Source organism: Leopardus geoffroyi, chromosome B1 (genome assembly GCF_018350155.1).
Source record: "Leopardus geoffroyi isolate Oge1 chromosome B1, O.geoffroyi_Oge1_pat1.0, whole genome shotgun sequence".
Taxonomy (NCBI): Eukaryota; Metazoa; Chordata; class Mammalia; order Carnivora; family Felidae; genus Leopardus; species Leopardus geoffroyi.
Genome location: NC_059327.1, coordinates 121391767 through 121517112, shown reverse-complemented (window position 1 = coordinate 121517112; position 125346 = coordinate 121391767). Strand labels below are relative to the sequence as shown.

The 125346-nt window shown below is 37.2% G+C and overlaps 1 protein-coding gene across 2 annotated transcripts; it reads right to left on the bottom strand.

Annotated features, from left to right (window-relative positions):
- Positions 1 to 9658: 9658 nt before the first annotated feature.
- On the bottom strand, positions 9659 to 114497 carry EMCN (endomucin). Of its 2 annotated transcripts, XM_045471825.1 has the most exons (12): positions 114286 to 114497; positions 74642 to 74761; positions 68070 to 68147; positions 56743 to 56853; positions 44859 to 44897; positions 32679 to 32771; positions 32166 to 32219; positions 30369 to 30464; positions 25959 to 25983; positions 24432 to 24493; positions 17688 to 17761; positions 9659 to 10190 (listed from the first exon to the last, which is right to left on the bottom strand). In XM_045471825.1, the coding sequence occupies exons 1-11, from the start codon at positions 114350 to 114352 to the stop codon at positions 17727 to 17729; spliced, it is 780 nt and encodes a 259-aa protein (XP_045327781.1). In that variant the 5' UTR covers positions 114353 to 114497; the 3' UTR covers positions 9659 to 10190; positions 17688 to 17726. The 2 variants fall into 2 exon arrangements, with proteins under 2 accessions (XP_045327781.1, XP_045327789.1); XM_045471833.1 differs by lacking the exon at positions 44859 to 44897.
- Between the last annotated feature and the right edge of the window lie 10849 nt (positions 114498 to 125346).

The window sequence follows — 125346 nt, the reverse complement described above, 5'->3', positions numbered from 1 at the left end:
AAGAAGCAGGAAGATTACCTCAAAAGACAGATCCAGTGATCTGTAGACCTTGACCCTGGATTAATTAGTTTTCTAAAATCCAACCCTTTTAAGATTGGGGCAGAGATGAGTTACCAAAAATCTCAGGTCTTTGAAACAATTAAGGAAAGAGACCCAGGTGAGTGGAGTTTGAGAATCCAGTGTAGGTGATAGTTGATTATTAATTAATATTAAGTTGAGTAGAAAGATGAATGGAGTTTTCTGAAAATCCTTAGAGTGATGTTTATTTGTTATGGGAATGAACCTTTTATTGCTTTAGTAAAATTCCTTATTAATTAATTGGGCTCAGCAAGGAAGGGAATCTTTTTTGATTTTTGACCCAAAGTACCCTCTCAAATAGACCAAGACATTAGTCAAAATATAATTCTGTGTCATTAAATTGTTTCACTTGAAGGCTGCTGTTCTAAATATCAAACTCACATACATTCCTTTGGAAATAACTGTGCATTTCCCCTTCCTCCTTGCATTAAAAAAAGTCAAAAAGCAAAATAAAAAAACATTCACTTGCATCTTCCCTTAACTGTTTCTGGCCCCATAGCATGCTACTTGCCTGAAATACATTTAGAGTTTCCTCAAAACCTATAGAAAAAAAGAGGCAAAACTCTTCCAGGATATGGTTTCTATTTATGCTGCAACCTTGTGTACCTAATTACTTGTCTGTATTAGCTCTCTGCTACATTTAATTTTTTTGTTGTTGACGTTTTGAAATTATTGTTTTTCATGCCTGGGTTATATGCTAGGCATTGTGTTAAATGATTTGCATGCATTACTTTGCTAATCTTAATATGGCCATTTTAGAATTGAGAGGCTAACTCATGGAAGCTAGACTTACGCTCCTGTCTAACTCAGAGCTCATCGTTTATTCCACCCCTGTGCGCAGTCCCCACTGAATGCCACTTGGAGCACAAGTAGTGTCACACAACACTTGGTGCCCATTTATTTCATCACTTCATCCCGCCTGCCTGTATTAAGCAGTAGGGAAAAAAAAAGCCCTCCCCTTTAAGCTATCTGTCTTCTGTTATGCCAGACAATAAATTTATGGGCAAAATGATCACTTATGATGTCTTTTCATCACTCCTGTGCCTAAAATAATACTTTGGGCTAGTAGGTGGAAATAAAACTTTATCGATGGTAACAATGGTGATAACTATTAGCCTTTGGTATTAATAGCCAATTGCAATTTCTGCTCCCTTCCCACACACGTGTCTTAAAGCTTCAACCTTTGAAATCTTCCCACACTTCTCAATCCAGACAGTTCGACTTCACTTCCACATTTCACACTCTGAAACTTCACAAGAGTGGGAGGCACAGCTATCGAACTCTTCTTTCGAAATAAAAATTCATGCCATTTCTGGGGAGTGGGTTGTATCCCAATAATAGGATGGAGGGGAGAGGGAGCATATTTTTCTAGGATGCCACAGTTTCCTCCAATAGTTTACTGATTAGTAATTCTTAGGTAACAGAGGCATTTATGGCCAACTGCCTCTTGCAGCCCTCCCATGACCAACAGTGGTACCGCACTCAGCGAGTAAGTGAGCTTTGCTGCAAAACCAGAGAAAACCTCATCTGCGTCTCCTCTATCAAATCGCCTGAGCTCTTTGAAATAACTCAATGGCATTGCAATGGGAACAGCGATGTCGTAGCTGACAGTTTTTGTTTTAAATGCTTTCATTTGCTTTAGTTTTAGTTCCAAGCAAAATGCTCTAAATCCTGCATGGTGCGTACACTTATAATTTAAATGCAGCATTATTATACTGTATTGCAACACCAGCAGAAGACAGCCCTCACTCTGCTGATATATTGCCAGCACACCAAAAGAGCTCGAACTTTATGAGAGCACATGCCCGCTCTGTCTCTGTCTCCATCTCTCTGTCTCCATCTCTATGTCTCTGTCTCTGTCTCTCTCTTTCACACACACACACACACACACACACACACAGGCTTGGTTTATATTTGTGAGCACGGAAGTGGACAGACATCACAAACACCTGACACTAGAGGAGGTTAATGAAGACCGGGCCCTAAATTTGAGTGTACAAGTAAGGTTTTGTACCTTAAAAAGTTGCAAACGTTATCTTGTTTAAGTGTGCTTAAATTGAAATGGTCCAGGCTTACATTTGGCCGACAAAATAAACATGTACCCCATATCGAACAAATCTGTATTTAAAAAAAAAAAAGTTTTCTCAAGTTAATCATCCTTATTGCCTTTTGCCCCATTCTCAAAACACATCCCTGGGCATCTTTTGGGATGAGCACTGGGTGTTGTATGGAAACCAATTTGACAATAAATTTCATATATTGAAAAAAAAAAACACATCCCTAAAACCAGTGCTAGTCAAAATATCTAATCCTAAGTGTGGCATGGGGCATTGACTTATAAGAACAGATAGCCTCACTTTTGTCAGACATTATCCCTTCAGGTGCTGGATCCTAGAAAGATTTAGGTCCCAGGGGAGGGACCCGGAGAGCTGCTCTGGGAGGGAATTGAGGGGGGGAAGTAGACTTAGGACAGCAGCTATTTATGAAAGATACTGAAGCATTTAAATATTTTAATAGCTTATCAGATAAATGTTAACCTCACTAAAAGCTCATTTATATTAAAAGGTAATACTGGAATCACGATGCTTAGAAAGAGAAGGTTCTAATCTAGTTGCAGAACAGAAGGGTTTAGGAATTCTTCCAGGTGTTGGAAAGGGATCTCAGTCTTCCCAATTAATTTTGAATAAAAATATGAGTAGTTCTAACCTTGGTTGTTACTAGGAAAATCAAGAAGGGAAAAAAGTTATTATATCTTGTGTTTCCATGAATCATAATCTAATTTAATTATCTCCATAACCCTGGAGGCCTGTATTAGTTTACTAGGGATACCATAACAAGTACCACAGACTGAGCGGCTCAAATGAGAGAAATTTATTTCCTCACGATTCTGGAGGCAAAAAATCCAAAATTAAGGTGTCAGCAGAGCTGGTTTCATTCTGAGACTTCTTTTCTTGGCTTGTAAACATTTGTCTTCTCCCTGTGTCTTCACATGGTCTTCCCGGTATGTGTGTGTGTACATGTTTGTGTGTGTGTGTCTCCTAATTGCCTCTTCTTATAAGGACACCGGTCACATTGGAGTAGGGTCCATCTTAATATCCGCGTCACTTTAATGATCACTTTAAAGGCCCTATCCCCAAACACAATCACATTCTGGGGGTACTGGGGGTTAGAATTTCAATATACAAATTTGAGGGCGCCACAATTCAGTCCATAACAGAAAGGTAATGATATAACTCCTCTTTTTAGAAAAACTTTATAGAGTCAGTGCATGACTTACCTCAACTCAGCTTGTTAGGGACAATAACTGGGACCCGGTTTCTGCTCCTGTTGTTGCCCGTCCCTCCTAGTCTGTAGCCACCACGCACAACTGCATCACTATCTATGTTGGCCAGGCTGGTGTCCAGATCAGCAATGTCTACTGGAGTTCTATTGCCTGCAATATGGCATCCAACCCAATGGCCAGATGCCAACTGACAGAAGATGACTCCTTCAACATCTTCTTCAGTGAGGTGGGTGCTGGCAAGTGTGTGCCCAAGGTAATGTTTATAGACCTGGAACCCACAGTCATTGGTGACGTTTACACTGGTACCTAGTGCCAGCTATTCCACCCTGGACAGCTCATCACAGGCAAGGAAAATGCTGCCAATAACTATGCCCAAGGGCATTATACCACTGGCAAGGAGATCATTGACCTTATCTTGGACTAAATTCAGAAAGTGGCCAACAAGCACACAGGTGTTCAAGACATCTTGGTTTTCCACGGCTTTGGAGGGGGAACTGGTTCTGCGTTCACCTCCCTGCTGATGGAATAACTATTGATTATGGCAAGAAGTCCAAGCTGGAGTTCTCCATTTACCCAATCCACCAGGTTTCCACAGCTGTAGTTGAGCCCTGTAACTCCTATTCACCACCCATGTCACCCTGGAGCACTCTGATTGTGCCTTCATGATAGACAAGAGACCATCTATGACATCTGTCATAGAAATATTGATATTGAGTGCCCAAACTACACTAATCTTAATTGCTTCATTAGCCGGATTGTGTCTTCCGTCACTGCTTTCCTCAGATTTGATGGAGCCCTCAATCTGACAGAATTCCAGACCCGCCTGGTATCCTATCTCCACATCCATTTCCCTCTGACCATATATGCCCTTGTCATCTCTACTGAGAAAACCTACCATGAACAGTCCTCTGAGCAGAGACCACTAGTATGTGATTTGAGCCAGAAAGCCAGATGGTGAAATGTGACCCTCACCATGGTAAATACATGGCTTGCTGCCTGTTGTATCATGGCGATGTGGTTCCCAAAGACGTCAGTGCTGCCATTGCCACCAACAAGGCCAAGCATCCCCTTTGTGGGCTGGTACCCCACTGGCTTCAAAGTTGGTATTGATTACAGGTCTCTCACTGTGGTACCTGGTGGAGACCTGGCCAGAGTACAATGAGCTGTGCGCATGCTGAGCAATACCACAGCCATTGCTGAGTCCTGGGCTCGCCTGGACCACAAGTTTCACCTGATGTATGTATGATTTATTCACTGGTAAGTGGGTGAAAGCATGGAGGAAGGAGAGTTTTTTGAGGCCTCTGAGGACATTGCTGCCCTGGAGAAGAATTATGAGGAGATTGGTGTGGATTCTGTTGAAGGAGAGGGTGAGGAAGAAAGAGAGGAACACCATTTACCATTCCTGTCAGCCTTGCAGCATGTCCCTCTCAGAACGTTAGCTTCCACATTAGCTGACAAGCGTTAAAGGTTTCTGGTTTGATTGTCTCCAATTTTCACTGTGATCACGTCTTATTTTTCCACGTGTACTTGTCGAATTTTCCCTATCATGTCTCAAAGTAAAAGTGTAAGAAGGAAAAAAAATATTAAAAAGTTTACAAAATATTTTTAAAAGTCAATTTTATTAAGGCATATTTTATACTTAAAATTATACCCATTTTAAATGTGTAGCTTGAGTTTGGGCAAATCTGTACACCATCTAACCCACACCACAATCAAACTACAGAAATTTCTATCATCTCAAAAAAAATTGCCTTGTGCTTGTTTCCTGGCATTTCCCCGTCATCCCTGGCTCAAGACTGCCATTGGTTTGATTTCTTTTCTAGTGTTTCATATAAATGGAGTCCTAAAGTATGCACACCACTGTCCCTGGCTTCTTTTTACAGCAGAATGCATAGTGTTTTTGAGATTCATCCATTTTGGGGGACGTGTATGAGTAGTTTGATCCATTTGATTGCTGCGTGGTAATCATTGTATGATTCTACCACCATTTGTTTATTGTTTATAGCTTCTGGCTATTATGAAAAGAGCCTTTAGTTATAGGTCTTTGTTCAGCCAGGACATGTGTTTTCATTTCTCTTGGGTAAATATATAAAAGTGGAAAGCTTTGTCATATGAGAAGTAGGCATTTAACTTTTAAAACTTTCCTTTTTTCAAGAAGAATCTGCTAAATTCTTTTCCAAATGGTTGTATTATTTTACATTCCCACTAGCAGTGTATGAGAGTTCTAGTTCCTCCATATCCCCTCCAACACTTGGTATTATTGGCCTTTGTAATTTTAGCCTTTCTTGTGGATATGTAGTGGTATCTCATTGTAGATTTAAAATTGCATTTTATTGATGACTGAGTTCTAGATATAAGCCATTTGTCAGACATATGTAACTCCCATGTTTTCTTCTATTCTTTAGTTTGCATTTTCAGTTTATTAATGCTCATTCAAAATGCAGAATTTTTAGTTTCGATAAAATTCAACTTATCATGTTGTTTTTAGTTTTGGCCTTTTATGTCCTATTTAGGGAATCTTTACTGACTCTATAGAAAGCAAATGTTATATATCTGGATGTAATGTTTAAGTTGTGACACATTTCAAGTTGTTTTGTGTGTGGTATGAGGTAAGTGTTGACTTTAGTTTTTTTATGCACACGAGAAAACTATTGTTCCAGAGCCACTCGTTGAGAAGCCTGTCCTTTTTCCATTGAATTAATATAGCACCCTTGTTAAAAATCACTTTTATTAACTAATTTTTCTCATGGTTAAGGTTCACAGCATACTTCTTTGGGGACATCTGTATCATTTTATATCGGATGATGAATATTTGGAACTTTACATTGATTTGTTATTTTGTCCTATTTTGTTCTCTTTATAAAAGACTGTCAGACTTTGTCCTGGGAGACCTTTAAATGTGTTGTGTTTTTTTCATTCTTTTGGGATTGCTTTTAGGCTGGGCTAGGGTTTATCTAAAGCCACCTTTACTCTATAGGTGTTTTAGCACAACTATACTAAAGTGTGACTCTCATGGGCTCATTAATCAAGGTGATCAATGAGGATTTCCCAATATCATTGGTCAGACCTTGAATGTCTTTCTACCCTTTATGATGTCTAGGAATTTTCAGCACACAGCTCCCGCTTTTTTTTTTTTTTGCCTGGTTTCATGGAATTTCACCCTAAGTGTATGCACAGTTTAATATCCCATTATCAACAGATACAGTGTCACCAAATGCAGATTTTTGGAGGCCTTTATGTAGCTCCTTCCTGTCTGGTACTCTCCTCCACAAATTTTGGCTACCTTAGTCCCCTTGCTTCAATCTATGTGTCCTCAACTCAGTATGACTCTCAGGTTCTACTTAGGGGTCCCCTCTATGCCACTGGTCTGAAATGTGTCAAAGTCAGGACTTCATAGGACTCACAATTTTGTTTCTCTATTCTTATGGATCATGGTCCAGTTCTGCCTTTTGTCCATCGTCTGAAACAGATGTTTAGTTTTTTCAATTGTTTATAAGGGGATGATAAATCTGGTCCCTGGTTTTCACTATGGCAAGGGGTATAATGTTTTCACCCCTTTTTATAGATAAATAAACTGAGAGTAGAAAGATTAAGTAGTATAGTGATGAGGAACAGGGATTTGGGATTTAGGTTGGAATCCAAATTTTTGCTCTTATCTACTTGTAGAACCTTAGGTAAGTTATTTAACTTTCTGTCTTGGCTTCCATATCTTTAAAATGGATATGTTTTTGTTTGTGCTTATGACAATAACAATAATAAGCAAAACATAATAAAAGGTTAGAAGTTATTTCTTACTATTATTGTGATGATTAACTGAGATGATGAATGTGAAGTGTTTAGTGTAATGCCGGACACACAGGGAGTCTTGGATATGGTGTTAGCTAACTAATGATGTTAGTCCATGATCACTTCAGTAGAATTCTGACTTCAAGTTCAGGAATGTAACATCGATGGACATGATGGTTGTTTTTCCATTTTCTTTGTCAAAACTGTTTTGCTTTTAAAAAGTATCCAGAACAAGAAAATATATCCAGGGCCACCTGTAAGACAAATCCCTTTGAAGCAAGGACAAAGTATACTCATTTAATGAAACACGAGAAATCTGGTTTGTATTTGTGGAGAAATTTTTAAGGAAAGATCCATGGATCATCCATCATAAATTCTTAGTTCAAGGTAGCTATTATTTAATTAACCACAAGTGATGGATATCTTTAATATGGGTCATTATTAGCAGTTTCGTAGCTTTGAGACTAGGGTCACCCAACACATAACTTTTAAAGGACATCATCTACTTTTCTTTTTGGAACCCCATAAAATCTTGCATAGTCACAAGTAGGGCTCAACAGAGAAAATCAGGGAAAGCAGCATGTTCATTGTTGAAGGTTTGTCCATGTCCTAAGTTGATCCTCACGATGGCAGGTAGACAAGTAATAAGGCATAGATTTGTCAGATGTGTAATGGAATATTTCAGCTCAGCAAGGGGGAATTTAGAAGTCTTTCCCTGCTGGCTGATCACCGGCCCTATGTCGTCCAACAACATCTGCTTATTCTCAGATGACAACAGTGCCAGTTAATTAGTGCTTGTTTAGGTTTTGACGATTGATAGACTTAAATTATATTCATATTTCCATGCAGAACAAATACATAGAAAGGTTTAGCTTTGATATAAATACAGCCTTTCCTTTGCTGCAGTGACATTTGAACTACATATCAGAATAAAAAGCTTACAATAAGTCAGGCATAAAAAGTAGATCATCTAAATCAGATAATTAAGAAACATCTGATTAATGGCAATTGTGGCTTGAAAACAAAACACCCTACTTTAACAGAACCTTAAGTTGATTTATAAAAATGTAGACATTACCTACGAAAGAGATTGATGCTGTAAAATGCCACTATTATCTCTGCAAAGTCTTCAATCCTCTTTTCACTTTGGCTGTTTTAAAGATTTAATGCTAGATTTGTTAGTATAAAGCATATTCTTTATACGAAATTCTTGAACTAGAACAAATTTCATTCTTTTATGACCATTAAAAAGCTTTCCCTTTTCTGCACCTTGTAAACTCTCTTTCAACAATACTTATGAAAAGTCAAGAAAATGATTTTTCTAGAAACCAGAATAATATATCACTTGTAGTCATTTAAATCGCAGAAAAGTTTGTTTCTTTGCGGTACATTTTGTGTAACAAGGTTTCTGTTGAGGGACTCAGTAGAGTGTTCTATGGGTGTTGGGATATTTTCTTTCGGGAGACACCGCTCTACTCATTGCTGTTCCCATTTAAAGGCTCGTAGGTTAGAGTTGACCATAGGCAAGGCATCCCTCAAGGGAGATGCATGTCAGAGATCCTTGGCTTTTTCTCTACCTTCGTGCTTGCTTTTTCCCTGCCCTCCTCCCCCTTATTCTCCATCAAAGAAACACAAAGAGGCATCATTCAATAATATGTTTGCTTGGTGTCCTTGATTAGACATAATCCAGACATCAGGAAGCTAAAACCAAGATGATTATTTATGTAATTGTTAAAGCTGGAAGTGTTGAAATACACTGTAAAAAATTGAACTTTTAGAAAGCAGTTTTGAATACAAAATTCTGTCTCTATTACACTGCCCTCACAACACTAAGGTAATTTATCATGGAAAGCATCTTAGGTAATCATAAAAGTTAAAGAGCTTCCTGCCACTGGCAGTGCATTAGTTCCAAGGCTTTCCATAGAACTTCAACCAATATGACATTTCGATCCCTTGTGTCCAAGAAGTGGTCAAGGTTGATCAGTCAGCTTTCAACAGAAGAACTGGCTCCTGATGGAGGGCAGTTATAATCGTAGGGTTTTTTTTGTTTTGTTTTGTTTTGTTTTTAGGAAAGTGATATACTGAGAAGTCATATCATAGTTACGTATTTATGAAATATTGGTTTCTACATGACGTTTGACAATGATTGCTAGAACAAATCATTACATTTCTAAAAAAAAAAAATTTAAAAATGCACAGACTCTATCAACCAAATGGATTATAAAAAGTCTCACTCCTGTTATCATCTTAATGAATGCAGTACAGAGTGTCATAAATGCCCTTACATCCTTGTCACATAGTGTGAATTACAAATAGAAAAACCAAAGAGATGTTAAATTGACTTCCCTTTAACGGAGTCTGATATGTGAATCCTTTGTTCCTTACTCACTTATTGCAGATGTCTTTCATTAGTGAGTTCTCATGTTCAAATAATCAGCACCCAAATATTCAAGATTATGGGAAGACAATACCATTGCCATTTTCACAGTCACATTATGATATTTTAGTGTGTTGAATATAGTAATTATTTATTAAAAGTAACACATGAAAATATGAATAAAATACCTTTATGTACAAAGTGGCATGGCATGATTTCTACCTAACATTTAATAATACACTTGCAAATTGTCCCTGCATTAACATAGTACAAAACAATAAATACAAACATTAGGTAATATGAGAACACCAAGAAAATAGGCAAGTCTCCATGGATAGGAACTGTCGGCTCTGGAAACTTTCAACTCAAAGGAAGGTCATGTCATCAAGGAACCCACCTACCTGGCTGTCAGGTTAGCTGCTCACCAAGGTCCTTCCTAAAACTCCCAAGCATGTTCTTATAAAATGTAGTAATGTGCTTTTCATGTCACAAATGACGGGGGAGGCCCGGGCTTCTTCGGATTCAATGAAATTATTGCATGCCATCTGGACATCACTTTATTGGGACAGGTGACTGGCAGACTGGAGAGCAGGACTGGACATCAGGAAAGAGTCCACGAAGCTTTCTCCCTTGCTACCCCTGGAGCACAGAAGCTGAAGATGAAGCCTGTGGGGGGAAGAAAGTTCAGACTGCAAGAAAGTGAAGAAGATGCCGGAGGGACCATTTCTTGTTAAGAAATATGAGTGACTTGCTTTTTTCCACCCGATGGAATCACTTGACTGTCTCACAAGCACTTCAAAGTCAAGGTGTCTCAAGGGACAACACTCTACAGTAGCCTCACCCCCACCCCAGCCGTGGTTTCCCATCTCCTGGTTTCAGCTACTTGCAGTTGGCCTCGGTCCAGAAGGAGAGGGTCCTCCTTCTGACCTATTGATCAGAAGGTCAATAGCAGCCCGAGGCTATATCACCACACCTATGTGTTTACCTCACTCCATCTCATCAAGTAGGCATGTTATCATCTCACATCATCATAGGAAGGGAGCGTATAGTACAACAAGATATTTTGAGAGAGAGAGAGAGAGAGAGAGAGAGAGAGAGAGAGAGAGACCACATTTACCTAACTTTTATCACAGTTTATTTTTATAATTGTTTCATTTTGTTATGCGTTAATGTTGTTAATCCCTTACTGTGACTTATTTATAAATTAAACTTTATCATAGGTATGTATGCACAGGAAAGGAACACAGCATGTACAGGGTTTAGTCCTATCCGTGGTTTCAGGCATCCACCGGGGTCTTGGAACATGTCCCCCATGGGTAAAGGGGGGCTACTGTACTGCCAGCCAAACCTGTTCCCTCTCACTGCACAATTCAAATCTCTGCTCTAACCTCCATGACCTACCCAGGTACCCATGCTGGAAAAGTGGGCACATCTATTCTTGTAATCTTCCTCATTCCCCACTGCCCACATTCAATCAATCACCACTTCTGGAAAAGTTCACCTTCCAGACTTTTCTCTACCCCGTTCTGCCTCTTCAGTTCCATCCCTTCTGTACCTGGAGAACTGGCGAAGCCCTCGTGCCTTTCCTAGGGAATATTGCAATAATTTTCTAACTCCTCTGCTTCCAGTCCTACACCTTACTCTTACCCCTCTTGAATTAATCTTTATTGAACACTCAGTGATGTGTCTCAAGCACAAATATCATCATATTCCTCTTCTGATGAAAGTCCTTAACTCTACCCAATCATTAATGGGAGGCAGTTGGCGGTCTGTTCCTTGGGGTGACAACGTGAGTAGACGTTTATTGGCCACTTTCATGCTTTGCTGCTTGCTGTGTGCTTATCAGGGTGAAATGTGAACAGACAACTCTCCAATTCTCCTTCACAAGAAGGAGAGCAGGAGAGCCAGGGCTTTATTTGATCACTTTGGGATTTCTTCTTTGCAATGAAGAAACAACTTTCCGTGTTGGCCCCCAAAGGAGCAGGAGATGGGGGCTTCTGTGCCTAAGCGGGAAAAGGAGGGTGTGGTCTGAGCTGGCAGGGCTTAGACGTTGTTGTGCTGCTGATGGCAGTACTGGTGGTTCCTGAGAGTCTGGGTGGGGTGCGCAGTGGTGCCAGCGGTTAGAGACCTGCACCCTGCTCGTTCATGGCACGGTTGGTGGAAGCAGGGGCTTTGGTAGGGTTAGTTAGTTACACTGCTGCCTCGCATGGGGGCAAGTTAGACACTGGTGGCCATAGTGGGGAGTGCTTTGCAGAGCAGGGAGTGGCCACTGGATCCATGCCTTAGGCTATGGGAAGGATTGTAGAGCAGAGTATTTCTGATGTCCTCCAGAGCATCTGCAACCGATAGATGGTCCAGTATACGGTAGAGTGTAGCATAGCTCTGGAAAGAGCACAATGATTCTAGGCATGACTGCAGAACAGACTCCCCTCTCAAATTTGGAACTCATTCCCTGGGTATTTTCCATCCAAGTTTGCAGGAGGGGGAGGTCTCCCCAAATGAGAAAATGTCTTGATGGCAGTAATGAAGGAGGAAAGAATCTGATTTTATTCTCCTTAGAAAAAGTATTTCATTTTCACTTTCTGAAGTCCTTGATGACTTACCATGGGAAGCAAGACCTCCCATGATCTGGGGACCTCTACTGCTTCAGCCTCATTTCCCAGCCTTTGTGGCATTGAACTATGATTCTGGACCAGTGCTTCTCAAGCTATCTAGGGTGAAAGACCAGATTGGTTTCCAAAAATTTCTAACTGGCTGCAAACTGATATTTCAAAAAATACAACAACAGGAACAGAATGTTGCAGCAATATCAGATTGCTATGACGACTTTTAAGGGCTCATTCTCAGTTTCTACACTTAATCTCACCACGGAACAATGTCAGCGGTTCACTGACTTAGCAACAGATATGCACAGCACAGCGCAACGCTAACCAATTATTTATAATTTCTTTTATATTCATTCAGTTTCTTATCCTGTAAGTCTCAGCTCAGATACCATCTTTTCTAAGCGATTGGCCATTAAATTTCAAGATACCATGTTTAAGTTTACACACCACTGTCTTATTATTTACCATATTAAAGTCCAATTATCTTCCTTACATGTATTGCTCTTCACTTCGATAAGCCCCTTGAGGACAGAGACATGTCATGAGCCTTTTTATACACTTGTCCTTGAACTTGGCCAAGAGCAGCGTCTCTGTCATTTTTTAACTGACCCATACTCCTCTGTAGGTGAGTCCCCAAGTAAAGTCAAAAGTTTGTAGCACAGACCATCTAGGTAAACACCTGTATTCACGTGAGTAAGATAATGCTCACGATTAATACCATATATTTTTTTCAAGAATCAGCAAACAATATGAAAACAAACTGGAGTTTTGTTTTGTCAGAGTATATTCCACATTGAAAATCTTTCTCGAGAAATGGGTTTTGCTTCGTTAATGATTTTTTTCATTAGTTGGCAGTTTCAATTTGAATGTCTACACCAATATCAGTATTTGCTTCCTTTCCAACATTATAATCTCTCTAAATTTAGTGTGTTGTCTTCAATAATGATATGCAAGACTTTAAGGTCCTTCATATCTCACAACCCTAAAATTTTATAAATTTATGATTCTTATAAAGAATAGAATGATCACTTTTGTAATAAAGTATCATGATAGATTCTTTACCAACGCGGACAATATTTTATAAACAAGCAAAATAGGCTTAAAAGAAAAGATCTTTCTATCCTGGTTTTTTAGATGTGGAGCCCAGTGCAAAGCATTATTAAGGAGTTTGTTCAGGGCCGTACCTAGGATCAGAAAATAAATCTCTTTCATGATTTTTCTTTCTAGTCCCAGCTATTTCATCTTAAAATGCAACAAAAATAATTGAAAAACATGCTAAGCTCTTCTGCAAGTTCACAAAGGTGCTTTTAGATGTTCACGGTACCATTGAGAAATGACAGAAAGAATGAATTGTATCTGGGAGAAAAATGAAAATAAGTAACATTCCATAATGCTGAGGGTCTGTGGGATGAGACTCTCCTAAAGTCACTGGTCTTTCCAGACTTTTGGTTCTTGATCTGAAACTCCCACCACTTCTTAAACTGTCAGGAGGCTTGGAACAGAATGGAAGGGGAGCCTGCTGGTGAGGGAGCATGCAGGTAGCAGGAGCTGCCTGCCTTCCTCTAGCACAGAATTGGTGGTGGAACAATCAAATGCTTTCTGTTCAGTTTTAAATTTGTTCCCTCCCCCACTTAACCTATATCTTGGATGTGTTTGCATGTAATTAAAAAATCATCTTGAGAATTACTTTTGCTAAGTTATATAATGTCATTGATTGCATGAAGCATCATTTACTTGAAATTTCCATACCATTAGCCGTTTAAACTGTTTCTAAATGTTTGCTACTATTCTTTATATACTAATCTTTAGTCACATTTCAAATCATATCCTTATGAAAATTTCCTAAAAGTGAAGTTACTGGGTGACCAATGTGAATCTTTTAAGTCCTTTAATAAAAATATTACCAAACTCTTCTTCAGAAAGACTAATTGAATTTAGATTTTCAAATGCAGCATATGATATTATTTGCTTCACCAGTATGATTTTTAAAAATTAGAGGGGCGCCTGGGTGGCGCAGTCGGTTAAGCGTCTGACTTCAGCCAGGTCACGATCTCGCGGTCCGTGAGTTCGAGCCCCGCGTCAGGCTCTGGGCTGATGGCTCAGAGCCTGGAGCCTGTTTCCGATTCTGTGTCTCCCTCTCTCTCTGCCCCTCCCCCGTTCATGCTCTGTCTCTCTCTGTCCCAAAAATAAATAAATGTTGAAAAAAAAAATTAAAAAAAAATTAGAAAAAAAAGGTTTAATTAAATTGAAGGTTATAATTTTTTTGGTCTTAATTCACATTTTTTAAGATTTTATAGTAACTCTTCTGTAATTTTATATTATCATTTCTATTCCTTCCTCTATGAATTGCCTGTTCCTAGTCTTTGCTCATTTTTCTATTTCCTAATCTGTATAATGCCTTTGGTATATTTAAGAAGTTAATTATTTGGTCTCATGTTTTTGACAAACATTTTCCCAATTTGTTTTTTGTTTCATAATTTTCTTTATGATAATTTTTTTGTGCTTGGAAGTTTTAAGTCATGATGTGGTAGAATTCCTATCTTTTCCATTGAATTTCCTTATACTGTTTTGTGTTTTAAAAAATTTTAATCAGTTACTTAATAAAACATACATAAATTCTTTTACTCTCTCTTTTTGCATAGTTCTTTTTATATACATTTCCCCATAAAGACATTATTAGCTAATGTCCCCACCTCCATGCTCATTATTGACCAATTTGCTCAGACCATTTGTTGGCATCAATAAAAAAAGAATGTACTTTGCCTGTTCCACGTTTTTGCATAGAAATTTTGGGCTTAGCAGAAGTTCTTTGTGACAGCAAACCCATTCCTCTAGCTATGTCATCCTTACCACTCCCTGTTGTAAGAGAATTAATCTCAGAAGAAGATAACAGAGCACATTTACACTATAAATGAGCCCACATATATCTAGAATTGCATACCATTAATATGTTTCTAATCTTTGATTCTGGTGGCCTTCAAAACTTAACAGAAATTATTTCCACATTAATAGCTATTTTGAAGGTGGTACCAGGTAATAGATGGGACCAAAGTGATTTATATAGGGAAAGTTTAAGCTGATGTGATCCTTTTCTTATTCTTAAAAAGTTATGATCCCTAAATGGAGCAATCCATCTGCAGTGAAAGGATAATATTTTACTGGAGCCCTTACCAATATTCCTCTTGTTGGTATAAAATCTCCGAGATTTTAAAATCTGTTTGAATTGATGAATCAGTGTCAATCATGCTCACACAGCTTTTAATTTTTTTTCTTTAATTATTATCTTATTTCTTGTATGTGATTTCATGTTACCACTAGGCAAACTTTGGAGAGGGCAAGAATCATAGGTTATAAGTATTTTGGAATTCTTCTCTGCCCTGCCAAATCACATTAAATATAATCCTCTGCACAAAACAGAGGACTGATATATGAAGCGGCAAACATTAAGTTTATCCAGAATTTGATTTTGAAACGAAAGATTTTAACATTGTGAACTTTGCTACTCCTCCACAGTTCCAAAATTCCCCACTTCTTTTCCCAGAGCTTCTGGTTCTGATGACTACATTCCTATTTATTCTGAATCTCTTGAGTTGATATCTTATTTCTAATTGATAATCTAGAAAGTCATTGCTCACTGGTTACTGCGTTCAAAGTACAATGATTGCCAAGAGAAATAGACTGAAAAAAAGTTAGACAAATAGTCGAATTGATGTGTCAAACTTGTTTCTTCCTGTTCTGATCTTTACTCTTCAGAACATGGTTATATAATTCCAAAATTACAGAGACGAGAGACAAAAGCTACTTATTTCTGAGAATTTAAAGACATGAAATTAAAGGCTAGGAATATTTTTTAAAGTATAAAAAATGGAAAGGAATCGGAACTGGACAAAAGTTTATTTTGTTGAGCTTGTTTGGGTCACCACTATCCCTCACTTCTGTATACCTTTTCTTTCCAACTGAAAAGAAGACTTTGTCTTCTGCCAAATTGGACAGTTGGTCACTAAGAGTTGAGCATTTTGATAATTTAGAAAGCATCTTTTGACTAGCCACAAGGTTGCAAAGGGACCCTAGCAGGCATGAGAGCAAGTTTTCCATGTACTAGGTAGGTTTGGACCACCTGCCTCCACAAACTTCTTAAATTTCTCAGCTTCTCCAACTTTGCATCTAAAAATGTCCATCGCGAAAGGATAGGCAGAATCTCAGATTCTTCTCTTTCTAATCCACCCTTGCTGGCTAGAAAGGGATAGAATCTGACACTGGTGTTCACATCTGGATGGCAGTCCTCTGTCTCCATCTCCTGCTACTGGCTGGAGAAACGTGGCAAGCATCATTTATTCTACAAGTGCTCTCTGAGTGTCCGTGACAGCGCTGTATTACTAGCTGGGTATAGACATAGGTAGTGGACACGAATATAATATCCCTTCCTCTGGACACCACCCAGAGTGCCTACCATCGTGGTCAGGTCAATTCTGGGCATATGCGTATTTGTTTGTTCTCTTGCTTTTTTACTGTTAGTTGTCGAAGGGTAAATTCTTCTGCAGGTTCTAAAAAGCATCAAACACTAATTGTGAGGGCACTTAATCAATGCATCTTGTGAAAACTAAACTAAAATAGGAAGAAAATCTTCTTACTCAATTCTAGGAAAGCAAAAGACAATCCCATGCTAAACCAAGAGGGTTGATTCTAGCAGGCAAGAAACTGGCCTGAGCTGTTTTACTGAAAGAGGAAATGTATGTGCATTGCACGGACTCCCGGTCAAAGCACAGAACATACAGAGTAACAGTGTTGCTTGTAACCATAGTTTTGAGAGGTTTCAATTATTTATTGATTCACAACTGCTGCAATGAGATTGCTCATTTGCATCTGTTCTCATAGAGACACTGGCGGGCTCTGTGTCTCAGCTAGTTATTTAGCAACACTACGCCTTCGTGACCTGCTGCATACCAGAAACCGCAGCTGAGACTACCTTTTTGGATCACCTTGCTTGAGGTGCTTTGTATACACATCCATGGTTCCTGCACCCACAGGGAAGGGATGTCCCGGTGCAGTCTTTACAGAGGGAGGACAAATGGACCTCCTACCTCCCTCCTCTGAACCCCTTGCCCTCCGCCAGTCTTTGGCTGGGATGCATCTCCTTACGTTAGCGCAGCTGCTGTATCACATCTTTTTCTTGCAATAAACTGAAAATTTGTAAGCGTTGCCATTCTGGGTCCTTTGAGTCTCTGTTAACAATAGAACCCTGTCTAACTGCCACTGTTAGTGTGCATATTCCGACCGAGGTAAAGGCAAAGTGCATTTATGTGAAAACATTGCCAATAGGCAGAGTGAATTGTAGCAGGCAAGGCAACTGGAAGAATCTTCTATAGCCCCCAATATATGCAGTTCTCTGGCAAATCTTCTTAGAGTTTGTTTTTAGACAAATAGATAATGATGGTCTCCCTGACACAAACCATTAACTTTTCAGCTTGTAAAAGTCTTTCGAGATAATCTAAGCTACAGCACTCTAACAAAGCAGATATTAATGAGCATCTCACTGAATGAAATTAAAAAAACTTACATATTTATTGCCCAGGTGTGGAGAGAATTCGTCAAGCTGTCAGTTCTTGGTTTTTCCTTGTGCAGAGTGCTCACCTACAAACAAAAGATATGTTTTGATCTCTAAGCTCAGAGAGTGAATAGGGATGAAAATAAGGTTTCTTGGCTTGTTTTTTATTTTTCAAGGAAAGTCCAATTTCCCGGCAAGAATGTCATTAGAGCCACAATCTGCCTCTTGGTATCGCCTGGAAATTGTTCACCAAGATTTACGAGCTTTGTTCCACCATCATCTGTTTCCACCCTAAAGGAGCAATGCTCAGCTAATTCTCTGGGAGCAGGGGTTGTGAGTCAGGAAGTGATAATAAGAGAGGCACTCTCGGGAATGAGTTACGGTTTTTTGCTTGTTCCTTGAGCCTAAGCAAAACTGTATTATATATTTAAACTGCCATTTTATCAGGAAGACATTCTAGGGTCCTCTGTTTAAAGAGTTGGGTAAGAGTTTTGTGAAGAGGAGTTTGGAAGCCAACATAAACCCTTTGGTGATATACAGAGCAGTAGAGGGGGGCTTTAGTCAAAATAACAGTGTTATTCCATCACCCAATATAAATATAAATATAAATATAAATATAAATATAAATACAAATATAAATATAGGGGCGCCTGGGTGGCGCAGTCGGTTAAGCGTCCGACTTCAGCCAGGTCACGATCTTGCCGTCCGTGAGTTCGAGCCCCGCGTCAGGCTCTGGGCTGATGGCTCAGAGCCTGGAGCCTGTTTCCGATTCTGTGTCTCCCTCTCTCTCTGCCCCTCCCCCGTTCATGCTCTGTCTCTCTCTGTCCCAAAAATAAATAAACGTTGAAAAAAAATTATAAATATAAATATAAATATTGACCTAGGATAATGGGAAGCAGAGGATCCCAAGTGTTTTTACATGCCCCTGAATTCATTCATGATCAACACACTACACGCTACCTGCATCTTTCAGGTAGATTCAAGTATCAACATCAGTCACACTATATAAAAGCGGTATGGGTCAAAGTCTCCAGCTTTGAGAATAAATGTCATTGTTTTGCTCCAACTTTTATCTGTCTTTTAGAAACCTGTCTTCTGGGAACTCCGTTAATGTCACCTGTCACCAGCACTCTCATGGTGGTACTAAATGGTGCCAGAGACCAACGAGGAGAACAACTCGGGACTCCCTTTCAAGAACCCCTTAGGTGCCATGCTCTGAGAAATCCCGGGCACAGAGCGACAGCCCTCCTAGCCGCTTTCCGGCACAACTCTGTGTTTGCTATTGTTATTTTGCAAAAAGCACAGCACCTCCTGGAATCCGTGACTATGAAGTACAGGAATGAGAAGTGAACAAAATAAAAAAATTATTGAACCCCTACTGTTTGTCAGAGTCATGTCAGGCGAAGCTTATGAAAATCATTCCAATTCTTTCTTTTAATTTGTTTTTTACATTTATTTTTGAGCAACAGAGAGACAGAGAGAGAGAAAGAGAGAGAGAGAGAGAGAGAGAGAGTGTAGGGGGGAGGGGCAGAGAGAGAAGGAGTCACAGAATCCGAAGCAGGATCCAGGCTCTGAGCTGTCAGCACAGAGCCCGACGCGGGGCTCGAACCCACGAATCGTGAGATCATGACCTGAGGCAAAGTCGGACCCTCACCTGACTGAGCCACCTAGGTGCCCCGAAAATCATTCCAATTCTTAATATCTCCCTCCAAGTTCTGTCTAAGTGGGAATAGAAAATACGAGAAAGATTCAGTTACAATATGAATCCAATAGGTTATAATAATGTCTTTGGTAAAAGCAAATGAAACACGCACCTACAAAAGAAACAGCTGGAAAGAGATACACCAAGCCATTAATGATTGTATTGTGTTGCGTTTCATGAGAACTTTATAATTCTTTTCTATTCTCTAGTTTTCTCTATTCTCCATTATGCAAAATGTGGTCAAATATTAAAATGGAAGTTTAAGGGGCTCTTGGGTGGCTCAGTCAGTTAAGTGTCTGACTTCGGCTCAGGTCATGAGCTCACAGCTTGTGAGTTCGAGCCCTGTGTTGGGGTGGGGTCTGTGCTGACAGCTCAGAGCCTGGAGCCTGCTTCGGATTCAGTCTCCATATCTCTCTGCTGCTCCCCCACTCATGCTCACCGTCTCTCTCTCTCTCTCTTCCTCTCTCTCAAGTATGAATAAACATTAACAAAAATTAATAAAAAATAAATAAAATGGAAGTGTAAGCCATGAAGAGCTATTTCAAGGCAGTGATATATGTTGATTTGCCAAATGAAAAAAAACAAGTTTGGAAGAGGAAAAGACCATGTACACCTAGGACAGTCAAGGGAGGCTTGATGGAAATGCAGGGTATGGGCAGATATTGAAGGGCTGAGAAGACAGAAGCTGAATCGATGTATGCCTTTCTAAATCCGTTCATCTTTTTCCTCATCTTCACACTTTCTTTCTTTCTTTCTTTCTTTCTTTCTTTCTTTCTTTCTTTCATTTGTAAAAATAAATAAGCAAAAAAATGACTGCACATTTAAGGAGTGATTACCATAATATACTAATTAGTGTTAGTATACTAACAATATACTCATAATGTGTCATTACCGTAATGGGGAAGTGGCAGGGGGTGGGGGAGAGAAGGCTTGACAAAAGGGAGCAAGACACCAGCTCCTCCTTCAAAAGAGCTTGAGTTCAGCAAAGAAGACAGGGACGGGAGATGAATAGTGCCCGGAGAATATGAGTTAGTACGTGGTTCGCAAACTAAGCAAGAGGAAGTCTGGTGCATCACGAAACGCCTTGTAGACATGCCAAAGTGAACTTCATCTTAGATAATACAAACCTAGCAGTTTTCTAAGCAGAGGAAAATTATGAGTTAAGATCTGCTTTTTCTTCTTCCAAATGGTTCAATATCAAGTAGTGCTTTATTTTTTTACCTTTATTTATTTATTTTGAGAGAGAGAGAGAGAACAGAACAAGCAGTCTCTGTGCTGTCAGTGCAGAGCCTGAGGTGGGGCTCGATCTCATGAACCGTGAGATCGTGACCTGAGCTGAAATCAAGAGTCAGACATTTAACCAACTGATCCACCCAAGCATGCCTCAAGTAGTACTTTAAAATGAAATTCAAAGATACTATGCTTTCTTTCTTCTGGGAAGTCATATATTCTTTAAGGAATTTTCTTCATAATCCTTACAGTCTTTAATATTAAAAAAAGGCAATGTATATTAACTTTCTGAGATGTGATATAAGTAGCAATCATATTTAAAATGCATTATGGCACATATGTATATTTTGCAGTCAATCATGGTAATGTTTAACTTGGCAAGATTTCTTACTAAGGCTGAGTGGGATCTTGTATGTTCTCGTAAAGGGTTGCCTGATCTGCTATATTTGGTGCTCATTTCTTTCTGAAAGCAGATTCTTGTACTCTAGCAGACTTTTTCTTTTACATTGAAGAAAACTCCTAATGTAAATAATCAAATTGCAAACATGTATGGGTTACATTTTCAGCAGAAGAACCTACTTGAGAGAGCACATATTTGAAGAAAGCAAGAGGTGTGGATGGATAAACACCATGGCCTAATCAGAGGAGGCTTTGGAGCAAGGAACTGTCTTAGTAGGAGAAAATGACCAGAACAATAACTATGGCTCATGGAGGCTTCTGGAAACCCAGACACTTTAGTATTCACTGGCATTTCCCCTGAAGATGGGTTGCTACAGAGCTCTGTTTCCTTGGAAACATGATTTATTGACCTCTAAAATGGCACAGTTTATTCTGAGATATAATACCAGAGTTTATAAATTAAAGTACTGACTAATCCAATGAGTTCTTATGGCTATTGAAGCTCAAATTTCATTTTGTTACCACTTAGGCACATTAGCACTATATTTCTTAGGCCACAGAGCAAATAACATGAAATGTAACAGTCATCAATTCTGAGTGGTGGGTAGTCAGATATTCGTTCTATCAAATTATTTTCTGTATTTTTCAGATTTATTAAAACTTTTATATAGGAGATAGTGGAAAATTTGGCCAAAGGTGTGCATTTGTACCAAACCTAACCATTTTAGGTTTTAGTCTAGTTACCTTTGAGGAAAAGTGTTACTGTTGGACAAAAGATATTTGGGTAAAAATAATTATAACAATGTAACTTCTGTTGAGTATTGTGAGTATAGTTTTATTAAAAAAACATATTTGAATTTAAAAGAGAGTGAACAGAGATTTGTTGATGAGTGTTTCAGGGGCCAGACTTTAATAAAAATTGTGGTAGTACAAACAGCATTTGGAGATTATTGTGTTTTAGATTATTAATTCTAGGCTATTGAAACAGACTCTGAATGCGCAATTTCAGTTTTTCCCTATCACCAAATATTTCCCATGAAAATCAGGATGGGCTGACCATTGAGAGGTTACTTCATTAAAAGAGGTATGATTCTTAAATTAAGGTTGGCAGAAACAAAGGAACCAGAGAATAGATTTTATTATTTCCATGGTAATACTTCCTCCTTAAACGTATGACCTAAAAATTTGCTTATGATGAAAAGGAATCTTGGAGAATTAAGGGTCTTCCTAACTACCTCACCATAGTCTATTTCACTGATTAATTACCCTTGTGACACTGTGAGTGGGAGATACCAGTTTTTGTTGAATTTTCCTTGGACCTTAAAGAAGAAGCACGTATTAAATTTGCAACAAGAAACGCAAGCTTCTCTGGAGTTTTCCAATCCTCAAGCCTCAATTCTGGTGTCAGTTGTCATTTCCCTGATAGAAATGGGGGGCAGTAGAGCAGGTGGTCCTGATCCCAGCCCTCTCCTCACAAGGATAGCCACAGGGGCTCTACATGGAGGCTTCTTCCAAATGCTCGTTAGCCTGCTAACGCACAGCTCGGAGAGCCCCAAGGCTGCAGAGTGTTTTGTTAAATCCCCAAGGGATTAAGGAGAGTGCATGAAATTATTGTGAGGCTTGTCTAGACACAGGCAGGTTCTGAGAACTTTTCTTGGCAAATGGTGTGATCACCATTTAAGATCCTTATTTAAGACTAGTTCACATGTAGGCTGGTCTTCCCTGACCTGGTAGAATAGGCATAGCAATTTAGTTGAGGCTGGGGAACAACCAGGGGAAAACTGTAAGTGGTTTCCAATTATTCTATGAATGAATTTTATTCCTTTGCCCATTCAGATGGTTACCTCCAAGAGAACACAGTGGGAATAAAGGAAATGTGTACATCGAAGAGTAGACTAGATGCAAGAATGAAGAAGGTCTCTCATAAGAGCAAATGACTCACATGAGGGGTCTGGGCATGTCTGCAGGTTCTGGGTCCCCTTCCTCAGTTTTCAAGTCTTCTGTCTGCCTGGTATAGTTTGTTCTAGTTAGAACTTCCTACTTGAAGTTGGGACCACACTCAGCCTTTGATATCTTGCTCTTGAATTGGGACAATATTGGCTGCTTTTTGTTTGCCAAAATTGTTTTTTGCTGCATATGTAAAATGGAGCCGGTCATTCTAAAGCTCTCATGTTGCATACCATCTGTATTCTGTGACTATTTTGTACAGGTGAAATGGGGGGACTGCATATTGTAAGTGTATTCATTTAACTTGATATTTAAATTAGATCCACATGGATTGTTTTGTTGAGTGAATAATTATCTTTTATTTTTTTATTTTGTATTTTAGAGGGAAAGAGAGAGAGAGAGAGAGAGAGAGAGAAAGAGGGGCAGAGGAAGAAAGAAAGAATCCCAAGCTCTGCATGGAGCCTGATGCAGGGCTCAATCCCATGGTCCGGGATCATGACCTGAGCCCAAATCAAGAGTCAGATGCTCAATCAACTGAGCCACCCAGGTGCCCCTATTATTCATATGGCTGTTTTGTAATACTGATGTTTTAAATATTTGGTCTACCCAAAACAAGAAAAAAATCTATAATTCTTCATTTCTTAAAAGCTATCTGACATTTCATTTTTCATTACTCTTGATGCAAATATAATTAATATAAATCACAATCTATATTTTGAAGAACTTACACATTTCAAATCTAATTTAAAAACCTAGGAAATTGGAAAAAAGAAATTTAAATGTTACCAACAGGAGATTATGTTTTCTCCTCATTGAGAAACCCAATTAAAATGATATGAAATGACACAAATTAGGATTTATATTTTTAACTGATGAGTCCTGGTTCTAGCTGACTATAGATAGCCCTTAGCAAAAATAAAACAACAGCATTAATAAAAAACCGGGTGGTACATTTAATGTTCTTTCTGCTACTGCTATAGAATAGAAAATGCCTCAAGTCCCCACCCCTTCTTTAGAACACATATACATATCATAAAAAGCAACCTCTAAAAGTAGCATAGTCCAATAATCTTACCAAAAATAATATTTCTAGGGTTCATCTTTCCCCAATAGGAGGATTTTGTATTTTGGGGGAGTTACTAATTATTTCCAAATAAATTATGCTTTTTGATTGTGTTTCACATGAACAAAATCCAAGTTCAATTTTGAAATAACCATTTTCAGGGGCACCTGAGTGGCTCAGTCGGTTAAGCGTCTGACTTCGGCTCAGGTTATGATCTCATGGTTCATGGGTTCAAGCCCTGCGTCGGGCTCTGTGCTGACAGCTCAGAGCCTGGAGCCTGCTTCGGATTCTGTACCTCCCTCTCTCTGCCCGTCCCCCACTCACGCTCTGTCTCTCTCTGTCTCTCAAAAATGAATACATGTTAGAAAAAATTTGAGATAACCATTTTCAGCTAATTGACAATCTGGATACTTACCAGACTCATGAGAAATTGTCTTAACAGTGAGAAGCTTCACACTCTCTTTATCGGATTGAGGTCTATTTGGAACAGAAAACATAAGTGAACACTGCAGTAATTAGCATTGTATGTCTCTGTGAAAGAAAGTATACGTGATATAAACAGAATGAAGAAGACACAAAAGCACACATATATATATATGTGTGTGTGTGTGTGTGTGTGTGTGTGTGTGTGTGTGTTTCTATGGGAAAACCTGTGTCTTTTTACATACAGACAGACGTATACTTTTATAGCACTTTTTGCCTCTAAAATAAAGCCAATCAATCTCTGTCACACCGTTAAGCAATCATAATCAGATAAAACAGAAACAGATCACGTGAAACACTTGACACAAGGTCCATATCACAAAGGTCTCTGGTGCCTGAAGGAAGGCATAGGAATGTTTCCAAATCTTTTGGGCTAATGTTGAGTTCTGGGGATATCCCTTTTCATGAGACCCTATCTACCGCACAATAGCAGCTGAACTGTCTATTCTAACCAAGAGTCTCCACTCAATCCTTTCTCAGATTTGAAACAGTTTTAAACCCAGATTCCTTTACTTGGACATCTCAAGAGACTCTGTTTCTTTTTTTTTTTTTTTTTCCAACGTTTATTTATTTTTGGGACAGAGAGAGACAGAGCATGAACGGGGGAGGGGCAGAGAGAGAGGGAGACACAGAATCGGAAACAGGCTCCAGGCTCTGAGCCATCAGCCCAGAGCCTGACGCGGGGCTCGAACTCACAGACCGCGAGATCGTGACCTGGCTGAAGTCGGACGCTCAACCGACTGCGCCACCCAGGCGCCCCAAGAGACTCTGTTTCTAATAAAGAAAGGTAGGTGATCTAGGGACGTTATTTTTAAAGTTCACAACTCCATAAAGGCAACCTACAAATTCAGGTCAACAGCTCCATAAAGGCAACCTACAAATTCAGGTCAACAACAAAAATCTTAACTACAAAATTTGTTTTTGACATTAAAACGATTTGTCTCTTTGGAGAACCTTGACTGTAACAGTTGCCTGGGTTGGTAAGCACTGCTTTTTTGTTTTAATAAAGTCAAAGTACAATAACCATCGACTGCTAGGATAAAGCCACTCAGCGCTGTCTCAAAGCATAAGCATGATTATTCCCTAACTGTGATGAACATACTGAAATTTTCACTGGGAAAGCTATCTTAAAACTCTATCTTAAAAATCTCTATGAGGTTTTTCTTTCTGGCTATTTTTATGCATTCTTTTCTCTTTGCATTCCATGTTTGGATTTCCCATTTTACTACTTTATCCAAGTTTAAGAACAAATCTTCCCTTTTAGTTGTTGGAATCTCTCTGTTGGATAGAGAGTTCTGACAAATAGCCAAAGTCTATTTCTAGTGATTTTTGCACAATTTGTTTTAAAACTAAACCAAAAAAAAAAGTGTGAGTAGAAGATTAATGTTACATGTAGATATATAGATACAGATATGGTAGAGTCAGAGCTTCTGGAAAAAAAAATGATGTGGCTACTTACTGGTCATTTCCATTTTCTGGTGTGCCTAAAGGAGAAGAGAATTGTTATTACAGCTGTGAGAAGCTGGCTACAACCCCCCCCCCCCAATAAAAGCACCCACTCCCAGACCCCAGCTACTTTCTGTGCGGAGATGTTTATAAAGCCATTTTGTAACTTTTAAAAAATCTCCCCTGCTGCCCCACTGGACTTTTTCTCATATATGGTTACAACTATTCCTCAGGTATGGCTGACACATTCACGGAATAGCCCTAAGTGGGACAACTCCCCTGAATTTAGTTCTGGACTAATTTTAATCTTATAGTTTCATATTGCTATGTGAAACTACTATCCATGGTCACACATCCCACAGACAGCAGAAAATGTTTCAGTTTATTTTAGTATCTCTGAAAAAAATTTTCCTCAAAATATCCAATTACCTTTTTATACCAGAGAATTGGATTTTTGGCTCTCCTTTATACATTGCTCTTTCTGGAGACACAAGCCACTGTATTTGTGGTGAACGACGATGTAGACATTGCCTCTAATTGCATCTGGAGCCCACTGATTCAGCCTCTCAAAAGTGCCCTGCAAAATGTCACTGAGGCTACTAACTATAGCTAATCTTTTGTTTGCTTTGCCTGGCTGCTGCACCACAGTCTGGTAGAAGACATTTTGGGTGTAGAGTGAGAATTCAGAATGATTCATTCTGCACAAAGCCTTGGCCTTTAGGGAGGATATGTTGGTGGTCAAACCTTGTGGCAAATTAGGCAAACTATTTAATGTAATTGTCTAGGGCCCCCTTGTTTTGTTCCTGACTGTGCTGTGGTTTTACTTCATTGCTACTCAGCTTTCGTCGCTTGGAATTCCTTTCACGTCTAATGTAGCCCTTGTCATTGGGATGGGCCTTTTCACTCTAAGTCTCCTGGCAATGACCATCATTGTTTTATAAAGAGTTTGATTTCCACTAATATTTTGGCTACTTCTATTTCTGTCATCTTGGCTAAGATACACCATCATGACTCTTAATCCCTAGGATATAATTCATGGCGCCATATGCTGTTCACCAGTCTAACTCTGTGTTCCCAACATCAGTAGGATTTTAACAGCATTTTTAAATTCCTATTTTAAGTGTTATGTATGATATCACTCATGATGCTTATGGCCCTGCTTCAAAGTGAGTTGATATTTTTTTCTATGCCTTTTTTTTCCCCTTAGAATACTGTAATACAGGTTCATTAGCAGAATGAACAGACTACCTTCTGCATATGTGCTGTTCTTACTTAGGTTAAAGCTCGGACTACTGTCAACATTATCCAGATAAGCTTAATTTTATACCGACATCTCTGATTCATGTTGTCTTCCAGAAAGCAGAGAATGTTTACAAATTTTCTGAACTTGAAGTCTAACCCACACACTTGAAGAGAGTTGAACTGTGGGTGTTTAATGGTGCTAATTTAATAACAATGCTGTAAAAGTCTGTTCGGAAAGCAAAGTTAACAATAACCACATAGATTTTGCTGATTGTACAATTACCGAACTTGGTTATAAAGTATTATATGCTTTCAAAATAACTCTCCAGGGGCCCCTGGGTGGCTCAGTCGGTTGAGCATCCGACTTTGGCTCAGGTCATGATCTCACAGTTTGTGGCTTCAAGCCCCGCATCAGGCTCTGTGCTGACAGCTTGCTCAGAGCCTGCAGCATGCTTCAGATTCTGTGTCTCCTTCTCTCTCTCTGCCCCTCCCCCGCTCATGCTCGCTCTCTCTCAAAAATAAATAAATGTTAAAAAAAAAAAAGAATAACTCTCCATAGCTATAGGTATTTTATACATTTTTTTTCCTGAATGATCCAATTCATCCAATTCATTTCTTTAATAGAAAATGTCAACTTTTCAAATAACTTAGTTGCAAATCTTCTTATGCAAAGCAGTCTTTCAGTACCGGGTATTTTTACAAATGGATTTAGCACATTAATTTTTTACCTATCCTACTCAACACCCACAGGCTTCAACTTGGATAGTCGATTTCCCATATAAAATAGTATTGGTGTTTTAGAAACTTAGAGAAATTAAACTGATTTATAAAATTGCTATTTCCCCTCTGGAAACTAAGGAAACATATTTCAGACATTATTTAGAAGTTTATTCACTAACTCCCAAAGGGAAAGGCATTTCTTTGTTTTTTTCTTATTTTCCAATAAGAGCTATAATGAACACTACTGTTTTTCGTAACTTTGCCTCGTACTGTCATGCTTGGGCCCCGAACTCTCTGTGAGGTACATGGTCAGGGATTGGGCTCAGGAGCAGCATCCACTAGTGTCCTGGGAGCACATTGTTCAAGGGGGTAAACCCAGAATAGTGTGGCTTGCATATCTTATAAAAATAATTGATGTTTACTTTTTTAAGAGTATATGAGACTTAGGTAGCGTTGTGTTAGTAAAATATTTAGAATTGAAGTGAGGTAAGGGAAGGTTCCATTTTACTGAAAATTAAAAATTTAAGTCAACAAGCAACAAGCAAGGCTCTGCTATGTATTATACACAGTGCAATGTGAACGATATGTGGTTTGTGACTTGGAGGGCTTGCCCGATGTCATGGACTGAATGTCTGTGTCCTCCTAAAACTCATCTGTTAAATCTTAATGCCCAATGGGATAGTATTGGGAGGTGGAACTTTTGGAAGGTCATTAGGTCAGGAAGGTGGAGTCCTCATGAAGGGGATTTGTGCCCTTATAAAAGAGATCCCAGAGAGCTCTCCTGTCCCCTCTGCCATGTGAAGACACGGTAAAAGGGTGGCTGTCTACAAAGCGGGGAGAGTGCCCTCATCAGACATCAAATCTGAGGATGCCTGGATCGGACTTCTCAGCTTCTAGAGTTGTGAGAAATGTTTGTTGTTTAAACCACCCTACCTGTGGTATTTTTGTTATGGCAGCCCCAACAAAGACCCACCCTGCAGTGGACGCAGGCACATAGAGAAGTAACTGTACGATAATGTGATGAATAATATTACAAAATTCTGTGTAACAAAACACTCTACTCCTCTTAAAGAGATGGCGTGTTATAGAAAGATACACTCAATGGCTGTTTGAGCTAGGTCTTTATGGATAAATTGCAGATCAGGTATGTCATAAAAGGTAAGTAGTGAGCAAGGTGTTCTAGGAGAGGGAATAGCATGGATGAGGGCCCTCCACTAGACAACCAGGGCTCAGGTGTGGGATGGAAAGATAGGTTTATGCTTAAGGCAACAGAAAGGGGGTTGCTGAGACATGGGAACTGAAAGGGGTTCGAGAGAGCTCAAGTGTCTGGGACAGGAGACAGACTGAAAAAAGACTAGGATATCCGAATGAAGTAAGGATTTAGTTAATAACAATGCATTGATTGGTTCATTAATTGTGGCAAATATAGAATACTACTGTCAGATATTAATAATAAGGGAAATGGGGTGTGCGGTGTAGGGGAACTCTTTAACTATCTTTGTGACTTTTCTGTAAATCTCAGTCTCTTTTAAAATAAAAAAAATTATTAAAAAAATAAAAATATAATACAATTATGGAAACCAGAAGTATTTAAGAGGAGGGAAAAGAAGATGAAATAGCAAAAAGAAAAAGAAAAAGAAAAAGAGTGACGACATAAAAGAGAATAGTGCTATTTATTTATTTACTTTCACTTCAGGAGTAGAGTTTAGTGATTCATCACTTGCATACAACATCCAGTGCTCATCACAACAAGTGCCCTCCTTAATGCCTGTCACCCATCTATGCCATTGCTCCTCCTACTCACCCACTCACCTCCCTTCCAGCAATCCTCAGTTTGTTCTCTACAGTTAAGAATAGCAGTGCCATTTTAAAGAAAAGTGGAAAGACCTTAAATGCTATTGGAGAGATGAAGGAGGATAATAAAGAATCGTCACACTTAAGTCTCACGAAAAATTGCCATCGTGTTCGGTCTTGAGGAGATGAGTCAATTAGCAGAACACACAGTCATGGAACACACCTTCCATGAACACACATTCATCCAGCCATGAATAAGTCACAGAACGCTCCTCTAGAGATTGTGGGCCCCTCGACTAAATCCTTAGCAACACTTACCTTTATTTTTTGTCACATGGAAGTGGACAAAAATCTTCACTACAGATAAGGGATGTCATTTTATGCCTTCTTTAGTACCATAATCCCCTGACCACTCACAAAACTGGGGTTATTTCATTAAAAATAATCAGTTCATATTTGATTATATCTGCCACTAGTAAATCCTCACTCCTTACATTCGTCAGTGTTCAATGGGTTTCTCTGCCCCTTCTCTTCTATTTCTGTGATCAAGCAACATGGCATTTTCTTTCAGCAATCCTCCTCTCCCCTCAAGAGTTTAAATTCAAGTTTAGACTGAATATATATTCATCTTTCAGGAAATAAAATGAGACAAAACCCTGTCACCTACCTGGGTCGGTCTTCCAGCACATTCGATACAAACCCACAAGAATAAATGCTGAAAGGGTCACCACAATCAAAGCAATGACCACTGGCAGAATAATACCTAAAACGTATTGAAGACATTGTCAATTAGCGTGGCTGTTGAATTTAACAGTAAGTAGTTTACTGAGCAAAAGCATGCATGCATCCTTCCTTCTTCGAACATCACTCTATTAGACATATTATATTTTAGGCAAAGAAGATTTATCTGATTCAAAGGTTTTGCTCTAGTTGTCATTTCTGACATATCCACTTGATGTCAGTCTTGCAGCCTTTTGAAATAAAATTGTAAACCTAAGGGAGCTGGTTCCTCACCTTAGTTAGACACTGGAGAAGTGAAGCAAATGGAAGACTGGAGATGTCCTCTAGACTATAGTGTGACCCACATTCACACATTATATTCTTTACTACTGTATAATAAGGTTACTAATCTATCATCTATTATCTCTCTGTCTATCATCATCATCTATATCTCCCATACTGGAACTGCTCTAGTCATAATGTTGGCATCCTAAAATATCACAAATATCTTTCCATAATGATATCTTAAAACTAGAAACAGCATAAAATAGCATAAGTGGATATAAGTGGAAAGCAGAATCGATTTCTAAAAGTGAACACATGGTCCAAGAGAGATGTATGTGGATGTGGTCATGCATTTAAGGGAGAGGTGTTGTGACAGTAAGTTAGGGTGAGTTTTTAAGAGGAGAGTCTTGCTGTTTTGCTTTGTTTTTAGCACCTGCCTTATGTTCTGACAGTCATTTCCCAAGACAGCTGTCATGAGGATACAACCAGAGATGCAGAGGTTATAGTTCTTATTTAATTAGTTATTCTTAGCTGCTTGCATATGTACTCCTTATATTTATCCAATTCTTTTGTAGGATGGCTTACACTTCCAATTTTATGGTTAAATGCTTGTTTCATATTAGACCTTGAGTGAGATCATTGGTGCCTCCCAAAATGAAGATGCCACAAACTAGCACGTCAGTAAATGTAATGCTGACTTATTGAATAGAATGGCTTCACCTAAAATTAGACAATCTTTTCTAATCCAGTTTCATATACATTCACTTTATCCTTAATTTCTAGAGAAATTAATGGATTTTTTCTATTCAGTCCTAGAATACACATGTGTTATATGTTTTTGCTAGAATACACATATATATGTTTTTGCTAAAATGGGGCATTTCTTTAAAGGCCATTTTTAACATTAAGGTAGAGTTCTCTGAAGATAAACAATTCATTTTTATAGACCCTCTGCCTGTGCACTTTTGCTTATCTGAGACTAGTCTCATCAATTCACCTTGACCCTAGGTGGTAATTGCTGAGCACTAAAGTAAGGAAAAAATCCCAAGGGTGTGCTCATTAAAACCAGACTCAGAGGGCACCTCGGAGGCTCAGTCAGTTGAGCATCCGACTTCAGCTCAGGTCATGATCTCACGGTTTGTGGGTTGGAGCCCTGCTTCAGGCTCTGTGCTGACAGCTCGGAGCCTGGAGCCTGCTTCAGACTCTGTGTCTCCCTCTCTCTCTGCCCTTCCCCAACTCATGCTGTCTCACTCTTTCAAAAATAAACACATTAAAAAAAAAAAAACAGACTCAATAGTAGGAAATTCTTAAGTGAGCAGCAGTTAGATAGAATTATAATGGGATTGCAGGTTCAGTAAAGTTGATAAAAGCTGTCTATAATTGAATCCTCTCCTTTATCAGTCACATTCAAACGTTCTGCGTATTTATCGCCGTGAATGAAGATATGTCCGTTACTCACTGGAATAAGAGGAGCTGGCTGAAGAAGAGCTTGCATTTTTTGCATCCTCAGTACCTATTATTTTAAGAAAGAAAAAAAAAATAAATCACCTTTGGTTAATGTATGCCAATCTTCCCAGTCCTTCCCCACCCACCCTTTCTTCCCATTTAAGCAAGCCTCTGTGATCTATAAGTAATGATGCTTCAAGCGGAAAACAACAACAACAACAAGAACAAACCAAAAAAAAAAAAAAACTATCTCATTCTGAAAGGGCTCTGTTTTGTACATCAAGTTTGGTAGGGAGTTAATGTATACAACTTGATGAGTTTGGACAAAGGTATATACCTGTGAAACTATCATCACAAGCAAGGTAATAGATAAATCTATCACTTGCAAAGTTTCCTTGTGTCCCTGCAGTTTTGTTTTGTATTTCGATTATACCTCAATAAAGCTTTTTTAAAAAGACTGTAGGGTTTTCTTGGTGAGAAGAGATCAAGTAACCAAGCTTCCACTCATATTACACAGAAGTCATACCTTGAAACTGTGAGATGTTTCCTGGAATTGTTATTGATATTGAGGGTAATGTACTGGCATTAGAAGGTGATGTCTCTGGATGTAGAGTGTTAACTGTAGGGAAATCACAAATGCAGTCAGATGAGGGTATTGGTTCTTCTTACTGAATTTCTTTGTGGCTGTAAACAGTTTGCATTTCTGAAGACCCATGAAAATGGTTTATTGTTGAATAATAAGATACATACAACCATACACTTAATCATAAGTTCATCTATTCTTCCTGTAAAGACGATTAAATTTGGAATCACAAAACCTGGGCATCAGCATCACGTCTTCGAGAACTGGCCAAGAAAGCTTGAGCAAGTCTCTTTTCCTAAGCTGCCGCCTTTATCACCTGATTCATGAAATTCTTGTGGGATGTGAATCTATTCAAAAACAGTACTCACATTTCAGATATTACAACTTTGGCGGATGGTGTTTTTTTTTTTTCCCCACTGTACTTAAAATAGACATAAATGCATAGGACTTCAGAATTTATCGTGTTTCTTGGTGGTTGAAGAAAAGATTGCAGTTGAGGCTTTGATTAGAAGGATTGGCTGGGGAAAATATCAAGGAAAATTCCTTCATTTGCACTTGTAAAGCTCAGTAGTTGTTTACATTTATGTGCCTTCTTTAGAATAACTGCTGCTTGGTTGCATTTCTGCCACCGTCCATGCTCTTTTCTTCCAAAGGAAATATTAATTTTAACTTATTATTATTCTCATTAATGTGCTTACTTAAGTCAACATCTGCAACCTTCAATCAGAAGGACTGAAACAAAAATTATAAATAAAGTTGCATTATTCAAAACCGACCGATCTCAATAAGTTGCAAGGAAATATAAATACCTAAGTGCTTCGTAAACTTAAAGCATCTATCCTCGTGAATTTGGGATAAAGCACAGTTTGCGTTTCGAATGATTTTGAAAAAGAATTATTTTTCAAAGAATGTAGTTTAAAAGGATTTCTTTTTATCACACCTGCTTGGCTTGTCTTGCTGCTAAATTTTAAGTTCTGGCAGTATGAAGGCCATAACCCCCACCACCCTCCACCTGGAGCTCTAACTACAGTGGGTGTGCAGTGATATGTAGCTGACTGCTGGCTGCACCAAGAGGCATCTCTTACAATTATGGCCCCCTTAGGAGTATTGGTGCCATGTATAATTGCACCAAAGAAATTGATATCGCTTATGACTGCCTTGGATCCTTCTTCCTTTGCCACTCACAGTCCATCGCGCATTGCATGCTCACGCATTTTTGACATCTGTGTGGGAAGAATGATGTTTCGAGTCTGTACTGTTCTTGCCATGCAAGGGATCTGTGGGAGGAAGCTAGATATATGCCCATAAGAACAAAGAAAAATGTCAGACTAGTGCACTAAACAGGCAGAAAAAGAAGTACTAAATGAAAGACTGGGAACTAGCTGAAACCTTGGTACTTTTAGTTGTTTTTTCCAGCGTCAAGTGTTTTAGTGAAAATGTTGCTCTTTTGATTGTGTTGGTAGAGAACAAGATGGCCGATTAAATTACCAATGGCATTAATTCACCTGGGATTACCCAAGGCTTAATTTTCAAGACTCCAAATCTTATCTTACTACCTTCTCTCTTTTTTTAAAAAAAAATGTTTATTTTGAGAGAGAAAGTGAGAGCAGAGGGAGAGGGAGAGAGAGAGAGAATCCCAAGCAGGCTTTGCACTGTCAGCACAGAGCCCAACGTGGGGCTCAGTCTCATGAACCCGGAGATCATGACCTGAGCCAAAATCAAGAGTCGGATGCTTAACCAATAAAGACACCCAGGTGCCCCTATCTTACTACCTTCTCACAGATAAGCTAAATGGCTATAATTCTAAATATAACCTATGTGGTTTATATAAAACTCCAAACTTTCCTACTTCAAACATGTTGACAGTCCAGTGCCAACTCTTAGTGCTGATGATCCATAGGTTAACCCTTCAAGAAGAGTTAACCCTTCTTGAAAGAAGAATTTATTGGCTCCTTGGACAAAGAGTTTAAATTTTTTGTTTTTCTTTTAACTGAAATGTTCAGTTAATAAATCATTTCTGAAACCAGTACATCTACACACATGCAATTACACACACACACACACACACACACACACACACATACACACACACACACTTTACCTCTAATAATGTGCAGTGCCTTCTGGTGTTTTGTTTTCTCTTGTCTTTTATTTAATATTTACAATATTGGTCATGACCCACTTATAGAAATTAACTTACAGGTTTGAGATAGCCTATTAGAATGCTCATATTGATGAAACTGTTATTCTTGGCTTAATTCATAAATTGTGGGCCTAATGGAATTCTTTCTGTGACTAAGATAGAAGGATCCATGGTGTGTTCAGAGCTGATAATCTCTGTGGATTTTGTTGAGACTCTATTATCCTATATTACTATTGAAGCAGCATTGGCAGAAGATGTACAAGAGAAGTATAGTGGAGTATTTAAGAGCATGATTCTGAAGCCAGAGTACATGGGTTCAAATCTGACTATAGAACTGGTTTCCTGGAGAATGTTGGGCAAGTCACTTAACCTCTTTTTTTTTTTAATGTTTATTTATTTTTGAAAGAGAGAGAGAGATCATGGTCAGGGGAGAGTCAGAGAGAGAGGGAGACAGGATCTGAAGCAGACTCCACACTGTCAGGCAGAGCCAGATGTGGGGCTCGAACCCATGAACCATGAGATCATGACCTTGGCTGAAGTGGACGCTTAACCAACTGAGATACCCAGGTGCCCCCTCACCCTTTTTAAATTTATTTATTTTGAGAGTGAGGGTGAGAGTGCAAGCTGGGGAGGGACAGAGAGAGATAGAGAGAGAGAGAGAGAGAGACGGAGAGAATCTCAAGCAGGCTCCATGCTTTCAGCACAGAGCCTGAGGTGGGGGCTTGATCCATGACCCCAGGATCATGATCTGAGCTGAAATCAAGAATTTGATGCTCTACTGACCACACGGGTGCCCCAGGTCACTTAACCTCTTTGTGCTTGAGTTTCCACATGTACAAATGGTGATTATAATAGTTCTATATCATAGTGTTATAAAAGTTAAATGAGTAAAATTATATTTAAATTGTTTAGAAGAGTACTTGATACTAATATATTTATATTATATAATATTATTATAATATCATAATATAATATGATATATGCTATATTATTATATTATTTTATAATAATATATTTTTTATTATATTGTGATTAGGCCTCTAAAGAGTTGTACCTTTCACCCAAAGTCAATTTGTCTAACTTTCTCAAAAAATTCTTAGTGTAAAAATATATGCAATAGACTTTATGGATACCTCCATGTTTCTACATGCTTCTTTTCTCTAGCCAGAAACCGGAATAACTGAAGTATATAGTGCTCTTAGATGACATAGATTTACTATTTGACCCTCACTTTTGGTGATTGTAACGATTATTTAATTTCAGATATGTTCTGTCATAATTTAAATATAGTTTGCAAGGCCAATGCTTGGAACAGGCTGTTTGAGGTAGAGACCCTCAGAACCAAGTCTGTTGTAATAAGGTGCATCCAAATTTACCCCACTGGCATCAGACTGTGGCATATATTTGGCCCTTGCTGTAAAGCAATTACCTGATGAACCATTGGGCATTTTAAAGACAGAAGGCCTTATTGATATCTCAGCGTACCTGTGGTGGCAGTGAGAATGAGCCTTAGAAAACTCTAACTACAGGAAGTGTAATTGACCAAGGTTCCCCACCTGCTTTCTGAAATTCATTGCTGTGTTCTTGCTGCTGCCATGCCTCTCCTAGGCTGAGCCTAACAGGCCTGTTCCTGGGAGCCGTAAACTCCTCTGAGGAGAGACTGGGGCTGCAGGAGTCCCTGATGGCCCTTTTAGAGGAAGGTATATGTGATACATCGGTATTAACGGGAGAAAAGTGTGAGTGGCAGCAGAGGATAAAACATTCTATATGAGAAAGAAAATACAGCTATATATTCTTTTTTTATTTCTTGTATGTTGCCTACACTTCTTCTAAACACTTCTTTTTGCTTCTTTCTGAACACTTTCTAAACACTTTCTAAACTTTCCAGATGCTTTTTTTAAAAATTTCTTTTTAAGTTTATTTATTTATTTTAGGAGAGACAGAGACAGTGCAAGTGGGGGAGGGGCAGAGAGAGAGAATCCCAAGCAGGCTCCACACCACAAGCACAGAGCCTGATGCATGTGTTGAAACTATTAAGCCGTAAGATCATGACCTAAGCCGAAACCGAGTCAGACGCTTAACCAACTGAGCCACCCAGGCGCATGTTTCTAAACGCTTTCTAAACTTTCTAAACATTTTCTAAACAGTTCTTTTTACTTCTTTCTAAACACTTTCTTTTTTACTCTTAAAGAAGTGCCTAAGGGGTTAAACTTAATTGAATTGAATGTTTCCCATTATTTATAAATAACTGGGACACGTGTTTAAATTGCAATTTGGTGGATTCATGTCTCATTTTAAAAAATAACTTTTGAGCATTTGACACAATGAGTCATTCCTCCCGAACACCTTTGCCTCATGTGACTTCTGGTAGAGCACAGTTTATGGGCTAATCTTCTTGGTCTCTTTGGCTGGTTCCTCCTTTATCTGACTCGATCTTGGAGGGTCCCAGGGCTTAGTCCATAGTTCTCCTCTCTAACTATGCTAATTTCTTTGATGATCTCATTCAATTTCAAGGCTTAAATACAATATCAATGCTAATGATCCCCTGATTTATATTTCCAGACCTCATTCTTAAACTCCAGATTCATAAAGCCACCTGCTTATTCAGCAAATAATAAACATCTTAAATTCCACGTGTCCAAACTTGAACTTCTATTTTATCTTTAGCCTTCCCATCTGGCAATCATTCCTTCCAGTGGTTCAGACCAAAGATCTCACAGCTATTTTTGCTTCATCTTTTATAACCTATCCCACATGCAGGATCACCAGGAATATATCTATTGGTTTCACCTCCAAAATATATGCAGAATTTGGAGACTTCATGCCACCTACCCTGTGACTATGCTGGTCCAAGCCAACACCATCTCTCTCCTGGAAAACTACCAAAGTATTTTTGCTTCATCTGACAGTCTTTTCTTAGCTCTCAGATTTATATTTATAAAATATGAGTCAGACCATGTCACTACTTTGCTCAGAACCCCCAATGTTTCCCCATTTCTCTTATGGAAAAAGCCAAAGCCCTTGCAATAATCCTCCAAATCCTAGGCAATCTGCCTGGCAAATCCCCTGCCCCTATACCTCACTAACTCTAGAGGTTCGTAAACACACTCCTCAAGTTCTAGATCTGCCAGGATCCTCTTCCTCTACATATTGGTTTTCTTACTTCCTTGTATTTACTTAAGTCTTTTCAGGAAAGCTCACCTTGACCACATTTTTCAGTACTGTGAAATGGTCCCCACCTTTCTTCACCTCTCCGGCACTCGCAATCCCTCCTTCCTACACTGCTGTGCATTTTCTCTTTCTTATAACACTTACCATCTTCTAAGTAAGATCCTTGAGGTCAAGGATAATATTTTGCTCACTGGTGTCTCCCAAATGTTAGAACAGTGTCTGGAAGTACAGTCCATAAGCCTTTGCTCTATGGATAAACAATTTTTTTTTTGTAGAAATGACTACTGTTAAAGATAAAATGAATTAATGAGCATACCTTTTGAATCTTAATATTTGGACTGGTACATATTTAAAATAATTGTGTCATTAATATGTTCATCTGTTCTACGATAAGAAAAAAGTAGACAGCTACTCTGGGTCTAACAGGAGATATTGAAGGAAATACTATGGAGTACAAGAGGTATTTATTGCCTTTAAGGAGCTTACATTCTAATAGAGGAGGTGAGAAGCACAAAGTTGATAGATGTGAAACAAGAAATAAAGAATAAGACAGAACAATATGTCAGGGATCAAAATAAGAGAGACTCTGTTATTTCTTATTGAGTTTTACTTATGAGCTAACTCTTAACAAAAACGATCTGAGGAGCTTAAGCAATGATATATACCACGAGGTGAATACGATGGAAATAAGAAATCAGAACCAATGCAAATGGATGAAACAAACGGGCTCCTTTTAAGAGTTAATAACAAACATCACACAGTTTCTGGTGCTCCTAGAAGAATTGACCCTGAGCATCCTGCAACTCAGGAAAAGGAAGCACAGTCTACTCTAGGCTTTCATTATCAGAGGAAGAAAAAAAGGTTTATTCTATAAGTGGCATATAAGTGGTCAGGCAATAAATGCTGCGAGTATGGCTTGTACCATTCTGTGTTTTGGGAGGGGAATATGCTGATATGATCCCTGAAATCTCTTCTAGCTTTAAGATTTTGGTTTCTTGTCAAAGTTCCTTTCAATCCAGATTTTGTCATAGCTAGAACATATTTTTGCCTATAATGGCACCCTCTGTTTACTGAATGGGCAAAATATCAAAGGGGAAGTTTTCTGTTCTCATCAGACTTTACCTTTCTAACCTTGGCACACTCTTTCTTTTTTTTTTTTTTTTTAATGTTTCTTTGTTTCTCTTTTCTTTTTTTTTTTTTTTTTTGAGAGAGAAAGCATGAGCGGGGGTGGGATAGAGAGAGAAGGGGACAGAGGACCCAAAATGGGCTCTGCACTGACAGCAGCAAGCCCTATGCAGGGTTGGAACTCACGAACCATGAGATCATGACCTGAGCCGAAGTCCGATGATGCTCAACAGACTAAGCCACCCAAACGCCCCGACCTTGGTGTACTCTTTAAGCAATGCAGAAAAAGTTTTATCTCAAATCTCTTTCACTTTGCTTTGGGCCATTGGTGTGACTAACCTGAGGTAACAGAATCTTTTAACCTAGTAATAACTGTGAAAGGAGATTTATTTACCTCAGGTAAGTTTTTGGAATTACATGTTGAAGAAAGAGGCTGAATTTTTTTGTGATTTGAATATGAATGGTTATTAATTTCCAGAAAGCTATATAATATACAAAGAATGAATGAGGCACCTTATTCTGAAACATTTTTAATCTCGTGCTTTCTGCATGAGAGATTCTGTGGCTCTAAGACACAAGGTAACACATCTGACAGTAAGTAGAACTAAGACATAATAAACCAAGTAGGACTCACAACTTCCTTCTCCCTTCTCATTATACCATGTAACCAATGGATTTTAAGTGAGTTTAGTTCATCTTACTTGTTAATGGAACCATTATCGATGAGGCCAGTGACATCTTTTCTCCGCATTTTGAAAGGTTTAGAATCTTCTTACCCTTCCCCCAGCACAGATACATCATCTTACCTTAAATTTACAATGTGGATAATATGACTTGAAAACACAGAGAAGCTTTACAATATGTAACTATGTCAGTGCTATGCTTTCTGAGAATGTGAGGGTAAGCTTTTCAAAATATAGGCATTAAAATATTAAATAGGATTTTTATTTTCCAATCCTTTCAGGATACTGTGTGTTGTGGGAATTATTCTAAGTGTTTTACAGATGTTAACTCATTCAATCATTGTGTTGTAAATATTTTCATTTTACAAAGTGGAAACTGAAGCCCAGAGACATGAAGTAATTTGCCCAAGATGACAGAGCAAGTAGGTGGCAGAGTCGGGAGTTGAATGCAGGCTCTAGAGTCTGTGCTGTTAAATACGATTATGCTGCCTGCTACAGTATTTCAGCAGGAATGAGTTACAAGTCCATGTCTCCTATTTTTGTTACATAAAATATAGTTTATTTAAATTTAGACTCCAATCAAGACAACCTTCTTCTCATCAAAACAAACTAAACACCTCCTTCCTTCAACGGGCCAAACCAGACTATGCAGATACGTACAAGGAGAGAGAATTATTCCTAATATATTAAATAAAGCACATTGTAGATTTTATAAGGCACACACCATTAGTAGTAACATTGAAATGTATTGGTTTTTAAAGCAAACGCTGGGTAGCTAGTCAGTCAAGACTGAGTTCTTATTGACCTTCTGTGTAGACTAGAGAGTCACAAGCCCTTCTTGGAGACTCAGCAGATTTCCAAACTAGAGGAGAAACCACCTAGCTATACCCAGATATATACAATTTCTTAAGTGAAAGTTTATGGCAGACCCTACCACATAAATATTGACATACCCCATTAGTGAGTTCTTTTATTCTCAACCAATCTTTTAAACATTATATAATTTCCAGGTTAAAAAAAACAACAACAATAAACCTTTAGGTTTGCTATATGTATTTTTCTAGCTCAAGTGGATTCTACCTGAACAATAGTGCCAAGATTCTGTCATTCAGAGTTGGAATACTCAGATAACTAATTTTCTGTATAGAATGATCGATGCTTACATTATATGAATTCCTAGAGATCAGCAACCAATTCTCAAACATTACATAGGGTGTTGAGCGCAATGAATATGCCAGGGGGGAGTATCCTCCTTTTCAAAGGCCAGTGGTCACGTTGGGTGGGATTTGTCATGTCTGTTCTGGCTTCTAATTTTCCATCAAAATTAACATCTACAACACAGTTGAAGTTGTGAAACACAGTAAAAGAAAGTAAAGAAGATGGGTACAATGAGATCTTTCAAAGTTGTACTGTCTACTATGGGAATGTTGCTGCAACAATTAATTTTATTTGTCAAGTTGACTTGGCCACTGAGTCCCCAGATATTTGGACAAGCACTAGTCTGGAAGTGTTTGTGATTATTTTTGAGGATATTAACATGTGGATTAGCAGACTGAATAAAGCAGACTGCTCTCCAATGTCAATGGCTCTCCATCCAATCCGTTGAAGGCCTGAATAGAATAAATTGGCTGAGTCTCAGTAAGAAATAAGGAGTGGGGCGCCTGGGTGGCTCAGTCGGTTGAGCGTCCTACTTTAGCTCAGGTCATCATCTCGTGGTTCATGAGTTTGAGCCCTACACTGGGCTTGCTGCGGTCAGCCTGTCAACTTGGAGCCTGCTTTGAGTCCTCTGTCCCCCCTCTCTCTTCCCCTCCCCTGCTTGCATGCTCTCTCTCTCTCTCACAAAAAATAAATAAAAGTATTAAAAAAAAAAAGAAGGAGTAAAGAACAAATTCTTCCTGCATCACTGTCTTGAGCTGGAACCTTGGTCTTTCCCTGCATTGGGACTCAAACTAAAATATTGGCTCTTTTTGGGTCTTGAGACCGCTGACTTATAGTCTGGAATTTAACCATTGGCTCTCTTGGTTCTCAGGCCTTGGACTGAATGTACACATTGCTCTCTCTTGGGTCTCTAGGTTTCCAGCTTGCTGACTGCAGATCTTGGGACTTCTCAGCTTTCAAAATGCATGAGCCAATTCCATATAATAAATCTTTACACATAGATATATATAGTTTCTCTGGAGAACCCTGAGTAATATAGTTGTATTTTCCAGAAAGTTGAAGGCAACTGGCTTATTTATTTCCCCATACACTGAGGCATATTGGTCCATTTTTCTTCAAATCTAAGGTCTCTTATCAAAGAAATCAAGAGTTTCATTTTCAAGGACACGTTATTAGTTATGCTTGTCTGTGGAAAAGTGATAAGGTTAAAGAAAAGTGAATTCCATCACTGATTAAAATTGTTGTGATGGCTACATAATTCCTACGTATCTATGGAATAGATAGCCCTGCATCACTTTTTCTTTGCATTTCCTCGCTAGCTCTGAACTCAGAGCTAGAAAAATGAGTACTCAGAATAATCTGGAAGCTAGGCGGTCATTTCTTACACAAACATTTTCCTCATCTTCCTTAAACTGCTTTCCTAAATCTGATATATAACACAACCACAGCTAAAGGGGGAAAAATTTCTCCCTCCCCAATCTTAACATACGGTTAAGAAGTTTGAAGTTTGTCTATGACACATCATTGTAGACCTATATGGCTACTAAAATTATTAGTTATTTACCATGCTGATTAGTTTTTGTTGGTAACCCTTAATGGCAGGCTCCATGTATCACTCACAACTATTAGCTAGTGTTACATGTAATAGAACAGAATGACTATTTATTAAATGTCCAGCTTAGTGGTGGTTGGTTGAATATATGGTTCTGTGTATTTAGTAGAGTATTATGTGAAATTTGTGGTCTTACCATATATATTACAGTGGGTAGTTGACGTTTGATCTTCCCACTTTAGACATGGAGCATGAATTCTTCAGACATGGAGCATGAATTCTTCATGCTTATCGTCATTAAGCACAACAATCAACCTCGTATTGCCTTTTCTCTATTAAATTGAATGAATGTTCATGTCTTCCAAACTTGATCAGTAATTTCCCTGTAACTATAACTATCTTTTTTATTATGTTAGCCATTATATCTACATACAATTTCTTAGAATTGATGCTCTATGTATAGTTGCCCTTACTTACTTTGAATTCTCAAAAAGTCTTTATATGAAATAATCATCAATTTATATACCCTTAATATTTTTTGAAATCAGTGGTAAAAACATAGTTTTTCTAAGAAAATGAAAGATGGATGCATAATATGAAAGGAAATGCCAAATGTGAGAACCATATATGATGCATATTAGCTCATATTTATAAAAAGGAGGCATTACTAATAATTCTGTGGGCTAGAATTCTACCTCAACTTTTACCTAAAAAAGAAATACTGAGTATTTCAAGTAAGATGCCTATTCTTGACCATATTTTTGATCAAACTGTTTCACAATTTGATATTTGAACACTTTTGATAACAAATGATTGAACAAACAAATGATTATAGTTGCCAACAGATATATAATTAATACCTTGTCATTAGACTTTTTTTTCAGTGAGTCTGGACTTAGTCTTTACCTGTAACATATATCTTTGAAGTTAAAGACTGACTTTTCTTATAGTTTATAAAGTCAGTCTCATTTCTTTTTAGTACACTGATCAAATCAATGATGTGTTTATTATCTGTTTTAGAACTAGTTTCTGTAGCTCAAACTATAAATGGTGTAAATGGGGTTTCTATTACAGTTAAAAATCAACTATAGTTAAAGCTAGCATTTTGTAAATTAATCTCTCAGAGGATTCTTCAGTGCCTCCTTAAAGGGAACTGATGATTTTGGCAGCTTCTCAATTCTCTTCCATCTGTAACTTCTCCTGGTTAACTAGTCCATGAAGCAGAAGGGAAGGACTTCTCCAGAACAGTGCAAACCATCGGCCAATGGATGCACTGTTTTTATGTTTTGTTTTGCTTTGTTTTTTCCCAGTGCATTTTCTAGTGCATTTTAGACTATGCAAATGGAAGTAAGTATTTAAAAAAATACAGTGACACAGGAAAATAAAGAGAATTAATATAAAAATAACTTCTGAATTCATGAGATATATTGTGTAGAAGATAAATAATCAAATGTTAACAGCATAATCCTTTCAGGTTTGAGTTCCTTGAACACATGATGCAGGAGGTAGACTATGATGATTATTTAGTACATTTGCTCTGAAAATGGAGTCGCTCATAATTTTCACAGCTTTAGTTTTCTGGCTTCGTAAAAAAGTGACATGATCTTCTAAGTGTATTTCACATATTCCTCATTTTTATACGTACCATAGGTGAGCAAGATTGAGAACCTAAGAGCTTTATCATTTATAAAAGTACGAGGTGGGATGTAGGAAGATAAAGTCTCCCAAATAATTACGATTTCAACACAACAGAAGGGTTCATTGGTACCATCTGCCTCTTCCCAACAATCTTTTTCAGTTTCTGTTGCGCCATCGTCCTAGATTTACTCATTTTAAAACTTAGGATAACAAAACAGGAGCACTTCTTGGAGTGATAATATTTTAGGCTTCACTGTGGTTTGTAACATCAAGTCTCTGACTGCCAGGATCAGGCTGTGTTGGGAAGCACAGAGAAGACAGAGACATACTATCCTTCTGGGAGAGGGCATGCCAACCACAGAAACAGACGGGGAAGAGCGGATTCTGGGCAGAGGACTCTTCCACAGGCTTCATGCATTTACCAGGACTGATTCCACTCACTCTGGCCACAGGGCACTCAGGCACATCCTATACTCTGATCTGCATTTTATTTATTATTTATTTTTTTAATACAAGTTCTCCTAAACATGTTAGTTGTCATGTCATGTTTTCTCTTGTACTATTTCCTCTGCCCTCACACTGACTGATCTCCTTTTACCTCATTTTGGGGATCTTTCTCATGAATGTTCTCAGAGAGAAGAAAATGAACTTACCTGGTGTTTCTGTTGTTTTGATTGAACTCTGATTCTCAGCTTCAGAGAAAAGAAAAGAAAAGAAAAGAAAATCACTACAAAGAAATGTTGACTGTCCCAATTGTTACAGGTCGTAAATGGATATAGATCCTACTTCATTTCTGATGCACTTTTCTTTGAATCATAAAATCACAAGGTGTTCCTGGTTAGAAAGACTTTAGAGCGAAGGTCAGCCATTTTTTTTTCTTAAAAGGCCAAATAGTAAATATTTTAGGCTTTGTGGGTCATAAGTCTCTGTAGCAACTATTCAACTTGCTGTTGTAGTGTGAATGCAGTCATGCATAACACCTAAAGAGTAGGTATGGCTGTGTTCCAATGAAACTTTACTTACAAAAACAGGTGGGATGCTAGACCCCGTCTGTGGGCCACAGTTTGCTGAATCCTGTTTTAGAGCATCTGGTACAACTCCATATCCTCAATAAGCCAAGAAAATGCAGACAACTACAAATCCTTTGGGCGGGGCTTAATGAGTGACATGGCCATGTGTCATATTCCCACTGAGAGATGATGCATTTCCTGATCTGAGAGAGACTCAGGAAGGTTCGGACAGATACCTCTCAAACTCAGGGAATTCCTTTAACATAAACATAGTTCAGATGAGCTTTCTACAATAAAATTACTTGAAAAAATTACAATCAAAGATCACTTCAACAACTTTGAGTGTATGTACCATGAACAAAATCTGTTATGTGAAAAATAGAGAAAAACAGGGAAAATGATTTTAAAATAACCAGAAGCCCAATAGCGATAGTTTAAAATATCCATTTGACCCCTTTGTGTGTTCACTTGACTGCCTATCAGCATCTCGAATTTAACATGCTTAAAATAGAACTCTTGACTGGTATCCTTATATCTTCCTCTTCCCCCACTTTCTTGGTTCAGTGCATGGTAACATTGTCCCCCAGCTGCACAAGCCAAAAAGTAGTAGCCTTCCATGATTCTCCTCTTTTTCTCACCCCTATGGGCTTTGGCTTCAAAACATATTCCAAATATATTCATTACTTAATTGGCTACTGTTCATCTAGCACTGATCTCTCTCCCTAGTACCTGCAATAGCCACCTAGAAAAATCTATTTAAATTTAAGCTTCACTACTCTACCTTTCACTATGGATGGTAAGTCTTTACAGGACATGACCCCCTGTTTCACCCTGATTGGTAGATAACATCATGGAGCTCTTCCTACCTTGGGCTCCTCTGCTCACTCTTCCCTGTGCCTTGGTGTTCTCTCAGGCTATGCTCTGGCTTCCTTCTATCTGTCGTGACTCTGCTCAGATGTCACCACTTAGAGAAGTCTTCTCCAACCACCTCACCTAAAGCGGACTCCTTATTTCTCTTCAAACTCCGCCACTCGGCTTCGTTTGCTCAACAGTCCTTTTATTACCACAGTGACATTTTTAAAATGTACTTGCTGTCAGTTGAATATGACTCCAGGAGGACAGAGATGGCATGTTTTATTCAGAGCCGCAATTTCAGTACCTACCACCAGGTCTCTAGTAAAAATGTGGAATGAGTGAGTGAGAATAGGAAATAACAATAGTAATAAATAAGACAAATTCTACTTACCTGAATTCAATTTTTCAGGGAAAAGAATGTGTTATTTCAAACTGCCAGTTGGACAGCACTCTCAACAATAGCCAAATTATGGAAAGAGCCTAAATGTCCATCAACTGATGAATGGATCAAGAAATTGTGGTTTGTATACACAATGGAATACTACGTGGCAATGAGAAAGAATGAAATACGGCCCTTTGTAGCAACGTGGATGGAACTAGAGAGTGTGATGCTAAGTGAAATAAGCCATACAGAGAAAGACAGATACCATATGGTTTCACTCTTATGTGGATCCTGAGAAACTTGACAGGAACCCATGGGGGAGGGGGAGGAAAAAAGAAAAAAAAGAGGTTAGAGTGGAAGAGAGCCAAAGCATAAGAGACTCTTAAAAACTGAGAACAAACTGAGGGTTGATGGGGGGTGGGAGGGAGGGGCGGGTGGGTGATGGGTATTGAGGAGGGCACCTTTTGGGATGAGCACTGGGTGTTCTATGGAAACCAATTTGACAATAAACTTCATATATTGAAAAATAAAATAAAATAAAATTGCTAGTTGGATAACTATAGCTACCATTAAGCATACTCTTATGATTAGTTCCACATATTATTTGCTGATGTCTGCAAGGGACAATTACCATTCTGCAGATCTACAAATATTAGCTGAGAAAAGTGAAACTCCTTTCTCAAGGTGGGGACAATGATTATAAATTAGGTGTGTTCATTCCAATGTCTATCCTCTTTTACTAAAGTAGACAGTTTTTCTATCCACTAACCCACCCTGAATGGAAAATTTATGTAATTAATTTTTGCTTTTGATAACTAGTTAAAATACTTTTGAACATGGCATAATGCTGTATTTGGAAGATGCAGTTAAAATATTTATCAGCTGCTAGAGGATTAGGATGCAAAGACAATTAAAACCCTTTGTTCCTATTGCTATGAATATCAGGTCATAACCTTTCTTGCTGATAGACTTCATTAAGAATGAAAAAAAATTAAACTTGTATCAGACAAAACCCGATTGTTCTGTATTTAGTTTTTTATTAGCCTTCAGAAATGCATAATAATTTTAGAAGGACGTGTCATTTATAGAAAATGGACTATGTCTTAAGGCTTAGCTGAATCAAAATAATAACGTATTTCAGTGCAAAACCCTTATATTGAGTGTATGAAGAGGTCCAGACTTTCTTTTTTTTTTTTTTTCAGACTTTTATATGTGAATGCATATGCTGTTTTTTTGAGGAACAAATTCTGCAGATCTTAAATATTTAATCAAAACTAAAATAGATACCTTTTTTTGTATGAAATCAAAGAGAGATTATTTTGAAAGTAATGAAGTGTTTTCATATGGCACTTCAAATTTGGATTGAGTTCTGTGGGCATAAAAGTTTAATAAAGATGAATGTTATAGAACACGGATAAAGTGTGAATTCATGAAATCTGAAGACATTTATAATTGTTCCTGAGTTTTACTTGTAAGTTTCATAATACATGTTTTTAGAAAAATCTAAACTCTGATCTATAGTGAAGTGAGTAAAGTCAGATAGCAAATGAGTGTAGTGCATGCTATTAAGCTACTCTCAAATTTAACTATTTAGTAAAGACCAAAATCTTCGTCAAAGTGGTTGGCAACTTAAAATCTGTTTGTTGAGTTTTATTCTATGAGATGGAAGTATTATGAAATGCAAGAGAACTTCTAAATTTTCAAACTTAAATCCACATTAATCGAAAACTATACTCAGTTAGCTTTTAAAACAGAAAGCTTAAACCGCAAAACAACAAACAACTTTGCTAAATATCGTCTTATAAAGAATATTGTGCTCCTAACTATATATGCATATATAACTGTATATAGTTATGCATAGAAAATGTCACTAACAGGAAAGGAGAAAAGATACATTCCCATATATATTCCATATATAATTCTTTACTGATATGCTTAAAAATAATTTGCTATGCCCAATTCATGTTTTCCTTATCATTTTCTTATGCACAGTGTTGGCTGAGTCATTATATGTGACATTAGAGTTGACCCTAGATCAACAAAGGTTTGAGATGTGTGGGTCTACTTATACACGGATTTTTTTTTTTTTGGTACAGTGTAGGACTATAAATGTATTTTCTTTTCCTAATGATTTTTTAAAATTTATTTATTTTTGAGAGAGAGAGAGAGAACTAGAACGGGGAAGGGGCAGAGATCAAGAGGGAGACACAGACTCCAAAGCTGACTCCAGGCTCTGAGCTGTCAGCACAGCCCAACCCGGGGTTCGAACTCACAAACTGCAAAATCATGACCTGAGCCAAAGTTAGACGCTTAACGGACTGAGCCATCCAGAAGCCCTTCCTTATGACTTTCTTAATAACATCTTCTCTTCTTTAGGTTACTTTATTATAAGAATACAGTATATGATACATATTACATACATGTGTTAATTGACTACTTATGTTATTTGTAAGGTCAACGGTAGGCTATTAGTAATTAAGTTTTTGGGGAGTCAAAGTTATACGTGGGTTTTCTACTGCCCAGAAGGTCAGCCCTCCCAACCCCCATGTTGGTCAAGTGTTAACTTGTATTTCTGGTTTGGCTAAACCATGACTTGTGTATGACTCAGACTTTGTTGTCCTAAGAATTCCTCTTGTATCTGCCCATGTGAAACAATACAAACTAATTAAATATCATGTAAGAGATGTTATGATTAAGTTCCCAGATAAGTGGCATAGGTAAATGGTGCAATTCCCTAAGGAAATAATGAGCCTGGGAGATCTGATAAATTCATAGTTTCCAAAGGATGAGATGCATAGTGTTGTATGAGATTACATAAGACAGTACTGGAAAGTGACATTAAATACGATTGAAACATTCAATGAGAATGTTATTGGCTTTTCAGCTTTCTTTCAGTTTATTTGGTTATTTCAATGAGGAACTTTCAAAATTACAATTTAATGCAAATGTGTGATGAATACCTAACATGTGCTTATCTTGATTTATTTTTTTAAACAAGAATGACCAAGCCTTAAACAAAGAGCCTTTGGCAAGCAACAAAACCTAGCTACAACTTAATTAATTTTGGTTTTTTTAAATTTGTTTTAATATTTATTTGTTTTTAAGAAGAGAGAGACAGAGTGCCAGAGGGGAGGGGCAGAGCAGGAGAGGGACACAGAATCTGAAGCAGGCTCCAGGCTCTGAGCTGTCAGCACAGAGCCTGACGTGGGACATGAACTCATGAACCGTGAGATCATTACCTGAGCCAAAGTCAGATGCTTAACCCAGTGAACCACCCAGGTGCCCCTTTACATTGTTTTTATAGTGATTTTATAGCTACCGTTGATGCCTAATGAAACAATTTTTCATTTACAATGGTTTTCTTTTCAAGCAAATTTAAGAACAAAAAGTGCATCAGTTTAAAGGAAGCTAATAAATAATAGTGCAAATGGTTTACATATCTCGTAACACTCATTAAATTGTGGGAAATACTGAGCTAAAATCTTGTAGAGGCCCTTGATGGATGTGTAGAATCGGGATAAGCAATTGGAGGAAAGAAGAGAGGAAGAAGAAATAGGAACATGCAAATGAGGAGCTCAGGATGAAAAAGCCGGTCAAGAATAAATCTGGCCTGATGGGTGACAGCCGGAGAACCACCTTTCTTAGAATCACAGGCTTATATTCTGGGCCAGCCAATCAGCCAATTTGTGTTGTAATTGGTGAACACTTACTTGCCAAGCATATGATTCACACAATTAAAAACAAATTGTGGGGTGCCTGCGTGGCTCAGTCGGTGAAGCGTCCAACTCTTGATTTCAGCTCAGGTCATGATCTCACAGTTCATGAGATTGGGCCCCGTGTCAGGCTCTGCACCGACAGCACAGAGCCTGCTTGGGATTCTCTCTCTCCCTCTCTCCATGACCCTCCCCCACTAGCATGTGGTCTCTCTCTCAAAATAAATAAATAAACTTACTTGTTTTCTACTACCTTTATATACTTCATATAAAATAGTCATGATGAGAACAAATAGGGTATAGTGAAGAGTTTATGAGTTTTGAGGCAAGAAAAACAGTGTTTGAATTTAATTCTTTTAATTTAACCATGGCCAAGTCATTTAGTCTTTCTGAACCTATTTCCTTATTTGAAACTGGTGTGATAAATACCAACTTTGCCTGGCCTTTATAAGGATTATTATTAATAAAATAATAGCTAACATTTATTATGTTTACTTGCCAGAAATTGTTTTAAACTTTGTGTATTTTATCTCTTTTAATCTTCACAAGAATCCTACAAGGTTATGATCTTCTAGCTCTTTTACAGATGAGGAAACTGAGGCACAGAGAAGTTAAGTGGCTTATCAAAGGCCATAGTACAAATAAATGATTGTGCTATTATTTGAGCCTGAGCAATCTCACTTCAGAATCATGCTTCATAACCAATAAGCTAACTTCCTCTTGGCATGATTAAAGAGCTTAATTTTTATTTTAAGACGGGTGTGGTGCCTGAAAAAGCAGGGCTTCAGCGTAGGTCGTTCTCATGTTTAGCTACCAGTATATCTAAAATGTCTATTTGGTTATTGTACAGTTATCTCTGGTTTTTGTGCAGACATAAACTCCATACTAAGCTGGAATAAATTATAGAAGAAAGATACATATTTGATAAACTAGTTACTATTTGTAAATGTTATTACTCTTCCTTAATAACCTACTGATGACTTATAAATGTTATTCATTTCTACTTGACAGAAGCCAGATTTTAAGTCTGTATTATTGTATATGCTGTGGTAGCAGAAAATCTGGCTTGGCAAAACCCTTGTAGGTATTTGGACCAAGTCCTTGCCTTCGTTGAGTTAAGTATTGGCATATTGTCCATCTCGATCTGCCTTCTACGTATAATCTTATCCACATTCTTTCCTCAGCCAAGTGAGAATTCACCAGCAAGAGAAAGACTAATAGTTTTCCCTTCCTTGCCAATCTCTTGCAGTGTGTACCGTGCTTGCTTTTAAATCTGGTTACAGATACCTATGTGATTAAACGACCAGCAAGAAAAGCACCTGCTTTGCTTTCTCCTCTCCATCTTCCTCTTCCTTTACTCTTCTCTCCTCAGAAACCAACTGAATGTGCACCCAGTACCTGGGAATAGGACCTTATTGGAACAGGTCTTTGCAGTTGTAATTAAGTTAGGGAACTTCATAACTTCAGGCATCTGTATAAGAGAATGCACAGGGGTGCCTGGGTGGCTCAGTCAACTAAGTGTCCGACTTCGGCTCAGGTCACAATCTCACGGTTCATGAGTTCGAGTCCACGTCAGGCTCTGTGCTGAGAGCTCAGAGCCTGGACCCTGCTTCAGATTCTGTGTCTCCTTCTCTCTTTGTTCCTTTTCCTGCTTACACTCTGTCTTGCTCTCTCTCCCAAAAATAAATAATAAAAACACTAAACACTCAGAAAATAAAAAAGAAGAAAATGCACAGACAGAAAGAGGAGACACAGAGGGAAGAGAAGGCATGTGAATACACAGAGAAAAAGACCATGTGAAGACAGAGGCAGAGATTAAAGGGGTGCATCTACAAGCCAAGGAATGCAAAGGCCTTCTGGCGGCCATCCCTAGAAACTAAGAGGCATGCCAGGCACAGAAGCCTTTTAATAGACTTGTAGTGAATAAACTAACTTACTAATTAACTCAACAGGCTCTCATTTATTTAACTGTAAATTCAGAACACTAACTTAGTGATACTTTCTATCTTAAAAATTCTGGAATTCCAGGAACATGTCTTCTCCAGGTTGAATAAAAGAGTAACATAGGAGAAATACACAGAACTTTAAGAGAATGGGAAATGATTAGAGATAAATGGTTTGAGGACTTGCTTCTTTTTGATCTACATCCTTTCTAGGGAGTAAAGCAATAAATTTCACTAACTCTTCTTTACTTGAAATCAAATCTACACTTCAGATGATGTACCCACAGTGCTTTTACCTGATAGTTACTATCCAAGGATCCATTACCCTATGTTTAAGAGGAAGATAAAGCTTCAGCTGTTCAACCTTCTCTTACCAGTAGATTGTTTGGTTCTCCTCCTGTCTCTGGTTCTTGGGTTTGCTAATTTTGAATATTTATGTGTGTGATGGGTAGAGATGGAAAGGGAACATTGCTCTGCTAACTGGGAATCTGGGCTAGCTCCTGGTTTCATCAGGCGCAAATGGAAATGTGTGCAAACTCATTATAGCAAATGGATTCCATACTAAGCAGGAAGCATCTTGAGAAACAAGAGAGGTCTGAGGAGAAATGACTACCCCAAAAATGAGTTTTGTAAAAAAAATATCTAAAGGATTTAGTATGGAACTGGTTAATCAAATGGCAAATGCAAAGAGTAGCAGTAAATACCTTTATTTAATTATCTTGCTTTCCAGGGTGCCTTATTTTTCAAGAAATAGCTTTGTGGGTGTATTTTTTTTTAAACTACTTGGAAGAAAGCCACTTCAAACTGTGTTTAGAAGCTAAATAAATACAATAGTCCCCAGAACAGAGATGCATAGGGCATTTTACTGCATAAATCAAAGTAAAATTAGGAGTCTTAATGGACTCATGGGGCTGACCACACACTTCTGTATAAGTGCTAATTTTAATAAACCATGGTCCCTGAATGACATTTTCCTAATCAGCGACTGAATGAGTATTAGTGCAGAATACAGATTATTTGAGCTTAGTCTTCAACTGCTATACATTTTGCAGATGCATATTTACTTTTATTCTTGTTTATATTCAGGACAATCATATTATGAAATGGATGGGGTTTTGGTCTGCTAAAGGTACCTTACAGACATATATTGCCTGCAAAATAGATTCTACTTAACCGAAGCCAAAACACTACCACAAGGAAGTGTTCTACATATGAAGGAGCAATGGCCCCTCTCTTCAAATTCCTCTATGTGGAAATTGTCTCATTAAATAAAACCATTAGTTCACAGTTATGGTATGAAATTAGGCTCCTTCTATATAACCTCCTTTATGTTATGCTAAAGAGAATTCAATATAATGGGAAAATGGATGTTCCCGATGTGTTTCTATTTTTTTTTTTTGATGTTTATTTTTGAGAGAGACAGAGTATGAGCAGGGGAGGGACAGAGAGAGAGAGGGAGACACAAAATCCGAAGTAGGCTCCAGGCTCTGAGCTGTCAGCACAGAACCCAACGTGGGGCTTGAACCCACGAATGGTGAGATCATGACCTGAGCCGAAGTTGGATGCTTAACCAACTGAGCCACCCAGGCACCCCTGTTCCTGGTGTACTGGGCCTTGCACATCCCACTTGCCATCTCCTTCTACCATAGAGATCTCCCAAGAAGAGACTTGGAGACTATAAGTCATCTATAGCTGTTTCTTATTAAGGACTATGGATATGCCAAGAATGCCTTTATTGTTTATAATGGATGGTGTGTGATAAGGCTGTTATGGCAGATTACTAGCTTTTCCAGTCAGGATATTTTGAATAAAGATACAAATTACTTCACACCATGGAGGCCAGGATTTGGGAAGTGCTTGTAGTGATGATATATGTGGTTGGAGCTAGAAAGTTGTCTAAGCTCATGGGAGCTCTAGGTCTTGCCACTCTCTCTGTCTCTCACAAACAACTTAATCTTGCTCATGGGGTCTGTTCATCTCCCACATCCCTTCTCTCCATTCTTCCCTATCAATTTTTATTATTCATACCATCTGTTTGCTTATGCCATAGGTATGCACAGGAGTCGTCATGGTTGTCTCAGACTCACTCTGTTGAAACCTTTCTGCTTCAGTTTTCACAGCTAATCACTTTTTCATTTGTTTGAATTTTCTAGTTAAGGTTACACAGAAAGTAAATTTGATTAGACTAGCTCAACATTTTCTTTCCTTTTGTTTTTATTTTATTTTATTATTTTATTTTATTTTTTAATGTTTATTTTGAGAGAGAGAGAGAGAGAGAGAGAGAGAGAGAGAAAGCAGGAGAGGGGCAGAGAGAGAGGGACAGAGAGAGAATCCCAAGCAGACTTCTCACTGTCTAAGCAGAGCCTGACGTAAAGCTTGAACTCATGAACCATGAGATCATGACCTGAGCGGATATCAAGAGTCAGGCACTTAACCAACTGAGCTACTCAGGTGCCCCTTCTTTTATTTTTAGGTAAAGTTTTATAAAGAAATTCACAACCAAATTCACTCATTTTAAGTATACAAGTCAATAATTTTCAGTAAATTTATAGAGATGTACAACCAAAACTGTAATCCAGATTTAGAATATTTTCAACATAAAAAACTCCCTTGGGACTTTCTGCAGTCAATCCCCAGTTCCACCTACAGCTTTAGGCAACTACTTATGTGGTTTCTGACCCTATAAGAATGTCTATTCTGGATGTTTCATATAAATAGAATTATAAAATATGCGGTGTTTTTTAAAAGGCTTTTTTCACTGAGCATAATGGTTTTGAGGTTCATGGTACTACCACATGCATCAGTAATTTGTTCCTTTAAATTGCTGAATAGTAGTCCATTGTATGGATATCCTGTTTTAGAATAATCCAAACCCATTTCAAATGGAAAAACCAATGGAATATTCCATCACACCAGTTAGTGGGCATTTGGATTGTTTCCAGTGTGACTATTAGGAATATTGTTACTATTAATAATGTCTCAAAAACACCTGTCTTGATTACTATAGCTTTAGAGTAAGTTTCGAAGTTAGCTTATGTAAGTCCTCCAACCTTGCTCTTCCTTGACCAAATAGTTTTAGCTATTCTAGGTATTTTTCATTTCCAAATATTATTTAGGATCATCTTATCAATTTCTAATGATTTGCTGTGATTCTGTGATTCTGATAGGAATTGAATTGAATAAATTAGTCAAATATTTATCAATGGGGGGGAATGCCAACTTAAAATATTTAGTCTTTCCATCCATGAATATGTAATATCTCTCCATTTACTTAGATATTTAATATCTCACAGAACAATAGTTCATTGTGCAAATCTTACACTTCTACTATTAAATATATTCCTAAATATTTTATTCTTTCTGGTGCTTTTGTTAATGTCACTATTCCCTTAATTTTATTTTTGAATTGTCATTGTTAACATGCAGGAATATGGTTTATTTTTGTATCTCTTATATCTTGTGATAGGAAATACTCTATTAGCTTTAGTAGTTTCTGAATTTTTTGGTTTTTTACATAAATTATGATATAGTATGCTAAGAAAATCTGTTTTATTTCTTCCTTTCAAATCTGTATGAATGGATCTATCTATCTGTCTGTCTATCTATTCTACCTACCTACCTACCTACCTACCTGTCATCACCTTATTGTCCTATCTAGGACCCTTGGTTATAATTTTGAAAAGAATGGACTCTTTGCTGTGTTCAAGATCTTAAGAGGACACCATGAAATATTTCACTATTAAGGATGATGTTTTCATAGATACCCTTTTCAGTCGGGGGAAATTACACTTCATTTCTAGTTTACTGAAATTTCTAATTAAAAGTGGGTACTAAATTTTGTCAAATGCTTTTTCTGCATCTACTGACTCCACCAATATAGTGCGTTGTTCTACTTGATTTTCATGTAATAAGCCAGTCATACATTCCTGAATGAAAATCACTTATTTATGTTTTCTATCCCTTTCTGTATCTTGCCAAAGTTGGTTTGTTAATATTTTATTAAGGATAGTTGCATCAATGTTCATGAAGGATATTGGTTTTCTTTACTTGGTTTTGTTTTCTTTTCATTCTTTTCTAGCTTTGGTACGAGGATAAAGCTGGCCTCAAACAATTACTTCTGTAGTGTTCCTTCCTCCTCTTCCTGAAAGGATTTGGGAAGAATGGTATCATTTCTTTTGAATATAGAATTCAGAATTGAAGCCATCCTGCTTGAAGTTTTCTTCATGGGACCACTTAAAATTTCTAATGCAATATCTTTAATTGTTTTTATATCTTTTCAGACTACCTATTTATTGAGTCAATTTTAGCAATTTGTGTCTTTCTAAGAATTTTCCCATTTCATGAAAGTTTTCTAATTTGTTGCCAAGGTCACTTTTTGTGCTTTGTGTCAGGGGATATCATAGATTACTGTTTGGCCTTAAAGTGATCTTTCCTGGCACCCACCCATTTGTGGCTATGGAGGGATAAAGTATCACGGTACAAAGCCAAGTTGCCAAATGGTTGTCCAATTTGGTAGAGACCAGATAAGACAGGTGGGGGCATGGTTCTTCAGTAGCTGTGGGCTGGAAAATGTTCTGAATTTAATGCTATCCAACATACAAATTTAACATTTCAGCATGAATTTTTATACTTACTCTTGTGTTGGGAACTCTGTGATATTGAAGCAGCGTTGGAAAGTGGAGGATTTGTCACTGTTGCAGTTGCAGTGGTGAACTCATTCTTCTTGACATCCTTGGTTGTGTTTCCTAATGATGTAAAAGGATAAGCAGCCATCAGGGGTATAACCAATAAATAGTCTCATTAGCATTAGTATTAAAATCTAGTTACAACTTGAACTTTAGTTACTGAAAGTCTTCTGATCAAGATTTAGAAATTCAACATTTTGGCGAGTACCTTTTGGTGATCAGTTAATTACATCAAGAAAATGGAGGAATATTAGACTCTTCTCTATGTCTGGTATAGGTTATCTCATCTGAACAGAACAGTAATCCTATTAATTAAGTAATAATTATCATCACTCTTTAACATATGAGATTCAGAAAAGTTAACTTCCCCATTTTCATGTAACTTGTAACAGAAGAGAGGCAGGATCTGAATCCAAGCCTTTCTGATGCAAAAGTTAATCACTCAGCTACCCTAGAAAGGGGGTGGTAAGAAAGGGGTAGTAGTTGAAGATGGTAGTTCCCATGCTGTCTGGGAAAGAATTTTTAAGTGGGTGGAATAGACAGCAGGAAAGGGATAACAGGAAGTACATAGAATAAACTTTACATTTTTTTGGCAGAAGGGGAAGGAGAATTAACAACAAAGGAAAGGTAATCTGAACTTACAAAAATAACACTGGAATATGACTACTTGAAAAAATTTATATTTACACAAATATTATAAAAACAAAATGATGAATGCCCCTCAGTCTTTTCAAAGTCTAATGTGGAGAACATTGGGTTAGTGAAGAAATGACAGACATGATGATTCAGTGCATGCTTAGAGTTAACTAGATATGATGGTAGCTGGAGGTGGGAGGAAATCAGTTTAATAGATTTCTTTCACAACGTAGGCTGAATTGCTGTTTTCAATTGCCAATCAGCTTCCATTCTATGGCAGCAAGCATCTATAGTGTAATGCAAATTTTTAATGCAGTGGAGAGATTCATGCTGGAGAAATTGATAGTTTGCAAGAAGCCCTCATAGACATTGGGCAAATATGTTTTCACACAAAGAGGCTTCAGGAATTGGTATGCCAGCAAAATATAAATATAAATTCAAATATAGGCCATAGCATTAACACGGCATATGGTAAAGAAAGATTTGAAATGGGCAAAACTTCAGAGGAATCTTAAAGTATTAAACTGACAGATAAATATTTGAGGAAGTAAAGAGATAGCTTGTAGCAGAAATTGATGTTTGTGATAGCATGGAAGTACAAAAGATCACCCTGAATACAGGAACTCCACACTCGAGGATGAAGAAGGAATATGTGGGGTAAAGATTTTGCTCCTCACTGGAACTCCAAGAACATATTCTTGAAAAGCATTGGAACAGGATTTCCTCTTTAGAAATATTTGGTGAAGAATTCTTCTTCTGAGTTAAAAATAGAAAACCATGAGACAGCTATCCTGATGGCCTAAAGAATTCCCTAGCATAAGACAGACTCAAAAGTCTTGGACATGGTAAAAAGAATATATATTTAAGAAAGATATGGGAGGCTGGCCGATTAGCAAAATACAAAGAAAAGAGGAGAATAATGGAATATCTGGGGATACAATGCCAAAGAGATTGCTTTGAGAATTGCCTATTATTGATGTGGAATATACATCACAAATGAGGGTAGAATGAGAGCCCATACTTAACACAGGACAGGTTGTCAATTACACAGTGTCATGTAGGCCATGGAAGGAATCTTGAATGCTTTAAAGGTAACCAAAATGTTTTTAAACATACATGGTGGACCTAAAACCAATAGAAGGAAAGATGCAGAGACAAATGCTGCCACGGCCATAAATTTTGAAATTTTCCTAGTATACTGAGATGTTTCAAATTCTAGTCTCAAGAGAGAAGAAAATGGGTGACCTACATTTATTAAGATAGGAGACTCTTAAGAACTGAGAACAAACTGAGGGTTGATGGGGGGTGGGAGGGAGGGGAGGGTGGGTGATGGGTATTGAGGAGGGCACCTTTTGGGATGAGCACTGGGTGTTGTATGGAAACCAATTTGACAATAAACTTCATATACTGAAAAAAATAAATTAAAAAAAAATAAATCTTTAAAAGAAATAAAACAATTAAAAATAAATTAAAAATAAAAAAAAGATATGAGAATCACAGTTGTGTATTAACATCTTGTTCGGAAAATTTTCCCAATTGCACTTGGAGTTCTCACATAGTAGATTCTGGACTCCTGCCAGAAAGTGATTGCCATCTCAGAAAAATGAAACTAATCTTAAGGCTGTTCTTTTAACCCATATGGCTTGCTGTCCTCTAGTTTTTCTGTCTGGTCATTTCCCCCAGATAACACTATGTATCTTTGATCTACAGGTGCAAATTGTACTGTAAACCTAGGTGATATTATATGTATTCGGTTTGACAAACCTTATTTAGCTTGAGTAATACTAATTTTTTTAATTTTATTTTTTATTTTTTAAAATTTACATCCAAATTAGTTAGCATATAGTGCAACAATGATTTCAGGAGTAGATTCCTTAGTGCCCCTTACCCATTTACCCCATCTCCCCTCCCACAACCCCTCCAGTAACCCTCAGTTTGTTCTCCATATTTATGAGTCTCTTCTGTTTTGTCTTCCTCCCTATTTTTATATTATTTTTGTTTCCCTTCCCTTATGTTCATCTGTTTTGTCTCTTAAAGTCCTCATATGAGTGAAGTCATATGATTTTTGTCTTTCTCTGACTGACTAATTTCACTTAGCATAATACCCTCCAGTTCCATCCACGTAGTTGCAAATGGCAAGATTTCATTCTTTTTGATTGCCAAGTAATACTCCATTGTATATATATATATATATATATATATATATATATATATATATATATACACACCACATCTTCTTTATCCATTCATCCATCGATGGACATTTGGGCTCTTTCCATACTTTGGTTATTGTTGATAGTGCTGCTATAAACTTGGGGGTGCATGTGTCCCTTTGAAACAGCACACCTGTGTCCCGTGGATAAACGCCTAGTAGTGAAATTGCTGGGTCATAGGGTAGTTCTATTTTTAGTTTTCTGAGGAACCTCCATACTGTTTTCCAGAGTGGCTGCACCAGTTTGCATTCCCATTGAGTAATACTAATTTAAATTGTGATATCAAAATAGTATTGACTTTACTCTTAGGACTTGTTTTGAAATTCATGCCCTTTTAAGTCTTAAAACTTTGGTATAGGTAGGATGAATGAAAGACAAACTATAAGAATTTTACAACTGTATTTGACTTGGAATAAGAAGAGTCTGACACACTAGAAGCTTGAGAAAGTTGCATCAATACCATAGTGTAAGAGTAGGGAAGACACCTTCACTGCAACCATACCATTAAGTGAAAACCATTGGCTAGAAATGAGCAGAATCAATGTGAAGGATTGGGGCTATTTTATAATTACCTTGAAATATTAATGTGAGATTCGTTTTGTATATTTTGTGAGATTAACTTTTGGGAAGAAGGCAACAAATACGAGTATTAATTATATTAGGAATTTAGGGTGTGTTTACAACAGACCGACTTGAAAGAGAGAGTTTATGGAGTTAAATTGTGCAAGGCATGGGATTAAGCAGCGTTATTCCTTTGGAATTATCTAATTTGAATTACAGTATTGTTTTTTCTAATGCACATAGCAAAAGCTTCTTGTGTGGTCGCTTTGTCTTCAGAAATAGAATATAAGATAAGGGGCTTTTTGACAAAGTTAGCATTTGTTAAAACATATGCTAAATATATTAGTACCGTGGTATGTTAATTTGGTTTTATGTTTAAGAAAAAACATTTGTAGTCAAATTAACTGGAGCTGCCTAGATTGTAAAAAAGCCAAATGGATGTCTTTTTGATAGGATTACTAAGATTAAAAGAAATGTTACTGTGCATTGCAAAACCCTAGGAAGGTAGTCTTTTCTAAAGCAATTGCCCAAGGATCTCCATTTCCAGGGATGTGCTATGGACTAGCACTCCATAGAAATTCTGTAACCATGGCAACATGGGTAGTCTTGGATAAACTTAATCAAAGTAATGTCTTGATTCATTTACGTGACTTCTAGTGGTAATATGAAAGAGCCACTCATGTAAAGACTGTGAAAGGCCTAAATATTTATACCAATAGTCCTATGGAGATGCATCAAAGCAGTGTCAAAGACTGAAGAAAAGGTTTCTTAAGAGTTTGCTCAGATCTTCTGATACTTTCTTTGGAATGAAAAGGAATACCTCAGAATGTAAATAAATTTAGATGTCATGAGAAAAAAAAACGTGAAGGGGTGCAGGCCAAACACCTGAGCAATTCAAAGAGAACTCAGGACTGTATCTCCTTCAGTGCTTCAGGATGGAACCAGGCTACAAGGGAATTCCAAAGATTCTGAAGAGAACAAAATGGTGATGGTAGAGGAATGTGTAGGCAAAGTAGGACTAGAGCTTTCAATGGGAGACAAGAGGAGGAGAGAATTTTATTTTTTTGTGAATTTTGTGTTTCCTGTTCTGTGGGTAAGGGTATGTGTGAAGGGCCCCTTGAAAGTGCGCGTTTACCAGTACTTTCCCTCTTGCTAGACCAACCGGGACCTGGGTACAACCCCAGGGAAAGTGGACCATAGCGTACTACCAAGAGCTCTCTGACTAAGAGAATGTTTAGACGTCTTCAGATCTATTCATTTTCTAACTCAGTTATCAAGTGAAGTTCATATGGGAATTTGGGGCTGATCCCAGGCCAGGTACAAAGTTTTACTTGTATTAATAGTGGCTCTTTGCTTACATACCCCAGAAATCACGTGGTTTGCAGTGGTTTCGTGACCTCGGAGGGATCCAGTCATTTGGGATTCTTTTTGAGCCCCTGCTCTTCCTTAGAGACTTCATTAATAAGTAGATATTGACTTTCCACTTAAAAAAAGTCTATTTTAATAGTGTTTGGAGCCAGGCCAAATATTGGTAGAGGCGTCTTCTTCATTTCTCAGATCTATTGATTTTACACATAAGTGAATAATTGGCAACAGTGTTTATGGGACTCTTAAAAGCTTTTGAGATATTTGAGCTGCCCTTTTGAAAACTATAGCCCACAACAATTACCAATGGGATGACTCCGTGTCAAATGGTGGGAGAAAAAGAGTTGCTTTGTTTGTTTTCTGGTTTTAGAATGCATAATATTATTTTTTTTTTAAATTTTACTGTGAATGGCATTTAAATAACATAATAATGCCTTGTTTCAGTAATTTTTTTTGCCCGTACTGCTGAAGCCCTAAGGGCTCAGTGCGGAAGCTTCACAGACTCCCATTAGCAGTAAGAGAGAAAAATGGGTAGAAATCCCTCCTGCCCACATATACCACCACCACATTGCTTCAAACAAGCAGTTCAACTATTATTCAGTATATTGGCATTTTGGACTTCCTCGTAAAATTTTACATGGAAATATCTCTGCCAATGAAAAAAAAGCCTTAATTAACAATTGTCTTACTTAATAATGAGGGTCGTAAAATGGTAACCTTGCCTATCCACACTAAAAGCAAGATGAGGAATTTCAGAGTAGGCAGGAATAACAAGATCCACCATTATTGTGAAATTCAGGTGTTCATGAACCTACACTCTATGCAAGAACATGGCCTTTCACCTGGATGTATTTCCTTTTTTTTTTTTTTTTTTTTAACACAATTCTAACAATTTTGCTGTGTGTTTATATAGGTGTGTGTGCATGTGTATATGTGTGTTTGCCACTTAAAGGAAATAAACATCCATAGCAGGCTGGCAATATCATCAAAAGGATAGTCTGAAAGCAGGGAAAGAACAAGAACATTTACCAAAACCTTAAGAGAAAAGTTAAAGTTATAGAATTTGGTGACTATGTGCAGAGAGAAAAAAACAAAACAAAACAAAACAAAAACCACATAAACCTTACTAATACCTGAGGCACTTACTGTTTAAAGCCAAGTATCATAACTGAGATTAAAATAATAATACCAATTCATTAAGAAATAATTAATTATGAATTTTGAATTAAATGGAAAGAAAAACTTGAAACTAAAGTATCAGGTTTCCAATTGCAAATTGTTACTATAATTTTGTGCTTCTTTTGTTAAGTCATTTAACATCTCGGAAACCCAGGTTTTCCATCTTCAAATAATAAAAATTAAATAATAATTTAAAAATAAACTAAAAAATGATAATACATTTCTTAAAAACAAGAGCCAAATGCACTACCTACTATAAAAATGGTACTTCGAAAACAAATTGCAAAGCATTTTCAAGTTATGCTTGTTATACTCTGCCTAATAGAGACAAGGATATCTATAATATACTTTAGGTTAGTTTACATATGCTTTATTTTTAAAATTACATTAAATTAAATTTTAAAATTGAATGCTTAAGGGAAGTAATTTCTGATAGGTAGTATACACACTGAAGAGGGGGACACCTGCCTGGCTCAGTCAGTAGAGCATGCAACTCTTGGTTTCAGGGTCATGAATTCGAGCCCCACGTTGGGTGTAGAGATTACTGAAAAATTTATTTTTTTAAAGAAAAAAAAAAAGAATTTGGGGAGTCCAAGTGGCTCAGTTGGTTAAGCGTCTGACTCTTGATTTTGACTCAGGTCATGATCTCAAGGTCATGAAATTGAGCCCTGGGCCAGGCTCCTTACTGGGTGTGAAGCCTGCTTAAGATTCTCTCTTTTTTATCCTCTGCCTCTTCACCACTCATGCATGCTCTCTCTCCCTCTTTCTCTCTCTCTCTCCAAAAAAAAAAAAAAAAAAAAAAAAAAAACCCACAAAAAACACTGAAGAGGAAAAATTCCTTTTAAATGTAATAGGAAGAAATTTATAAACATGTAGAAACTTAAGAATAAACTAAATAAGAATAAACTAAATAACCAATGGGCCAAGGAACAAATAACAAAGGATATTAGAAAATACTTTGAGATGAACAAACATGGAGACGCAATCTACCAAAATTTATGGGATGTAGTAAAAGTAGCACTGAGGGAATCTTATGGATGTAAACATCTATTTTATAAAAGAAGAAAGATCTCATATTAATATTCCATTCTACCAACTTAAAAGTTTGGTAAAAGAGGATTGAATTAACCCCAAAGCCAATAGAAGGAAAGAAATAATAAGGATTAGAGAGAAGAGAAATAAAATAGATAATAGGAAAGAAATAGAGAAATTAATAAAATAAGAAGTTGGTTCTTTGGGAAGATTGACAGAATTGACAAAGCCTTAGACTGACAAAGAGAAAAGAGAGAGGACTCAAATTACTAAATCATGAATGAAAGTGAACATATTGCTATTGTCCTTACAGAAATAAGAAGAGTTATAAGGCAATGCAATAAGCAATTGTATGCTAACAAATTATATAAACTAAGTGAAATGGGAAAAATCTGATTTCCCAGGAAATAACCAACTATGACCAAAACTGAGTTAAGAAAAGAAAATCTGAATAAACCTGTAATGAAAAAAGAGACTGAGTTAGTAATCAAAAAACTTTCACAAAGAAAAACCCAGGATTAGATGGCTTCACTGGTCAATTCTACCACATGTTTAAACAATAATTACCATCAATTCCTCATAAACTCTTCCAAAAGTTAGTAGAGGAAGGAGCACTTCTTAATTCATCATATGAGGCTAGTGTTAACTTGATGCCAAAATTATGCAGAAACATCACAAACTTTTCTTTCTTATGAATATAGACACAAAAATTATTTTTTTAAGTTTATTTATTTATTTTTGAGAGAGAGTAAGAGTGTGAGCTAGGGAGGGGCAGAGAGAGAGAGAGAGAGAGAAAGAGAGAGGATTCCAACCATGCTCCACACTGACAGTGCTCAAACCCATAAACAGTGAGATCATGATCTGAGCTGAAATCAAGAGTCAGATGCTTAACCCACAGAGCTACCCAGACACCCCTAGACACAGAAATTCTTAACAAAATGATAAAAATAAAATCCAGCAATATATAGAAAGGCTTTTATGCCATGATGAACTGGAATTTATCTAAGAAATGTAAGGTTGGTTCAACATGTAGAAATCAATGTCATATGGCACCTTAAGAAAATAAGAGATAAAAATCACACAATAATCTCAATATGCCAAGAAAAAGCATATGGCAAAATCAAACACCTTTGCACGATAAAAACATTCAACAAACTCTTACTAGAAGTGGGCTTCCTCATCCTGATAAGGGGCATATATGAAAAATGCACTATAACATCATACTTAATGGTGAAAGCATTCCCTATAATTAGGAGCAAAACGAGAACGTTTCCTCTCACTACTTCTATTCAGTGTTGTATTGGAGGTTCTAGCCAGGGCAAATTGATAAGAAAATAAAATAAAAAGCATCTAAAAATTAAAAAATAAAAAGCATCTAGATTGAAAAAGGAGAAGTAAAACTATATTTGTAAAATCTTGTGTATAGAAAATCCAAAGGAATACACACATGTACAATTTAGGACCAAAAAATGGATTAAGCAAGATGGCAAGATACAATGTCAGTATATGAAAATACATTGTATTTCTATACAGTAGTAATGAACAATCCAAAAACAAAATTAAGCAAATGATTCCATTTACAATAGCATGAAAATGAATAAAATATTAAGAATAAATTTGACAAAAGAAATGCAAGGCTTCTATGTTGAAAACTACAAACATCATAAAAAAATTAAAGACAGCCTAAAATAAACAGAAAGTTGTCCTATATTTGTAGATTATAAGATTTAAGATTGTTAAAATGGCAATACTTCACAACTTGATCTGAAGATTTGATGCCACCCCATCACAATCCCAGCTGACATTTTGCAGAAATTGACTAGTTAATCCTAAGTTTCATATGAAAACTTGAGTGAATCAGAATAGTGAAAATAACGCTGAAAAAGAAGGAAAAAGTTGGAGGACTCACATTTTCTGATTTCAAAACTTAATGCAAATGGGAATCAAAAGTGTATGATTCTGGCATAGAAACAGATACAGATTTGAGTCCAGAAAGAAACCTCATACATTTATGGCCAACTGATTTTCATTGAGAGTGCCAAGACAATTCAAATAGGGAAAGAATAGTCTTTTCAACAAAAGGTGTTAGGACAACTGGTTAATTGTGTGCAAAAGAATGAAGCTGGACACCTACCTCACACCATATACAAAATTAAAGACTTAAATGGAAAAGCTAACATTATAAAATTCTTAGAAGAGACGATTGGTATAAATCTTTGTGACCTTGAGTTGAGCAATGGTTTCTTAGATTTGACCTCACTGGTGGAAGGAAACCAGAATATGTCACCTTGAAATATGCCTCTTTGGCATAAAAATTATTTTAAACTGCAGCCAATTAAGAGGCAGCCAATGCAGAAAAGCTTTTCTGCTAAGGGCAGAATACATATTTTCCTTTTACTGGAGACAGACTTTTATCAGCCCAGAAAAGGCACTAAGGGAATCTGCAAATAAACCTTACTGGGGTGTCTGGGTGGCTCAGTTGCTTAAGTGTCACTCTTGATTTTGGCTCAGGTCATGATCTCAGGGTAGAGAGATAGAGCCCTGTGTTGCTGGCTGTTCTGGGCATGGTGCTTGCTCTTTCCCTTTCCTTCTCCACCCCGACCCCTGCAAATTGAGCATGCTTGCATGGTGTACACTTTCTCTCTCTCTCTCTCTCTCTCTCTCTCTCTCTCTCTCTCTCAAAAAAAGTCTCAAAAAAAAAAAAGTCCATCAATTTCCTTCTATATATTTACCCTCCCTTAGTTTTCCACCCTTGGAAGCCTAAACTACTTTCTTTGGTACATTTAGCTGCGAGCTTGTTGTTCTTTGTTAAAGATGCTATATAAGCCAAAATTCTTTTTTTTTTTTTTTTTTAATTTTTTTTTTTTCAACGTTTATTTATTTTTGGGACAGAGAGAGACAGAGCATGAACGGGGGAGGGGCAGAAAGAGAGGGAGACACAGAATCGGAAACAGGCTCCAGGCTCTGAGCCATCAGCCCAGAGCCCGACGCGGGGCTCAAACTCACGGACCGCGAGATCGTGACCTGGCTGAAGTCGGACGCTTAACCGACTGCGCCACCCAGGCGCCCCAATATAAGCCAAAATTCTAAGCAACTGCTTTGAGTTACTCTTTGTTTTAGGCCTCTCATGTGATGTGTGCTGTCCACATTTATTTTTTATCTTGTTTTTTATCTTGTTAATCTGTCTTCTTGTTAAAGAGTCCCAGCTGAAAACCTAAAATGGGTAGAGGTACAGATTTACCTTCCCTACATGACAGAAAAAAATATAGGTAAATTTTCCTTCCTTAAAATTAAAGATTATAGTGCTTCAAAAGTTACATCAAGAAAATGAAAAGACAACCTGCAGAGTAGGAGAAAATATTTGTAAACTATCTACCTAATAAGGCTCTAGTCTTTAAAAAATTAAGCATTAAAAAATGCTTACAACTCAACAATAAAAAATAACCCAATTTTTAAAAAATAAGGAAGAACTAAATAGACATTTTCCCAAAGAAGATATACAAATGGTTGGCAAGTAGATAAAAAGGTCACTAGTCATTAGTGAAATGTAAATCAAAACCAGACAATGACATGCACTAGAATAGCTATGATGAGAAAGACCGACAACGAGTATTGATTAGAAAGTGGAGAATTGGTGCCTTCATACATTTCTGGTGGTATTGTCATATTGTAGAGCTCCTCGGGAAATCAGTTCCTCAACAAGTTAAAATGTAGAGTTACCATGTGACTTGGTAATTTCACTTTAAGATACATACCCCCAAGAGAAATGAAAAGATATGGTCATAAAAACTTGTATAAGAATATTCATAGTAGCATTATTTATAATAGCCAAAAAGTAGAAGCAACTGAAATGTCCATTAACTAATAAATAAAATGTGGTATATCCATACCATAAAATATTATTCACTCACAAAAAAAAGAATGAACTACAGATAAATGCTATAGCATGGATGAACCTACGAACATTATGCTAAGTGAAAGTCAGACACGAAAGATCATATACAATACGACTCCATTTATATGAAATTTCTAAAATAGGCAAAGAGACAAACAGTAGTTCAGTGGTTGCTGGGGAGGGTGGGAGTAGGGGGAAGTGGGAAGTGATTGGTAAGAGATATAGGGTTTCTTTATGGGGTGATAAAAAATGTTCCAGAATTCGATACTGGTGATGGTTGCAGAATCTTGTGAGTATCCTAAAAACCATTGAATTGTACACTTCAAAAGAGTGACTATCATGGTATATGAATTATACTAATGGAAGAAAAGTGATTGAAAATGATGACTACTTACCTTCATCTTTAATTGTTGTAGTTAATGAAGAAAGTGTGGGCAGCAAAGATGAATTTAAGGATTCCTTATTTGTTGTTCCTAGTTTGATAAGATAGATGACATTATTATTAATCACAATTTCATCTCACCTGCCAAGGAACAAATAAAAGTCAGTCAAATCTGGAGGTGAACTACAATCCCTCTGCAGAGGTACTGGGTCAGCCTTTGCCTATCTTTAATTTTCTACTTTCTATCTCCTTTTGTCTGAAATAAGGAATATAAGTACTGAAAACTTGGGATGACCCGGTGAAAGCACACACACACACACACACACACACACACACACACACACACATTTTTTCTGTGATAGGCCCCTAAAGCAAATTTTCACTGCAGATAGTTACTTGGGTATCTTTAAATATATATATCAAAAACAAATATTTTAAAATTATTTTGTTTTTCCTAAAGAGAAAAATAACCTAGTCAATAGAACTTTCACATCCCACCCAGAATTACATTTCATTTTGTTGATTTAGTTATGACATTGGAACTTCCCAAATTACATAAATCATAAAGGAGTTTGCAAACTATTGTAATTAATTTGTCCGTTTATGAAACATTCATTGAGTTCCCAGTCAAATGGGTGCAAGACCCATTTCTAGATTCTTGAAGGCAGTAGTTAACTCTTAGTCATCTCTTTAATCTGAGTAGTATCAAGGTTAATTCCTGGCATAAGGTAGGCACGTAGTAAATGTTTCAGATAAGGTGCTACTCATACAGGACATGGGGACCAACAAAAAGACGAAGATCCTCTTTAAGTAGTGAATACGACTTAACAGTTTGACACCTATAATTGTCAACATTCCCTTCTTAAAACACGTTAGGATACCCTTTTGTGATTAGGACATAATGTTCCATTTTTACTATGTGGCATATATAAAATCCCAGAATGCACACTGTTTTGGTGGGGGAGGGGAGGAAAAATTTGGCTCTGGGAAGTTTAACACTTTAAAACCCATCCAGAAGAGAGTTGTCAAGGTTAAGCTGGCTGGAGCTGTATATCGGAAAATACTAAGGAATGACAAGGAAGTTAAGACCTTTGGAGGAACACTGTGGACACACGCCTCCAAGCAGGGGGTGAAGGAATTGTCTTCTGCCCCTCTGTCCTCACCACTGATTAGAGGACATCGGTTATTATAGAAATGGAAAGTGTCTGTAACAGGTGGATTCTGTGAATTATAACATGGAGATTGGCGAAGCACTTAAGAGTTTCTCAAAGTCTTCTACACCCAATATGTGGTTATATTTTAAAAGAAGAAACCAACAAAGGAAACGTTATTCCTCAAAGCTAGGTTTGGGATTTTGCATTGCCCACTCACACAATGCCATCTTAAAGTAAAGATGTAATGGTATAAATGAAGTGTCCCTTCCAGCCAGGTGTGGCGCCTTGGTTTTCACTTCATCACTACCAGTCTTGGAATCTTGGTACCAATAAGAGGCTAACTTGAATTTTTACAGTCACCTTGTTTCCTGTGTTTCACTGGTATATGTCTCATATATCGCTTGAAAATTCAAGAATGGGGAAGAGTACAGGAAATAATTAGGACACATATAACAATAATCATGAATATAAATAGAAAAAGTATCAAGTGTGCATAATTCTTGGGTTTCTGAGGACCTTGCCCCCCCCCCCTTTTTAATAGCTATCCTGACTTCATGTTTGATAGAAGGAAGATGTGTAACAAATTTGAGCTTTGGCCCACACATTCAGCCCAAATCTGTTTGGCTTCAGTTTCAGCCTTGGTCTTTGGAAAACCAAGAGGTAAATGGCTATCCATTTCTGGTGTTCCTGAGCTTGTGTGTGAACAGTGATCTTGTGATCATGCCCATGATCATTGTAACTAATCAATGTAACTCTATCTATAGCAAAACAGAGCACAATTTATTTTAGATTTATTGTTAGTGTATGAATATTCACTTTCAAATATGGATAAGCAATCTACATATAACTTATAATAAAATTCTTCTTATGTGTTAAATATGTTGAAATTCTGAAGTATAAATGCATCCTTATTATTGTAAAAATCATCAGGGTTTAAAGAAAATGTCTAATTTATAAGCATTTTATATCTTGTGAGTATAAACTAAAAGCAAATGTCAGTTTTACCACCACAAAATTCCATGAAAAGGAAAAAACAAAAAAAATTTGTACAAAGATATCCCAGGTAAGTCATTTCCACTTCAAACTCAATAAGGAATGTAAAGACAATGGAGAACAGAAGGAAGATATGGAGAAAAACATGGTACCCAAACCTTTTTTTGCCCCCAATATTATAAGAAAGCTTAGAAGACTGTCTTTCATACAGTCTGTTCTTTCCAGTTTTATGGTAGTCAGGTTCTAGAGAGGACGTCCATCATAAACGTCACCATAACTGGCACGCTATATGCAAGAGATGGCCAAAATTACCTGGCCCCTCTACTGACCTCAGTTGGAACTGAACATCTATTGAGTATCAGAAATGTGAAATATTAGTGCTGAGAAATTAATTCAGCTAATTAAAGAATGTTTGACTCTTAAGTGCTTTAAAAATCAAGCTGAGGGGCGCCTGGGTGGCTCAGTCGGTTAAGCGGCCGACTTCGGCTCAGGTCATGATCTCGCGGTCCGTGAGTTCGAGCCCCTCGTTGGGCTCTGTGCTGACAGCTCAGAGCCTGGAGCCTGTTTCAGATTCTGTGTCTCCCTCTCTCTCTCTGACCCTCCCCCGTTCATGCTCTGTCTCTCTCTGTCTCAAAAATAAATAAATGTTAAAAAAAAATTAAAAAAAATCAAGTTGAATAACAGTTATGTTTTAAGAATAAAATTTCAGGTTTATTTTTGTATCTTAGAAGTTGATTTTATGATGATGGCATTCAATGTCTGCCAAATGTTGATTCTAACTCTGGCCACTTGGCCTTCGAGCAAAATGGGCAGTGCACTTGGTACATATCTAGGAAGAGATCAGGTCCCATCCTTCTAACTTGGGAAGCCTCTGAAAGCAAGCCCTCCTCCAAGCAAAGCTCCATTAGTCACCTCTGCCACTGTGGCCATGTCGTTGCAAGAGTGCCTATCTCACTAGCACATATTCCACTTCTCTAATGGTCAAATTTCTGCCATGGTCAAGGGAAAGAAAATTTACGTGCTTTAGATAGATATAAGCACTATTAAATCAGGTATCTTTTGACCTTTAAGCAAGAAAATCTGACTTGGGAGGCCTTAAAAGGAAAAAAAAAAAAAAAAGAAGCTTCTCTATGTTGTTTTTTTTTTTTTGTTTTTTTTTTGTTTTTTTTTTTGGTAAATACTTTTATCGTGTCTAAAATGCCCATGGTGCCCATGAGGAAAGTAGACTAGAATCATTTTATCATAGATACACTTTTCCAATATTATTATGGTTGTTGTGGAGGATGAAACAATGTATAAAACTCCCCCAGATTTAAACTCCTCCCAAGCCTGAAGTCAGGAAGCCATGTATACTGATACACTACTTAGAATATGAGAATTTGAAACAAGTTTTACATTATCTTTGTATTAATTACATTACCTTTAACAGCATGGGGAATATCCAGTGTGTGTGTGTGTGTGTGTGTGTGTGTGTGTGTATATCTCCATCCAAATATATATATTGGCACACAGCCCAACCAACCCATGTTTTTAATACAAAAGTGGTGATCAAATAAGCCAGACAAACAGGAGCTCCTTTATCTGTCTTCCTTGTCCACATTCCCTCATTTTCCTATAAGCACAATTGACCATCCTCTGACCGATGTCTCCACTGGTCCCTACTACCATGCTGGACTTTCTGCTTCTTATACCAAATAGAGAGTAGATTATAGACATCATAGCCTGCCTTTCTTTCTTTTTCTCTTCTGCGCCAGCACCTTCTCAGCTGATTTCTTGAGAGACTCCACGATGGACTTCATTCCTCCCCTTAATCTCTCTCCCACTGCTATATCCATGGTTACTAGATTTTAACCCTTATAGCCCCTCTAAATAGACATTAGATTCAACTGAGGCATTAGCATTATTAATTTGGTGGATTTGACAGTGATATTGTAGTTTTACAATAAAACATCCATATTTTTTGAGATGGACATTTAGTGTGTGAAGAAAAATGGCAAAAAGTCTGAATCTCCTTAAAAACACTAGATAATAGCAAAAAACAAATAAACAGGAAGAAAGAAAAAAAAGGAAAAGGAAGGAAAGAAAGGAAGATAGAAGGGAACAAGGGAGGGAGGAGAAAGAAAAAAATGAAGCAAATACGATAAAATCTTGATAATTATTGATTCTGGTAGATGGGTAAATGGGTATTAATTATAGTATTCTTCATTTGTGGTACATCTAAACATTTTTATAATAAAAAGTAATAAAAAGAAAAGCTTCACTGGCCTATTACAATTTGTACAATTGAATGTGAATAATTTAAAGGTCATGTGGGAGAACTTTTGAAGAACACAGATTAAAGTTTACTTTTTGTTAACTGAGTAATATACAGCAATCAAAGTGTCCAAAGAAGAGAAATAGAGAAAGATATGTACGTGTGTGTATGTGTGTGTGTATCTGATTTCAAGTGCTTTACCAAGTGAATTGTTTCAGACAAGGGGCTTCAGGGTCCCCTACAGGATCCTCCAGTGATGAAGTTATTAGGATAGTCTCCTAAGTATATGAGTAGGTATACAGTTTCCCTTCCCAGCCTGAAAGGAAAGATGCATTTCTGGGGTCACAAATGACAATTCTGCCTGAATCCCTTCACTGAACCCTTCACCTCTGACCTTTCATGGCCTTTTAACATAGTCGTTGTGTTATTTGGATATTGTTAACCACCACAGGTCACTGAGGAATGGGCTAGGAATCCTCTCACCGGGAAGGCGTGAGTTCCAAGGAGTTCATGTAAAAATTGTAAAACTTCAACCTTTTGAGTCCGCATGCAATGTCAGCACCTACCTTCTCTTTATTGGTACTTTCTGGCGGATGTTATTGATTACAAAAATAACACGCTTTTACCGCATTAGTGCAATTTTATGTCAAGAACTCAGCTGACAACTCACAGAAAGAGTGACAGAAAAAGACAGAGAGAAGCAGCAAATACTTACACTTTGTCAAAGTTCTAGAATGCCTCTGCTTAAGCCTCGAGAACATAGGACTGAAACAATTTTTAAAAATAAAATAAAAAATCTATTGTGCAGGAGTTGGCTGCCGGCTGCATGAACCCTAGTTTTTTTGACTGTGTCATTTGGAGTTTCCCTTGGTTGGCAATAAAGGTTGTACCACATTCTGGGGATAAAATCCACTGTGCTTTCCTCTTTGTGCAATGCTTTCTCCTGGTTTGGTAGAGACGTTCTAGAAGAATTGGTTTGGTTTCATCTTAGAATTGCACATTTCAGAAATGGTGGACTATATTCATCATACTCTTTTTCTTTGAGGATCACCATCCCTTTTAAGTCCAGTGAACTAGCCCTCGTGTCCTCTACATGTACTTGAATTTGGTCTTGGAATGAAAAATGAAAAGTAGGGGCACCTGGGTGGCGCAGTTGGTTAAGCGTCCGACTTCAGCCAGGTCACGATCTCGCGGTCCGGGAGTTCGAGCCCCGCATCGGGCTCTGGGCTGATGGCTCAGAGCCTGGAGCCTTTTTCCGATTCTGTGTCTCCCTCTCTCTCTGCCCCTACCCCGTTCATGCTCTGTCTCTCTCTGTCCCAGAAATGAATAAACATTGAAAAAAATTAAAAAAAAAAAAAAAGAAAAATGAAAAGTAGAGAGGTGAGAAAAAGAGGTGAGAAAGAAATTCATTCATCTCCTCATTAGGGTGTGATTCAGATCTTCCTCTGACCTTAGCATTCTAACTGGAGTTTCTGCCTATAAATGATAAATGATAAATGATAAATGACACCTGCTGCCCATGTGTCATTCAGTCCATTAACAATAATGATGACATGGGTCGCATGGGTGGCTCAGTTGGTTAAGCAGCAGACTCTTGATTTCAACTCAGGTCATGATCTCACAGTTCGTGGGTTTGAGCACCAGGTCAGGCTCCGTGCTGCAAGTGTGGAGCCTGGAATTCTCTCTCTCTCCCTGCGCCTCACTCCCAAAATAAATAAATAAACTTAAAAAAAAATAGTGGTAGCACCGCTATCGAACCTTACAAATTAAATCTATCATCAGCCCTATGCAACTAACAGATCAATCTGTTATTAATACAGTTTTACCTTGTTAACGGTGCTGCTTAAGTGGACAACTGGAATGTTTAGAAACATATTTTTATGACTAAGGAAATGGTAATTTTTTTTTATTTTCTAAAAATAAACTTTGTGTATGCAACATTCACAATAGGATTATTTTCAAACAGGAAATGATCCAAAAGAATATCATCAAAGAAGCCCACTGCCATCTCAGGGCTTTGTATGCAACCCAAAATAACACGTAAGTTTCAAAAGAGTGAAGCAGCACAGACCTTCATAATAATAGATACAGCACATCAAATTATTTTTCTGTGATCAGATTATGTAGATGCTACTAATTTTATTTGTTACAGTTAGAATAAATTTCACTAATTGCTAATCCTACCTTCAGGAGACGCTCCCGATGTTGATTCCAAAACAGGATTTGGTATTATGCTTGATGTTGATACAGATATTTCTGTTGCACGAGTTGACGGTAATACACCAGTGATTGTGTTGTTAACACCTGAAAAAAATAGCTTATGTTAAAGCAGCTGCATTGAAGTTTACAATTTATTTTGCCAGATAACACTAGTATATTTAAGCAAAGTAAACTGTATGTATATGGCTGCTAACCCAGTAAGCAGGGCATGGATTTGAAATTAATTTTCTAATTGTAATGAATTCAGCCTTCAGTTCAATATTCATTCACTAACTCTGCCTGCCTCTCACCAACGACATGAATTTTCAAGAGAGCCGGCAGGAGCAGTCTATAGCTCTGAAACAAAATGATTCCTGAAACACTTAGGAGGAATAAATGTATAAATTGAAATTTGACAATTTTTTTATTTAAAACATTTTTTTAACGTTTATTTATTTTTGAGAGAGAGAGAGACAGAGCACGAGCAGGGGAGGGGCAGAGAGAAAGGGAGACACAGAATCCGAAGAAGGCTCCGGGATCTGAGCTGTCAGCACAGAGCCCGATGTGGGGCTTGAACCCATGAACTGTGAGATCGTGACCTAAGCCAAAGTCGGCTGTTTAACCGACTGAGCCACCCAGATACCACTAAATCTGACAATATTTTTAAGCCCACTTCACTAACGTTGTGAGATGAACTAATTAAATGGATTTTCTCTGGGCAGTGGATGTTTTACTAAATATTTTCATAGAACACTGGAATTATTAAGTAGTAAAATGTTGGTATTCATACATCTCTTCTTGATATAAAGCATTCCCTCCACTCTCTTTTTCTATAAACATTCCAAAGGAATAAAATATATTTCATTTTTAATTTTTAAAAAATTTTTAAAGAAAGACCATACATTTTATTATTTATTTTTATTTATTAAATGATTTAGTTCTCTAAATTGCAACAATCAAAGGCACAAAGATGAAGATGATAATTATTAGGTATATTACATATTTAGCTTTAATAATTCCTTTTTGGCAATAGAAGTCAATATTTAATAGTAAGTTGTAAATTTTCATTGAAATATTATTTATTCAAAGTGAAGTATATAGAACTTAATTCTCAGTGATTTATGGAAATATTTGTTTTACACAATATTATAGAATTTGTTAGCATTTATAGAATCCTTTTAATCTTGCATTTGTTGGTCTTGTCTCTATACAGTCACTGTCGTGTTAAAGATCAGAAAATAGCAAACAAAAATGTATAAAGGTCTTGGACAAAGTATTCACGTCCATGGAAGGCATTGTTTCTGTGCTGTTACCTCGTCTGTATAGAGTATATATAGTATAGCATGTTAGTTAAGAGTATGGACTTCGAGTGACAAAGACAAGTTTCAATGCCAGTCAAATTGGGTATGTCATTGCAGTAAATACATTGACTTCTCAAATTTAAATTTCATCCAAGATTTTCCTCTTTGAATCTGGGAAAAACCAATAATCTTGCACAGTTGTGAGCAATATTTCAGGTGTCATGAGATAGAATACACTTCCTGTTTCATTTTATAGACTTGAGGTGCTTGGAAGTGTTAGCACTTGGCACTGACTTTGTTTATACGCAGTACACAGAAATTGCTTGATGTATTCAACACGTACAGATTTGTTCAGCACATTCAGGAATGACAGAACTGCCTTTTCACAGGCTTTACAGAAGTCAAGTCAAAAGCTTTTTTCACCTGTGGGTGCACTTCACACCCTCGGTCTCAACCCCTTCCCCCAGTAGGGAGAAGGAACATAGCATGCATGAGGTTATCTTTTCTGTCAGTCATTTTGTTCTATCTTTCTTTTCATCCCAGAATCTTTGATGTAACACTCATTTCTAAGTTGAAACTGAAGTTGAAGAAAGTTATTCAAAGAAGCACATTCCACTTTGACTGGAAAATTCACCTGTAAATAACTTAAATGATCCCTACCTGTCAACTCGCTGAATAGTAGCAATCTCAATTTCTGAGTATAATCAACATCCCTGGAGACTTTTTTCCTATTTCTTTCCTCCCTCCCTCTGTTCCCCCTTTCCTTTTTCCCTTTATTTTTTGCTTCTATAAACAGTTACTGCATAACTAATATGGAAAGCATGATAAGATCTAATAAAAGGCTCTATGTTGTACCACATGGTATCACCCATGAGTAGCTCTCAGTCTGTTAAGGAACATAATGCCTACACACAATAAATAATCAAGGATATTCTGTATGGGTTGTGTAGACCAGTGTTTTTCAAACTACAGGTTATGAAATAATTAAAGAGTAATTAAAATCTAGTTAGATTACAGTCAGAGGTTTTGCCAAATAAAAGAGGAAAAAACATTAGAGTGATATTGCAGATAATGAGGGTAAGTATTGTTTCATGAAGTTTGTGCACGTGTGTGTGTGTGTGTGTATTTGAATAAAACATTTTCAGTGCACAATATGTTTCCTGCTGTGATTCCAGCTAAAAATTAGAAAGCTACCGGACAAGAAATTGGGCAAGAGTTTGTAAGATAAAGGATGACCACCATGTTGACATGAGCAAGGACTCCGTTATGAATGAGTTGACATAGGAGCTAGGGCTTCAAGAGTAAGTAACACGTCCACATAGCTAGAAGAAGGGGTATGGACAAATGTCTGGAGGGGAAGTCAGAGGTGATTGAGCACCTTGCAAACAGTTGTATCTGGTTGGATTGCTGTATGCTCTGAAAGAGCATAGTTGGCCTTGTCTGGTACAATACTGGCAGCTAGATCATAAAGGACCTTGAACACCAAGCCAGGGACTTGAATCTTTATTAAGTAAGGAGCCATGGAAAGTGACCAAATAGAAATTCCACTGTAGGAAAAACAATGGGGAAGTGGGTGGGGAAGAGAATGAGACAGCGCTAACCGAACTGATCTGCAAGTCCCATTTTTATGTTTACCAATGTCCATGACCTTTTGAAGTCATCATGTGAGATTAGTGAGTTCATATCCATAAAATGACTTGAGGCAAACTAAAAGCAGGCAAAATTTTAACCACTGTGTGGTAAGATTGGGAGGTACTGGGAGGCTTTTCCTCCTTACCATACTTCAACCCATTTGGCTACTGAGTTCCCTGAGTAAACTCTTCATCCAGTAGCACTCATCCATGTCTTTGTTATTAGTTCTTCAGACTGTCCATCAAAGAGAATGCCCTCCTTTGGCAAAGACTGACAAACAGCCTGTGGAAGTATTGAGTGTCTCTATGTGCCAGGTGCCATGTGAGCATTGTTTCCTTTAATCCTAAAAAGATACTGTGGTGCCCATACTTGTATGATCAGCACTTTACAGATGAAGACAGTGAGGTTCAAAAAAGATGAGCAAGTTGCCCACACTATACAGTGGGAAGTAACACAGTTGCAATTTTAACCCGCAACCCCTTGAATCTTTACTCTTACCCACCACAGATCTTGCCATGGGAAGGTGGTTCCATGCAAAGCCACATACTTCTGCTCTGCCTTTCACAGGGTGTGATATTACAGGGGTAGAAGTGACTTAGATGCACAGATGTTTTGCCCTTATGTATCTAAGATGAGGAAGCAGACAAAATACCTCACTGTTTTTTTTAAAAAATATATAATTTTGTCATATACATTACATACATACACATACAAAATGTGTCCCTCCATGAACATCCATAAAATAGACTTAGAGCTCTGAAGGAAATTTCCAATCTACTAAAGCTATTTATGTTTGAAAAATAAAAATAGAGATTTACTCAGTTGGAAAATTCTGCAAATAGAAACGTTCTTCTATTATATGGTGGGAAAGAATTATTCTAAGTACCACTGTTGAAGGTTTTATTGACCACGATGCAAGTAACCACCAGTTATGCTTTTACAGCATTTTCTATAAATTTCTCTTAGGTCGATCTGGTCTCATAATAAACTATTGAGGATAATGGCTCATTCTGAAATATTTTCTCTTCACAAGACATGATGAGGTAGCATTTCATTTTTCTTTAGCTCCAAAGTAATTAAAGACAAATTTCACAAGAAGACCTGTGCTTCGCATCTTTGCTTATGTCTAACCAAATAGTGCTGTTCTTAGGATGCTATAAGGAAAACAGATGGCATTTTATCCTGATTCCACCCTAGACTGAGAGAGTACAATAGATACCATGACACTAGTTTCCCATACTATTAAAGGATGAAGCAGGATTGGGATTTTTAAAAAAGTAACTATTTTAATTACAGAAATCATGAGAACTTGGAAAATTCAGCTTACAGATGAAAACCAGGTATCGTATTTTTTCCTATTTTCAAATGATCTGGTCATCTACTCCAGTCTTCTTAGACGTACTTTGTTATTACGTTTCTAAGTATTCACAAGTAGTCTCTAAAAGTTAGAATTTTAGGGGTACCTGGGTGGTTCAGTCAGTTAAGCTACTGACTCTTGATTTCGGCTCAGGTCATGATCTCATGATTCATGGGATTGAGCCCCATGTCAGGCTCTGCATTGACAGCACGGAGCCTGCTTGGGATTCTCTCTCTCTCTCTCTCTCTCTCTCTCTCTCTGCCCCTCCCTGCTTGCTCTCTCTCGCTTTCGAAATAAATAAAAACTTAAAAAAAAACATAAAAGTTAGAGTGTCATCCATCCTCATAATGAGCGGTATCTCTCTAGTTATCTTTTCCCCTACCAAGTCTATAAGCAAATTCCACTGGAAAACCACTACTAGAGAGGGTAGATCTTACTTCCTCTAGATGAACACAAACACTGAATGACAGTAACTTAGAATTCTAAGACTTGAGTCCTCAAAAGAACTTCTAAAAATATCCTATTGTAACAGAAACCCGACATTTTATAGCTTAGAAAATGTATGAATTTAAGATAGTTTCAAAAGATCATAGCAATAATTACTAAAAAAGTTCCCTTAATTCCCAGTTGAGCACTCTGTATTATGTAACAGAGAAAAACCTTTCTTCCCCCCATTCTACTAAATGGAATACATTTCTGATGGAGACAATGCCAGGAGAAAAGATTTACTTTGCGAGTTTTATCCATAAACAAAATTTCAGAATAAAGTTTTAAGCTCTTTAAGGAAACAAAAGAGTGATTATTTAAATATATATATATATATATATAGTTACAGTGTGTACAAAATACTAATTACTTAATGGTCTAATAATCCTCAAAGTACAATTTTTATGTAATAATTTCATAACCTAGATCAACTCATCTATGGAATTCAAAGTAAAGTAGATAGTTTTATATTTCAATAGCATATAATTTGTTATTCCCACTAATTCATGTTGTTTTCATACAATATCCCCTCCTGTACATCCCCACTTCCTCAAGCTTTTAAAAACTTTACACACATTTTATATTGAAATAAAGTAACTGTCATTTGTTCAGTTTTCACTTGGGTTCAGTTATCATCTCCTATGCATCACAGCTTATAATGAATATGGATTCACTTCTTAAATTTACATGGGATGGCAGTGCATGAATTGGGGTGTGGTAAATAGCGGGAGGGCATTTTTCATAGCAACTTGCCAGTAATTGCTAATATTCCAACCTTGTTCAACTGATACCCTATTATCTTCTTTGTTAGTAAATGATCATTTTTGAAGTTTAAGCTGAAAATTTTAATTTTCCCTCACACATCAAAAAATATAGATATTGAAGTATATGAAAAACTATAAATATATAATATAATACACTGTAAGTTGATATATGAAAGTAAAATATATTTACACATGAATATAATGAAATAAACAAAGGCATAAATAAAATATAATACCACTTTCTCTATTCCTATCAAAATAGAATATCAAAATTCATGAAATGGGGCACCTGGGTTGCTCAGTCAGTTAAGCTTCTGACTCTGGATTTTGGATCACATCATGATCTCACAGTTTGTGAGTTCGAGCCCCGCATCAGCCTCTGTGCTAGGAGGGCAGAGCCTGGTTGGGATTCTTTCTGTCTCTCCCTCTCTCTGTGCCCTCTCCTGCTCACACACACACTCTCTCTCTCTCAAAATAAATAAATAAACAAGAAAAAAAACGTAAAACACAAATAACCCAGCACCTTCATGAAAGGCAAGACACCAACTCCTTTCCATTATCAGTGTCTTATCAACACATTCTTACACCAACAGTAATCCTTCTCTTTTGACATAGCAAAATTAATTTTGGCTCATTGCCAACTGAATTAAATACAATTAAATCTTTATCAATTAAAATAAAATAACAATTATTCAGTGATGATGTGCCTTTGATGATTTCTTCTGTTTGCACTGACCCAAAATTTTATAATGTCCTATTTTAAATGTATAAGTAGCTCACTAGCCAATGAATTGTTTACCACAATAAACATTTGTTAAGCATCTATTTCATGAAGAGCTAAGCAAAAATAGAAAAACATGTTTTTCCAAGGGGACCTTAGAGTTTATTTGAATACTCAAGCTATACATATGTGAACCAACTATCAGATTATGCTAAGATGCTGTATAAAATGGTGCTATGTAATTAATACTATGCATAGCTGTTTCTGTACAATGTTAAGTGAAATCAAAGTAAGGTGATGTTTCTCTTTGTGTCAGGGACAAATAGAATCATTTTCTCAGAGGGAGAGATTTCAAAAAGAATTAGCTTGGGGCGCCTGGGTGGCTCAGTGGGTTAAGCATCCGATTTCGGCTGAGGCCATGATCTCGCAGTTCATGAGTTCAAGCCCCGCGTCGGGCTCTGTGCTGACAGCTCAGAGCCTGGAGCCTGTTTCAGATTCTGTGTCTCCCTCTCTCTCTCTGACCCTCCCCCGTTCATGCTCTGTCTCTCTCTGTCTCAAAAATAAATAAACGTTAAAAAAATTTAAAAAAACAAAAAGAATTAGCTAACTGAGACATTAAAGAAAGAAAAAAATTATTTCATGGGAGAAAAGAAAGCAAGTATACACAACCAGAAGAAGAAAGTGAAGGGAGCCAAGTAAAAGAGAGGCCATATAACAGAAGGTCTGGGAGGGGATAATATTAGACACTTATAAGCAGAATCTTTTGGGAGAGGAAAGTAGGAAAATCCCACTTTCAACGAAAACATCAGAGCTAGTGGCAACTCTTGAAAAAAGGATTTTAAATTTCCACTGCATTTTCAATTAAGACTAACAAAATACCTTAGCAAGCACACAAGTTTTGAAAATGCTTCAATTTCCTAGGCGGAATGAATTGGGAAGGTAAGAAGAAAAAAAACCCTCATCTCTCACAGAGAGGAGACAAAAAAAAAAAAAAAAAAATCAGATAAGTGGCAGAAAGCTGTGCCCGAAAGAGGAAATCTCCTCAGGTTACCAGCCATCTGTGAGGTGGGGAGGGAGAGCCAAGCCTGGCCGGCTCCGAGCATGGACAGGTGTCTCAGCCACCTGGCCCCTCTGGGGAGAACAGGAAGGCAGCGTTGCCTTGGTGAGTTTCTTCAACAGAAAACAGCGATGTCGGCAAAATGGACCTGAGAATTCAAGGTGTTTTGGCCGACGAGTGGATGGAAGCGTACAGGCAAATTTCCTCCACTCACCCAGATGTCAGGTTGGAAACGATGGGGCAGCACAGTTATTTCCTTCCACAAAAATAACCGTGACTTAACAACAAAATCAGATTCCATAATAATGAGATATTTGAGATTGTGAACCCTATTATCAGGGGACTTTTTGTATTCTGTTCAAGATTTTAAGATTTCGATTTCAAGATTTGTATTCTGTTCAAGATTTAAGAGTTTCGAGGCATGATAAGGCAAAGGTTGGATTTAATATTTATAGGGGTGGGAGTCAGAGGAAAAAGGAACAACCTGGCCATACTCTCCGGCTCTTAGACAATCATCCCACGGTCCCTCCCCCACAGGCCGTAGTCTGAGGCCGGAGAGGAACTGTGGTTTTGGCAGCCCAGAAAAAACATCTTCCAAGGAAACAAGGGGCTTAGGCTTCACACATTCTTATAGGCACCAGCAAGTTTCAAAAGCAAGTCTCTTGGACCCATCTCATGACTTCAGGAAGGAGACCAACTTGGGTGCCCTCTCAGTCCTGCGAGGAACAGCACTGCTCTGTCCCTTCTCGGGGCTTCACGTAGGGGCAGTGATACTAGAAGACAGTGGAGTCCTATTCTCTCTCTAATGGCACCTCCAGCTTTCCTCTGAACTTAGGATGTAGCCACTTGAGACCTTGGGTCTTAACTATAGGCTCTCCTGAGTGTTTCTTCAGAAACCGGGACAGGCTCACTGGACACTTTCTACCAGCAGGTTACATTTGTTTAGAGTCACGACTTATACACATGAAATGACATGATGAGAGATGGAAGCAAGACCCAGACTTGGCAATTGTGCCACCGGCTAACTGTGCAACGTGGTATGAGCCACTCTTCCTCTCCGGGCCTCAGTTTTCTCTCTATAAAAAGCGTCCATTGAACAACTTCTCGTCAACAATAAAATTGTATTACCGCTAGGATTGAATTGCAATGGAAACATCCATGATGGCAAATAACAAAGTACAAGTTGCACTTCCACATACCAAATGAAGGCTTGTACTTCAGCAGTTATATACAATGGATTTATGGGTTATTAGTGCTGCCCTGGAGAAATTTGAGCCCAGAAGGGAATTCCGTTATTTCAATGGGGCAAAAATGACTGCATTCATTTGCAGTTTGATAATGTTACCTGGACTAAATGTATTTCCCTTTAGGGTGTTGGTCTACTCAGAACTCAAGCAAAATGTGAAAGACAAACTTTGAAACAGACGTTGGGAATACTTGGTTTCAGAATTTTCTTTTCAACGTAGAAGAGCGAGTGTAAGAAGATGAAATATTTTTTATAGGTGAATTAATTACTACATGAAAGAATAGAGCCCAGATCAAATAAAGTAGTCAATTCCTTCTCAGCAATGTGTGTGGGGGTGTGTGCTCATGTCTATTTTTAATTAGTGACAAATGCATTTCCAAAAATAGTCTACAGTATTGCATTTGGAGCTAGAAAATAATATTTGGCTAAATTTGAGATATCTTGTTTATCATTTCATCTACTTTTATTTTTGTCTTTTCTAAACGTAAAGAAACACTCTCTAGCTATTTTAAAATGTTTTTTTAAATTTATTATCAGCTGAGATACTATACTTTTAGTTGTAAAGGCATCAAATAAAAGAATGAAAGAGTTATTTCTACTTTCTAGAAAGTCAAAGATAATCTTTTCTTGCCTTGAAAAGAGTTATTTGAAGGGACAAAAAGACTTTAAGGGATAGATATTCCAAGGACACAAACTCACCTAACAATAATTACTTTCCATTACATTTATTGATTTTAACGACAATTTTGTGAAACAGCTGAACAGACACAAATGTTATCTACATTATACAGATGAAGAAATGGAGGTCCTGGTAACTGACTGTGACTTGTCAGGATGCAGAGTTAGAAGGTCTTAGAGCTTGTTTAAACCCAAATGTTCTAATCCCTCTTTTGTGTTTTTTCCCTCCACATTGGCTAGAGTTTTAGAACTACAAGATCATCTTTGTGATTGCAGTATTGCTATGCCAATACTTGAGTAGTTTAATGACTTTAATGTATGGTATTTTCCTCTTATATTATTGCTAATTGTTATAAAAAGAAATGTAGCTAATTAAGGTACGTAAAATATTAAAAGTAAAAAAAAAAAAACAGTGATCATCGGTAGTACTTCATCAGTTTGTGGCTGACCAATCACTCATCTATCAGAGATTATTAAATAAATCAAATTAAAACAAAATCTCTTAGCTCAAAGTTTTATCTTCTCTTGTCCATGAGTAGAACATTCATGTGAAACAATTTTACCAAAAAATTAAAAAAGTAAGAAAGTCAACTTCTATTGTAATATCAAATGACTCAGAAAATTTATGAAAGGTGTTTGAAGGTACGACTTTTTAAGTGTCTTCTTCCCTTTATTTGTTACTTGTCTTAGATTTAGGACAATGTTGTAAAAAGGACTGTTTCTTTTCTTGTTTTGGGGTAAAGCAACGGTGTTAAGGTAAATACCTTATTGTTTGGTCTCACTTTGATAGCAAAATCACTCATTACCTTTGTCACATCAAAAAACTATTTTGTCCCCTTAATTTTATTTGCATCAAATTCTTTTCTAACGTATATATTCAGTATCCCCTGTAAATGCAAGAAAGGCACTAAATAAAGGAAAATCATCTCTTAGCAAGGTTATAAAGCAAGGGGCAGGGTAGTGCTAGGAATAGGGGTCTGGGGCCATGTTACCCAATCCAGGCCCCACCATCGACCCACTGTGCAACTTTCTGCAAATTGCTTAACCTCTTTAGCTTCAGTTTTCAATATTTTGGAAACCTACCCTATACGGCTTCTGTACAGATCAAACAATGATACATATAAAAAGGTAAGAGATGCAGTCAACAGCTGGATTACACATGAATTTATCCCGACTAAAAAGTCAGTGAAATGAGGTACATTTTAGAGTTCTATCATTAGGTCAGATCAATTTATGTTTCTGACTTATACGGCCTCTAAATACTGGAGTAACTACTTACGGGGCCATGTCTAATACAGTCAGTAGGTTCGAGCTAGGAAAGTCTTTCTGAAAGAACTTAAACTCCTCCTGAGATCATAACCTAATTCTCCCAGTTATGCCCTCACGTTGACAACCACTTTGCCGGATTTCTTAAATTATTTTTTCATTATTCTCTTTTTCTAATTTCCTTATATCATTTATTTCAAGGAACAGATTAGGGTAGCAGAACAGAAAGATTGAAAAAAGGATAGAAAAGGACAGAGAAAAGAAAACTTGGGAATTGGATGCACGTAGTAGAAGAAAGAACTTTTTCCGGTTGTAGTCCTTAGGCCCATGGTTGCCGATGTGCTGTGGACACGGCACCAATGGAACCTGGGGAGTTTCTACCGAGGGTCACGGTCTATATTCACACGTGAGCACCAGATGACATACGGAGGTATCGAATCACTATATTGTACACCTGAAACTAACATAACATTGTATGTTAACTACACTGGAATTAAAATAAAATACAAATTTAAAAAATCTGTATTCACACTAAATATTGTGTGTGTGTATTGAAAAAAATGATCCACGCATATACGCTAATATTTTAAAATAGATGTAGGTTCTATTGTGAAAAAAATGATCCACGCATATATGCTAATATTTTAAAAGAGATATAGGTTCTATTGTGATTAATACCACTTTTAAAGAATTGCTTAATATTTAGTAGCATTCTGTTTCCTCAATTAGCGGGTGCAAATATTATCCCACTGGAAGGGGAGTTCGCAATCTTTCCACGTAAATGAGGTATTTCTCTTCAAAAAAGTTTGAGGACCACTGACTTGTGGATCTAAGTACATCAATAACAGTATAATTTAGTTAATTTGGCTGAAGGCATCGTATAGCATCACAAAACCACCAGAATTTGAAATCTTGTCTGATCCATTGCAACGCAAAATTAGGGCCATTCTTCAAACACCTGTGACTCATACTTTTTAATTAGAAACAAACAAGCAAAGACTGACAGAGGCGCCGATTTAGAGCCCCTTTGTTTCTAGTATATGCCAGTTCTGGGTGTTAGAACAATAGCACGTCTTTTCTTCCTCTGATTCTCTTTCCCCAAAGGTCCTCCACTTTTGAGAAGGACAAACTGCCTGAACCACACATCCAGTAGTGACCCATTATGTGTTTACACAAGAACAGGAAAGTAGGCATAGTGTCTACTTTCCGATTTCAGACTCTAGCTTTTATAGGGTATATTTTCCAAATTAAAAAGATTTCGAACATTCCATTAGGACATCATCAAAGGAGTCATTTGTGGTGCGTTAATTAAATCTAACACATTTAAAAATAACTCTGCATGTTGTGGGCCAGATGCAGCCTTTGGAAAAAGAAGGAGCCCACACTGAACATTGCAACAGATTTTTGTGTTTAATAGTAGGCAACAGACACGTTTCCAGAATATGCTCTCAAAGCCTGGTTGGGAAGTGTCTGCTCTGCTCGCAGCAGGAGAAAAAAAATCCATATATAAAGGAGAGGGTCACCTGGGTGGCGCAGTCGGTTAAGCGTCCGACTTCAGCCAGGTCACAATCTCACGGTCCGTGAGTTCGAGCCCCGCGTCGGGCTTTGGGCTGATGGCTCAGAGCCTGGAGCCTGTTTCCGATTCTGTGTCTCCCTCTCTCTCTGCCCCTCCCCCGTTCATGCTCTGTCTCTCTCTGTCCCAAAAATGAATAAACGTTGAAAAAAAAAATAAAGTAAAGGAGAACAAGAAGTAAATTATATACTTTCACCTCTCAATCAACTCAAATTTGCTTCATTATTTAAAAGTAGTGCCCCAATGCATGATATTGTCCAATTTTAACCAGAAGAATGAACCACTCCAAGAACCCTTCCCAAATGTCAAGACAAAAAGTAGGATGGCAAATTTGTTCTTATCTAAAAACACATTGTCAGTTATAGCCTCATGAAAAATAATTTTGGAAAATAAAAAGGATGTTCAGAACTATATGAGATGTAAGAGAAAGGTCTAGAGAGAGCTGAATTGCTTTGTCCAAAAGCAAAAAAAAAAAAAAAAAAAAAAATGGACTCAATGTTTTACCCATAAGAATGAGAGAAAGATGTGGGGAAAGAGGAGAGAGAAAAGGCTGAGAAAGAAGGTAAAACATCCAAAGGACTTTTCAGACCAAGGACATCTAAAACTCACTCTTTAGGTACCTGGGTGGCTCAGTCAATTAAGTGTTGGATTCATGACTTTGGCTCAGGTTATAATCTCATGGTCATGAAATCCAGCCCAGCATCAGGCTTCATGCTGAGCTGAATGTGGAGCTTGCTTAAGATTCTCTCCCTCTCTGTGTCTCTCCTTCTGCCCCTCTACCCCACTCATGCTCTCTCTGTCTCAAAATTAAATAAATGAATAAATAAATAAATAAATAAATAATAAAGCACTCGTTGCATTGTTCTTATGTGAAACCTCCCTTTTCAGTAACATCGGCTGCTACACACACAGTGTACAAATACCCACCAAGATTTTAGTTAAGTGGATCTTTCAAGGGAATGCATGAAGGAAAGGGGAGCTGTGCTTTGGTTGTGGTCAGAGTGAAGTTAAAGAAAATGTCACAAGAAACCAAAAGGAGTACATGATCTGATGGATACAGGAAGTAGGAAAGAAAGGTGAGAATGAGGACTTAATCCTCCCTCTACGACAAAGGATTTGCAGAAACATCCAGCATTGGGCTTTAAAAAATTTATATATATATGTGTGTACATATATATATTTTATATATATAAATAAATGTGTACATATATATATTTTACATATATAATATTTATAAATTTTTAATGTTTATTTTTTTTTGAGAGAGAGAGACAGAGTGTGAGTGGGGGAGGGGCAGAGAGAGAGAGGGAGACACAGGATAAGAAGAAGGCTCCAGGCTCTGAGCTGTCAGCACAGAGCCCCATGTGGGGCTCGAACCCACGAACGGTGAGATCATGACCTGAGCCAAAGTCCGACGCTTAACCAACTGAGCCACCCAGGTGCTCCAAAATTTTTTATATATTTTTTAATGTTTATTTATTTGAGGCGGGGGGAAAGGGCAGAGAGAGAGGGAGACACAGAATCCAAAGCAGGCTCCGGGCTCTCAGCTGTTAGCACAGAGCCCAATAAACTGTGAGATCCCATAAACTGTGAGATCATGACCAACGCTCAACCCACTGAGCCACCCAGGCACCCCTGGGGGAATTGGGCTTTTACCCAGAACAGAGTAAGTTGAATCTGAACATGGTTTTATATTAAAGGCTGGAGACACCCGTGTGACATCTGAGGTATATATAATGATTTTTTTATTTTATTGAATGCTGCTTACTAGTCTAAGAATCAGATTTGCTAAGTCACAATGATGACAATGCATTTACTGAGCAGAGGATAAACCATAAATTTGTTCTGTAGAAAATTGTTCCAGACAGAGTGGGTTATAAACTGTTTGCTTCGCAAATATGGAGGGAGAGATTATCAGAACAAATAGACTCTACAGAACAAGCATTTCAATGCAGCATCAGTAATTACTTAAATCAGAGATATCACCATTGTTGAGCAATAAAGTATTTCCTAAGTGTGAAGGCCACCATTACATCACAGTTGACATTAATCTGCAAACTGATTTTTTTTTTTTCTGGTTTGGGTGACAAATTCATGCCAGAACAATTAAATCTACTTTCCTGACAAAGTAACAGAGATGTTAACAAGAGAAAACAAAATAGATGTAATATCACATTGTTACCATTATATAATTAGTGTCTTCTATTGAAATAGACGTTGAAGAAGTATGATGCTCTGTATAAACATTGCTATTAGTTTAAAATCCTTAGGCAAAATGTACCAGAATAATGAATTTTCAAGCAATTCTAGTAAGTAGCTTTAGCATTTATCTGTGTATCTTCAACTACTAGTATAGTACTTGACAACAGGCCCTTATTAAATGTTAATTAAAAGATAAACATCAGTAAATTTTCCTGAATAGCCAGACTTTTCAAAATATTGCGGTTCTTCTATCATTTTAAATAGAATTGCCACTGGCTAAAAACAGAAAGTAAAAACAGGTTGAATTTATATTGAACATATGACTCACTGTTGAAGCCTCATATTGAAATAAACTTTCCCTGTGTAATGGTAAATCCTTATTCCTTACACTTTATTACTATTTGTAAGCATATCTCTGCTCTTTGGTGACCTCAGTAACATTGAAGACTGGATCAATTTGGACTTATGATACTTTTTCTGATAGAGGGTCGCTTTAAAATCTGGGAATAATTTGTAGGGTACTTTCTGTGTTGTTGGCATCTTTCTTATCTCTAGTGAGACTTCTGTAACATTTAGAAGCATGATTCTTCATACTCTCCCTGGACAAAGGTTGAGGTAGAACGTATTTGCTAAGTTCAGAAGAGTTACTTACCAACTATCAAAGTGTCCTCAGAACTCTTGTTAATTTTAACAGCCTACTAGCAAGGAAAAATGAGCTGGCAAAGTAAATGCCAAAGTTGACTAGAGCAGCCTCCTGAGGTTTAATCTCCAGGAAAGTGTGTCCAAAATTGTATCCACTCCTGTACCACTTTTGTTGAGTCTCTATATCCTTTACTCTGCCTGCTCTTAGGTCCTTACTCTTTTTCCTAAAAGTCAAGTCATGAGCAGGGAGGGGCAGAGAGAGAGGGAGAGAGAATCCCAAGCAGACTCCGTGCTGTCCCAGCAGAGCCCAATGTGGGGCTTGAGTCCAAGAAACCTTGAGATCATGACTTGAGCTGAAATCGAGTTGGATGGTTAACCGACTGAGCTACTCAGGCAATTAAATTAAAAAATTTAAATTTTAAAAATTTAATCCAGTTTTTAAAAAGAAATATTATATTAGTACCACAAACGAAGAGTAAGATCTCTCTGGTTATTAAAGTAACCGTGAAAATAAAAACATGAAAAAAAGTAATGTTCCATATAGATACTATTAACTATGGTCGTTCCATGCTTGGTCCTGTGTGCTCCATGTTGAAAAGTGAAATTAGTGAGTGTTAGGCCATAACAAAGACATAAGGACACCAAAAATATGCTGAGATAACCAAAAGCATAATAGAGATTTGAGTCAAGGTTATTGAATTCCATGACATTCATCCCCCAAATCATCTCAAGTACCACCAGTTGTACTCATTACATGCCCTAGGAATATTGCTCTAGCTTCTTTTTTTTTTTTTTTTTTATAATATATGAAATTTATTGTCCAAATTGGTTTCCATAAAACACCCAGTGCTCATCCCAAAAGGTGCCCTCCTCAATACCCATCACCCACCCTCTCCTCCCTCCCACCCCCCATCAACCCTCAGTTTGTTCTCAGTTTTTAACAGTCTCTTATGCTTTGGCTCTCTCCCACTCTAACCTCTTTTTTTTTTTTTTTTTTTTTTTTTTCCTCCCCCTCCCCCATGGGTTCCTGTTACGTTTCTCAGGATCCACATAAGAGTGAAACCATATGGTATCTGTCTTTCTCTGTATGGCTTATTTCACTTAGCATCACACTCTCCAGTTCCATCCACGTTGCTACAAAAGGCCATATTTCATTTTTTCTCATTGCCACGTAGTATTCCATTGTGTATATAAACCACAATTTCTTTATCCATTCATCAGTTGATGGACATTTAGGCTCTTTCCATAATTTGGCTATTGTTGAGAGTGCTGCTATGAACATTGGGGTACAAGTGCCCCTATGCATCAGTACTCCTGTATCCCTTGGATAAATTCCCAGCAGTGCTATTGCTGGGTCATAGGGTAGGTCTATTTTTAATTTTCTGAGGAACCTCCACACTGTTTTCCAGAGCGGCTGCACCAATTTGCATTCCCACCAACAGTGCAAGAGGGTTCCCGTTTCTCCACATCCTCGCCAGCATCTATAGTCTCCTGATTTGTTCATTTTGGCCACTCTGACTGGCGTGAGGTGATACCTGAGTGTGGTTTTGATTTGTATTTCCCTGATAAGGAGCGACGCTGAACATCTTTTCATGTGCCTGTTGGCCATCCGGATGTCTTCTTTAGAGAAGTGTCTATTCATGTTTTCTGCCCATTTCTTCACTGGGTTATTTGTTTTTCGGGTGTGGAGTTTGGTGAGCTCTTTATAGATTTTGGATACTAGCCCTTTGTCCGATATGTCATTTGCAAATATCTTTTCCCATTCCGTTGGTTGCCTTTTAGTTTTGTTGGTTGTTTCCTTTGCTGTGCAGAAGCTTTTTATCTTCATAAGGTCCCAGTAATTCACGTTTGCTTTTAATTCCCTTGCCTTTGGGGATGTGTCGAGTAAGAGATTGCTACGGCTGAGGTCAGAGAGGTCTTTTCCTGCTTTCTCCTCTAAGGTTTTGATGGTTTCCTGTCTCACATTCAGGTCCTTTATCCATTTTGAGTTTATTTTTGTGAATGGTGTGAGAAAGTGGTCTAGTTTCAACCTTCTGCATGTTGCTGTCCAGTTCTCCCAGCACCATTTGTTAAAGAGGCTGTCTTTTTTCCATTGGATGTTCTTTCCTGCTTTGTCAAAGATGAGTTGACCATACGTTTGTGGGTCTAGTTCTGGGGTTTCTATTCTATTCCATTGGTCTATGTGTCTGTTTTTTGCTCTAGCTTCTTAAGGCCACCCAATTAGTCATAAAAGTACCTTGTAATGCACCAAATTATAGCTTTTCCATATAGCAGAAAGTCAGATCTGACTATTTTCTTTCCTTCCATTTTCTTCTCATACTCGCGTACATTTTTATCATCTTCTTCTTCTTCTTCGTTTTTTTAATGTTTATTTTTGAGAGAGAGAGAGAGAGCATGAGCAGGGGAGGGGCAGAGAGAGGAGGCACAAAATCTGAAGCAGGCTCCAGGCTCTGAGGTGTCACACAGAGCACCACACGGGACTCAAACTCTCGAATCACAAGATCATGACCTGAGCTGAAGTCAGATGCTTATCTGACTGAGCCACTCAGGCACCCATGTTATCATCCTCTTTTAAGAACCAAAGTCAGGGGCGCCTGGGTGGCGCAGTCGGATAAGCGTCCGACTTCAGCCAGGTCACGATCTCGCGGTCTGTGAGTTCGAGCCCCGCGTCGGGCTCTGGGCTGATGGCTCAGAGCCTGGAGCCTGTTTCCAATTCTGTGTCTCCCTCTCTCTCTGCCCCTCCCCCGTTCATGCTCTGTCTCTCTCTGTCCCAAAAATAAATAAACGTTGAAAAAAAAAAAAAAGAAGCATTTAAAAAAAAAAAAAGAACCAAAGTCAAATGGGCTTAAAGCTCAGCATTGTTTTAGGGACTGATAATATAAGTACAAAGTAAAGGCTGAGTGGGTGATGAATAATCTTTAATGTCTTAAATACCATTGGTCCACATATAGGCCTGTAACAATCAAGTTTGGCCTGAGTAAAGCTTTTAATTTTTGTCTCATCTGACATTATCATCAACGAAGTAGACAAACTATAAAGAGTCAATAGTAGAATCAATTTACGAAAACATTTAGCACAGTACTTCAAATGAATCTGACCTTTACACTTAAAAAAACATCCAAGTCGAGTTTTAAAGGATAGTAAATTGAACTGCTTTTTTTTTTTTTACACTTTGGGTAAGAATAAGGATGTTAACAAGATAAAAATATTTAGATAAATTATTGTTTATTTACAAGATAAAGTTCAGTTGGAATAAAGTGAACAAAGAGTAAAAGCAAAGAGTATTCAAATTTAGTAGAACGGTATAAAAATAAGTACATCAGGAAAAGATGTAAAACCAAAGAAAATGAATAATTAATATAATACTTTATCTCAAACTCATACTTGTAAATGGAACTGTAGTGATGAGATCATGTTATATAACTATGAAGTAACCATTGCTCTTTTGTTCAGTAATGGTTAGATTCTTATTGTGACATGAATTCAATTTTGATCTTTGCATTTTAGACAAGTAGGAGAAAAATTTGTCAAAGAAGAGAAATTGATGTGAATAGAGATGGAAATTGGATTCCAGTAGAAGAAAAAGGAGTTGGAATGATTTACTGTTTAATCTGAGAAAACAATGTCTGAAACTGTAATATCATTTGTGTCTATATCTTAATTTCCCAATATACGAATGGAAGCGAAAAGAATTTCACCTTAACATTTCTGATGTTTTACTAGATGAAAAAAATTACTGATTATTTTACCAATATTCAGAGATATAAATGGGCAAATATAGTTCGTTGACAGTAATTCTCATATAAGCACATCAAGAAATGCAAAGGATAACTAACCCAAATTTATTAGTAAAATACATTTGCAATGAAAATAACATTATAACTTCCATTAATTACAGTGTATAATTTAAAAATTATGTTAATCTATGCTGCTTATAAAATTTATTGCTATTATTATTATTATGACAGTATTACAAAAAAAGGTGATGAAGCATTATTTTAGTTCTATCTGCACCAATTCTTCAATGTCAAATTAAAGCTCCGAACTTTAAGAATTTAATAGGCAAGACATATAATCCTAAAGATGTTTTTGGCCTATGGAACAAGTAAGTAAGAGATCAATTAAATAAATTTATCCAGTATTAATTAAACACTTACTGTGGATATCGCTAGAGAGAAAATAATTTACCTTGAAACCCAGGACAATTCCCTTGATGCAAGGTGTTCTTTCTGATCTGAATATCAATCAAAAATTGTATCAAAAACTTGGAGCGCCTGGGTGGCTCAGTTGGTTAAGTGACCGACTTCCGCTCAGGTCATGATCTTGCAGTTTGTGAATTCGAGCCCCGCATCGGGCTCTGTGCTGACAGCTCAGAGCCTGGAGCCTACTTCAGATTCTATGTCTCCCCCTCTCTCTACCCCTCCCCTGCTCATGCTCTGTGTCTCTCTGTCTCTCAATAATAAATAAACATTTAAAAAAATTGTATCAAAAATTTGAAAGTATTACACGTCTGGATAATAGCACTTATATCAGCCATACACTGCTGTGCAACAAATTGTCTCTAAACTCATGTCTTACTATCTCCCACAATTTTTGTGGGGAAATAACTTGAGAGCAGCTTTGACCAATTCTGGCTTTGGATCTCTTACAAGATGGCAGTCTATAGAGATTGCAGGTGGGGCACCAATCTCCAAGTGTGTGATGGGTCTGGAAGATCCATTTATGAGGTGATTCACTCACATTGCTGGTAAGTTGGTGCTGGCTGTCAGTTTTACTCCACTGGGTCTGTCCACAAGGTTGCCTGATTGTTCTTACAACGCGGTGGCTGGCTCCCCCCAGAGAAAGCAATCCGAGAGACTGAGGTAGAAGCCATAATGTCTTTTACTGCCTAGGCCTTAGAAATCACACAATATCTCTTTCACTGTATCCTATGAGTCACACAAGTCAGCCTTAATTAAGTGTAAGAATGTTCTACCTACATGCTTGAATACCAAGAAGCAGAGATTATTGGAGGCCATCTTGGATATTGACTACCACAATACTTACAATTTGTTGGATTACTTTCAAACACAGAGAATAGTAGATTAAAAAAATAAATTGCTGTCTTTTAGGAAAAAAAAAATTCAAAGTTTTATTTATAGCCTGAACCTGTTCATTCAACTTTCCCATTGTTTCCCAACAGATAAGCTGGTTTCTTTGCTATCTCTTAAACTTGACATTTTTTACTTCCAACGTCAGAGTTTTGCTCATGTTTTTTCTCCTTTTTAAAAAATTAAATAAAAATATCAGAGAACATGGATAATTTTTTTTCTTTAAAGTTCAGCTAAAGTTGTACCATCTGCCTAAAGCCTTGTTTATTAGTTCTGTCTACAATAACTTTCCTCTCCTTAGAATTTGTATATATAATTTTAAAAATAATTTAGAGACAGAAAGCACAGCAGGGTAGACAGGCAAAGGGAGAGAGAGAGAGAGAGAGAGAGAGAGAGTCATGAGGAGGCTCCAACCTCAACACAGAGCCCACTTTGAGGCTGGGTCCCATGACCCTGGGATCATGATCTGAGTGGAAATCAAATGTTGGACACTCAAACGATTGAGCCACCCAGGGGCCCCTATATATACTGTTCTTAAACCACACAATTAAACACTTAATGAGTACTTTTCATTAATTTAACAGACAATAACTGAATGCCTACTATGTACCAGGGCAAAAATAAGTGATGGCATACAGTTAATGATTTATTTCCCTTACCAATACGAAGAATTTACTTATGCACTCATGATACTAATATTTAATATATTAGTTCTGTAAGTATATTTTCAAGTTTCTAAATGTAAGCTTTTTTTTGATGCCCCCAAGTATGTCTTTTGTGTGCAGAAAATGTCTTATAGAAGTTAATTCAGTTTTGGAAGTATATATTTAACTTTCTTTTTAATTCACAGAATTAAAAATCTTTTTCTCTCTTAAGCTTTTAAACTCAATTTATAAATGCTATTATTCTATTTATTAATAGGCAAATTTAACAATTCCTTCAGAGATCCTTTAACATTTAATCCCATTTATATATTTGGTTAATTTCCCTTAAATATTTAAAATTTTATTCATAAATTGAAGGTAGTTAACATATACCAGTTTGCCTGCTTTTGAGGATTTTGTGGAGATAATGTATATAAAAGTACTTTGCAAACTCCTAATTAATGCATAAATATGGCATTATTATTATTAAATCATAAAGTCAGATGTGCTTCCATATTGAAATGATTCAGTGGTAAACAAAGCATGTGGCTTTGCTCATAACTACTTTTAATAAATGTTTTATCAATTCTTAGAATGGCTACAAATGTTTTTAAATAGTACTTCTCTTTCCATGACTTAGATGAAAATTGGAGAAAGTCAAATCTAAATGAAATTAATGTCCTCAGGAAGATTAAACCTTGTTCCAACTCATGACAGCCTGTCTTGAACACCAAGAAACATAGCGACCCAGCTTCGATTTGGACTTCACAAGGCAGGTTCCAGCCTCAAAGAGGATCTGGTGAAGACCAAAGATCCGGAGGTGCATTGCTGGCCATGAATCCTTACGCGAGCATTTGTCCCGTGGAACAAGAGTGCACGAATCGACTAGTGCATATCAAATTAAAGAGGATGAATGCCTCTGACTGCTAAAGTAATTCCAGGTAGTGACATCCTACAGAAAGCTAGCTCAATACAAGGGAACAAACCAGAAGCAAGTCTTACACGGAAAGCTTCTGACTCTAAATAAATAAGACTGAATGACAACCTAAAATCCAAGAGAAAAACAGAATGAGATTGAGAGAAAATTGGTAACATCTAAATTAAAGCTTAAAACTATATGGTCTTCCCTATTCCTAGGAGATTTGTCCCAGGGATGCAGGGGTGGAGGGAGAAATGGAGAATCCACAAATAGTGCATGAATAATGACAATAGAGATTTATATACCAAATTTCTTGTTATTTCTTGATATTTTCTGATTAAATTGATTCAGCCTCTGTTACATAGTAATCACTCTTAAGACTTGAGGAGTCTTTTCATCTATCCCATAAGACAGCTTATTTCCCTTGTAGGTAGATCCTATCTTTAATTTTAAGTTTCTTAAGTTCAGGCTCTGTATCTTTTGTAATCATTATAAAAGGGTAATATAGACAGAAAAGTGCAAAAATACGAATATACATATCGTGAATAGACATTAACCAGAACCTAGTGTAATTATGACCCAGATTAAGGGAGAGAATATTCCCAGCAGTGCAGAAGCTTCTTGGGAATATTCTATGAATAATATCCCTCTCCCACTGCTGTAGAGCAAATCTTGTAGCAAATCTGACTTAATTTCTAGCCTTTCTTTTTGGGTTTACTGTCTATGTATACATCTGAATATGATAGAATTTGAATTTGATCATTCTTATCTTCATGTAAATTGCAATATATTGTAGGTATGTTTTGTGTTTTGTTCAATTTTGTATTTTAAGATTTTTTTATTGATTATAGCTATAGTATGTTTATTATTGTTGGTTCATACAGTTCATTGGATGAATAAACAATAATTTACTTATTAATTTGGTAATTCATAGACATTTGAGCTGTCACTAATTTTTGTCTATTATAAAAAAATGTGCAACTATGAGCATGCTTGTATTTCTTTTGCTTTTCTTTTTTTTTGAAAAAGTGAAGTACCTATTTAAGACTGCCAATTATTTTGTTTTGTTTTGTTTGGGGATTGGGTTGTTTTAATTTTCCTTACTGATTTGTAATTATTTCTATATATTCTAGATTAGTTTTTTTTTTGTTGTTGTGGTGGTGGTGGTGGTGGTGGTTAGTTATATCCATGTCAAATACCTTGTTCCATTTTGTAGCTGTCTTCTCATTTTCGCTGTTATTTCTTTTAAGAAACTGAATAATTCTAATGCAACAGAATATATGCCTTTTAATTTATGGTTAGTGTTTTTTGTGTATTTTCCTAAAATAAAGTTTCAGAGATATTCTCCTGAATTTTCTTCTTAAAGTTTTAAATTCCACATTTGCATCAGTATATAATTCATCTGGAATTGGTTTTTGTATATAGTGTTACGTGGGAATCGATTTTAATTTTTCCCCAGTGGCTACCAGATTGTCCCAGCAGCATTTATGAAAAAAGCCAATCCTTTCCCACTGCTCTGTTTTACCATCTTTGTTTTCTATCTAAGATCCACATATCTGTAGGTCTGGTTAAGGGCTCCTTATTCTATCCACTGATCTTTATAGCATTAATGCCACTATGGCTTGATACACACCCGTGCTCCAATTTGACAGTTTTAATTATTATATCTTTATTATGGCACTTGATAACTGGTAAAACAAGTTCTCCTTTTTTGTTTTTCTTAAAAATTACTAAGATTTTCTTGACTTTAATGTACTTCCATATAAGTTTAAAATCAGATTCCTATATTCCACAATACAATTTATTAGGGTTTTAATTGGAGTTATCTTGAGTCTACAGATCTATTTGGAGAAAATTAACATAATTTAAATACGGGGTTGCCCAATCAATGAACATGGTATATTTTCCTAATTTTTAAGGTTTTCTTTAATTTCATTCAATAAGTTTTAGTATTCTCTTAAGAATTGTACATATCTTGGGGCGCCTGGGTGGCGCAGTCGGTTAAGCGTCCGACTTCAGCCAGGTCACGATCTCACGGTCCGTGAGTTCGAGCCCCGCATCAGGCTCTGGGCTGATGGCTCAGAGCCTGGAGCCTGTTTCCAATTCTGTGTCTCCCTCTCTCTCTGCCCCTCCCCCGTTCATGCTCTGTCTCTCTCTGTCCCAAAAATAAATAAACGTTGAAAAAAAAAATTAAAAAAAAAAAAAGAATTGTACATATCTTTTATTAGAATTATTTATAGGTTGGTGTTGTTTCTTTTTTTCTTTGATGTTTTTGTAAATTGTATTTTGTTAAACGTTCAAATGGCTGTTGCATAGATAGAAATGCAATTAATTTATATAAATTCTATATCCAGAGACCTCAGTTAATTCTTCAATTCTAATAATTTATCAATAAATTCTTATAGATTTTCTACTTATACAATCATATCGTATCCTGTCCAAATAATAAATTTTTACTTTTTCCTTTCCATTTATGGTAATAATAATTTTTCTTGTCTTATAGTACTAGGTAGCATATTTGGTACAATGTTTTATAAAAATAACATTACTGGACAAGATTGTTTTGTTCTCATTCTCAGAGGGAAAGCTAATATTTCCCCACTATACACAATGATTGTCACAGTTTTTGAAGTTATTCTATCAGATTAAAATATCTTGTTTCCATTTTTTTTTATTAATTCAATAATATTGAATTGTTAAAAGAGTTTTTTTTTTTTTTTGCATCTGTTCAAATGATCATATGTTGTACTCCTTATTCTGTCAATCTAGTGAATTAAGTTGATTTCTTAGTTAGTTTTTTTTATTATTATTTATTTATTTATTAATTTTTTTTTTTTTAAGGCAATTTCTAAGCCCAACGTGGGGCTGGAACTCACAGTCCCCAGATCAAGAGCTGTGTGCTCTACTGTCAGAGTCAGTCAGGTATGCTGATTGGTTTCCTAGTTTTAAACCAACTTCACATTGCTCATATAACCCCAACTTGGGCAAATTTAAGTAACTTTTTATGTTTTGCTGGATTTTCAAATCTATTTTTCATAATGAGATTGACCAACATATTCCTCTCATAATATTCTCGTCAAGTTTTGATTTTAGCCATCTGGTAACCTCATAAAATAAGTTGGGGAGTAAAACTTCTATCTTTAGTCCCTGGAAGAGTTTATGCAAAACAAAATTTATTTGTTATTTGAATGTTTAATATAACATTTTGGTGACACTAATTGTTGTGAGATTTTTCTTTGTGGGAAGGTTATTAATTGCTGATTCAATTCTTTAATGAGTAAAGATCTACCACAATTTTGTATTTCTTCTTGAGTTAGTTTTGAGGGGCCATATTTTTTAGACATGTATTCATTTTATATAAATTTCCAAAATTATTGAATTATAAAGCTTTTTATAATATAGACTTACATTTTTAGTGGCATCTAGAGTGATGTTTGCTTTTTCATTTTTGTTTGTTTCTTCTCTCCTTTTTCTTAATTTTGGCAGAAATTTAACAATCTTATTATATACAGAAATTCTTTGCATTATATATTTCTTTTCTTTTCTTTTCTTTTTTTTTTTAATTTTTTTTTTTCAACGTTTATTTATTTTTGGGACAGAGAGACAGAGCATGAACGGGGGAGGGGCAGAGGGAGAGGGAGACACAGAATCGGAAACAGGCTCCAGGCTCTGAGCCATCAGCCCAGAGCCCGACGCGGGGCTCGAACTCACGGACCGCGAGATCGTGACCTGGCTGAAGTCGGACGCTTAACCGACTGCGCCACCCAGGCGCCCCTATATATTTCTTTTCTATTTCATTAATTTTGGCTCTTACTTTTCTTATTTCTCCCATCTACTTTATTTGGGTTTATTTTGCTCTTTTATTTTTTCCTTTCTTATGTGTACAATTAAGACTACAGAGTTTCCTCTAATCAGTGGTTTAGCTCCATCTCACACATTTTTTTATAAAATATTTTATTTCCTCTTCATATTCAACACATTTTCTCTAATTTCTATCATCGTTTTTTCTATGATCCGTAGGTCACTTATAAGGGAATGCCTTAACTTCTAAATATACAGATAATTTTATTGTTCTAATTATAATACTGATTTATAGCATAATTACATCAAACTTTGAGAAAATACACATTCAAGGCTTTAATTGCTTCAAAGGAAAGATTGGCACACGATATCTGGCCCAATGTGTGAACATCAAAGTTTTATTCAGGTACTAATGCATGTGAAATCACAAAGTTGTGAGACAATCATAATCAGATTTTCAAATAAAATATCTAAAGCCTGTTGACACTGGAATCCCTTTATCCACTCTGTAACATGAAAGGAATAAAAGTGTGGAGAGAGGCACATAGATATTATTTGACAGGAGGTTGTCTTTGCAAAATACTTCTTTCGAATCCCATTCTCACTTACTTTACCCCCAAGGAGCAAGGCTTGTCTGGTCTGCAATGCAAACCTGCCCTAATATGTGGTTCTTACAGTTGAAAGTCATAGTGGCCAGTGACTCATACTTGGAAAATCAGTACAATGAAAGACTGCTGCCTAGCTGCTGTAGTGTAGGACCAGGAGAGTTATTACTACATTGAGAATGACTGCCCCAGCAGAGCTTATTAGAGAAAGAGATATATGACTGTTTCTTGTGGACCAAACGCAGGGAGAGAGTGAGAGAGTGAATTTAGAGCTACTTTGAGTCCTGTTCCTCAGGTATATGTAGAGAGTTGGGCACGTTAGCATCGTGAAGCTCTGGGTTAACACAGGATTACCAGTTCTTTGTTCAGGACTAAGAAGAGAACTCCCAGAATAAGGATCCATTCTTATGAACCAAAGAGCTGCAAGGGGCAAGAGGCCCAAAAGCTCACCTTTGAAAATGCACCATTCAGCAATTGTCTTTAACTATCTATGAGGCTCCGGGCACAACTTACGGTGCTAGGTCAAGTAATACCTTTCATTCACCTTTCTTACTCCTTGCTCATTCTGTTCCCAACATGGAGTGGTCAGAAAGGGGCTGGAGGGAGGACAGGGAACCAGAAAAACAGAGAGACTATAAAGAAACCACTTTGTAGAATTCCATCCCACATGGACATGTTCTATAGGAGAAAATTTTCAATCATTGTTTTGGATTGTATATTCTAATTTTGAATTGATGCACTCTGCAAATTTAGTTGTCCATAAAATTGTTCACTTTTTAAGAGTGAGCGGAAAAGCCATGGGCTTTCAATATTTTCTTCACGGGTGGAAGTTTATGTTCACCAAATAAATTGTTAAGAGACGGTGGGAAACAAAAATAGTGTAGAATTTTAATCACATTTTATGATTTGTAGCTTCTAAATTCTTTAAATCATTTTCTAAGTTTTATGCTTTCTTAAGTCTATGAAAACAAGAGAGTATTCATCAGCACTAAGTTAATTATGTATAACTATACTTCAATAAAAACATTCTTATTTATGAAAAAATGAAAAAAATGGTGACTGGAATATGTCTTTAAAATTCTGAGATGGAGTTAGCAAGCCTAGTCAATTACAGGAAATTGCCCCAGAACCCTGTTCTTTCCAAATCCACTGAACCACCACAAACATGGAATAAGTTTGCAAATTATCCACTTAATGCATATTTGAAATCCTACAAATTCTATGAAATAGGTGAAGGAATTAACCCCAATACCCACAGAGGTTGTACAGAGAAGTGAATGAGAGACCCAGGAAGGGTACAAGTACCCATATGTTTGTAAGAGAGAGAACATTCCATAATTCAAAGGGGCATGTATTACTGAGGGTTTTCTTTTAAATGATTATTTATTTTTGAGAGAGAGATCATGCAGAAGGGGAGGGGCAGAGAGAGAGAGAGAGAGGGACAGAAGATCCAAAGCAGGTTCTGTGCTGACAGCAGACAGCCCAATGCAGGGCGAGAATCCACAAACCGCGAGATCATGACCTGAGCTGACGACAGGCACTTATCCAGCTGAGCCACCCAGTCACCCCATTACTTAGATTTAAATGAATGCTGCCATGAGGAATATGAGGCCCAGAGTTGCCAGAAAACCTGAAAATAAGATCATCAATGTCCTTCTTTGTTGCTGTTTTGTGAAATTTTCTTATTTTTAAATATTTTCCTGTAGTCATAGAACACTTCAGGGCCAAACGATACACATGTGCAGGTTATGTCAGTGGATGCCAGTTTCTGAGCCCAAGAAGAGAGCGTATTGAATTCCTCCTGTCACATATCCCAGTGTGTTAAGTCATGGCAGGTAATAAGCTAGTTGACAAATTTCGCCTTGTCATTTTCTAATACTACCAGTTTCCCTGCATGGCTATTGTAGATTCATAACATCACAGCTTCTCAATCTCTTTTTAAGCTTACAAGGTATCTGTTAACATTGGCCCTTGAACTCGCCATACCTTCTCAGACTCCTCTGGCTCCAACACCTCTCCAGGAACCAGAAATATTTGTGTTTGGATTATTGAACGCATTCGGACACCACCTGAAACTTTGACGAGAAGGCCGTAGCTGTGTCTCTAACCAAACTATTATTCAAGGGGGTTCCTCTTGAGCAGCGACAGGACAGAGACCCAAGGTCTTGCAGTGTTGATGAAAACAGGAAGGAGATTAATAGTAGAATGGAAAGCAATCAATAGGAACTCATAATGAGTAGGAAATCTCCTTACAATGGATGGATAAAAAACCTGGAATTTAAACCTATGCACCTATGGAGATTTCGGTGGTTCAAATCTAGTTTGCCTTGGCCAAATCTAATTTCTATTATACTAAACTAGTACAAGAAAAAAAAAAAACACAAAAAAACAAAACACACACACACACCCAATGAAAAACAAATCCCAAAAAACAAAAAAACTAAAAATCGCTCTGAATTCATACTAAGTCTCCCTCTGAAAGCACTAGACCCTAGCACCTTTTATTTAAAGGTTAACACCTCTGGGAATCTTGTGGGTCTGAGGGGCAATAAAAAGAGTTCAGATGATTGCTCAGGAAATTGAAATCTAGTCCAGGATTTCTCAGAACGTTAAGTCCATGTGCCAGTGTATACAAATTATCCATAGTAATTGCTGAAGCAGAGTTGTCTGGATTTTACTGGAAGCACTGGGGATGAGCCCTAGGAAAATCCATTTTTCACAGATAACTTAAGTGATTCTTATGAGTAATAAATGTTAAAACCTACTGATCTGAATTACAGTGTGTGTGTCCTTGGGCTTTTCTCCTCTGACAGTGAACCCAGTAACGCCAGCCTGCACAATCACCCAGGCAATGGCAAGAATTAAATGAGATAATTGATCCATAAAGTGCTTTGTAAAATGTGTAGCATGTTGCAAATGAAATGGATGGAAGAATGAAGGACTAGCAGGAGATATAATGATAAGAAGAAAGAACCCTATTGCATATCAGGTCCAGAAGAGTGGCTGGAAGGCCATTGGGGAGTGCTCCTCCCAAATTATCAGAGCTTTTGTTACATATCTTTCTTCCTCCCCTTCTTATTCTTCATATTTCCCCCATCCCAACCCTCTCAGAGAGGCTTTCTCTCTTTCTCCCAGCCTCCAGCACCTTCTCCGACCCTTTAACCTCATCTTTACTCTCAATCTTTTCTGGATGTCAGTGAATTTATGTTTCTCTCTCTCTTTTTCTCTCTGTTCTTCTATCCCTCCCACCATCACATGTGTCCAAATTATATACAAATAAGACCACAGGGCAAATGGGAAAAAACTGTCTTTCGTGGGTGTGTCCTCTGAGACATGTGTCTCATGGCAGAGAAATGACCCTTTACCTGTGAAGCAGATACTTTCCTACAGCCCTGTCTGAAAATTCCCAAAGGAAACAACATGAGGAAATAGAATTGAACATCTTGATCCAAAATGAACACATCTAGAAATAACAGGGTGAAAGTGAAGCAAGATAACTTGAGGCAAAATACACAGAAATTGCTTGTTACAGATCACACAATGATAGATCTGGAAGAAAAACTTGAATATGATTTCGTAGGACTGTACTCATATTGTTGATTGGGAAATTAAAGACTCGAGAGGCTAAAACATTTGCTTGGCCCAGCCACACAGAAGGCTTGTGGCCCCTGGTAACTAACACCGAGGGCCTCTTGGCTTCAATACCAACAGTACACTTCACCTTTGCACAGTGCCAGCTTGTGACATTAGTCGGAACTCAGTGCAAAAAAAGTTGTTCTATTGCCGGATATATACATACAGCTAAAGCAGGCTTTATTTTATGTAACCTACTGGTAAATGGTATGTACATTGTAGGTAGTTTGTGTCTTTATTTGGCAAAGTAAAAACCGGTTAATTGCCTGTCAACTGCCCGAGGGGAATTTTATTACTTACTGATCAACGAAAATGTTAAAACCTGGGAATAACTGAATTATTTAATGCCTTTGCTTCTGGACAAGATTAGAATAAAGTTATTAACTCAACACATGGAATGAAGTTGGAGAGGTAAAGTCTGTAATCAATGCATCTCTACAGTTGAACTTCCACAATTTTACATTTTAGCAGGAATGAGGACTAGTGAGATCTAAGTGTTTCAGAATTACCCAATGAATTGTAGGATACCTTTTTTTTTTCTTCTGAGCGAGACACAGGAATGATTCAACACTTGCATTCTGATAATCATACCACTCCTATGCGATTTGAAGAGTTAATATAAACCAGAGGTGGGCATTTTCTGCTATTTATACAGCAATAGGACTGCAGGTCAATTTCATAAAGCAAACCAAATCAGTTCAGCTGACCAAAATGACACTCACAACTTCTCCACTATGCAGGCCAAGGATAAAAATAAATATTGTCCTCAAGTCACTGAAAACAAATCCAGACATGTTTTGTATACTTTCAACTCTGACTTTTTTCAACTCTGCTGACTTTTGAAGAAATACAGTTTTCCAAATTGAAGCACGAGCTAGTGATCACCACCTATGTGTCCAAAGATAGGTCCTGGGGGAAAAAAAGATCAATTCGATATTGTCTTCGTTCTCAAGAGATTTACATTCAGTTAGGTTACAATGGACTCTAATAAAAGGATTTTAAATGGCTGGCAGGATTGTCATTTTTCTTTCTTCTACTTTGCAAATCTAGGGAGTTGTCAACTTTGGTTAATATAAAAGTGGTTCCCAACAAATGAGGCTGTCAGAAAAAGATAAAAAGAAAAATAACAAAAAGCTTATGGATTCATAAAAAAAAAAAAAAAGAAAAAAAAGAAAAAGAAAAGCTTACGGATTCACATCATTTCATTATCTAAATCCCAATAATGCAATTGCTGTTAATTTTTTGTATTTAAAATGGAGGACCTCGTTTTCAAAAACTGTGTCCACAGGGAGAGATACTTGAGAGATGTTTCATTGTTGGAGACAGTTGTCACCATGGCCACGAGCTGACGAATGCAGGAGTGACCTCTCTTCCCTAGAGACAGCGTCCCAGAGCTCGCCGTTTATGTCCTCACGCTTGCCAAATGCTCTCGGAGGACGATTTCACAGTTCATACCACAAAAAATAATTTCTTTCCCCATTTGAGCTAAAAATAAATTCAATGCCTGATACAAACGGTTCTGTGTTTCATGTGTGTGGTTTTTAGAACTCAAACAGTAGTTCAACACACGGCTACTTGAATGTGTAGCAGCCGTAGAAAAATATATAAAGGTATTTCTTTCTTTCTTTATTTTGAGAGAAAGTATGCACATGTGTATGAGCAGGGGAGGGGCAAAGAGAATGGGAGACAGAGAATCCCAAGCAGGCTCTGTGCTGTCAGCGCAGAGCCTGATGGCTGGGCTCCAACCCACGAACAGTGAGATCATAACCTGAGCCGACATCAAGAGTTCAGAACTTAACCGACTGAGGCACCCAGCGCCCCAACATATAAAAGTATTGTAGCTCAAAGAGCAATCGTGGCGTGCCAGTCAGTAAGGACAAATTCCCAAATGTATGAAATGCCTTCCTGCTTATTCCTTGATACTGTGAGTTAAATGTTAGTTTGCATATTAATAACCAATATTTAAATAGTAAACTATGAGTTCCAGAGCACTTCAAATAGGTTTTCTGATTTTCATGTAACACTAATACTGTGTCAGCAAATATCATTTTTCTCATATTCAGATGAAGAAACTGAGGCTAAGAAGTATTTAATGTCTTGGTTAATTTCAGCATACTAAGAAGCTAGACCCAAACTTGGTTCTCACGTTAAAATCAAGGTGTCTTCCCCTCACATAGCCACCTCTCAGATTAAGCAGTGCTCAATACCTTAAGGAAGGTGAGAATATGTAAGAAGGTTGACAATTCTCAGGCTACAAAGTTAGCATCTTCATTAAAAACAAACACATTTTGGGGCACCTGGGTAGCTCAGTCGGTGAAGCATCCGTCTTCGGCTCAGGTCATGATCTCACGGTTTGAGGGTTCCACTCCCGTGTAGGGCTCTGTGCTGACAGCTCAGAGCCCGGAGCCTGCTTCAGATTCTGTGTCTCCCTCTCTCTCTCTCCCCATCCCCCACTCACGCTCTGTCTCTCTCAGAAATAAATAAACATCAAAAAAATTAAAACAAACAAAAAAAACACAAATATATTTTTACTTATTAGTTTGAGTGGTTAGTTTATACAGTGAGTTAAATAACTTACAAATCTGAAAGACATTCTAGAGAATATGATCTGCACATATCAAGTTGTGCCTACATGTATGGTGATTAAAAACATGGCATTCATCTTTCTAGCATCTCACATCAATTCTTCAGTGAAAATTTTCATGCGCTGGTTTTTCACTTTGTGAGAATTAACATCATAATTATTTAAATATTTGCTGAGTTTGCATTAGAATCGATTTGGAAATAAGGCAGTTTGTCTAAGGAATGGGATATAATAAACTAAAGAACTCTGAGTCCCTAAACTCGGCAAACCTTACAGAGTTCTCACATGCAGGGCACTATTGCGGGTGTTTTCTTTGTGTGCCTGCCTTCACGTGATCCCCCTAATATTCCCATGAGGTAGGGACTGCGCTGGTCCCACTGCACAGCTGGGAAAGCTGAAGGTTACACAACTTGCCCAAGTTCACACAGATAGTAAGTGGCAGAGCTGGAATTTGAACCCAGACAGTCTGGCTCCAAAAGAATTATAAATGTGACACTAAGTGATTAATTCACTGTTAGTTATTTCCTTAGCTTCTTTCCTTCTCCAAGTCTCGTATTAGCTGCACTGACATCTATATTGCAGACAACCACATTGTTTTTTCCCAACTAACTTAACAATCGGTAGGTAGGCAAATGCCTACACCTCTTTTCAATGCATCCCCTTAGTAATTAATTGAATCCAGCACAGCAAGAGGATCATTATCACTAAGTGGAAACTTATTCATGGCACTTAGTTTGTGGTTTTTAAGGTGTGGAAGATGCTATGAGAGGCAGCAGTGGCTTCTGAATTACCCAAGTGGGAAAGTCTCTATGCTTTCTCTTTTCCGTTAGAAAAATTCAACGTATTGCAATTTCACCACGCTGGAAGGCAACAAGCTACAAGGAAGATTTTGAAGAACTTCCTCTCGTTTGATTTTAAACCACATTGCTCTAGTATAACTTTATAGTCCCTCAAGCCTCGTTTCCTAATCAGTAAAATGGGAATAATAAAGTTGGCCTTAAAATGTTGTGATGGAAGTAATCTGTGTAACATGTCTGGCTTAAAAATGGCAGATGTCAGTAGATGTTGTGATGACACTCATATGGGTTAAATTGGACCAGATCCAACTATGTCAGTGTTTTGACACAACTAATTTGTGTTTAAGACAGGATATGACTGAACAGACAGATTTAAAAAGCGGTTCATATTTTAGATGAGCAGTGCACCAAGAATAAAATCAATGACTTCAACATTTTTGGCTACCAACCTTACAATATAATTCATTCCTGAATCTATACAAACAGGCAAATGATTGCCTTAGAAAAGGACTTGCTTAGAATATCGTTTAACATATTCAACAAAAGATCGATAAAGCTTTTTCTTGCTTTTTTTTTTTTAAGTGAAGAGGAAGAAAGGTGGTGAATAATGATTGGAGTATCAGAGAAACTGTAACAAGTCTACATCTCGATATATTCTTATCATTCACACTAAAATGAGCCCATCAAGAGAAATAATTAATCCTGGATTTCACTGGAAAACAGAGCCCAAGACGAAGCTGAGTGTGCAAACTCTCTGTGTGCAGACAGTTTGTAAAGGAAAGTGAAGTCAGGGAAAGGAATAGAGGACTAAAGCAGTGAAACAGAGCAGGAACAGAAGAGGAAAGCATTTATTCACTGGCTCCATTTCCCCTTTCGGCAGGCGTTGTCTCATAGAGGGGCTACTGCTCTTACAGCTCAGATGCCCAACAGTGCCGTGTGCGGTTCTGCCAGGGACACTGTCTCAGTATCAGAGTGACACAGACAAGAAAGCAAAAGATATACATTCACGTGAAGCAAGGCGCTGTCAGGCTACACATGTGCCTGGCAGGTTGCCATAGCGATGGCTGGAGTAAACACAGCCGGAGAAGATAGAGGGAAAGACACAACAGGAGTCTAATGCTTGTACAGTAGCTGCTTCTATTTAGACACTAGTTATGATTATCTCTGCTGATATTTCTACAAGACATAAAGCTTGTATTCAAGTTTAGAAAACTGTTTTTTTCTTTTCTTTTCCTTGTTTAAAACAATTTTTCCTATGGTTGTTCCAAATTTGGGAACCATACAGCGGCCTTTCTAGATGTAACTGCCATCACTAATGGTTTTCATGTCGATGCTGATGTTGTGTCTGCAACAGTACAAAAGGGATCTTGTCTGCTAACTAAAAGAGTTTCTTCTAACACCCAACAGGAATTATTATCCTATCCTATAATGACCCACAGGAATTCAGTAACGGGAAAAGAGGCACTTACTAACAGGAATTGAATGTCCCTTAGAGTACATTCCTGCTTTGACATTCACTGTTTAGAAATGTGCATCTCAAATTGTTCTCAAAAATGAAGAGGAAGTTGGAAAGTGATGACTAAAAAAAAAAAAAAAAAAACCCAAAAAACATAGAAGTTACTTGAATTAGAATTATTCATAAGTTAAAATGTTTACCTGAAGCATGAAATGGAACTTCATCAATGAAAAGGAAAGGACGGGCAATGATCCAGTAAAATACAAGCTTTCTGAAAATCCCAAAGGGGCATCATTTTTTCCCTCAATTATCTGAATAATTACAATTAGCAAGATAAAATTGCCAGAGAATTTACTGGTGACTACTGTTATGAATCTCTTGAAAACAGAAATTCTAGACTGATCACTTCTACTTTTAGGTAGAAACTTCAAACAAAATGAGTAGTGGAAAAAAAAAGAATGTTAAACAAATGGTGTGGGGACTGAATACTTCCCCGTTGGATCTGTTTGCCTATTGGTTCATTCTCCTTATATTAGATCACCCATTTTAGGTAAGATTTGCTGACAGTGATTAAGCTAAACAGAAGTAATCAGTAAAACGATCTGCTCTAAAGCAACTCTTATGCTATCTAAAATAACACATGAATTAACTTTCTTAAACTTCACTTTTTATGAACTTTGTTTTTTTAAAAAAATCCATTTTGTATTTTTAAGAAGTTGCTTGAGAATAAGGTTTCTTCTTGAATATTTCTATCTATAAGAAGATATTATATAAAGTATTTTATTCCCAAAAAGGAAAAGTAGAGCTAATTCTTTTTAGATGCTCTTCCTCCCAAAGATTATAGTCAAGGCTGTTTCTTTTTCCATATTTGTTGTAAATTACTGTCACCCAGTGCTAGGTGGTCCATCTATAGCTGTCATCTTCTCTTTTGGCCAGACTTTGGGAACTGGCTTCCCTTTGATAAGAAGCCCCTTTCCCTTTTCCTTATATTTGGTGCCCACTTTTGTTGCCAGGATCAAAGCAATCCATTTGTATCCATGTTATACACTATGAGTCATACATGTCCATAATCTTTCATATAAACAAGGCAGTAAACTGGTGAGTGCTTGTCATTGGAAGAAATAAAAAATGAAAACAAAACAAAACAAAAAAAGACGGCAACTGTATCATTCATTTACATGTCATCCGGCTAACTATGTCCTTACTATATGTTTAGAACTGTTACTGGACAAACAAAATAAATATGGTGATTAAATATGGCCCCTACTTTCAAGGTGTTTATCGTCTGGAAGAGGAGATCAGATATGCCTACAAACAATTATGATAGAATTAAAACACAAGTGCCATGAGAGAGCTAGAAATATGAGCATCCAGGTGAGAAATAAATTGCTTTTCTCTGTTATGAATCTTAAAGTGGGCAGGACTAAGAACTCCTGGGATTCAAGAGTAAAGAACACTCACCGCCACCTTCAACTTCAGGGGCATTACAATTCCCTGTGGATTTTAATTTACCCTCAATGTCTCTGTTTAAATATCTTATTAGGATTTCAAACTCACCATGTCCAAAATCAAATACTTCATTTTTCTCCTTAAATGGTCTCCACCTATCTTTCCCTCCCTCTGCTCCCAAACCATTTTCCTACTTCTGGTCTTCAGAGAATCCTCTCTGTACATCTCATTCACTTTCTCCCTCATTGCCAGTCAAGAATATGTCAAATCACAAACTTTCTACTCCCTTTAGGCTCTTCCCCAAATCTTTTTTTTTTTTTTTTTTTTACTTTATTGACAGATTTTTAGACTGGCAATAACATTTGCACTATTTTCTTTAGCTTTCGTCTCTCCTGACTGCAGTAGTCTAATTTATATCCTGCCGACAGATTCATCTTCCCAACGTATAGCCTCAATCATATAATTTCCACACTGAAACACATTTAGAGGCTCTAAATGAATTAACTATTCAGTATTAACTATTGACTGATAACTAGCCAATATTTTTCATCCTGGTAGCCACATATCCTGAGACTCTATTTCCAATCTTATTTTCTAAAACTTAACCTACATCTAATGTGTGATTTCCTTACATTTCTACACTAGAATATACTGATGTTTTCATGTTCCTACTCAAGAAATTCCATCGGTCTAGAACCTCCTGTTTTTCAAATTTCAAAGTTCATCATAATTTCTACTTTTATATGAAGTCTTTTCTGATGCCCTTACACCCCAAACTAAGCTCCCTATCATTCTTTATTCACCACTTAAGACTTACAATATAGTCAAACTTCTTATTCCTTACCTCCTCTTCTCTTCCCCATTTCAAGGGCCATGGCTGAGTCTTAAGTATTCTCTATAAATCTATAGCATTTAGTATAATGCCTGTCTTACAGTGTGTTCAATCCATTTTTTCCATGAAACTGAATATTCGATAAGTATCAAATGAATCTCTCCAAGCAATTAAATTCTTCTTCAGATACCAATAAAATGTTGCTTGTTCCCATTTGCAAATGCTTGAAACATTTTCATCTTTCCTAAATTAATGTAAACTCCAAAAAGCAAATGGCGCTTGAAGAGTAACTTGTTTCCATGCCCTCTTCATTTCATTTCTTTCAGTCTTGACAGGAAAAGGCTCACAGATCTAGGCTTAAAAGCCAAAGGGGTTTAAAAGCCACAGGAGGGGTCTGTTCCGTTTTAAATACAATTTAGAAAACCTTGGGAAAGAATGACAGTTCCTTTTCAGGAACTTCACGTACATATTTCAACAGAACAGCTTTCCAAATTGGAGAATGTAAAATGTTATACCACCAACCAAGTAATAGAAAGTCACTCACTGCTGTGTAGAAAGATTCACTTGATTTTCACAATGAGCACAAAAGACTATATTGTATTTATTTAAATCTGGGACTGACAAAAATGTCAGAAGGAAAAAGAAAAGTAGTCAATTTCTCTAAAAGATCATTATTTAGGAATAAATTACTATGCAAAAAAGCATGGATCTTCTTGACAACTTGTGAATTTAAGGCAGATGAAATGCCTCCCTCCTCACCCCCAATAATCAATTCTGCTGATGAAATATGTTAAGCATTCTAAGTTTGGGGAATGTACAAAGCTTTGAAATCAATGTGTTTCCGGTACAGGGGGTTAGGGAAAGAACTTAATAAATCAGCTTAGGAAATGCTTCATTTCCTGCGGCATATCTGGGGACGGAAACAGAACAGGCAGAGCCAGGTGCAACAAAATCATACAACCTGGTGGAAAACTTCTTCCAGTTCCTTCTGGGCACCACTTGGATGGGCAATTTATGCTCATGAGCTAAAGTTTCCTTTTTTAAGAAAAATGGAGTGGATTTTACAGACACTTTCCTTAACAAATAGGCTTGTTGGCAGAAGTTGAAGGAGATAGTCATTATGTAATCACTATATCTGCTTAAATAAGAAAGTACCTTACTTGGGTTAATAGTTCATTAGAAAGAAGACACCATTAACAGGTTGTGCTCACTACTGGTGAGTTAAAAGAAGTTGGTATTTTCCCCCAAATGATCATAAACAGAAAATCTGCCAGGTCATCTCTGGGTTATCCTGTACCTTTCCATCTTTCTTACGGCCAGGTTTTGCAGGCTGATTCTTGATTTGACACTACTGAATTCTTGAACTGATACCATTCCATTTTGCTTTCAGAAAGGCATGTAATCCATTCAGAGTTTAACAATGCCGGGAAATTAGTGTACTTACAGACCCGGGGTAGGGGGCAGCTTCACCCAGACTTTCAAATTTATATTGACCTGACCCGTGTTTGTAAGCAGTGTTTTCCATGGCATTGGGATTCCTACCAATCTTTCCCATGCATACTGAAGAGTTACTTAAAAGCTCATATACTGATTTCTGTGGCCTCTCACAAATACTCTTTATTTTAAAAACTCAGATTCTTGGTAACTCTTCTAAGTTAGGTTTTCTGGCCTTGATACCTGCTGCAACTTGACTCTGGAAACGCCAAGATGCATGGTAAGCCATCATAGGTGATTTTGAAGTGTTTGGGAATGAGTCCTAAATTTATGTATGTATTTTGAGAAATTAATGATAAATATTATTGAAGCAGTGTATGTAATTTTTCCTGCATTATTACTCTATGTTAGAATTTTTGTAGGCAACAAACTTTTGAAGAGAGCACATGAAAAAATAAAATTAGAACTGATATTTTTCCAGGGCCCCTCAGAATCAATACTTCCCAACTGTGCTCTTTTATGATAGCTTGTACTTTGGTTTTCATGCTTATTAAATCTGTCGTGTATTAGAATTACATAGTTATTTTTCCCCACACTACATTTACCACTGTTGGTAAGGACAATGGCTTAATCATTCATGTATTTCTTGCACCGATGACTACATGGTAAGATCCTAATAAATATTGATTAAATTTAATTGCGTACAGTGAATCCCTCAGAAAGGGTTAGAAGATAAATGTTAATAATCTCTTGCAACTGGTCATTAATATAGTCAAGACTTACATTGATTCACATATAGCCTTTGGTTGAGTCTCTGAAACTGCCTTCAATGGGTAAGATTTTTGAGATGATGAGCCAACTGTTGTGTGTATATGTGTGGATTTGTGCTGGTTTCTGGAGCAAATAAATGTTGTTCACTTTTATCAAAATGACTCTCCTTTTTACTTCCCCTACCACCTCAAGATACTGCTATTCATTTTCCTAGGCAGCTTTATCCAACCTCTCAATTTATCAGAGCCAAAAGATAGTGGCCACGCATATAGGCCAGCATCTGCAACGCAATGTTTCTGACTACAGCCTTTCACCCATACTTGACAATCGTTATTTCTAGACTTAACACCTGAAAGGAGCACAGTGGTGAGAAATAGTACATTTTTAACCAGTATTTTATTCCCAGGTTTTTATTCTCAAAAAATGCTATTGGTGTTCCCCGTACCTTTACGATCGCATCAAATACGCTGCAAGGCCACCGCACCAGCAAACATTTCCTTTCAGTGAAAACAAACATTCTCTCCGTGGAGCCTTCTCAATGCATTCCCAGTCAACATCCACACACTGGACACAGCAAATGAATTGCTGCAGCCATGTTTCAGGGCAAGGTCCCTGAGGGTAAACTGAGACTGAGTCCCCTGCTAGTGATTTCTGATCCACACAGTCAGAGGAATAAGAGAAAATGGTACCTGTGTCCTCTTTACTGCTATAAAGACTGAACAGAAGACAAAGGATGGTCACTTGAAGGGATTTCATGGTGCCCGCGGATCGGCTCTGTGGCTCTTCTCTTCAGAGTCAGGCGGAGACAACTCCCTCCCAGCCTGGCAGGGCCTTATTAGCAAATGGAAAAGGTGTGCTGAATGTGAACAGCCACTGCCCATTCCTACTTATTTCGGGGGCTCTGATAAAGAACGGGAGGAAATACACACACTCCCTTTGGGAGTTCAGCAGAGAGGAGATTTATTGTTTCAGTCCCTTACAGGAACTTTTTTTTCTCTTCCTTTGGCAGCCACTTGTGTTTTTGTTACTACATTATTTTGTTCTTCTTCAACAAAAAGGTCAGGGCGGGTGCTGAACAGAAACAGATCTTTCTTGAGAATGGACCATACAGCATTCTAACTTTTGTTTTGAAAGCGTGTTTTGGAGCGGTTATAAAAGGGGCCTTATTAAACAGAGATTCACTTTGGATAAAGAGGCTTTAACCGCCTGAGGGTTAAAGTTTAGAGCAAAATCCATAAGGAATCAACTTTTCTTCTTTCCTTCCAACTTGAAAGTCAGATTAGCAAAGACCATCTTCTGGAAATAAGTGTAAAACTTTAATAAATAGGTCATGCTCTGCTCTTGAGTAAGCAAAAAGACTTCTCAGGGATGTCCGGGGAGGTTTCTTAGGACATTTCTAATAGAATTAAACAATGATATGTGACTCTTCACTGCTCATTCCTGTTCTTTATTGGTGGAATTTGATGCAGGATAAGGAAAAATTAGTTATACAGGCAACCTCTGCTTTTGACAAGTAGGGTTCAGTGTTCGTGTTGCAGTGAGCTATTCTAGAGTCAGCACGCAACCTTCAGCAACAAGAGTGGCCCCGCCAAGCTCCTTCCCTGGAATGACACTCAATGTCTCAGCATGAAGCCACCGCAGTGTTAAACTCTACCCTGTGAGCATCTGCGCTTTATCTCCATTTAACCTGTGCGTCCTTTAGCAAGATGTGTCTTAAGCGATGAGAAAAGCCTAAGAAAGATTATTTTTGTTTTTTTTTCTGGGGGGGGGGTTGAGAGTGCTCAAAAATTCTCCATATAAATTAATGATAATTGCTTCTTCACACCATTTCCACTTAGGAAAGTTTTCATAGGAATGCCTTATTTTCAGATAGCCAGGGAAACCTTGTACAACCCCCATGGGCACTCTTCTCCAAGAAATATGATCGAAATGGCACTGGGGTAGAATGGTCTCCCAGCAAGTCAGTGAGGTCGGGAGAGACAGACTCTTCAGACCAGAATGCCAACTAGGAAAGACTCTCTGTATATTAGGGCTCTCTCTCTGATGTTAGTAGCATTCGATTAAGACGCTGTGATAGCATAGCCACAGCCCTGGCTACAATGTGTGCCCAGGAATTCTACACTTTTCCTTAACCACGGTCTGCACAGCTAATCTCATCCAGTGATCCTTGTATAGGTGTGAAGCCTCATGGAAAAAAGAGTGTCAGTAATCAGTATAGAGCCATCTGTTTCACAACGAAAACTGCTGCAAAATTATACTTTTACAGGATTATAAGAAAGACACACAATTCACTGCTGCACCTTGCTGAGGAGGACTCATTACAAAAGTGGTTAGAACAAGTCAACTGATCAAAATATCCCAAACTCTAGCTTGTTTCTTCCTAAATTATACCGAGTCTCAGAAGAGCCTCCAAGTTTATATTTTGTGCATAAGCAAGACCAAGTTTTACCCTCTCTTCTAATTAATTTTCTAAAACAGACCGCCTTTGGACTTGTTACTTTATTTGGCATATCCTGGACAGTATAAAGATAGTAATGTATGTGAATAGTTGTCACATGCACTTACCAGAAATAAATTGAGGTGTGGCCATGAATTCACAGGCGAGCACTTACATTGCCTCACTTCCTGCTCCTTGCTCTGCTCTGACTGTGGAGTTTTCAGCACACAGTTGACCATAGTGATTGCTACAGGGGTTCAAGAGCTTTTTGATTTCTCAGCCCTAATTGCTAGGCATTTTCATGAAAAAGACTAGATACCTATTTTAAGACTATTTGATAGAAGAATATTATGTCAATTTAGAAGGAAAGCCTTGTAGATGAAAAAAAAAAAAAAAACCTAAAACTAAAACATAAACTAAGAAAATGCATTTTTAACAGTATGGAGCTTCCTCAAAAAGTTAAAACTAGAACTACCCTACCATCCAGCAATTGCACTATTAGGTATTTACCCAAAGGATACAAAGCTACTGATTTGAGGAGATACACGCACCCTGATTTTTATAGCAGCATTATCTACCTAGCTGAATTATAGAAAGAGCCCAATGTTCATCAACTGATGAATGGTTAAAGAAGATGTGGTTTATGGGGTTCCTAGGTGGCTCAGTCAGTTAAGCATCTGACTCTTGATTTCAGTTCAAGTCACGATCTCATGGTTTGTGAGATCAAGCCCTGCTCAGGACTCTGTGCTGACAGCATGGAGACTGCTTGGGATTTGTTCTCTTCCTCTCTCTCTGTCCCTCCCCCATTTGCACTCTTGTCATAGACTCTGGATCTGGAGTTCTTTCTTGTCCAGCAAGAAAGTGGGATACAGGATTAAAAATGCAAGAGATGGCTAATGTCCGGGAGAAGACAAGAGCCCCCATTAAGGGTCCTTGCCTGTTTTTATTAGGATCATAAGGCTTACAAACATTGTGATGGACGTTCACAAAATGACAATGAAACTGTGAACATTAACTCATGGGCGTGAGGTAAAGGGGGTTTTGAAGATATGCAGGGCTAGGGGTTTGGGTTAATACAAAACAAAATCCTGGGGCTGGGCAGAAAGTTGTTTACAGAAGACCTGAGGTACCACCTCTACCTAAACTGGTCTAGGGGATAAGAAAGACAGAGCATGCTATCTCAGGGACAACAAGGCACCTTTCTTTTGCTAATTAGCTCGTCTCTGGGCAACTTCACCCCAAGGCGGTCTATAGCCCTATTTACCTGTTTACCTATTTGGATCCTTCTTCCCTTGAAAGCAGCTTTCTGCCATAGTACTAAATTGGGGGGCATTTCCTAATCTTGTTTATCTCATATATCTTTGCTCTATACTGGGGCTTTGCCCCGCCCTCTCTATACCTATTTACCTAATCTTGTTTACCCAAACTTGGGTGTGAACATCCTATGGCTTTCTCATTCTTTATGCCTTATTAACCCATCAGTGCAAGCCAGGGGTTTCCGAAGCTTATTCCCTACACATACTCTCTTTCTTTGTCTCTCTCAACCTCAAAATAAATAAATAAGTATTAAAAAAAGAAGATGTGGTATATATACAATGGAATATTATTCAGTCATCAAAAGAATGAAATCTTGCCATTTTGCAATGATATGGATAGAGCTAGAGAATATTATGTTCAGTGTGATAAGTCAGACAAAGTCAAATACCATATGATTTCACTCATATATGGAATCTAATAAGCAAAACAAATAATCATAGGGGGATAAAAGAGAGAAGCAAACCAAGAAACAGACTCTTAACTATAGAGAACAAACTAATGGTTACCAGAGAGGAGGTGGGGGGTGGAGGATGGGTTAAAGTGATGGGGATTAAAGAGTATACTTGTGATGAGCATGAAGTGTTTTAAGTAAGTGTCGAATCGCTAAATTGTACACCTGAAAATAATATTACACTGTATGTTAACTAACTGGAATTTGAATAAAAACTAAAAAAAAAAAAAAAAAAAAAAAAAAAAAGGAAAATGCATTTTTAAATGGCTTAGGCAAAAGGAAAAATAAAGAGTAATATAATGGGTCAGTTTTGTCTTAACATATCAGAAGGTATTTTTAAAGTAAAATAATTCATTCAAATGGGGGTGATTGCCAGAAGAGACGGGAAGAACAATCGCATAAAACAGGAAGTTTATATACAAATAGGTATATTTATATACTTACATATATTTGCAGATATGTGTATGTCTAAAAGAGACTAGATATAAGCAAATTTAACATATAGTACATATGATTAGTAGGATATATTATTTAATAAGTGGTTTGTGGCAAGTTGTTAATCATTTAAGAAATTAAAGTTAGGTTCCTATTTTACTTTGAATACTAAAATAAATTTTTATATGCTAAACAATTAAATGTGAAAAACAAAATCAGAAAATTCATAGGCAATTATTTGCATGTAGCTGGGTTGGAGAGAACATTTTATGCACAACACAAAAAGCAGAGCACGTGAAAGGAAGACTTGATCTGTTTTCTTAACACAGATTTTTTAATAAAAATAAAATATTTTTGGCTCAACACACCCTAAGATGAAAAAAACAAATAAAACCTTGTAAAAAAATAATACAGAAAAAAGATCTGATATCCTTAATATGTAAAGACCTCTTCCTAGCCAACAATAAACCAATGACTCTACAACTGAAAAATAGACAAAAGACCATCACAAAAGAAGAAATAGAAGGCCAATGAAATGGAAAAACATATTCAGGTCACTAGAAATCAAAGAAATGGATATTAAACAGTTGAGATAACAATTTTGCCTTTCAAATAAAATTGGGTATATTTTCCGGCAATACCCAGTTTTGATGAATGCTCAAAGGAAGTTACTATCTTTTTTAGGGGTATAACCTTTCTGGAGTGTGACTCAGCAATATACATCCAAACTCTTATAAAAACATACTCTTTGAAATTACATGTTTAAGAATTTATTCTAAAAATGAAGATGCTCATTAAGGTTCATGTTATACAAATATTTGTCAATAACATTCATTATTGGGGAATAAGATACCATATTCTTCCACAAAATAGTATTAGAGAAATTTTTTTTAGAGATGGATGCATTTTCACAATATTTTGTTGCATGTACGTACGTGTATATGTATATATATATATATAGAGAGAGAGAGAGAGACAGAGACAGAGAGAGAGAAACAGAAAGTGTTAGCAGTGCTTATCTCTTAATAGTGAATTACACAGGTTTTTATCTTATATTTGCTCGTGTTTCTAAAAGATTTTCCAGAGTAAACATATATTATTTCTATCTTTAAACAAATAAACAAACAAAGCCTTTTTCTACCTGGTACTTTGTTTAATTTAATTTAATTTAATTTTTAATTTAAATTTTTAATTAAATTTAATTTAGAGGGAATATTTATATAAACGTTTTGTATTCTAATGTTTGAATTTTTAGGAAGTATGTGATTTAAGAGCACTTTAATGAAACATAATACTTGAAAGGAAATAAACCACTCTACCTTGAGAGGTGAAAAGTTGTTTTTGTTTGTATTTTTATGCAATTCGTTTTCTGTATTTCTTATCTAATCTGAAAGATAAGCTCTTGTGAGGTTATGCAAGAACCATCCCAGAATTCTTTACAAGGACATATCAAGGCTTGTCATTGACATCTTTGACACTGAAGAAATTGTATAATGAAGACTTCAACACTGATGAGTTTATGTTAACTCATATGGTGCTGAGAAAATTTATTCAACTGGCACCGTTATTAAGCATCTAAATTAAACTTCCTTTTTATACTTGCTTTCTTCCTCTGCCAGCTTGTCAGTGAATAAAGTTACCTAAAAATGGAAGGAATGTCAAAAAGTGATCTCATGAACTGGCAAAGGATATGAGTTCTGGGTTCAAATTCTGACTCCTTTTCTTAGTTATATGTGACTTGACTGAGTCCTTTGGCCTTTATATGCTTTTTCATGCTACCATGAAAAAAATGGGGATGATCACTATGGCAACTATGAATGTTGTTTAGAGAATTAGGTGAAAGTTCAGAAAGTTTTCTAAAACAAACAACCAAATACTTAAACTAACCTTAAACTTCTAGAATCTTTAAGCTAAAAGAAATTGCCTTCATTCAGTGATATATTTTCAAGTTTTAGGATTTTACATAAACCTTCTCATTCTAGAGTGATTAACCAATTTCCTAAGAAATATTCTGATGATGCAAATCCCAAAATATTGTTGACAATAGATTAAATACATTTCTAACTGGTATTTTCAGGAATTTAGTCCATGCTCCACTTTAAGGTATTTTAAATGTCAAGTACTTCCTTCAAGGGAGATAGAAGCTAAAAGCTTATTTTTATTACTTGTCTATCTGAAGTGGGGATCAGGGAATCTTCTGAAGGTGTTGGGATCAGAACTGAGGACAAACAGATATTTAGGGTCCATGATACTGGAGATATAAAGTCTCCCTCTTACAGAGCCAAAATGAACAATGAACATGAAGAGTGGGTGGGCCTCACCATGTGGTCAAACTTATGCCAGTGAACTATCTTCCTTAATTACTAAATTTCTTTTAATCAACTTCTAGTGGACCAAAACCAGTGCTATTTCATATTGCTCAAGTGATAGAAAACATGGCAAGCTAATTCTTGAAGTTTCCAGTTTATCTTTCACATTCCTAATGATTTGTCACAATTGTATTCCTCAACATATAAAGACAGTCCTCTCCTCTCAAACCAACTCCCTAACTTGATCGGGATCAATCTCTTAAAGCTCTTGATACATAAAGACACAAATATGATGGAATCATAAAAGCATGGTAGCTCAGAGATAAGATATATAAAAAGTTACTTCAGTGCAAATTCTTACCTAACATATCATTGTCAGAAATCCTCTTGACAAATGATGAATGAGCCTGCATGTCAAAAGTTGAAATGATCAGAACTCATTACTCTGTGAGGCAGCCCATTCTTCTATTGGACCACTCGTCCTGTAAAAAACTTTAATTACCATTTCTTCATCTTTATCTGTGGTAAGAAGCTCTGGAAATCATTATCATAAATTGACTTTTCCGTGTACAAAACTGAGTTGAAGAGTATTTTTTCCATTAATTATGTAAATCACATTGATAAGGAGATAAGATTTTTCCAAGAGCTTTTTGGGAATAAAATGTGATATAATTCATTTGATAATATCTAACACAGCATAGGTATGATGACTTCTGTAAAGTTCTGGAACATGTAGATGAATAAAAAATAGGCAGGTAGAAAGTTCTTTAATAGTTTACTTGACTTTCCACTTAGCTCAGCTGTTGCCATACAGCCCATATCCAAGATTTCTGCTCAGATGTCCCATTTTTGGTGTGCTAGAAATAGTATCTGAGAGAAATATTCTGTTCTTATGTCAAAAGACACCTATTAAAAATTATTGAGTGCGTAGTATATGTCAGGTATTTTTCACAGATATGTTCATGAAAAATGTGACATGTGAGTGAATGGCATCTAAGTGTCTTCACTTTTCACTTTACATCTGAGCCATCTAGCTTTACTAATTTACCTATTTAAATTTTACTCCTTTTTTTCTCACCCATTCTAATTCTTGTTCTTAATTTTCCAAATCCTTTTTTGCATTGTTCATGTCTGTGGCTATTTAGTAATAGTCAAAGGGATCTTTCACAGGAGCAGATCTGAACCAATTTAAAGGCATGATGAAGTGATTTATTTACTTCTCCTTTCCAAACTTCCAGACAAATGGAGGTTAGTTAATTCTCTAAAAACTGTGACTTTTTTTCCCCCCTCTTTTTCCAAATAAAGAAAGCCAACTGTAGGCACAGCTTTTGGGTATTCATAGAAACCTATAAACTTAAAGTTAGAAATGGAGTGTCTGTACTGGCTCATTCCTCTTAATAAACCACTTCTCAGTTAAAGGGTTACCTTACTAATGGCTTCTGGACTATATGTCAGGGATTTAAGAACCTGTGGCTCATTCTTTATATTTAATTCCCAATCTTCTTTGGTCATTTCCTTTCAAGATTCTGGTTTTCGACCTAGTATGTGCTCTTCAGAAGAGACCACCTAGATGTAGAGTTTGTTTTAGTTTGTTTTTTCCCCTGGATGCTGTATCTGAGATCAATATTCTGCTAACCTGTGGAGACATTTCCCAGATGGTGATGTTCTACATTCTCAATCCTGACTCTTGTCAAAACTGGCTGCGATCTGTAGCCAAGACTTTTACTGCTTACTGAATGCCCAGCTTCCTGCATTAGGTAGGTTTATGTGGTTGGTTCTGGCTAGAGGCTATAAGCAGAATAACACATGTCACTCTCAGGACAAGGCATATGCTTTCTATTCCCCTTCCATGGCAACCTTTGAGACCATCTATTCCTGAGAGTACAGTCTGGGTCCCAGAGTGACTGTATGGAGTAGAGGTCTCCACCTCTAAACCATAGATCTGCGCTGAATTTGTATCAGCAACACATAAACATTTATTGTATTAAGCTACTGAGATTGCTTCAAGTTTATTTCATTACCAAAGCCTGTCCTGACCAGTAGAGGATCCTATTTATTACATTCTTTTAAAAATCTTGCTTTTTCTTACTTTTCAGACATTGTATGCCTCCCACACTTGGATAGTAAATTTCTCAATGGCAGAGCATTTGTCTTGGTCATCTATCCCCATAGTTAGTAGAGTGCCTGACATAAAATAATTAAAGTTTTATGTCAACTATGTTGATCCATTAGCTCTGATCTTAACCTTTTAGAAAGATTGTCTATTGAATCCTAGTTTCTTCCCCCACATTTGCCTGCTCCATTTTTCCTTAAGCAATAAAATGCAATGAAAGTTTTACTGATTCAACTGAAGGCTCGTTGAGTAGTCCAGGAGGTGGGTGGGGAGAAAGGAGATCTAGATAGTTTCTTAGAGATTATGTAGCTTTCCTCATTTTACTGAGAGAAGTTGGTGTATCATGAGGACATTGGCTTTGGGTGCAAATAGCCTCAGCTTAGCCATTTTCCCTATGTGACTAAGAGCAACTTAGTAAGTTGCTCTAATCCTAAATGGAGAAAAAAAAAAATTTCCCTTGGGGCTGTTGAAGTAATACATCATTTCATATATGTAAATTATCTGAAATAGTTGATGAACTTTCCATTCCAGTTCTTTTATGTGGCACTAGAATAGAAATAACTTTTCTTTGAATCTTAGTTTACTCATCTATAAAATGACAATGATACTTCTTCTGAAACTATCAAGCTGATAATTTTGTTTCAAAAATTAAAGATGATTTGAATAAAACTATTCTAATACTCATTAGTTTCTACATAAAAGTAAGATACTTTATTTTCAATTTTCTGAAAAGTAAGAAGATGTAAAGTAATACAAATAGTTTTAGGAACAGGGTGTTAATAATTAAGAATATGACCATTATTAAATGCCTTGTCTTGCCAGAATGCAAACAATTTTAGCAAAATGCAAATGGTCTTTGCACCAAACTCCTCAAAAATAAATCATTTCCATTTCATCACCAAATAGAATTGTTTAAAACTGTTTTCAACTTCATTAAACTAGCATTGACTTAATATTTTCTCATCCTGTACAACTAAACATAAAAATATCTTGGATTAACAACAAAGCTGGGACCCAATTCAACCCATCCTTCCAAATCCAGACTTTGGTCAGAGGAAATGACATAGTAATGGCTTTCACAAGCAGCTGAGTGCTGCATTTGAGCACATTTCCAACCATAGAATTCAAATTTCCTGTCTTAAGAGGTTTTAGATTCTGATACCCTGGAGTGGCTTGACCCTATACCACTGGCAGTTTTGCCCATGTTTATCCATGAATTTTAATATCAAATATAATTCATGGAGCTTTTCAAAAATATATATGTTTAAGACTTAAACATAAAATTTTTATTTCGGAAACCCAGGGTAGGGGCCAGGCATGCATATGAGAAAAAAATATATATACTGATGATTCTGATGGTTACCCTGTTAATAATTACTTATTTAGATCACTATTTAAAAAAATTTTTTTTAATGTGTGTTTACTACTATTTATTTTTATTTATTTTTTTTTAATTTTTTTTTTCAACGTTTTATTTATTTTTGGGACAGAGAGAGACACAGCATGAACGGGGGAGGGGCAGAGAGAGAGGGAGACACAGAATCGGAAACAGGCTCCAGGCTCTGAGCCATCAGCCCAGAGCCTGACACGGGGCTCGAACTCACGGACCGCGAGATCGTGACCTGGCTGAAGTCGGACGCTTAACCGACTGCGCCACCCAGGCGCCCCAATGTGTGTTTACTACTATTTAAAAGGAAGCAGCTGAATTTCTTGGTCCTCACTCTCAGCATTCATTCCAAAGTCTCACTTTAAGATTGTATAAGTGGTTCTAATTGACTCCTATCAAGCTTTCTCAACATCGGTGTAATGAAGTCTTAAAAAGCAGTGACAATATTTCAGAAGCTCACTTTTACAGAATGTTTACTGCTTTAAATTAATATATAAATTCCATTTATATTGTCAAACTCACAGCTAATTAAATCTGGCTTGATCTTTTCAGGTGGCAATGAGTCCAGCCTATGGGAAGACATAATTAATTTTTGTGATTTTGCACCCTAAAATCCCTAACATTCCAAACTGCCTTGAATAATCATTCATGAATTCCCTTTTGAATCTCATTACATTTGCATCCCAATTTATACAGTGCAAGAATATAATATCTCCAAATTTTGAAGGATTGGTTATATTCTAAGTGGCTTTAGATTTTTTTTCTTTCTATTTGACTGAGGTGTTTTTGTGAACACTCAAATTTAAGACATGGTGACCAAGGTGTAATTCCATTAGAATGTCATTCTGTCTAATGTGTTTATACCACCTTTTATTTCATGCTGTCCTAACAATCTTCTGATTATAAGTTTGCAGGCCAAGTATAATTCTCCTTTAGAAAAAAACAAAACATGCTGACCAATAAAGCAAGTTTCACAGATACTTAGCAATAATTATGTTCTATTTACATTAATTAATTAGCCTTTATGTTTCTATACAACCAGAGTCTGTTGGATATGACTAGTTTAACTCAATGCTCCAGATCTGAAAATGCTCAGTTTCTGGGTCTATGAAACTAAAAACCAGAGGCTGATCCACTGTGATCCAACCAAGTCATGCTTCTATGAAAACCCTGCCTGAGTGTTCCTGGGTGATATCTCTATTTTTATGGTTATTTCTTCTTCTGTCACAAAAAAATAATTTCTAAATTTATTTATCTTTCTTCTTTTAAAATTTATTTTTGAGAGAATAAGCATGAACCAG

Excerpts from the sequence above, each read along its gene's own strand:
- EMCN (XM_045471825.1), bottom strand. The coding sequence starts at position 114,352 with ATGAAATCCCTTCAAGTGACCATCCTTTGTCTTCTGTTCAGTCTTTAT. Across the intron at positions 44,898-56,742 it reads ACAGAGTTCCCAACACAAGA|CTGAGAATCAGAGTTCAATC; the intron begins GTAAGTATAAAA and ends TTTTCTCTGAAG. Across the intron at positions 25,984-30,368 it reads GTGCTGGAAGACCGACCCAG|GCACACCAGAAAATGGAAAT; the intron begins GTAGGTGACAGG and ends CTTCTCCTTTAG.